Source organism: Daucus carota, chromosome 3 (assembly GCF_001625215.2).
Source record: "Daucus carota subsp. sativus chromosome 3, DH1 v3.0, whole genome shotgun sequence".
In the NCBI taxonomy this organism is placed as follows: domain Eukaryota; kingdom Viridiplantae; phylum Streptophyta; class Magnoliopsida; order Apiales; family Apiaceae; genus Daucus; species Daucus carota.
In genome coordinates, this window is record NC_030383.2 from 7,566,461 (window position 1) to 7,677,427 (window position 110,967).

Below are 110,967 nucleotides of genomic sequence, written 5' to 3' on the forward strand. Positions count from 1 at the left end.
AAGAAATCTCGACATGGCAGAATAATTAAGGATGTAATGGCGTTTGGGAGACGATACAACAAAGTTAGCAGGGAGAAGAAGGTTTTGGAGGGTTTGGCTGTTACGATTACCGTTGAACAGAGTTTTATCGGTGACAGAGAGGCTGTCCATGAGCTGATGGAGAAATCGTGGGAGGAAAGCAAGTCTCAAGCTCGCGAAGATGGAGATATATTACTTGTTAACTGAAACTTCTCTGTTCTTGTTTGGCTTTCTAGAGATTTGTTCTTTGTGTTGTGATGAGGTTGCTTTCTCATCTATATAGCCTCTGTAGTTGGTTTTCACCGTTCTCTCCTTGTAATAACTGTCACAGTAATATATACAAGTATGAAATTATGTGTCACTCTCTAAAGTCTAAACTGTAACCTTCATGATTTTGGGATCTCTTTTCTTTCCGCAGGGTTTAATGCAATACAATCAGACAGTCCTAATAACAAGTTAGATAGGAAAATTTGTAAAATTTACTAGTATCCAGAAAGGCAACACAATTACCCTTAATTGCCTATTCTTAATTTTGCATGTAAATGAGATGATAGTAACAAAACACAATTTGGTTTGCTCAACAACCCGACTCTGCCAGCTTTGCACCGATCATATCATTCTACAGTCGGCGCGTATTCTGATGCTCTTTAGTTGTAAATGTTCATAGTATTATCAAATCTCCCCACCTTTTAACAAAGCACTTGAAGCAGTGAATGGGAAATGTTCATAACTTCCTGTTCTAATCAATGCCCTTGCAGAAGCGTAGTATCCCCACCTTTAACAGCACTTGTAGCAGTATGTGGAAAAATGTTCATAACTTCCTCTTCTAATCAGCGTGCTTACGGAAGCGTACAACATTGTTGATGAAAGTTCTCTCACCACGGTAGCTAGTGTGAACATGGCAATTGCAATATTTAGTCAACTTTACACTACATTACTGTGCAACTTCTATAAGAAAAGATGAACAGACCACAACACACAAGACTTACATGACAGTGGCAGCTATAGAGAAGCATGTAACCCCAACAGAGAAGTGAATCGAAAATGTAGGCCAAAATTTGTCCCGGTCCAGGAAAATTCGCTCAGAAATTAGAGTTGCCAAACAGAAAACTGGCAAAATTATCCAACCTGAAGGTAAGCACTTCCTGAAGGAAAATGAGGAAGTACCCTGCATTTATTCAGGTCAATAACTGGTCAAAACAATCATTTTAAGAAACCAACATCACTGTCAAGAGATTTCATTCAAGACTGAGGCCTAACAATATTATTTTAAGATAATAGCACATGATAAATAAATAAAATTCAGTGGATGAAAGTTAACCTGAAAATACTTCCTGATAAACACGGCTGAATAGATGATCCTAAGCAACATATCTGAATTATGGTCAAGAAATTCAAAATCTCAAATCCAAGCTTTGCTAAGAAATTAAAGTATTACTCATCATATAGTAGAAAGATAGATAGGACTATCTTAGGTGTTCGCATTAAAAATTAGAATGTAGAGATTGTCAAAAGATAATGCAGCAGATGAGCAAGCACACTAGTAGGCAACTACCAAAGCTATTTAAAAAGTCAATAATCCTGAAAATTTAAAAAACATTTAAAATATGAATATTATTCTAACAATCTTTCCACATACTGGGATACAGGGCACAAGAACTGCGTATTTAGGCTCTTTAGTATTATAATGACATCAATGTCAATACTCCATTGTACTAATAACCTTGAAGAATTAATACTTCCTAAAGGCCAATACAATTTTGACGAAACTGCTGCTAGGCCAAAACAATTTTATTGGCCAGAATGCTGGGCTTGTAATAGAAATCATATCGACAAGATAAATATAACAAATATTCAAATGCTTTAATTGATATGTGATTACACAAGAAGAGATTAAGAAACAGAGACATAAAAGCTGAGGGATGGTTAGCTCCCATGGAAGAAAAAGAAAGAGGAATGTTTAGCAGTAATTCTGTCATGTCCGAAGTAGACCTGTAACTGCATCAGTTTGGCAAGTGGAGAATCTGAACTTGGCAATTGTGTAAGAGCAAAGGGAAGACCTAGGAGTAATGTAGAGTGGGAGTAATTGGGTTTCTTGCCCTCACCAAATCATGAAATATGCATATACAGTCAATGTAAGAGGTCCTCAGTTCAATTCCTATTGACTGCTACTTTTTTTCTGTGTAATATTGTCCATGTAGATAAATATGACTGTAACAACATATGTGTGTGTGATCTATACAATACATGAGCATTACTGAATAATGCTCATTCCCAAATAACTAAAGTGTTGAAGAGCTAATGAATTAACCACTCAACGAATTTTTTTAGTAGAGTACACTTTTTCCCCCACTAGTAAAAATTTCTAGATCTGCCCCTGCAGAACAAAAGAGAATTGGTCAGAAGATCCAGCAGATAGGGGACTAACTACGCACCTCGTGACAAAGACAAACAGAGGATGACATATTACTTGATGTAACCAACCTAAAGTGATATAGATGTGAGGATGACATAGAAATTAAGACAGATCTATGGTTGCTCTTGTATATTGAATGGGTATCAAGTTAGTTCTATCAATATATATTATGTACTACATTTGTTACTTACAGAAGATCTACATAACCCTGAACTATTAACGGAAAGGAGATGAGGATTAAGCATAGCATACATAAATATACTTTAGTTTAATACGTACACTTGGGCATGCTATTCAAATATCATACAGCAGAAAAACTGGTCAAACAACCATAGAGAATAACATGGTAGCATAATGACAAACACTAGAGCAAACACTGGGCAAAAAGGTTAAAGGATACTCAGGGAATTTGCAAGAATTAATCCAATTGCTCCAGCTGATCGAATAAGTAATACATTTAGAACAATATAAACCAACGAGAATATTAGCAACGAATCATTCGAGCGTTTGAGTTGGTTCTCTGTTGCTACTGCATGCAAAAATGCTTCTGATGTTCCTGATGCAGCATCATAACAATGATAAATAAGATTTAAACAGAATATAAAAAGCATGACTTGAGAAATGTAAGCGTCTCCCAAATTAATTAACTCGTGTTATAGTCTCCATTTTAAAAAGTACCATTCCTATGCAGATAGTAACTACAAGGAACTACATGTATGATTCTACCAACTTGCTTCAAAATGATTGATTACACATTCCGCATACTTTTATTATTAGACTTCAATAAGAATAACCGAACAACACAAAATATGTTATACATAAATGCATTTACTCTATGCTATCATTTTCTACTTTTTCAGATGTCAAAAAAAATGTCATCATTCTATTATTGATACTACGTGTGTCCTAATTCTCCAACATGAGGTCAATTCTCTTAGTCCTTAAGTTGAACAAGTTTACACTGGATAATATGAAATGCAAGGAGCAGAGAGGTATGCATGTATGGATAGTTGTGGAAGGAAGATGCATCGCTATAAATTCGTAAACATGGGAGCAATTTTCAGTTGCAGGAAAATTTTCGGAATTTATAATATTCTAAATAAGCATTTGCCCAAATAATTTAACATATAAATATTTTTAGAGTTTATTGCAAAATGCACCCCCCCTGGATTTTCAAAAACGCATTTATGGCCAATACTTTACATAATTGCACTTTGCACCCCGCTGGTTCGTTTGACGCGTCACTTTGAACCTCTTCCGTTAATTTTGACTGTTAAGGTTAAAAGTCTCGGGGGTAGTTTGGGAAATTTTAAAAAAATAATTTTAACCAGATTTTATTTAAATTTTTTAACCCTCTAAACAATTTTTTTTTGAAAAATCTTAAAAAACGAAAGTTGTAGGGAATGAAAAGATCCTTTTAAAACAATAAAATTCAAAATTATTTAAATCTTTTTTTTAATTGTTTAATAAATTACAAAAAATGGGGATCTTGTAAAAATTCGTAATAAATTCAATTAATTTCGGATTTCGATGATTTTTGGTGACTCGGAAAACACTTTCAATTACCTAAAACTTTCGAATTTTATTTCTAACCTGGAATTAATTAAAACCTACTTTAATTGAATTTTAAAATAAAAAATGAGTTGTAAACATTATTTCGAAAATATTAGAAACATAATATGAGGAAACAACATGAACGAAAGTTATAGGCAAATGAAAGAGTTTTCCGAATCATAAAAAATCATCGAAATCCGAAATTAAATGAATTTATTACAAATATTTACAAGATCTCCAATTTTTGTAATTTATTACACAATTACAAAAAAGATTTAATAATTTTGAATTTTATTGTTTTAAAAGGATCTTTTCATTATCTACAACTTTCGTTGTTTAAGATTTTACAAAAAATATCGTTTAGAGGGTCAAAAAAATTAAATGAAATCTGCTTAAATTTAATCTTTTAAAATTTCCCAAACTACCTCTGAGACTTTTAACCTTAACAGTCAAATCTAACGGAAGAAGTGCAAAGTGACGCGCGAAACAAACCAGCGGGGTGCAAAGTGCGATTATGTAAAGTATTGGCCATAAATGCTTTTTCGGAAATCCAGGGGCGTGCATTTTGCAATAAACTCATATTTTTAGTATGGGACGCAGAGTAAGTATACCTTTGTAAGCCTTTAGTACAAATTCTACGAGAACTACAACCCAAACATTATTATACTTTTAAATACATTAATCATTGCATTCTAATCTTGAACTGATAGGGTGTATTATTTATGTATAGGCAGACACAATTGCACCTTTTAATTCTTTATTCTTCACTTGGCCATTGAACAAAGAGGCCGTTGGTCATAACAATAGACTTTTAAGTTAACTAAAAATCCATTCATATTCTTATTAGCTCTGATGGACAAAGATAGAGAGAATTATATGAATTCAGGTGTATAATATAATATAATGATTGGAGACTTGAGCTTTAGTAGGCTAAAGAGGTTAACCACTTAGGCACGAAAAAGCTGCGTTGAAGTACATAAATGGATTACACCTATACATCATAAAGAACTCTAAATATGTATAGCATCTCCAAGAATCTCCTAATTGGCTCCTAAATATAATATAAACAATGTAGCTGCTAGCAAGTTAGTACATTATTAAGAGTCATCTCCAAAAATGCTCTTTATACTTACCTATTTTTATATACTATTCATATTTGAACTGATAAAGAGAGCGGCTATTAATGGATGTATTGGAGGGAATGAATCCTTTATTAAAAGGAGTTAGTTAAGAGCAATGTCGAGGCTCTTAAAATAGAGAAGAGAGAAGAAGTTCTTAAGTTTACGAAGAGCTTCTAAGAGTCTCTTGGAGCTCTATTTGAACCATTGCTCTTTTTTTCAACTTCAGATCCCATATGGAGAGTCTCTTGGAAATACTCTAACATAAGCCTTTTAATGAAGTGGTTAATAATTTCAGTGAAGAACATTGCAAACAAATGATGAGTCATAACCATTTTTTGGAAACTGCAGTGGTAATTGAAGAGTGGAAACAACCAACTATGGACAGAGGCAGAAGTCTCCAAAGGGTATAAATTAAATTCTTGTAAGTAGAAAATAGATACTAAATTCGAATTTGTAATTTGACTTTGACAAGATTGAATATTACCCTTTTGATTGTATAATTGTATAATCAATAAATTATTCAATCTGATATTAACTCAATTAATAAACTTAAGTTTGCTTTAAAGTTTTAGATTAGCTTAAAGTAACAAGTGACTTTTTTCAAGATAAGCCAAATGGGTTAGTCACTTATGAAGGTCAGCCACAACAAATTATAACAAAGATGCCTAGCAATAATAGTAATATTCATGATATATGTATAAAAAAGATGGTCACTATAGACACCAATTGAAGTTTGTTACGGTAAATGGGACCATATAATAATAACAATCGGTGCGATCGATGATATTCAAAACCAAAACAAAAAAAATATGCGTATAAACAAATGGATGACATGTAATCTTACCATTCATAGCCAGAAGAACGATGTACAGACAATAAAGCTGGAGAGCTTTAGATGCTTCACCATCACTCCATTTCTGACCATATAACAATCTGATGAGACAGTAAGAAAAGCTTGGTCCAAATGCCATAACTATCAGACCTATAATGCATTTCATGTTGTCATAACAAATTATAGGTAGAAGAGTGGAAAAAGTATTATAATGACCTAATCACAAATATTATTTTGCTATGACCATACAATTCAAGAAAGGATTTCACAATCCTAAGCAATGAGAAAGGTGACTGATTTTTAGTATTCACTGATCTCTCAAAGTACTGCTACACATTACACTACTCTACATGTGTTTCAAAATACGAATCATCGCACCTCGACTTGGTAGTAACCATACTGATGCTTGGATGATAATAATAAGCCAATTAAAATACACAACTTCAACAGATTCTCATGCAATGCCATTGTTTAAACAAATATGTCAGTGCGTTGGTACATTTTTCCTTCAGAATATTAACTTTTTAATGTGACGAGAATAATCAGTATTTACCTTTTTTAATTAAATATTTCTTTTAATAAAAAACTATACTACAGAGTAATACATGAACCGGAACATGCAAACTGAGAAATCTTCAATTGTGCATAAATATAGGTCTAGACATTAGTTCACATGATAGACAACTAGCCCTGCTCACCACACTATACCCTTGTGCACTCTTAACCAAATCTATTGTATATGTCGTTGTTTGATTCTAAGAGAAATTACTTGTTAATCATTACTCCCTCTGTCCCTCTAGATTCTTTACAGTTTCCTCTTTTGAATGTCCCTCTCATTTCTTTACATTACAAAACTTTCCTAAAATAGTTAATGGGTCCCACAACTTTCCCACTTTTTCTTCCCTTTCACACTACTTTTACTCCACTATCTCCCTTTTATATATTAAAAATCAATGGGTCCCACCACTTCACCCACTTTTCTTTCTCTTTTCCACTACTTTATACATATTTCTTAACCTCCGTGCCCAAACTCAATGTAAACTATTGAGGGGGACGGAGGGAGTATGATTTATGAACAAGTGCAGCTAAAGACAGTCAGATCTAGGGGAAAATAATATATAACTTGGATGATGACAATAAATTTCTACTGAGCTGACATTAATTTGAAAGGAAAAAAGTGTGATAAAGGACAATACTGAAATGAGATATGCAAAAAAATTAGAAACGCTTACCTATCAATAAAACGAGCTTCAGAGCATCAATAAGACATTTTCCTAATTTTGTTCTCTTCTGTGCATGTTCTCCTAAAATCAGAGATAAAAAAAAGGGAGGTGAAGTTAGACCTCTCATAGGAGGAGAAAGTATTATATATTACAGATCATGTAAATTAACAAATCGCATCACAGAAAAAAACTATAAAGGCATTAGCCCTTTGGTAGGAATTTTTTAGTTGTCGGATTTTATAGTTAAAACGCTTTAATTGGGCGCGATCCTGAATCTTCAAACCTCTAACATAGCAATGAGTAGTGATAAGAGAATGAATGAAACTGCAGATCTAAATAGATGTTACTAATGTTACTCAAAACTTGAATACTTGATTATGGTAAAAAAAGAAGTGAAGAGAACTTACTTGTAGCCAAAAGATTTACCCGCTGAGAAAACACTTTTTTTTTGTGAGTTACAAATTCAGAATACTAAGCGATTCAAAAACAATAACTTGCACGTTCATGTTTATAAAACAAAGTGACGTCTAAAAAAGATACAACCCAGGGAACTTTTTCAGTTCTCTTACAAAAAACAGTGACGAGATTCCAAATTCGAGCTATACAATTTTGAAGCTTATAACTCTTAGGTTTTGGTGAGTGCTTTGGCCTTTCACAATACTGCTGATATCCACAGCAAAGCAAACTTATTTTACTCTATTACTGCAATCATCGCTTAATAAGAACTGAGATAAGCCACTGCAAGAAATGACAAAACTATGACACAGAGACACAAAATTGAATGAATTCCTACTATTGAATATCTATTATATCTCAGGCAAGGCAACCTGTGAACCATATGGTTTTGCATTTTTTATCATCCATTACAATAAACGTGTAAAGGATATCAAAAGATGGAAGAGAGAGAGATAAACAATGCATCATAACCTTAAAGATGTCTGATCAAACAAAACTACAAAGATGGAAATAAACCTGCAGCAGACCTTGCAAATGTAGTATATGAGCTTTCTTCAAAAGGGAGAAACACCAACCTCACCACTAAGCTTCCTGAAACATGAACTCTGATCTACTCAAGTTACACCCATACAAAATGTAAATGCAAACTTTCAAACATAGACTAGTCATATTGTCAATTAAGGAGCATATTTCAATTACAGTCCTGGCCAAGTACAAGACTTCTTAAATAAGCTTCAACACATAGAAGGTAAGACAAAGGACAAGCCAATCAATAAATACCTAATTTGTCCACAAGTCCATACACAGCCTGGTTATATGGTGTATCAAACCATACAAGCACCATCTTTTCTCCTTCCTGAAGTATTAACTTGCGGAAGGATTGAAAGGTAAACAACATACACATACTCGAGAGTTGCTTATCAAGATTTAACATAGTTCCAAATCTGCAAATGCACCATAACGTGATTAACTACAATATGCTAGTAGTAGAATATAAGAATATGGTTGTTGCTATCATAACACTACTAATGGAAAAAACAACAAGAAAGAAAATCTTTAAGTGTCTGAAAGAAGTTTTGGTGATGTCAAATTCAAATTCCTTTATTCACTTTGGTTCATAAACTTGATGAAACCAAACAGATATGGTATGCAATAATAACATAAAAGCTAAAACACACTCATAGCTAATAAATACAAGTATGAAGAAAAACGAATTAATCGATTTACTTCAGGAAGCATGTTATTTATGTCATCATAGATGTTGATAACAATATGGCCCATAGCTAAAGGCTGGTTAATAACTGAACATACTTTCACTTCAAGGAATCCTAAATAGCACCATGAAGGATACATTCTAGCGCATCATAGTTATAATCTTGTAGACATTTCAAGGTATCATGAGTATCACATTCTTGAAAGTAATGAGCATCATCAACTTTCCAGTTGAGGGGGAATAGCTATATATGGTAAGCAACTACAGTTTAAAAAGCCATATGTTCAAAATAGCTCTAGCATTATTATCAGCTAGTACATGAAGACTGAAGTAGGATGAGTTATCATACTACTATAATACTGGCAAAAAAATGCATAAACAATGCTCTTCATAGAAACCAGAGAAAAAAACTTAACTGAAAATAATTTTAATTTAAGTGGACCTCTTTCTCTTTTTTTTTTGCTGAATAATTCAAGTGTTTATCAAGTCTTACAGCACAATATTAGTGATTTCAGCTACAACAAAAATAATGAACACTTTGTGGTGACTCGTGAGACGGGGGAATCATTGGGCATATTTATTGTCATTTTGTCTGATCAAGGGAGGCCGGTATTTGTTGTCACATAAGGTGAAAATGCCCCAGAATCTTAAAGCAGGAAAAACACCAGACTATCTAGCTTATAACAAATACTTCTCTGTGCAATAATTACAATCTTCAGTACTTCTGTGCAGCTTATAACCAGTACGAGATAAATTAAAATTCACTACTAGAAGGATGAATACAGTACAAACCGTACCTGAAAGGAAAAAGATCTGAAATTCTGTATGCATGCACCAAAAGGAAGTATCCCCAATAACCAATGAACATACAACCTCCATAAGCAGTTTGAGCTAATGCAAATACAATCGCTTTTTCCTGTATGCCAACAAAAGAATAATACTATGAGTTGCAAGTATGATCAATTATCTTATCTAACTGATACAAGACAATAAACTGATTTACTGTAAAGCTTTTTAACAGACTTCTATTACTATAATGCTTGTACCATATTTGTGCTTTTGACTATGAGCACATAGGTTGTCACACATCGCAAAAGGGTTGCTGCAGCTTCAACAATCAACCTTAGCTTGAGGAGAAGCAAATTCTGAGAGAGAATATACAGTGGCTCTGCCAAGAGTTCGAGCACACAAGCAAAACCTAAAGCATGGAAAGAGATGGTCTAATTTATTCACTAAAATGCAAGTACAGTATTTAGTAAATGTAATGTATTCATTTAACAGAAGAATCCTAGACTCTGTACATAGATTCGAAGGAAAAAAAAATCTTGTTCATACCAGAGTCCAAGCTACAAGCTATTACAATAGACCCACTTAACTGGCAATGACTTTTTACTACAATTATATATCCCAATATATATCAGCCCAACAAGTTAAAAATTTATATTTCACATTAATTAAATCATGTGAAGTTCAACAGCATACAGCGTTCAATGTTTATAAACAAAACGAACAGAAAGCTCTACAAGTGAATCACAAGTACCACATACCATGAATCAAGATAGCTTGTGCATAAGGATTTGAATAATTTAAATCTTGCCACCAGAAGATTAATAAACATGCAGAAACTGAAATAACTACTCCTAGTGGAATAGTCATCCAAGCTAGTTTTAGTAGTTTAGCTGCATTTGCCCCTCCAGATGTATCATCACTGTAAAAAAAATTAAAAAAAATCAAATATTTCATGCAAAACATCAGATAATGTGTCAGTTTTTAAGAAGAAAACTCAATTGCTCACTCCTTCACATGGGAGATCTTTTGCACTAGACACTCTCTCGGAAAAGGCTACTAGAACGTTATAATTACGTAGCCAATACTTGGTTAATATCATGACAACACAAGTTACTTCCTGATTCATGTTCCAACACATAAATGATAGATTTACTAAAGCAATAGGCATAAAAAGATAGTACTACTAAGCAGGAATAATATTGAGGGCAAGATATGAGACAATACCATCTGAAGTCCGCCCTCATGCATGCTCTTCGAAAACCCTCGCGACTAAGGAACAAGACACAAGTGACAAATAGGTGAAATTGGACAGCATACAACTGCATTGTGTAAATAATAAGATATAAGAAATAATGGATGAATAGCTGAACAAAGTATGTACCGAAATATAAGAATATATAGTTAGTGTGTTGTCTGAAATTTGACATGTGTGTCACATGCATTGTTATCAAGTCGACGACTAGTCGTCGACTAGTCGACGACTAGTCGACAAGTCATTTTATAGAAAAAGTCAAGCAACGACTTATTTAGTCTGGCGACTTATTTTCAACATATAAGTGTCTCCCTAATCTTTGTATCATTTCAACTTCACATTATTATTTCCTTCATGTCACTACTTTTTGGCTTCAGGCTATGTAATCTTTGTATCATTTTCAACATATAAGTATATCCCTAATCTTTGTATCATTTCAACTTCACATTATTATTTCGTTCCTATCACTACTTTCTGGCTTCAATTTATATGTGAACTAACAATCTGCTACATCGTATACATCTGTTGCTTATTATCTTTTACTTTTGATTCAAACTATATACTGATGTGCGTTCAACTATATTTTATATATTAAATCTAGTAAAAATATGTATAAGAATGACTTGTCGACTTTTTACGACTAGTCGGGCGACTTGTCGACTAGTCGATTCCAAGGTATCCGGGCGTCGAGGCTCGACTTGGCGCCGTAATAACCTTGGTCACATGGCTCCCATTGACGCTAAAATATAGTTCATATGGCTCAAATATACACTAAAAATATATTTAACAGAGGAAAAAATAGCATTAAGATGAAAAACATGATCAAGTTTATGTTTGCATCAGTTCATGACAGCATCTATCATCATAAAATTACTTGAATCATCTGTTGGTTACCAAATAGGTCATGCTGGATAGTATTCGATGGGACAATGTTTTGAACAACAATAAACAAACTCTAAATCTAATTTAAGAATCAAGTCGCTTGCATAATTACATTCTAGTATCTCATGTTTCTTTAAATTGAAGATATATTAGCATTGCAAATAGAGTAGTAATTAGCAAGAATAAAATATTTATAAGGCATAATAATCTGACTAATAACTTAACCAATAATATTACATAAGCTTCTTGAAGAAATATAGAATATGAAGTACTGATAACAATATAAGCGCAAATGAGAACTTCAAATTAAAGATTATTCATGCATACAGCATAGTCTTCTTCAGTGAGGTGCCGGACAATCCATGTATTGAATATGAAAGGAATCCCTCTAGCCAGAAACTGTGTAGCTACACCAGATGAATATAATAATTGGAGGGTTTACACGGAAAAAAGGAATATGTAAATAAAGAAGAAAGTAAAAGGATGTACGTACCCATTAAATACTTGAAAGTGCGAGGCAGATCAGCAGTATGGTCTTCATCTTCTGGGATTACCGTAGAAGAAACAGATGAACTCTCCTTTTCAGACATTTTTATTGAACTGTTACAAGAAAATACCTATCCAACTTATTTCAGTTCAAAATTATACACTGGATTCAAAGGTTCTGTTGAACGCAACTAAGAAACCCAAGATATAAAAGAGGAATTCAAAAGAAAACCTATAAGATTTCTACTGAATAATTTATTTATATCTGAGCACTCACTGTTTTTTATTGAAAGCCCACATAATGTGACTGAAAAATTAGTGCCCGGCTATCTTCATCTCAGATACTACCTCAATAACTCATTGGGCTTGGATTAAGAGCAGGCTTGAGTTTTATTTAACAGGCTTTATACTTAGAGAAAAGAAATCTTATCAAGGGTTTAAGGATCTTTATGCATCATTTCTCCTTATTTTTAATATAAAATTCCGTTTCAAATTTCCTATACTTAACAATAATTAATAAGATATTTCTTCTTATCAATTATTTTGAGTATCAATGTAGTAAAGAATACACAAAGGTCATACAAGACTGCAAAGTCAAGTTGTATTGTATGTCACTGTGCAGTTAAGAACAAACATCGGTGACTAGTATTGCGGATGCCCTGTTTTCGTTGTAGATAAAGTAAGTTGGTTGCTACTTAACTACAATCAACTCTATACATTATAAGGTTTCTTAAAATAACTTTTAGCACCTTCTTAAAAGTTTAAGTTCTGCTCTTACTAAAATTCGTTAACTAGAAGTTTTGTTTACACTTTCGACATTAGCAATATAACATGATTCCAATTCGGTAAAAAGTAATTAATTACTAAGTCTTATACAACCTAAATGCGCCTAGGGCACAATATTTTGACAATAACAATGATAATCACAGCTCAAAAAACATATATGATTTGCTTTAAAATCTGAAAGTGTATATGCAGTTATCTCAAGCAAAATCAAAAAGAGCTGAAAGACTTACTACGACTGTGAAGGAGGTTACGATTGCAAGTAATTCATAAAACAGAGTGATCTGCAATTGATTGAGAATCAAAAACTCTTGAAAGCTCGAAAATGGATTTTTCTTTAACACAATTCAACCCAAGAAACACATAGGCTACTTGCAGTCATGAATCGCCACTCACACTGTAGTGCCACGAAAACAATAAATTCAATTTAATTGAACTAGACAGATGTAAATCCCACCATTAATTTATACATACAAGGAGCCATTTGCTAAGATAGTTTACTTAAAAACTAATCAAACAACAACTATGAAGTCAAAGAAAATACATAAAAGTTACAAACCCAAAGAACCAGTTCTCTTCCTTCAATTTTTATATTAGCAAAAGAAACTAAAGCTAGCATAGAACAAAACAGTAATTTTTCTCTAAGCATTCCTAAAATTTCTTTATTATAAAACAGAAAATAGCACTAACTAAGAGAATAGTGCTAAGTATATTTAGTCTCTGTATAGTGCTACAGCTTAAGGCCTCAACTTCATTTTGGCTGTGGAATATTGTGATAAGTCTTACCTTCACAGTGAACAAAAACAAATGTAAACAGATACTACTTTTGAGCCAGGGAATAATCAATCTCTGAACTGTATAAGACTTTAAATGTAGTCTCTGACAGAGACTACATTTAATACTACCTTGTTGGTTCACTTAAAAAGATGCTATATATTTATATATAGCAGAAACTGGAGTAGTCGAGTAGCAAAAATGTTTATCCGTGACAATACTATCATCATTGTCATTCCAGCGATAAAAATGTGAAATAAAGCAAATCCCCGACAACTTACAATATAATTTAATTGTTCAAAAAACAATTAAGGCTATTTCCGTGTCAATTAGAGTATAGTTGCTAGGTCGCAGTTTATATACTCTTTATTATGCACATCGTAGGGCTGCCAAATTCAATGATTTTCTTAACAATTTTGAAATCAGATAAACGGGGTTGCTTACTTGCATTGTATTAGTTAAGATACAGAGACCAGAGATGCACCTCTGAGAAAGAAAAAAAAAATGCCAACAACACCACAAACATCAACAGGGATGAGATAACCTAATTTTCTTACCAATTTAACAAGCTAATGATTTTATGACCAATTTTGGAATTAGGGTTTTGTAATTGAAAGAGGATTAAAAGAGCATTGGAGGATTTTTTTTACCAAACTTGGTCGAGGACGAGGAACGAGAGAGAGAGAGAGAGAGAGAGAGAGAGAGAGAGAGAGAGAGAGGCTTGTGGTCGTGGGCGTGGACTCGTGGTGGTGAAGTCGTGGTAGTCGGATTGAGCACTTGGGCTGAGAGAGATGTAAAGAGTATATATAAGTTTGGGTATTGATAGAGTCGTTGATTTGGGGAGCGGGGAAGTGGGAACTGAGATATGAGAGGGTGAGGGTGTTCCCGGATCAATCACCTTTTCAGAGATCAGTGCACAACGGTAGATAGTGCTGCATCTTCCTTCTCAGGCTTCTCAACACAATACAGTACTCTATTTAGTAAAAAAAAAAAACATGCTACAGAACTCGGTCCATTACGCATAATAATGAGTGTTCTAAAATTCCCGATTTAACCGATAAATCCCCTCTGCAAGGTCGGTCACCGGTCCGATTTTTGAAATCGGATTAATCCTTATATATATTTCATAATCGAATTATATGTGATAAATTATTAAAATTAAAATACTATATTACTTTAAATATGAATAATTATAGAGTTTATGAATATAGTAAATATATTAGTTACTAAATAGCTAATATAATAATAACTAAATATTAAATAATATTTTAGTATTAAAATAAACCCGATTTTAACTCCGATTAATCTTTCCGATTAATCCCCGATTTCCGATTAATCTTCGAATCAGTAGCTCAACCGATTAGGTCCGATTCCCGATTTCTGTAACACTGTATAATAATAGTAGTTTTTACGTGCCTCTTTGAGTGTTTCATAAATATAGTTTTATAATATTTTTTCTTAATAAATATTTGATATTTAAACTCTTTTTAGAGAAAATTAAAAAATATTATGAAATTATATTTTATAAAAATCTCAAAATGCGTGTAAAAATCATATGTTGAGACGGAGGGAGTAAATATTATTTCATTTAATATATTAAACGTTATAATCTTATAATATTTTCTACTCCCTCCGTCCCACCAGATTCTTTACAGTTTCCTTTTTAAACCGTCCCACTCATTTCTTTACATTACAAAACTTTCCTAAAATAGTTAATGGGTCCCACCACTTTTCCACTTTTTCTTCCTTTTCACATTACTTTTATTCCACTATCTCTCTTTTATATATTAAGAATCAATGGGTACCACTATTTCACTCACTTTTCTTTCTCTTTTCCACTACTTTATATCTATTTCTTAACCTCCGTGCCCAAACCCAATGTAAAGAATTGGGTGGGACGGAGGGAGTAATAATTTTAAGACATAAACGTGATATGATATAAATTTTATTTAAAAATCAAAATGATGAATTGTGTTATAATTCTAACTTGTTATGAAGAGAAAAATATTATTTTAATCATGATAAGAGATGAAGATAAAGTTGAATTGCTACAAATCTTGGGCTGTAATAAAGAGAAACTATTATTTTAATATGATAAGAGATAAAGATAAAATTGAATTTCTATATATCTTCAATACTTCGACAAATATAGTTCATATCAGGATCTTCACTAAAATTTTAGCTAGGAAAAAAATGTCCTATTAGAATTTGATTATTATTTTTACATACTTTATATTATAAGATTTTTTTTTTTTTTACTCTGATATTCTTATTCAGGAATACTATATTGTACTGTGAGATACTCAAATATATTCTTATTTTGTCAAGCCCTTTTTAATGAAAATATATGATGGCATATAAATGATCAGATATTATGCATCATAGATTTGTTAAAACCGAATGATTTCTATGATCACGCTTAACTTCTTCAAATTTAAGGTTTACACTATCAATAGGACAGAAAAATGATAAATATATCAAATAATAGAATCTGATAAGAGCATCTCCAGCAGCTTAGCTATATGATGTCCTAAGCTGTTATTATAAGGAATATCACATAAAACACAACTCCAGCAGAGTCCTAGCCATCCCTTAAAATGTTAGGATGCCCACTTCATTCCTGGATTGTGGAACCATTCCTCATACTATTTTGAATAATAAAATATTCACTTCTCTCCTTTTCCCCCCTCTTTCCTTCCTTTCTCTCTCCAACCTACAAGTTAAATATAATATTATAATAATAATAGGGAATAGAAATAGGGAATGTTGTTGGAGTTCCCATTCAATAAAATGTAGTAATCCCTTAAAAATTGAATATTTTATTATATATTTAGGGAACATGTTAGGACTCTGCTGGAGATGCTCTAAAGTTGCTCTATTTCACTCTCACCGAACACCATCAACTGTGTCATTCTGTGTTAACTTGCTAGGCACAAACTTATTTTACCCCTGCGGACTAAGGTTATGGATAAATTATACAAGGTCCTTGCTATATGATATGCACTCTGACATTTCTGATTACCTCCAAACATTTAAGCATACTTCAAAGGGCTTATAATCTTCTGAATTACCTCCAAACAATTAAGCGAAGTCTTAAAATCCTGAATCAAAGGCAATATTAATTTGTCCATCATAATCTGTTCTATGCTACTGATTCATTTGATACAGTGACAAAACGAATGGGCAGGCAAACTACCGTTTCAACTTTCCACACAATTGTACCATAAAAAGACATTATCTGCTAACAAGTAACACATAGTATGGAGTACTTCCATATTAGAGCTGTAGGTCTGCATAATGACAAGTCGTAAAGGATATACTATATAGACTTCAGTTCATACTATCAAATCTTATAGACAGCACCTAACAACTATAAAGAACATAAGCTAGAAAATAGTGATAGCCGTAATTCATTCAGCCACGAGTGGAATTAGCAGCAGAAAGAGGCATACGATGTCCAGCAGCACTTGACAAACACAAGGTGGAAGAGGTACATTCCCTTTTCCCTTGTTGACTGGTTTCCCCTGCATTAACTGTGCATTCCGCAACAAAAGCACTCATATTGCTGCATCGGCTGCTCCCAATGCACTCCCAAGCAGAAGCAGTCTCCCTCTTCACCGTTGATGGCAGAAACTGAATAAATTTTACACACATGTCGAAACATTCTGTATTTATTTTCCCATATGTATGACAAAATAGTAAAAAACCAATTCAATGCAAAAAGTTCAGGGACTTGATATCTTTATTGATGTAGATAGTTATACTCACATGTCGTTTGGTAGCAGCTGTTGAAAAAGCTCCATCAGTGTCAGGAATGTCATTGAGGTTTATAAGAGAGGTGTTACTCTTGCTTTTAGGGGAGGCAACAATGGCGGTAGAGGAGTAACCATGGTTGTCAATTTGTTGATCATTTGTCCGAGCAGTTTTAACAGTGACTGTTACAGCACGCCTCTCCGGCACAGGCCGGATGGGGGAGGTTGGTGGGTGGTGGTGGTGGTAGGGCAGCTGAGGTGGAGCTAAAGCAGTGGAGGATGAAACTGATGGTGGTGTATGGACCATAAAGAGATCCTCAACTTCAAACACAAGTGGAGAGGACCCATTGCTGGCACCCATGTTTGGCCAAAGGAATGTACCCTGGGGTTTGCAGATTCTGAATCCGCTTTTCAGCTTCTGTAGTTTTGCTGCCTTTTCCTCTGCAGCTGTCTTTTCTCCAGTAGATGCACTCTCTTTTAATGCCAGTGCATGGCATCTTTCCAAAGCTGCATGGTTCCTCTCTTTTTCAGCACAACAGTCTGTTGTCTTTGAAGCAAGCTCCACCATAGAACTTAATGTCCCCATCTGATCCTGGATCCATGCACATACATATACTAAGATAATCCCATTTGAGTATCAACAATTCAAGAGTTCATATCATAATGGTAATTTATGGAATTTGATTATGCAGCATGTACTTCAGAGTCTTTTGGAATGTAAACAGAATGAAAAGGAAAGAGATTTCCATGCACCGGCTTTTAGAGTCTTTGAGATAATAGATGATATTAAGTACCTTCATTCCCGTAATAGTATCCGAAATATCAGTCAATTGTTTTTCCTGCTTGTTCTGCAAAAGACGAGGGATATAAGACAAAGCTAATAACTAAAAAACTGATTTGCATCTATTAGGTCATAACTGATCTGACATTACTAGTCACATATATACCACTTGGACTAGTGCAGACTCAAAGTCAGATTTCCAAGGAGCCGAACTTTGAACTTGTAAAGACCAGATTTCCTCTTGAATTTTCTTGGTAAATTGTTCATCCATTTCTCTGGTAATTCACAAAAACTAGTGTTTGAGGACCCAATTAATAGTAAATATGACGCCTTTCAGATTGTTATACAATGAGCACAAGTTGTTTTTATTTTTTTGGTTGCTTTACCTTCTGACTTTTTTCAGCTCTTCCTTAAAATTGGACACTATGTCCTCCATATCTCTGTCATCAAAGATCAATTAGACCAGACAGAATAAGTCTTGAACACTAATATGCCAGTCAGTATTATCTTCTATTCCTATGTACCTCTTTATTTTGGCATTTTCTTCCTTGAGTAACCTTAATTCCTTGGCACAAAGAGGATCTTGAGAAGGACAATCTCCAGGAGTCCAACCAGGTGGTGGAGTCCAATAGGGATCCTGCACCCCAGCTTCCTTCCTGACTTTAACAAGATCAGCACTCTCCAACCAATACTCCATTTGACCATCTGCATTGTGTCGTCTTCGGAAGCGCTCGACTCCACCTGGTGCAAGTTTACCCGCCACATGCTTGAGGAGATGATCTAACAGCCCTGTATCACCTATTCTCTTTCTTGCCTCCAATCTCAGATCAGGTCTCAGAATTGGGCTTTTAAAGAGTGCCCCCTTTGATTTCATCACTTCCAAAAGATTTTTCTCAGCTAGCTTGTACCTAGTTAACAAATGAAGACCAGTTTTAAAAAATGAGTAAATTTATGTAACCAGTACCTAATTTATAACAAAACAGCACTTTACCTTTCTGCAGACCATCGATTTATGGAGCTTCCAACTATCATCTTTTTGCACTTATTCCTCCTGGACTTCTTATTGCTCTGTGTTTCACGTTTTACCTTCTTTGCTTTTCTTGTATTCTCTCTCAAGCAATATGGTTTTCTTTTAACAGCTTTCTTATCATCCTCATCTGTGTACTCTCTTTCTTCTTCACCATCTTCATTGTCTTCATCATCATTTTCATCTTTATTGTCTTCATCAGATTCATGCTCCAGTTTCTCTTTTGATCCTTTAACAAAGCTTGTTGAAGACTGTGGGTGGCTGGTGCTGCTGTCTCCTTGCCTGTTAATAAACTTGACTTGACGTCGAATACCCCACCGAACCATCCCATTACTCTTCAGTTGAGACATTAAAGGGGTGGTTGTTTCTTTATTGAAAATCCCACGCAGTGCAGCAGGTTCAGGAGAGTTTTTAATCAGCCAGAACCCCTCGAAGTAATTGTTATCATCAAATTCTTGAGCTGATATCTGACGGCTAAGTACTTTTCCAGCTAGGTGTGTTCCCATTACAAATACCTCATCCAAAAAAGGGTAAATATCAGTGCTGCTCATCTTGTTGAGGCTGAGATAGTTGCAAAGAGACCTAATGCTTGGATACCTCACAGAAACATTTAACTCTGTCTTTTCAGTCACCTATAGCCACAAAATTACAAGAAATAAAGAGAAAGAATGCAACAAATAGTCAGTAACATGGAAACGAATATAAAATCAAGAATGTCACCTATCTAGCTATCTATCTAGCTGTCTATCTATCTATCTATCTATCTCTCTCTCTCTCTCCCCATATATATATATATATATATATATATATATATATATATTATCACACAGGTTTGAAATGTAACATATTACCATCACAACACGAATGGATTTCAGTTGGACAGGGGTTCTGGTGGGAAGGTTCAGATGATCAACCTCATAAACACAACCAACCTCAAAATGCTTTTCTCCAATACCTTGATCTTCTGTTTGGCAGAAAAAAGTAATTTATCACTCATGATATTTACCCTTTTGCTAAAACCAGGGAAAAGGACAAATGAAACAAATAGAAAACGAAAATGACATAATTATATAGTTTATAGCAATTGGTTATCAAGAACTATAGAGGTCCATACCATTGGTTTGCAGGAGTTGTCTCCTCAAAGTTGGTGACTGCGAGCTGTCGAGAAAAGTGTGGGCTTCTTGCCTTTTCATCATTTGCTGAAAAACACAATACAGAAGTCACTCTTCCATGGTTCTATACCTATTCACCAGAATAACAGCAAGAAGTATATACTATATCTGTATTTGTGGGTGCATATAGAATCCTTTTGTATGTATGTGTGACACACATAACACAGATGAATAACCCTATGATCAATGATGTAAGCCCTTTTTTATTTCTCACCCTCTATTCGAATATAATGTCAGAATTATGCCCATCAAGGCATATCTTCCCCATTATTTTCGCTGTCATCTCTGGCAATGAGAGCATCATGATCTTTGTCACAGTTTCATACACCATCAAGCATTGCTAGTTTCTTCAAGAAACAAGCATCATAACTCATGAGGCTTAAGTCCATTCCGTAACAAGGGAGTTCGTGAGAACATTTTCCATGAATCACATAGAATTCATAAGAATCCCATGGATCACATAAAATGATAAAATTCATAAGAATTTGTTTAAACCTCAAAGCAACTTGTTCCTGATAATTAACCCCATTCCTCAAAACCAAGCTAGTCACCAATATCTATTTGAATCCAAATCAATCACTTTCCAATTAATAACAGATATCACAAGTGCTTTTGAACAGTCCAATGTAAGGGCTTCTTCTAACATATCATGAGTTAAATCTTACACTCAAACAACACATACATATCTTCATTAAACTTTTAGTAGGAAAGCAAGAACACAAAACATCATCAAGTAATTTCAAGAGTTCAGGCAATTTATCAAACACCCCGCATCCCCCAACCAGACAGCACCAACATAGACAATTGAATATCTCCATAGACCATAAGCTAGACTCAGTATGTTTTCAGACATATTTCGAGAAATAAGATGACCCTGTGACTTTTCTTTGTTTAGAAGGGAAGAGTTGAAACTTGAAAAAGGAGATTAAAAGGAAAAATTTATGATGCAAAGCCAGAAGATATAAGAGAATAAGATTCGGACATTGAGAAACAAACATCACACATGTTTTGATTGTGGTCATTTACAGAAAAATTGAAGATAAATCTGGGTGATTAGTGTTAAGTGTGGGGGAGTTAGGGTTAATCAATGCTAAGTTGAAAATGGGAAATTGGGAATGAGTAAAAAATAGCACGACGACAACTAGTTAAAACTTAAAAGGTCTATTTTACCCGTCTTCGTTTCTCTCTTTATTTATTATTTATCCAATAATTATTCATTTATAGATAGATTAATACACACATGTATACATGCATATACTTCACTGCAAGTCTGCAACATGATCATGGATTCATAATATCAGCATTGTTCCCGGCTCATGATGATAAACTATAGCTTTACTAAAATTATAGTAATCAATAACAGCGCGTGTTATGACACGTGAAAAAACCTGACGGGGACATATAGAATCATAGATGGAGAAGTGGCGCGTGAGACAGTGACCCCGTATAAGACAAACGACTGAAATTATAACAGAAAAGGTATTCATGTAACCTATCAGGCTATCACCCCATGTCCCCATGCGCCCACATTTCAAAATTCAGAGAATCAAAGTAATGGAGATAGAATTTGGGAATATATGTACGTACTTAACCACTGGAGAGAGAGAGAGAGAGAGAGTGGGGCTTACATTGTTATTGCTTTCACTGCAGGGAGCACTTCTGAGTCTTCGCCTGTGGTACGTTTCCATGCTAAGAAAACCCTGCATATATAGAACCAACCAAAATGAAAACAAAAAAATTTACCATCGCGTTAAAATGTTTATATTGTAGGTGTAGAATGTATATATGTGTACCTAAAAGCAAACACTGGAAAACGCAGAAAAAGCAGCAGCAAAGTTAGGGTTTGTAAGAGAAGAAAACAAATTGCAGGCAGAGTTGGTAGTCAATAACATTAATGTATCTCCAGAACAAGCAGAATAACAGGCTATATATATACAAACACAACATATCCTACGCAGAAACCAAATCTCTGCTAAAGACTGCATCAATTTGAAAAAAATTGACCAATACTAATATGGAAAAAACAAGCAGTAAAATAAAAAAATGCTTGAAAAGCTTCAGACTAAGAAACTCTTGAGTCTTGTAAAACAAAAACTCCTGTTTAATCAATGCTTGCGTGCCTTAAGAGCACTTTCATCAATCAGAATCACAGTACCAAAATTGAAGAATTATCCTGTTCTTTTTCACATGAAAAATCAGCGAAAATAAGCAAACTCATCGCACACAGTGTTCATGTCACACACATCCAAGAAAAAACACTTACACAGAAACACACGCATACAGATTCTCAGATCAAGATCAAAACATATCAAATATACAACTCATCAAGTAGAGATTGATCAGATGAAAATTCATGTGTGGACTCAAGTAATCGAAAGCGTAAATTCACTAAAGTATAGCACTACTACACGCAAGTGCACTCGCAGAGATGGACAAAACCCAACCTGTAATATCAAAAAATAGCGAAATCTAGGCGATTGAAGCCCTAAAAAGTAAAACACACAAAAAATCTCAGAAACACAAGCGAGATAACTGTATGCTACTCTACATGTTGATAAACAACACTCCACAAGCAGATTTTTAGAGAGAGAAGCAGCGGCTTCACAGAATAAACAACAACGCACACATTCACACACTGAAACACACACACACGCATACGAGATCGTAGAATCACCAACAAAAACAACAAATCGCAACTAAAATCGAAGTTTATCAGGTAATATATACACATACATATATGGCACTGAATCTGATCGAAGCATAAAAACTACATACAAGTTACAACACGAGAATGCACATATGTATAAACTAAAAGCGAGCTGAGTAGAAGATTCTAGAGAGAGGAAGGGCACCTCTGGTGAATATAGAAATGTGTGTGTGTGTGTGTGTGTTTCTTTGTGTATATACACACAGAAACGTAATGGCCGCCTAGATTGAGAGGGGGGGGGGGGGAGGGGTGCAAGTGAAAATGTGTGTTTGTGTGTGTGTCAGGGTGGTGGTGAAAAGAAATGGTGGTGAAAGTGAAATGTAAACAGTTGTGCTCCCAACGCATATACACACACATGTGCATTTATAGATCCACAAAGTTTGTTAATTTGTGAGTAACTTTTTACTATTATTTTTAATTTAATCGGATTAGGTTGTAAATTATTATCATTTTACATATTTACCTGTTGACATACATAATAAAAAAGAATCTATTTCCCGAATAAGAATAACAGGGTGACTAGCTTTTTACTTTTTTTTTTTAATATAATCAACTGAATCGGTCATCGTAAATTATTGTCTTGAAGTATTTTACATATTTACTGGTTGATATACATATTCAAAAAAATCTATTCTCCGAATAATAGGGTGAGTAGCTTTTTACTAATCTTTTTAATTTAATCAACTGATTTGACTGTAAATTATTGTCTTGTAGTATTTATATATTTTCTGGTTGACATACATAATCGAAAAGAATCTATCATCCGAATAATAGGAAAATACGTAATAAATTTAAAATGATCAACCGGATGATATATATTGTACACTGTTAAGTATTTTCTACATCCAGGTTTTGATGAAATTGTTTGTCAAAAATAAATAAAATTTCTTTGTGAAATTGTGAAGATAACAGAATACTTAATATGGGCCTAGGTTGGATCATGATAGCTTAAAAAAAAGGCCCAACTAATCATCAACAGGATCTTCATTTTTAAAAGAAAATTAAAAAAAACAAGAGCGCTTACAAAATTACAAACATTACTGATTCCAAACCAAAGGAAAAATCATGATCGATTGTGTTGCAGCTGCACTTAGAATTAATATATATGAGTGTGATTGAATAGGAGTGGATTTATCCCTGTTATTTCCAGATATTCGGATTAAACTCTCATACAATCCAAATATAAATATTAAAAAATATTAGAACATATTGGGGTCAAGAATACAAAAATATAAGTAGATCGAAAAGTGTACTTTTTGCTGCCAACTGATAGTAGATTACTACCGGAGCACATTGGTTCAGTGGCATTGCAGCGCGGCAAAATCATTTGTTTCTTTTATGACAGGAAAAACAAAGAGCATCAGTAGACACAGTATGAGCAGACTCTGGCTCAAGTGCTTGTCTATTTTAAAGATCTTCATACTACAGTATGTAGTATGTACCTTCTAATCCATTAACTTAAAGCTTTCACAATTCTGTCCATTCGCATATATTTTGTAGCACTTCGAATTTCACCAACTGAAGGTTCATCCTTTCAGGGGTACAGAGAAAATACATGTCAATCTGACTTATTGGAGTAGAGATACATGGAACTCATGTTAAATATGGGCCGAAATCCAGAATCGATGGACATTGGAAAATTTTAACCAAGTTTAGACCTAACAGAAACCACCTGGAATTTGTTTATACAAAAGGCACAATTAAGAAAGTGCATTACACACCAGAACAAACATTAATACACAATCTATGGATGCGGTCGGATATTACTGGACCAGCTCTGGAACTTTCGAGCATGCTGCTAAGCTCCATCTGGTATCAGCACAACAGAGCCTGATGTTTTCCTATTCTCAAGATCAGCCTGTGCTTGCGCTGCCTCAGATAAGGGATAAGTGTGGTTTACACGAACCTTTAGGACACCTGATGCAACATTGGCAAACACTTCCCCGGCAGCTTCCAGCAGTTCATCACGTGTTATTGTGTAATTGAAGAGAGATGGCCTTGTCAGAAAAAGGGATTTTGGAGCAAGAGCAGACAAAGGCAATGGATCAGGGGAACCAGAAGACTGTCCAAAGCTCACCAGGTAGCCCCGTGTTTTTAAGCATGCCAATGACCCCTGAGCACAATAATTTAACATTTTTACTATTAAAAGTTGAAAGTGTAAGTTGGTCAGTTTTCATTAACTTGGAATAGAGAAAAAAATAAAATTCAAATTTCAATTCAACTGTAAGACAGAATATGACAACATGTGCATGCCTAGGTTGGTATGGTCATCAACCTGATGCTCATCCAATGCAAATAACAATAGCCACAATTTCAGCTCTGATTATTTAGCACAACTGGTATAGTGGTATTGCAGCTTCCTTTTGGCAGTAGATACGATTAAAGGTTAAAAATCAATTACCTCAAATGTGTCCTTTCCAACAGAATCATAGACAACTTCAACACCTTTCCCTGAAGTTATCTCTTTCACACGGGTAACGACATCTTCTTCTTTATAGAGTATGGTATGGTGACATCCATCATCTCTAGCCTGTGCTGCTTTCTCTGTTGTAGAGACGGTTCCAATAACAGTAGCACCTAGCGCATTTGCCCACTGGCACAGAAGAGATCCTACACCACCTGCTGCAGCATGAACAAGAATTGTGTGTCCAGGTTCAACCTATAATACAAGCTAATATGAGTCTCATGCCAAGAAACACCATAATACTATCAAAAGGAACACCACACGAAATATGCAAGCAATGATTTAACTTCTTATGTCAGACCAGTGATATTTGAGGTGAAAGGCACATCACGGCCTAAGAACCTCCTGAACCCAGGCAGAGAGTACTAACGTGAGGTGCAAGATTGACAAGTTTTTAAATGCACAGAACTATAATCCTGAACTCAATAAATGTCAAATCAGACATATAAAACTGTTACCTATGAACCAAATGCAACTTAACTAAATAACACAGATACATACATATTTGTAAAGTTAAGGTATTAAACTAGGTTGCTGACCAATATAAGGGTCAGGTTATACATGCAAATATGGAGGATCTTAACATTCAGTCTCGTTACATGGCAAATGGCTATATGACCCATGATCTTGTAGTTTTCATATATCCCTTGCTCTTTTCTATTTAAACAAAAGTATCTTACTACAAGTTTCTATTGAAATGTAGAGTCAATAGGGTGTATCAAATTTTGGAATTCACGTGCACGAACAGTTTTATCAACTAAAGTATAAACGAATGGAGTGTTGGATTGTGACAGAGATCACAAATGAAACCTCATGCAATTTGTCAAATCCTCACATGGTACTAAACTGTCAACTATAGCTGCTTAAATAGATCGCTCCATTCAAAAGGTAGCAAGAACTGGGCCATGAAAGAACCTGAATGGGCAAAGAAAAGTTTACAGATACGATAACAAAAGTATATAAGGCAAATTATTTTATCATGAACTTCCTTAATATATAGCTTATTACTAATCATGCATTGAGGGGCGACAATTTAAGTTGTGTACCTAAATCATAAAATGACAGAGGCAAAAAAAAAAATCCAACTAAATTAGTTTTGGACTTTGAGAACTCATATTCTTTTCTAATATTGGATGTACATTTGGCACATTGTGAAAGGAATTGTCATACAAGTCGTAGGATGCAAAAAGTGAGAAGAAAACTGGAGTAAAATATTCAAAATTCATGTACCTTAAAACAGCGACGCACGAGAAATTGAGCAGTCATCCCCTTCAGCATGACAGAGGCTGCAACAGCTGGATCAATAGAAGAAGGAACTGGAACCACTCTGTCCGCTGGAAGAATCTGTTCTTCAGCGTATGATCCCATTGGATTTCCAGCATATGCAACAAGGTCACCTACTTTCCTGCCAGTTAGCCCAGGACCCACAGCTACCACAACACCAGCTGCCTCCATACCTGCAATCAAAAGCAATATTAATTTAGTTTTAACCAATTGTTAGCATCGACAACTTTGTGTATAACTGTATATAGACTCTTATATGCTCAATAATGAATGAAAAAACATATCAGAACGCATTTCTTTTCATTATTGTTAAATGTGTGAGCATCCTAAAGCAAAAAGTGCCAAAATAATATAAGAATTTCGCTGAATGATCCATGAACTTTAAAGAGGATGTACTTCATATGTTAAAAATCAGTCATGCAAATTCACAATATATGTATATCGTTAACTAAACAAAAGAGATGATCAGTGATAGGGACAAAGAAATAACATAGAAATTTTATAGGAAATAGAAGTGCATATATACAGTATACAATTGCTGCATATATACCGAGGTGTGTTACAATGAAAGAGGTCGAGCCACTTTATATATACATTGAATCAGCTTGCTCTCCAAGCCTGTAACAGTACTGTGATGTCATCATAATGATGTCAGCACATCATGTCATGCTACACCAATAATCATCTTAAAAATTACTTTATTTATTATCTTTTCCAATGCAATTTTATAGAAACGACGGTAGGTACGAGAAGAAAATCTCTCCAATAACAGTTTATACCTATAGAACTTACGACTGGAGTTCAATGACAACATGGTCCCTGTAGGCATGTGCTATATGTGTCGCTTTGCGTGTCTAATATATTGGTGACTGAACTTCAAAGTTTTCAGTCTAGAAAAAGTAAATTACTTTAGGATCTTTGGCTAATCCTCAAGTAAAGAACTGATATAGTAGAATTAACACCTTTACAATTGGAACAATAGCAGGGACGCATCTTCCACAATGAAATAGACAAATTATTTGACCTGGCCTTTAAGGACTAATTCATATTTTAGGATTAAAAATTGGCGATAACCTATTTCCCCTCCTTCACAACTAACATTACTAACTTTTCCAAGTCCATCATCCTTATCTTTAAGAAGAGTAGAGAACAAAAATAGATTCTGGATAGGTTTCTATGGATAGTAGATCTTCTTTTGGCAGAACTAGTTCAAGTAACATTCATATAACAGATGCATAATTGAATATAAAAGACAATAAAAGCATTTCGCAAAGTATAAATCTCTACTAGTAATCAAACATAGAACACTTTCTGCTGTCACTACCATAAGGACTGTCCTGGATAAGTTGAAACTGTACTCAAATGAATCATAAATTGACAAACAACAATGCCAAAAGAAACACACACGCGAATCTAGAACATCAAATAAAGAATACTGATACCTTTCTCCAAAACAGAACACAAAAGAATCCATTTATTGTTTTAAGGATCAATTATACATGTTATAGCAAGTACACGCTCATAACAGCAAACCTGGTGTGAAGGGCATTGTAGCTGCTTTGTAAACCCCTTTCCGATAGTATATATCAATAAAATTTAACCCAATGGCCTTATTTTTTACCCTGACCTCCCCATCTTTGGGTTCTCCAATTGGCACATCCTCCCATTTCAGGACCTGTTATCAGTTCTACACAATTTAAGTCATTATTCAACAAAATTTACGACTCTAATTAAAATTCTGTGGGAGCACAATCACATAACAAGCCTAAAACTAGTTTTGCCTTAGTTGTAACACAGAAGATGACAAATGATAATGGACAGGTGTCCAAAGGGTAAGATACTTGAGTTTCTGCTTGGATGGGTAGGGAATTTTGAAAAGAAGTAATGTACCATTACTTCGTCTCAAAAATGAAGGAGCTGTTTATAAACCAAACCTTGTCTGGTTCACGAAATTAATGTACTGTAATTCATAAAACAGCGAAATTCACTCTTATACATTAGTACTCACAATTGTTCTTTTAATGAATACAAGTTAACTGTCCATGGGAATTAAAAAATATGATCCCCCTTTTTATACAATACTCTTTGGCAAACGACGTAAGATATTGTTACATTCCATTCTATCATTCCAGACCGAAACATTACCGAGTGTCTATATGTCATTCTTGTACTCATAGTCCCATACCCCTGAGCAACAATGATCATTCATCGGCCCTTGCATTATAGTACCGCGTATATGGAGGGTTCGAATCTTAATAAAGCTAGACTCGTTTCAGCATTCTAATTTCTGTAATTGACCAATATCCACTAAATATTAAATACATGAATGATGTAGCAAACTGATATATACAGATTAATAATCAAGAGATGATCAAGTTAATAACTACTGTAAACACAACAAAGTCAACAATTCTAAATGATGCACACCGATCAATTAAAGAAGTCCTAATGCACCCGCCCCCTATGGGGTTCGAACCCTCAACCTCTTGTCGCTGGAGGGCTTGTTAGTCCATGTATAAATCCTAATCGAACTCTACCATCATCAAACTAAATACACTACTAGCAAATAAAAAATATATATTATGAACTATAAACTTCAGCTGATATTTGTGATCACAACATAAAGATACTACAATACAAACACACACACAGGGGGAGAGAGAGAGGGAGGGAGAGAGAGAGAGAGAGAGAGAGAGGAGAGACCTCGTGACCGCCCAATTCATGAACCCTGATTGCTTTGACCATGTCTGTTTCGGCTGCTGATGAAGAAATTGAAAGTGATGCTGTGTATCTGAACTTGCGACCTTTGTTCTGGTTTATACTAAATAAATTATTAATACAAGTTGTTGACAACTTTAACTTTCGGGTCAATGACATGAGTTGAGGGATTTGTGGTTCGATTAATCTCATCATTTTCAAGGCTAGTCTCGTTTGAAAAATAATCGGGATCAAAGTAGAAAATATAGCCGAGATTTGTGGTTATACAGTATTAATCTCTCAGTCAATTTATTAATTTGTTTCACTTTTTTTATCTATCTTGATTTGATAATTAATTTCTACATGGCTACATCCGCTTAGGTTATTTATCCTGGCTATAGGTCTAAAACACGTTTTTTTCACTCTTATAGAATGTAATTTTATAAATTATCTCAACTTTTATGAATAATAATTTAATATATTTTAAAAAAATAAATTATAAAATTATATTTTATATGAAACTTAAAATACGTGGCAAGTAATAAAAAAATAGTAAAGAAATTAGAGAGACACATGGAGTACAATTAAAAATTAATTTACTTTCAGAAAATCCTAAGAAAAAGTCTAATATATATTTTTATTGAAAAAATTAAAGACATTACTTTTTACTATCAATCGAAATTCTTAGAAAATGCGTCTACAAAAAATCAAAAAGACTTATAAAAAGTAAAAGATGGAGTACTTCCATATATTTAAAGATATATATTTTTCTAATTTTCTTAACAGATTAACGAATTGGGAATATATATATATATATATATATATATATATATATATATATATATATATATATATATATATATATATATATATATATATATAACAATCAATCATTAAATGTTAGCCCCTCTATTCATAATTTTTTGTCATGTCTGATTTTTAAATGAATAAATAATATAAATCTAATTAAAATATATATATTATATAACTGAAAACTATAGGAAAATATATCATTTTAAAATATTATTTTTACTTATTAAAAGGAATAAAAAAATATATTTAATTAATCAATCAAAAATTATAGATAAAAATGGCGCCTTCCTTAGCTGTGGTTAAGGAAGGAGTTGGCGCTTTCTCAGTGAATACAACACGGTCTCTTGACACCATTTAGTGGTAAGTGGAGTATGCGGCGCGAATTCTTTTTTTTATTTAGTCAATTTTCACTCAAGGCAGTTGGTCATCAATGTATTAACCTGATGCCAACTCCCATGTCTTAAACAAAAAATGACATTCTCAACACCTTATACATATATGTATATATTCAAAACAAAGTAGGCGACAACTCTTATTCAAAATAAGAGTTAACACTTATTTTGAAATAAATATTAACGAATACATACATACATACATACATACATATATATATATACACACATTATTAAGTTCTTTGAAGACACATTCAGATTTGACTTTACTGCTTGATTTTGGAACCACTATTATGTTAACTTGATTAATTTTTCGTTAAGTAAATACAACGAACAAATTCGTACGTATTGATGTTTAGTGCACTGGTCTGGCTCGCAAACGACTAACACTGATATCAACTTCATACCATCTTTGATAAATAAACTTGACCAGTCCATTCCATGTTAGAAATGCTTCAATATCTAATCACGAATAACTAGAGTGTCGATACTGAAAACCCCTGGCACTTGATACTAAATTAGTAGACAACTTATGTTCCCTAAAACAACTTGTACTTTATTTTTTACTGAGGTCTGAACATATTAATGAATTTCTTTTCAATGATCTTGTGATTGCTTTAGTTTGTTTGATCTTCTAATTTCTTATGTACCTGTTCTTCAAGCTGTCGATTCTTGTATCGAACTTATTTATTGTTTCATGTCTTGATTATAGTCTTTAAGTTATCGCTATTACAAATTATGTTACATTATGTCTTACAATATAATTTCATTCCAGTAACTCTTAAACATCAATTTTGGAGTCAATCATCCAACAAACATTATCACTCACACAATCAATCCTCTTTTTAATCAAATAATGTATAACATGTGATGATCCCTAAATATTGTGTGTTAAACTCAATAGGCATGCGTGTTAATATGGAGGCACTGTGGATAGAGTTGGTCAAACAGATGATTTAGCGTTGCCCGAATTGTTGACAAGCACGGTCAAAGTACAACCTGAACCATGTCGGGGTAAACCAACACAAATCGCGGAGGAGAAGTGTTTAATTTTCAGGAACAGTGAACCAGTGCAGCTCGTCTCGCTTTGACGAATTGGTACGGTACGTGCTTAACCGGCACGACAACGACTAAGTGAAGGATGTTTTGATTTTTATTATTTTTAATTCATTTGTTTTAAGTATTTGCTTTGTTTTAAGTTTTGGTTTCATTTAAAATACAGTTTTGTCATAAAAGAATGTGTTTATTTTGTTTTGTATAAAATTAGATTATTTAAATTAGAAAGTTTTTGATATGTTTAAGATTAAGATTTTAATGTTTATTATTTTTTGTGTATATTAGAGTTTATTTTTGTGTATTAAATAATTTAAATTTGAATAAATTCTAATGTACAAACGAATATATCCATTAAATGAAATAACTTAAATTTCAATGAATTCTAATTTATAATCACTAATCACAGTTAAAAAATATTAATTTATTGTTAAAATTAGAAATGAATATTTTATTAAGATAATATGTAAAATTGAATAAAAAATAAATGGCAAACCCGCCTCATCAAACCACCAAAGCACGTCGTGCCGATTACGGGTTATCATTTCCCAGTACAAGCCCAGCATGGCCTGACCCGGCCCGCTTAGCAGTGTCGGTTTCATATTAGGGTAGAATGAGCACGCCCTTCCATTAATCGACACGGCACGGCTCGAACCGCCCGTTTGACTGACACTGCTTGTGAAATGACAAAAAAAAACAGGATTAGAGTATCTGTTAAAGGATTACAAAGGTAAACTAATGAATATGTAATTCATAAATATAATAAACTTATAGAAAAGGAATATATTGATACGATTTGTGGTTCCCACATTTTTTAATATAAATGATGAATTTTAGATTCATTAGTAAACAAGAATAAGAATATTAATAAAATCCAACATGATAGTTTATGTATAAACACATAGTATTTTTGGTAGATCGAATATAGCAGGCCTATATATTACTGAACAACAGCATTCAGCGATCATTTTCATATCTCAAAACCAAAATATTATCTTTATCAGTTTAGTGTTCAAAATGAAGTTCTGGTTTATGTTTATCATGATTTTGATTGTAGGTACTGAAGATGAAATTATCAACGATATTTATGTTGAAGAAATTCCCGTAATCCAGAATCGACATCTTACTGAGTCTGAGGGATCAAATCCATCAGCTTCAAAAATAAAGAAAAGGAAATGGGGAAATCCAGGTACGATTATTTTATTAGATCACTATATCGATTTTAATAACAAGCATATATCAATTTTAGAAAAAGTCTATGTCTTTTTGTTTAACTATATTCCAACTATCTTGAAACTAATATTTCATCAAGATATAGTTAATCACTTTACCGTTTTTTTATTGATTGATTTTTCTTTGAAATACATCAATGATGATCTCACTTTAAATGGAATATATAAGTATGAATGTGGGTGCAATTAGTTGTTTTATGTTTGGTACATTTGGATCAAGCCCATATGATGTTGACTAGGATGGGCACGGGGGCGCTTTGGGGTCGGGGAGTGCTATCCCCGTCCTCGATCCCCGAATCCAATATCCATCTCCGACCCCGCCGCGAATTCTGAATGGAGATTCTTTTCCTCTCCTATCCCCGCCGCGAACCGGGAACGGGATCCCCGCGGGGATTCCGGTAATCTTATTTTCAAATTAAAAAAAATTATATATATAATATACATTTTAATTAAAAAAATTAACTATTAACTCCTAATATATTAATAAAATGAACTATCACATATTTTCAACATCAAATCATATTAAAATTGATTTGTAATATACATAAAAAAAATTGTGAAATTATAAATATATTATATAACAATATAATTATAATCGATCAATAAAATAAAGATTATTTTTTAATTTTAATAATACTATAAAAATTAAAGCGCATTTCAAGTAAGTAGAGTAAAACCTGACCAGATTTTTTGGAACTAAAGCTTTCTCTCTTTATTAGACCTTCTTAGTGCCCAAAACAGACCTATTTCTAATTATTTAATTACTATAATATATATACACACATACATACAATCGAGGTAGGGGATCGGGGCTGTGAGACACAAATCTCCGACCCCGCCCTGATCCCCGAATTTTTTATAAAAAAATTTCGATCCCCACCCCGCTCCGGGAAAATTCACCGAATCGCCGACCCGAATGGGACGGGGATCAGATCGGAGTCGAGCGGGGCAGAATAAATACCAATCCCTAATGTTGACTATTACATCTTTTTTAAGAAAAATAAGTTCCAATTACTAAAAAAAAGTGTGTGTTAAATATGCCTCCTTAGGTGACAAAAATAGAGAAGGTTCAATTTTTATCAAAATTTTATTAATTTCTTTATTTTAAATAAAATAAATGTCAAAAAGATCATTAAAACTATTTTATTTATAGATTAAGATATTATTTTATAAGAATAAAGTAATCAATCATTGTGTTGAGGAGACCACTTTTTTGTTGAATACTATATATATTGTGCAAGCTATACATCGTAAAATATATTATTATGCAAAAATTATTCAGCTTGCAGTACAAATATGATCTATGAGGTCTTCAATAAAATAGCGATCTTCATATAATTCTTCTCATTATTTGAAATAATATAAAGACATATATTTATCAAGAACTATATCATCACCTTTTCATAATATTTTATTATGTATAATAAGTTATACAACATTTACGATGCATTTGTGTTTCTTATAATAAGAATACAACTATGATTATGAACTGGAAAATAAATCACCAAGAATCATTTTAAAAACTATTGTACTATATTTGGTATATTCTCATGATTAAATATTTCACATCATATAAATTATTTTGAACTTCAAGTGTGGATACTATTTATTTAGTGATAATAAAATTATAATTATTTAGATATGATTATAGTTTCATTCTATTTCTTTTTTAAACTGAAATTTGTTCCGCCAAGGTATTAATTGATGTTAATTTAGAGTAATAGTTATTTTGCTAAATTTGTTTAATATTTCTTATTTATATACAGATCCCTCTGCTGAAGTTGTGGCTCTATCTCCAGCTCAGTTACAAGACTTTGAAAAGTTCCCTTGTGATATTTGCGATTCAAGTTTTCCCCGAATGCAAAATCTCCGGTTCCATTATACGACTCATAATGTTCATCATAAGCTGCCTCAAAAGAACGCTAGTGGAGAGCCAAGAAAAAAGGTGTATACATGTCCAGATTTGAATTGTGTTCATCACAACCCGACTCGAGCACTTTGTAACATTGGAGCCATTAAAAAACACTACAACCGGAAGCATACGGAGAAATCCCTAACTTGTGACCAATGTTTGCAGAAATATGCATTGAAATCAGACTTGGATGCACATCAAAAGAAATGTGGCACCAAAAACTATGAGTGCAATCTTTGTGGATCTAAGTACTCAAGGTAAAATCTTCAATTAAAGATACAACATATACATAAATGATTTTTTTTTTCTGTCAATAGTTTTTAATATAACATAATTTGATCAAAATTTTACAACATACTAATATGATCAAAATATGTTTTCCAATTATTGCGTATTTCATTTATCTGTAATTTAAACATCTGAATATATTTGCAGGATCGATAGATTTGAAATCCATAAAGTTAAATGTCGATCAGAAGGTCCAATGCCCAATGAAATCATGCAGATTTCAAGGGAAAAAGTGTCTGAAGTAAAAGATGTTCCCGTTCCAGAAAGTTCCGTATCATTTGGACCTTCGAGCCCCTTGTCTACAAATTATATAGCCCAAGAATTTGAAAGATGTGAAAGATTTGAGATACCAGAATTTAATACACTCGAGCAACTTCAATCTAGAATTCAAATGTCGGATTCTTCTCAACAACATGCATTGGATGTTGATTCTTATCAAGAGAAGTCCATTTGGGATTTGAATTACTGGGATGTAATTTGATATATGTTTTACAAACCAACATATTCAATAATGTTTTGTTTGCAAAACAAACATGTCCCTGAAAATCTCCAAGTTATTTGATGAAATAATAGTCTATATAAAACTTTCTTTATATTCAGTATCAAATATATACATTTGTAAAATCTATGATAAGACACCTTGCTTCAAGTTTCATGAAAGTCTATGCTATTGAAATGGATTAGCCGTAAATTATAATATATTGTTTTGATGTGGTAATACAGTCCACAAGTTTGACGAGAAATTCAATATACTCATTGGGATCAAATTACATGTCCTTTTCTAAATTTTTACCTGACAAATTGGATAAATTTTGACTGAAAGTCTCCTATGTTTTTTTGAAGAAAAAAATATACTTAATTTACTTCATAATATATTTTTTATACTGTCGGAGAAGATGATCTCAAATATCACTTTACAATTAAAAATGCTAGATTGTCCAACATTATTTCCTTTTTAATTTGTTAACGCCTGATCATCTAGTATTTTTGAAATTCTAAACAATATTTCATGTAGTATTTGTGTTATGTTTTGTAATAATTTTCAGACTTAAACACAACATGATACAGCATTTTCTACTAAAAATCAAAATACTTGATTATCTTGTGTTAATAAATGATATTTTAAACAATTTCTAAAGTTTAGACATTATTTATGTAAATTCTTTTCTCCCTTCTTTTCGCATTGTGGTGCACTCACGTTTTAGCTAAAAAATTTGTAACCATCATGTAAGATGTAACTTTTTCTTCTTCTTTTTATGAGGTAATTGCATATCGCATCCCCTAAGTATCATTCAAAAACGATAGAGTACTTATACTTTAAGAAACTCAACTCGCATCCCTTATCTTTACTTCTCAAAACCGAGATGCACCCCCTGCCGTTAACTTCCGTTAACTCAGTGCACTCCGTTAAGTCACTATATATATAATTGCAATTCGGATCCCTTAACTTACATTCAAAAACGATATTGTACCCATATTTTTGAAAACTCGAATCACACCACCTATTTTTACATCTTAGAAACGATACGCACCCCCTCCGTTGAATTCCGCTACCTTCCGTTAAAATACTCCCCCATCTCAATTTACATGTCCCTTTTGCTTTTTGAGAAGTTAAATTGGCAATGCTTTAGTGAATAGATCAGCAGGCTGTTCATGAGTACTGGTATGATGCGCAGAGATCAAACCAGACTTAAGCTTGTGACGAACCAGATGGCAATCGATCTCTATATGTTTGGTACGCTCGTGGAACACAGGATTAGAAGCAATATACAATGCAGACTGGTTGTCACAGAATAAAGGCACCGGAGTAATGTTACTAATGTGAAGCTCTGTTAACATTGAAACAAGCCATGTAACTTCACAAGCGGTGTCTGCCATGCTGCGATACTCTGCCTCAGCAGAGGAACGTGAAACAATGTGTTGTTTCTTACACTTCCAAGCCACAATAGTGCCACCCAGAGTTAAACAATAACCAGTAACTGATTGTCGCGTTAGACGACAGGCACCCCAGTCAGCATCACAGAAAGCACACAAAGTAGGATTAGTCTTACTGGCATAGAATAGTCCTTGAGTCAGAGTATGTGCTAGATAGCGAACTAGTTTAAGAGCAGCATGCCAGTGTTCAGAATGTGGAGAATGCATGTGTTGAGCCAAAACGTGCACTGAAAACGACAAGTCAGGCCTAGAAATTGTCAGATAAATCAGTTTTCCTACCAGACGTCTATAACTGGTGAAGTTTGTGAGAACTGGACTGGTAGGTTCCTGTAGAAGCTCATGATTTTGATCCATTGGAATAAGTGACATTTTGGCTGTGGGACTTATGAACTCTTGTACCAAATCATGCACATACTTCTGCTGATTCAAGAAAATACCATCAACAGTTCTAGTAATTTGAAGACCCAGAAAATAATCCAAGGCACCTAGATCTTTAATTTTAAAATGTGTACCCAGAAAATCCTTGACTTGATTCATCACAGCAGTGCTATTACCAGTGATTACCATATCATCCACGTAGACCAAAAGATAAACAAACACATCCTCATGAAAGAAAGTGAACAGACTAGGATCACTTACAGTTTGTGTGAATCCAAAAGAGACCAAAGCTGCAGCTAGAGCAATAAACCATTGACGTGGAGCCTGTTTGAGACCATACAACGATTTGAGAAGCCTGCACACTAACTTTTGATTTGGATATTTTTTGAGAATATGGTCAGGAATATTGTATCCAGGAGGACATGTCATATACACCTCTTCATCCAATAATCCATGCAAAAATGCATTTGTAACATCAAGCTGAGAAACATCCCAGTTATGCATTGCTGCTAGTGCGAGTAAGACTCGAAACGAAGTCATTTTCGCAACAGGGGCAAACGTTTCAAAATAATCCATATTTTCAGTTTGAGTGAAACCCTTTGCAACCAATCGGGCTTTGTAACGTTCTACTTTGCCATCAGGTAAGTACTTAATTTTGTATATCCAGCGACATCCAACTTCTGTTTTATGAGCTGGTAACGGAACTATCTCCCATGTTTCATTTGCTTCCAAGGCAGCCAATTCCACACCCATAGCAGTACACCATTCTGGTGTTTTGAGTGCTTGTTTATAATTTTGTGGCTCAACAATTTCTGGTGTAGAACCAGAGGGCAGTACAGGTTGTGCAGCAGTAACTGCATTACACAAAGCAGTTGGTAAACCTGTATAGTCTTGGAATTTGGTTGGAACTGTTCTTTGTCGAACAGGTCGAACTGGAACAACAGGTGACTCATCAGTAGCAGACTGACTTGTCGTGGCTTCATTGTCACAAGTAGACTCCCTAGCCTCTGTAGGTTGAGTTGAAAAACTCAAGTTATCAAGGGGGTCATCATCAACATACACAGATGACGGTGGAAACAGTTGATGAGGTGACTGAGCTTTAATATCTTTGAAGGGAAAAATATTTTCCACAAATTTAACATCTCTTGATATAGTGATCTGTCTAGTCTCTAGATCAAGAACATTGTAACCTTTCTTGCCATAGGGGTATCCTAAGAAAACTCCTTTAATAGCTCTTGCTTCAAACTTATCAGCTGGTTGTGGGACCTTTGTTGCATAACATAGTGACCCAAAGATTCTCAGAGTACTGTAATCAGGCATGCTATTAAACAAAATCTGATATGGACACTTATTGTCCAGTAGTCTGGAGGGTGTTCTATTAATCAGATACACAGCGGTTAATACACAGTCCCCCCAGAATACTATTGGTAACCCTGCATGAAACCTGAGTGCACGCGCACAGTTGAGAATCTGACGATGTTTCCTTTCTACCAGACCATTTTGTTGTGGTGTATATACACAACTGGTCTGATGTATAACACCCAGCTGTTGTAGTTGAAGTTTAACTGCTTTATTCACAAATTCAGACCCATTATCTGTTCGAAGTACTTTAATGGTAGTACCAAACTGAGTATGAATAAGCTCAAAAAAAGCTTGAAGCAAGCTACCAACAACCGACTTATCAGACAGTAAATAAACCCAAGTGGCTCTGGATTTATCATCAACAAGTGTTAAAAACATAGAACAATTGCCATGTGTTTTAAAACGATACGGTCCCCATAAATCTGCATGTACTAAATCAAACAGCTTGTCACTTCGATGTATACTTTGAGGAAAACTAAGCCTAGCTTGTTTAGCAAATTGACAGCTATCACAGTCATTCAACACCTTGTGTTTACAGTGAATAGGCAACAATTGAACTAACTCGGCTGGAATATGCCCCATCCTAGCATGCCAAACATCTGTTCCTACAGCTTGAGCATTAAATGTTGCCACCTGACTTGGTACTGGCGAGGATGTGCTTACTGATTGTGTGGTGTTGACATCAGTTAACATGTACAGACCATTCACTTCCTTACCAAGTTCGAGAGCTCTCTTCCAGGAATGGTCCTGTAGATAACATGTATCAGCCAAGAAAGTAACCTGATAAGTAGTATCTTGGAGCAGCTTTGAGATAGAAAGCAGATTGTATGCAAAAGAAGGAACACAAAGAACATTTGTCAGAAGAATTTGATTGTTTAATAACAAATTCCCAACATGAGTAATGGATGCAGTAGCCCCATTTGGCAATTCCAAAGTAGCATTACACTGTTGAACATCTTGTAGCAAGAATAGAAACGGTGTAATATGATCTGTAGCACCCGTATCAATGATCCATTTACACTGAGATAACTCAGTTTGCACTGTGTAAACTTGACTAACAGAATGCTTTGCAGATAAAACAGCATTACCTGCCATTTGTACAGTATTGGCTGAATGAGAAGTAGCTTCTCCAGTAGAGTTGCTATGCATAGTCTGCTGTAACATGTGAATCAACTGCTGACACTGACTATTAGTCAGATTCTGTGTACCTGTGCTTAGCAAATCAACACAAGAAGGCAACTGATTAGACACAACAGGAGGCTGAGCCTGAGTAACATTAGCCACAACTGAGTTTCTGGTACTCTGAACTTTAGGCTTTGGTTTTGGTTTACCAAATAACTTGTGCCAAGAGGGATAACCATGAATGCAATAGCATTTATCTCTCAAATGTCCTGTCATGTGACAGTAGTCACAAATCAATGAGCTATCTGAAGGCTTCCTTCCAGTGTTAGACTTAATCTGTACTTTGTGATTAAAGTTTTGTGTGGTAACAGACATAGCAAGATTTTCAGTAATCAAACCACCAGAATTAGACTCCCTCTGAGCTTCCTCTTGCAGAAGCATCGCATAACATTGACTTATGTTTGGCAAAGGTTTCATCAAGAGGATTTGGCCTCTGATGGTAGTAAACGACTCATTAAGTCCCATTAGAAATTGTGACAGTTGCACAGACTCATCTTCCTCATTCAACTTTGTATTAACATGACACGTGCATAGATTGCAAACACACCGAGTCTTAGTTTTCACACACTCCAATTCATCATTAATAGTGCGAAATTTAGTGAAATACGCTGAAATCGACAGAGACGACTGAGCCAAGTGAGAAATATCTTTCCTAAGATTAAACACTTTCGGAACATTGCTCTGAGCATATCTAGTTGCAAGATCTAGCCAAATTTCTCTGGCAGATTGCATATACACAATACTGCTCCTAATTTCAGGAGAAACAGTATTCAACAACCAGGATGTAACCATATTGTTACAACGCAACCAATGAACATGTAAATTCGATGTAGCAGCAGGCTTGACATAAGATCCATCAACAAAACCGAATTTCAATTTCGATGATAAAGCAATTTCCATAGATCGATGCCATTGATTATAGTTACTCTCAGTCAAAGTTTCAGTAGTGACTAGCATACCAGGATTATCCGATGGATGCAAGAAATACGGATGATTACAGTCAAGTGTAGCAATAGGTCCTATCGTAGCAGACGCATATGATGCAGAGGTAGCCATGAAAACAGATCTTGAAGCGAAAAAAACAAAACAGCAAGAGATACGAAGAAACCTGGAAATCGAAGATCACACAACACAATTCAATCAAGAAAGATCGAATCAACAGACTCCAATCGTGAACAAGGAGAGCAGTGCGATCGCGATTCAGTACAAAACAACGAGATTCAGCAAGATTTGATCGTCTTCAAGGCTCTGATACCATGTCAGAAGTACAGAATTGACTTCACAAATACTAGTTCAACATTGCAGAATGAAATCACACAGAAAGAACTTGATATTCACATTACTCTCACATTGTGAGTATATTGTCTACAGAGAGGTAAAAGTGTATAGAACTATCTAGTGTATTCAAGAATCTATCAGAATGAGAACTTATACTACAAGTAGTGGCTGAGAAAAGTTTGTTACACCAACTAACTTTTTGGCGGGAGTTACTTGCCAGCTGGAGTTAGTTGCCAGCTGTTGCCAGCTGTGTGCCAGCTGTAGTATATGTGTGAACAAGATGATAATAATAATGATATATAAGAATCCAAATATACATACATGCACAATGCTGCTGTCAATTTTAACAACAAGAAGTGCCTTGAGGGTTAGACCATTAAGCAGCAGCAGCTTCACGCTTTTATGTTCTCTTCATTTTTTTACTATAAATTGTGCCACAATTTTCATTGGATTTCAAGATTTCTGGTAAATTTTGATGGGTTTTCTTCATCTTCTTTAAGGGTCGTTTCACAATAATTTTCATCAACTGGTATTTATATATTTTAACTGTTTGCAATCTCCTTTAAAGAACGTTCTTCAAGTGTTTTGTTGCTCTATGGCCTCACAATTTGCTATATTTTGATTATAATTCTTGTCAAGGTGTGAAATTAGTTGGAAGTTTCTTTTTATTCTTCTCTGTAAATCCTTTTGTTTATAGCCATTGTTGTGTTAAGGCATTCATGTGAAGCACAATAGTATCCAAATCCAAACCCGAATTTTTTATCCATACCCGGAATGAAGGACGTGTACAAGAGAAGCGGCTTAGAAATGAAGGATAATGAGCTGATTGAAGGCCTTGTTGTGCTGCACCCTTGTGTTGTTGCTATAGCTGTCAATGGAAGTTCGAATGGTAAGTGCATAGTTCAGTGGGCACTGGAGAAATTTGTTCATGAGGATAATGTGTTGTTCAAGTTGTTACATATCCGCCCTAAGTTAACAACAGTTCCCACGTCAAGTAAGTTTCAGTTTGTTTTTCGTTTTGTTTGTTGGAAATTGATGGGAGATGAGCATAAAAATAGACTTAATATCATGTTATACCGCGGGGTTTGATAGTGTACCTGCTCTAGCTGCAGTGGGAAATTTCATTCCTCTGTCACAAGTGCGCGATGATGTAGGGGCTACTTACATGAGGGAAGTGGAGTGGCAAACTGATGAAAAACTGATTCCTTACAAGAAGATGTGTGCTCAAAGAAAGGTCTGGGGTCAAGAGGTTTTGAAAATGTCACGTAGCTAGATGATGAAGAGGCTCACCTTATAATCTTCCACTTGCAGGTACAGGTAGAGGTTTCACAGATTGAATCAGATGATGTTGTGAATGCGATAGCGGATGAGGTAACCAGATGTAGCATTAAAAGGCTTGTCATCGGAGCCTCATCTCGTGGCATGTTCCTGAGGTATGAACTTCACAACTACTATCAGTGGTGAATAATTTAGCCTTTGCCCTTTGTTATCTGTTGCAATTGAAAGAAATACATGTCAATTTTTTTCCAGAAATTCTCTGCAGAGCATCTTATATCTTTTCTGATACAACAATAAGTAAGCCTTTGCATGAAACACTTCAAGTAATACCAAAATTCTCTTGAAAACTTAGGGGAAGGAAATTGTGCTCTAGAATTTCTGAAAGCACCCCAAGCTTTTGCACGGTATATGCAGTTTCAAGAGGGAAACTTTCATCTGTCCGCCCATCAGATACAGTGACAAAGAAAATTATGAAGGAGGACATAAGTGCTACAAGTTGTTCTACCAGCAGTTCCTCAGGTTATAGTTTCAGCTCGCAAGCAGGTTAGATGCTTCTTTTATGCAATGCTGCTTCTCAATCTCAGATGACTATGCAGACGTGCAGTCGTTGCAGGTTAAGGTAGTAGACACATAATTCTTTTCCCATTTACAGAATGGACGGAGGCAGACTCAGTTGTTACACACTCTTACTTTCGACCTCCTTCACTGCCAATACAGCGGTGTCAAGCACTTTCAACTATAAATCAAACATTTCATTATACAAAAGCCAAGTCAGTTAGTTATGACCACTCAAGAATCTTGTATCCAGATATTGAGAAAACGAGTAAATTTGGGACTGCTTATCCCAGCAATGAAGACCTTGGTTATGCAGAAGTTTCTAGTAACAGAAACTTGGATACAGACTGCGATCAATGGACATCTGAGCGAACTTCAACATCGAGTGCACCAGCTACAGAGTACTCATCAGAGAACCAGGTATATCATGATAAAGAAATTATCCATATATAGGCAGAGTTACAAATTTTGATGATTAATTAACAGTAGTTCTACTTTTCGTGCAGGTCAATGTTAACTTTGAGTTGGAAAAACTGAAAGTTGAGCTGAGGCATATGAAGGAAATGTATGCGATAGCTCAAAGTGAGACAACGGATGCTTCTCGGAAGGTAAACTGTGTTGCTCCTGCTTCTAAGAAAGTATGATTTTCATGTTGCAGTATAATGTTTCATTTACGACGTCCTGATGAGATCTCCTATCATCCAAAAATTTGTATGTGCTGTCCGGTAGAGATGCATGCTTACCATTATGCTTTTTGTCAGATAAATGATCTTAATAGAAGACGAATGGAGGAAGCAGTCAAGTTGAAGGAGATGATGAATAAGGAGGAGGAAGCGAGAGTATTAGCAAAACAAGAAAAAGAGAAATACAGAGCTGCTAAAACAGAAGCTGATTATGTTAATCAATGTGCTGAAAGAGAAGTTTCAGAAAGAAAAGAAGCAGAAGCTAGAGCCTTGCGTGAGACAAGGGAGAAAGAAAAGCTCGAATATGCTCTAGCTGGATCTGTACAGCAATACCAAACATTCACATGGGAAGAAATTGTATCTGCCACCTCATCATTTTCAGAAGATCTTAGAATTGGCATGGGATCGTATGGTTCTGTCTACAAAGGCAGTTTGCATCATACGATGGCTGCTGTTAAAGTTCTCCACTCTCAGGAGGTTCATCGGACCAAAGAATTCCTGCAGGAGGTACAGGAGTTCCACAATTAATAATGAGCTAGAGTATATGCCATTTGTGTCATTTTTTTACCTGATTTTCAGGTGGAGATCCTTAGCAAAGTTCGTCATCCACACTTGCTAATTCTTCTTGGTGCATGTATTGATCATGGATGCCTTGTTTACGAGTATATGGAGAATGGGAGCTTGGATGACAGATTGTTCCGGAAAGACAGCACTCCTTCAATCCCATGGTTTGAGAGGTATCGTATTGCTTGGGAAGTAGCTTCAGCACTTGTGTTCCTTCATAATGCAAAGCCAAAGCAAGTTATCCATCGTGACTTGAAACCAGCAAACATATTGCTTGATCACAATCTTGTAAGCAAGATAGGTGATCTTGGTCTGTCAACAATGCGTCAGCTCGACTCTAATTCTCTATCGACTACTTATCTAGACACAGGTCCTGTGGGAACCCTTTCCTATATAGACCCAGAGTATCAAAGGACGGGACTGATATCTCCAAAATCTGATGTATATGCTTTCGGGATGGTTATACTGCAGTTGCTGACAGCAAAACCGGCCATTGCATTAACTCATCTAGTGGAAACAGCTATCGATGATGGTAACTTTACAGAGGTGCTGGATCCAGAGGCTGGTGATTGGCCAATAAAAGAGACAAAAGAACTAGCTCTGCTGGGACTGAGTTGTGCCGAACTTCGTCGCAGAGACAGGCCAGATTTGAAGGATATAGTTCTTCCTGTGCTGGAGAGATTAAAAGACATTGCTGATCAGGCTCGAGATTCGGTGTCAACTGGTCAGAAATTTCCTCCTAACCACTTTATATGCCCCATACTCAAGGTATGCTTGTTGATGTTTAGCTTTTCTACCCCGTTCCATTCATATCTGCAAAAATGATATGTTAAGAAAATAAGATGATAAAGATATGTAGAACTGCCGGGAATAATGGAAAAAAAATGATAGTTCTTTACTTGGTTATGTTCTTACAAGTAGACAATGCTGCTTGATCATATATACGTACACGTGTTTATTTAAGCTTTCCTTCATGTAGGAAGTGATGGATGATCCTCATGTCGCTGCTGATGGGTACACTTACGACCGCAAGGCAATAGCGAAGTGGTGCGAGGAGAATGATAAATCACCGATGACAAATTTACCCTTGTCGGATAAGAGCCTCATACCAAATTATACAATTCTTTCTGCACTGCTAGAGTGGAAGGAAGGAAAACAATAGAATGTTAATTTTCCATGCGTGCTTGTATATGGTGTCTCAGTTGTGAAAATAAATTTCTAACAGTTGAAATAACGTGCACCTGATGATTGTAATTATCAGGCGGCAAACAATTAGCTCCAAAATCTGATCGTATCTTTATGAATGCTACTCTGATTTGAATTCTAGTTTTAACATTGGGTGTTTGGATGATTGGTGGGAATGGGAATGAGGAATGGGAGGTATGGGAATGGAGGGTATGGGAAATGGTAACCCAAGGGGTGTGGAGGTATTGATTTACCCTTCAAGAGGGAATGAGGTTCCCATTCCAAGCAAAAATTTTACTAATCCAAACACAATGTATGAGTATTAGGTTCCGATTCCCGTTAACCGGGCTCATTAACCATCAACCAAACGCCCCCTAAAGCTATCCCAAGTGCCATGAGCTGATACCAAAAAATACTGTAGCAATCTAGTCTCATTGATCCTCATTATCAGGACTACGTAGACTTAAAGGTAAATGAACAACTTGAGAAGGGGTATGGCATTCAATACTCCTTGACGAAAATTCTCGAACTCGGTCTAAAATTTACAAAGAAAAAAAACACTATACATTCATATAACTAGACACGATCTACCCCCAGTATACAGAAATTGGCTTCAACACTATTTAGGATGATGTTATATCCCATTGCATTGTCATAAAAATAACCCACTAGTAACTCAAAACCTGGTTACCTATCCCAATTCTTCTAGCTTCTTGAGCTTTTGCTTATATTTTGAGGTTTCAACTTCCCCAGAAAAAATGGGTATGCTTTAATCATTCAAGAGGTAGTTGGAAATACATCTTGAAAGAACAGACTTAAATCACCATGGAGAGCATCAAAAGCCAACATCTTATCAGCAGAATCCTGCAACAGATTTATGTCAGTGATTATATTATCGCACCTAGAGAAAGCCTACATTTACTCAGGAGTAACGTATTAAACGCATCACCTTATATTGCTGATCTTGTGTGGATATGTTGTCACAGGATAGCCGCTCAATATGTCTATCATGTCCAGTAGCATCCAAAACATATGCAGCCCTCCTGATAACATCCTCTGGTATACCTACAAAAGATAATAGTATCGGAAGGGTGGTCAATTTCACAAAATAAACACTTTCAACAGTATCTCAAGACTTTTACAGTGTTTCTTACATGTGCATTATAAGTAATTTTTATACTTAACCAAGTCATGTGATGGTCTTTTAACACTCAAATATAAAAACAAAGTAAAAGAAACAAACATTTAAGGTTCTCTGTGGAATTTAAGCAAGTAGACTGGATTCACAATATTACATGCACAGGGGGTGATAAAACATGTTTTTCTCTGTGGGTAGAATAAGGAAAGTATAACAGCCCCGCTATTTCACCAAGTGAAGTATTTTAGGTATAATAAAATCTGGGAATATATACTCATGAAAGTAAAAAAAGCCTAAATCAAACACTTCATAAAACATCAATGTTACAACCCTACAAAAGACAAAAAGTCTGATACAAGCAAATGGGCCATTTACTGCATCTATGATTCTATAAAATTAGTATAACTAGTTTTCAGAGTTTCCCTTTAACCAATTACAATAAACCCTGGCTTACACTCTCACGCATCTATTTTCTTCAAGTGACATTAGAATATACCTATATTCCTGCCATTACACAACACTGGTGGTCATACTAATAAAGTAGTTAATTGCAAACAAAATATTTTATCAGTTGAAGTTTTCATGAATCTGATTTCATATTATATTTATTTTAAAGAAAGATCAGCAAATTACTGGTCATAGCTCGAGGGAGCAGTATCAATGCATGCCAAATATATCACTTTAGAGTTTAAATCTATAGCATTTGTCATATCAGTAAGAACAGATACAGTAACTAAAATAAGTAAAATTTAGAGAAAGCATATGCAAGTATAATATTCGCGGACAGCCATAATACACACATACCAGCAAGTAGTGCACAATGTAGACCTGAAATGAACGTTTAAATTTAGTATAATCAGGAAGATATACTGCACGCAAATCTTAATAATAATCTAGCTTGTATACTGACCATAGCTTAGAAGTGCACGTCCAGGAATAAGCCTGCTCGTTGATAAAAAATATGTGAGTTGTGAAATCGCTGAGCCTGATTCAAATGTTCTGAACTAAACAAACTAATACAGATCTGTGCACATTCCTTTGATTATAAGTTAGAAACAATAAGGATACAGATTACAGCAAATCTTGACTTGTATATTAATCTCAAACAAATGTGTGTAAAGTCTGTCATAGTGGAAGAATATTGCACATACAATGGTAAGACAACGTAGAAGCATTGTGTCTTCTACTACTGTCATTAGTTAATGGAACTTTGTGCCATAGTCTTTTTCTGCAAATGGGACCCATCTTTTTGTGCAACAAAGAGATCATCACAAAATTAACAAGATACTAAAGTGCAAGCATACCTGTACAAAAATACAATATCTTCAATGTCTGTGCAGTTCTTGTCAGGTCTTAGCACACTCATGGTGTGGCATTTGACTTTATCTGACTGGGGACATTCAAAATATGCAAGTATAAGTGTATCGAAGTGGCAAACTTATACATGCTTACATGTAGCATATATCATTTATATCACATTATTATCAATTTCACCCTGATTTTGTAAGTTGCAACTGTTATATTGTTTTTTATCATTTATACTTAAGAACTTCTTTTAGTGATTTGTAAATCAAGACTGATAAAAGAAGCAACTTTGAGCTTAAATTGAGAAGTTCGCCATCATCATGGCCATTACATTGCATCAAGGTGACAGACCTCTAAAGTTAAGGAAATCAATAAAACATGAATGTTTTTCTTATAATTATCACATTTATAAACATTGCCGATTTATAGCAGAAATTAGCTATAGAAAGGACACAATAAAAAGGGGCAGTGGTATATTAAAAGTCGAAAGGGAAGAACATTATTATCATATATACATAAATGAGAAGATGCACTGCCTCTTTGTATAGACCTACAAAACTTGCTTCCTAAGCTTGAAATCGTAATGTTGACGTCACCAACCATAATGCTATGGTGCTGATGTCATGCTATAGCATCTAAAGCTCAAAAAATTAATTAATCTTTGGTGCCTAATAATTGGAACGTTTTTGAATGGGCATTAGGGTGGAGTTAAGGAATGAATGTTAGTCAAATCAATTCAACACCTTCCCTATGGAAAGGAGTTGATCCCACTTTATTTGCAACATGACTTGTTCTAGATGTATTAACAACACTGGACATATATAAGTATTTAGAATAGCAATTAAGTAGTGTACCTCAAGTAAGCATCCTTCATCAAATATTTCTGTCAAGTGAGTGCAAACCAGAACCTAAAATGAAGTAAGGACAGGTCACTGGAAAAGGAAAATAGCAGCACCTTAAGATGTCATGACAAAGGCTCTGATACTATGGGGAAATGATAAAACAAGAAATGATACTTGCATATTGTAGTCCACATTTAAGAGAATTTCTCAAATTAGTGCACAGATTTATTGTGTATAAGATAAGAGCGGCAAGACTAATATTAAGAGCATTCCAGATAATGTCATGGTAGATCATTATCTGTGTTACAGCAAGATGTATAATGAATATTATAGGACTGATCACTATCATAATGTGTGATATTAATCTCAATGAAATGTTAACAGTCAGTAAAAAAAATATAAGTTTTATGAATCACTCTATTTAGAGAAACCATAACCTCACAATACACAACTTAGAGTAAAGAGCTGAGAACATGATTGACTTTGAAGAAACACTAGCAGCTAAGCTAAGATATCAAAGGGTAGGCACATCGCAAGCCCAGATCCATTAGGAGCTATAAGCAATATTGTACTAGATGCTCAATTGGTAGATTAAAAAGTGTGAACATGCAAAAAAAAAACTAAATATCAGAATGGAATCATTATCAAGAGTACACAAAAAATGCAAACCATCATTAGACTGAGAGTACACTCCTGAGGTAGTACCGTTGTAAACCGAGGAATGGATGTTGTACCTTTGGAGGGTCGTACATTGAGATAAAATGATTTATAGTTCCACCAAGAAGACCAACGCCATCTAAAAGAAAAAATGTACCTCATGGTCTCCAATTCAGTAAATATTACACACGCGTGCACACACACATATGTATGTATATATGTATATGAGCAAACAAAACCATGGATAGTTTGATAACTGACCTTCAGTAAGAGTACCTTTGCCAAACTCATCCAACAGACATAAAGATTTAGAAGTTGCATGCCTACATATTTTCAACATCAATAAAGACCAATACAATGTTTTACCAGAAAGAATAATAAATAAATAACCAAAAAATTGTATAGAATAACTTTCTAGAAATGTACAGTGGTAAGACTTTAGGTCTATATGAAATACCTTAGCATCAATCCCACTTGACGGAGATCAATCATGAATGTTGACTGTTCAGCAGTCATATGCTTGCTTCCCATTGAACAAAATATTCTATAATTTAAAAAATTGTGATTAAAGAGTGTTGTCATGGGAAAACCTAAGGTATAACTCAAATAACTCATGGCATATTGCATAATTTTGAAAAATAAAGGTCAACCTATCAGTCAAACCCACAGTCGCTGCATCAGCTGGAACAAAGCTCCCAATGTGGGAAAGGAAAACTATTAAAGCTACCTGAAAGAACCAAAGCAAAAAATTAATATAAAATTCTAACAAATAACAGAACCATAACAAAATTTCAGAAATGTATAATCGAATAATTTAATACCAAATATTTTTCTCAGCAATATATACATATATACACACCTTTGCAGTCACATGCTTGCTTCCCATTGAACAAAATATTTTAATTTAGAAATCGCGATTAAAGAGTGTTCTCATTATTTGCCTTCTAATTAAATTCATTTTAGCAAGCCTTTCCTCTACATGCTATATCTCTGAACAAATTACAAGCTTGTATGTGGAATATAAGCATAATTTAAGATGCTAAAAAGTTACACACCAATTTTTCATCAACCAAAAAAAAACCCCAACTTTTTCTAAAAACAAATGTTAAAACAGAGTACAACTTTCCTGCTTTATGTAAATACTTTTTCCTGAATAATTGGGGCCTGTGATGATGTTGATCCTCCCTGAAAACAGGACTCCAATAAAAACAATAGACGGGAATAGGACACTCGAGGGCTTTCCAAACTTAAAATTAACAAACAGAACCCTGTGGATAGTCAAATCTGAAAAACCTTGATCTAAAATTTTTGTATCATTGGGAATGAATGTGTCAACAGTCATCTCCTGCAAAACATGCCTGCTTCCAGAAAAAAAATTACTTGTTTAAATATTCTTCTCTACTATAACGGATAACCTTTGAAAGGTCAACATTGATCAATAGTCTTAAAAAATAAAATTTCAGATATAATATACTGACCTTCCATTTCGTACATCAAGCAAAGATTCTGAAGTCAAAATGGGCCGAACGTAATTGTTTTGACGAGCAACGAGTGCTAAAGCCAAAAAACTGAAGATGATAATAAAAAAGCAGTCAGGCATGCTGAAAACAAGCACCATTTGAAGCTGCCAGTCAAAAAGATTATACTTACCAATCAAGTTCAGCTGAAAATTTCACAGCCTTAAGCAGATCTTGAGAAAACAGCTGCAGACGTGATACTAAATCTCTTGTAATAGCCCTCTCCATGTCTTCAGAAAAGGTGAGTTTATGCAAAAAAAAAATGATTATCTTACAGAAAAGTTTACAAATTTGTCTCTTGCTAAGATTAACAAAAGACGTATGTGATTACATGTTTAATTATTCTCCGGCTACTAGATTAATGAAAGATGTATGTGATTACAAATTTAATCATTTATTTGTCAGACAGTGTAGACCCTAGCCATGATGATCACAGTGATTTATCTAGTAAACGTTTTGTTAAACCTTTGAGGAAATTAACATTGGCGACCTACATAATCAGCCGATAATTCGAAGATAATGAGTAAGTATCGTGTTACCAACTCTTCTAAGATCTTAAGGGTTTAGAAGGAAAGCTTAAAATTATAATTTGGATATATACACCCCTCACTAGGAAGCCCAACCTTGGGACTAGAGTATATCAATCTTAGTGTCCAATTTTTATTAAAAATGTCATAATTCTCAGGATTTGAACACGAGAACCCTGGGTCAGAAGAGCTCTCATACCATGTCGAGTTAGCAATCTGGCATCTCTTCTAGGTTCTAAGTCCTTAAGGTGTTAGGAGGACTTAATAAATGCTTATATTCACAGTTAAATAAACTCGAAAATTGAAAATAAGGTGTTTCGAATTTCTCACACCATACCGAGAATTTTGTGATATACATCTCCCAGAAGAGTGTCTAACTCTCTTGTCTTCGCAGTGTGATAAAAAAAGGATGTAGAATCGCCATCTTCATTAGAGAACTGCAGAACATGACAAGATTTTACATTCTATTAATCAAATAAATTTAAATATATAACTGATAAAAACCAGTGCATAATGGCAGTGAGACTTGCAGCAAATTCATAGTCTTGAAGTTTCTCCAGCATGGTGTCAGAGAGCTTCTCCTCGTATATGCACATCAAATATCCTATACATAAAGAAGCAAATTTGGCTATAAAAAGATTAAAAAATATTTTATTGCTTGACAGTAAGAGAATATATAATCTTAAACTGAAACGTAACGTTCAGCTAAAGTTCCTTTGAATAATATATATGAAGATATAAAAATTAACCTATCTGGTGTATATAGAAAATGCAAGGACGATGCTTCTGCACATGATTATGAGGAAGTCGTGAAAGTTCCAGTGCTGAAACCTATAAGAAATTAAAACAGCTATTTAATTTGTACAATCAGTTGCAGCATTTTCAGATACTATTCATAATGTAATGATATACTAGACTGGCGAGGCAAAAAGTCACAAAACCTCCTCCAGAAATTCTGGCAATTCTTCATAAATTTGTCGCATCTCATCCAACTACATAAGCAGAATAAAGAATGATCAGCTAATTAACAGATAAAGGAGCCAGTATACGTACTATCAGCTTTTACCTCATCACAAAAACCATCTTTTATTATTGTCTCGTAGCCTTTGTCTTTACTTCTATTTACATCAATAACTCCGATTACCTGCACATGCAACAAATATAAACTCAAAAATTTCTTGCAGAGCAAGTTTAGCAGAAAGATACTGTCATGAACTAGGAGCAGCTTTCTTTAAAAAAATTCGCTCATCTGGTAAAATAGCAAAAGATAAGAGTCAATAGTTCGTGTAATGGAGGACAAAACAAAGTGAAACACTGTGACTGTAAGTCCCATGAAATCTTTTTTGAACTTTTCATCACTTCAATTTGGTAAGTCTTTCTTATGATTTGTCTAACTATTTTCGCCACACCAAAAGATATATGATTTATAGAAGGAACCTAACCAATTCATAGACATAAGCCAGATCCCCAGATATGGAAGAACCCACCTGTCATAAACTTAAAAGAGTCCCGTTAGGCTTGTATTTTCATGAGGTTTGAAGAAATTCTGAAAAATATACAACCGTGTAGGTATTGCAGTTAATCCTATGATAAGGTACCTTTTCAAGAATGTCCAAGTCTAACAAACTCACTTGCTCGTGCAGAGTTTCAGATGTTCTTACTTCAAATATCTTGTTGATGTGCAAGAGAGAACAAATGCTCTAGAAAACAAGTAAATAGACAACTTAGAGAAATTCTGTAAATAATGCACAATTATGTCATCATTTTAATACGAAATGTATGTGTGATTGTGAATACATTCATACAGATGTGAGCATTACCTTAGAAAATGAAAGAAAAAAAAGAGCAATATATCCTGCAACTGCAAGGCTGTAATCATATTATGGCAAGTTCTCATGAATTTCCAATACAATTATTGCCAACGGGAAAGCTCAAGGTTTAGTTCCGCATTAACACACTATTAATTTGAACTAACGACATAATTAATTTCCATAACTCGTCATGCATATTCGGGTTACAAACTTACAACAAAAAAAAAAAGGATTGGTGTTAAACCAAACAGAAGAAAACCTTACAGCTGCAGAAATTTAATTGTATGCACAACTTTCAGTTTTTAAATTCTGGGGTGAACATTAAATTACATGCTTACTGGTCCAGACATGTCCCAGCCCACAGAAACAAAATCACTAAACAGAAAATTAAGAAACAAATTTGTGTGTGTGTGGAGAGATAGATGATATCATTTAACAACCTCAAAAGTTAGAGACTACTAATCTAAGAAAAACATGGTAAACTCGATTTTACTGCCAGGAAATTCTTTAAAGTGACATTTTTCCTCATAAACAATGATAGTTTTGTAAGAGTGAAGCATGCATCAGCCTTTCAGATGTCCCCCATTCTGATTCAAAAAAATTGAGAGAGAGAAGATGGCATAAGTATAAAACTTTACCTTTAACAAACATGCCCAGTCACTACTTGTACATATAGAGCTTGGAGAATTAAATTTCTGCCACAAGAATAACAAAAGAAGAGGATGAATAGTGTGGCCATTAGTTATATTTCTATCGAGTATTGAGTTTAACACATAGAAAAAGATAAATTAATTGGATTGAATGGAAGTCGATGTCCCATTAGTACTTGAAGATCAACAGGATATGGGGAAGAGCACCTTCAATATGTGGGGAACATCCTTAACTGACTTCAGCGTTTCGCGCAAAGAAGACGATAATTCTTCCGACAAAAGGAAGAATGATATCCGGGTTCATCAGTTAAAGACATCATCACTACAAAGTATATTAGTAAAAATTGACATGCTTGTAATAACGTATTATTTAGTTCAGTTAAACAGAACAGAGCACTTGCATAAAAAAACTGTAAGCATTAAGAACTCAGCCACACACATCTAACAATCTCCGAGTGTAACTTGCTTCTAGTTAATTATCCTCTTACTGATCAATCGACATTGATCAAGGGTAAGCACAATATAAAAAATGTAACACTGAACTGAAAGGATACAACATTGAGACGATTGTTCAGATTATCAAGATCAAGTATAGGCCTCAGGAACCAGTTCCTAATGCAAAGCAAGTAAAAATTAGCCAAGGGTCTTATGCATAGAATAGATTAAAGGTAAAAACACATAGATGTAGAAATAAACTTACTTCAAAAGGCGTCTTCCCAATGGCGTTACACACTAACAAAACACACAAACAATCAAAAATACAGTTACATTAGAATATTATAGTATCGAAGTACTGGAACTTAAATGGAGTGTGTATACCTTATTCATCATACCAAACACAGAGAACCTGCACAGAGACGCATTTAGTAACAAAAACGATATTCAAATCATCAATGATAAAAAGAATCTGAGAATGATAATCATATACCCTTCTTTAGCTCTACCGATGCCCATATGGCTTGGATGTTTGTCTATTTGAAATATTTGTAGTGCCTCATGAGCTGCTGAATCAATTTTGAGAAAGTTGTTCCTGTAATTGCGTAACACATAATTAGATAAACAAAAAGAATTTGTAATTATTACCTAGAGTAAATTTAATAAAAATTAATTTATCTTGGACCAAAAAAAAATTAGAACTATACAGTGATATCTCAGCAATAGAATCAATTGTAATTGATACACCCCCTTCCTGTTGTTCAAGGGTATCTACTATCCTTTCATTCTCTAATATGGCAAGAAGACCTCCACTTGCACGAACTTGAATCTCACTTCCAACGTCCATCATTGAGCTCAGCTACATATTGCGGAAGGAGAGTATAGTGGCTTACGTTAACAAGAGTGTGTACAGAATGAGCCGAGTACAGGAAACAGGTTATATGTCTTCAATCAGCATTTTCATGAGAGGAAAAGTTAGATGCAAAACGAATCTACTGATTTCAACTACGTCAAGTGTAAACACGGAAGTTTGCTTTACGATCAATGCACCTCAATGTGTCCAATCATAGATACCCCTCTTCCGTTGGTAACAGTAGTTTGAGGGTTCAAGCATCATGAGAGGCATGTGTGTGCACACGTCAGACATAAAGGGCAGAAACATAGAAAGATGACAATTTGAAATGAATATGCTTCAGGCACGAGTTACTCGACATGACTGTCTTTATATTAACAAATGCAAAACATCACTATATTTTTTTTTTGCCAACATCACTATATTTACTTAGTTTTGAACTCACAAGTCTACATCAACATTTAAGAAAGCATGTATATGTTGAACTTACAACACAAACTCTCTCTTTTATATTTAGTCCCTCTTCCATTCCCATAACTCGAAGGTATATCAGCCTACACAATATAACGAGAGAAATTAGAATGAAAAAAGAAGAAGTTTATAAATGGATTTAAACTATATAAAAATATACTATAATAATTACAATTTTTGTGACTGTACAACAAAGAATGCTTATATTTTTCATGTGAAGTAATAATATCTAAGCATAATAATAACAACCCTATGCATTGACTGCTAATAACAATATGCTAGGAAGCAAAGAGCCTATATAAACTTATCTATTTTATGAGATTTACGAAGTTGTCACACTCTTGACATATATTCAGTATATGTCTACATCATCATCCCGCCTAGTACCTCACTGTCAATGTAGATCGAAGGGTAAATCTTGCTAAGTCAAAAGTTACGAATTACGGAAGCTAAGCTTAGTTAGTATCTCTTGCAAATCATCCATATAATGTCGTTTTTTTCAATGAAAAGCTTGCATTTAATAAAAGCCATCATGTATTGAAGCATATATCTTGATCCCTTATTATCTGTTCTTAGCAACCACGACTGGGGACTGCTATGAAACAGTTTGGGATGTTTCTTATTTAAAGAAGGTGAAAAAATAGATATAACATTCGGAATCACAACAACATAAGAAGGTGATAAAGCGGAGAGACAAGGTCTAATAAGATTGGATACTTAAAAAGCCATATATTCGAAAAATGTGAAAACACAAAGACTATCAGACCCGACAAATGATATAAATATAAAATGAATTCATGCAACACTAGGACGAGCAACTAAAGACGATATTGAAACGCAAGTACAAGATCTTATGGAGGAGTAAACCTGTGCCATGCTTGCTCGTAACTGAATATTGAACTTTTCATAAGCTTTACAGTAGGAGCCTCACTAGTTCCATCTGTATCATAGTTACTTCTAAAATTGAACAGAAAACCAAGACAAAAGTAGTACAAGGAAAGAACAGATGGGCATACCATTTTGCTGCAAAGCAGCCAAAAAGCCTTCTTCACTTTTAGTGCTTGTATAAATCACTTGAGGTTTTGCTTGGTATTTAACTGAGGTAGAGTCGGCTAGAAGTTAAGAAGATAGAATTACAGAAAGTAGCATGCTAAAGAAACATGTCACAACAAATTCTGCTTTATCATATTAACAGTTATGCATATAATATCATAGGGATGATTTTAACTTCTTCATTTCTACTTTATAAGCAGTAGACAGCAGAACCTGGATTGGGATAAATATATGACCAATTAATCTCCTACCTATATCAAGTAGAGAAAAGTCAGAGCTCCCATCTTCCCAGAAGTCTGTAACGTAAAGGTGGCGGATACTAGAATCATAATAAGAAACTCCAACTCTGGTGAAATGCTTTGTTAGTTATATATATTATACAGGGAAGATGCTATACTGAAAAATTAAGGAATAAAAGAGTAGTTACAGTAATAAACACATTTATAGGCAAACTATCATACTAAGACAAACAATAATCATAGGAACTATTTTACAAAACGGTCAAAGAATTTGCTTACCTATGGCCATGCACAATGCACGCCATATAAACCTGTATTGTCGGTCACAGACAAGATATGAATTATTACACTGATAGCAATAAACATGTTAAAACTATACTATTCATGTATAGGGAATACAGTGTAGATGTTATGTAGCAATTACTACAAAGTAATAAATTGCTTGAGATTTTGATGATTGGCTGATTGCAATGGCACAGCACACTTGTGTAGTCTCCCTGAATCATCTTATCAAGTATACTTTGTAGTTATATAATGAAATCAACTTTCAGGGTAATTAATTCACATATGTTATGATAGTAAGCAGATCAATATCAACCACCTATCTCTGGTAATTACTTTCTAGATTCAGCAAATTTCATTGAATACACACACACACACACACACACACACACACATATATATATGAAATAGGTTTCTAGGTTTATGAAAAGAGATTGTATTGATGACCAATCATTAAATTGCATTTTGTTTCTAAGCTTCAGAGTCATCTAGGTTCTGATCAACCACACAAGCAAAATATGGCTGAAAATCTCACCAAGTATGTACAGGAAAAATTTTGAGTGTGATTAAAGATTATGAAAATAAAACAGAAAAACTCAAAAAAGTGATGCTTATGCAATGCAACCACATAATTAACATTAGTGAAAGAATATAATGCCCACATGTGACATAAATTGAGATGATTCAACATGTTACCTGACTTGTGGTTGATGTTTCGTCGACTTCCTCCATATCTGATGCTCCTAATTCCTGTCATACAAATAAAATACAGCCAAAATTGTTTCATCATGTTTGTGGGAGTACAAACACACTATATTCTTACCCAGCTACCAGTTGTGTGGATATCTAATTTACGCACCAACTTAGATTGATAAAACAAAATTTGTCTAGCGCCCTGTTGTTGAAACTCAGAATTCCATTAATAGAAAACACTTAAGTGGTCTGGCGCCATGGAGAATGTTTCTTTCTTGTTTAATAAAGTTTATGAAATGTGCCCCTGCAGTTATTCTAAATAAATTTCAAATCTACTGGTATTTGAAGCTAGACTCTGATTTCCATCAATCATATAGCAGAAACTAAGAGTTAACTCAAATACTAGATGAGTTTCAAGAATAACAATCAGGTGCTACACAGAAATTTCTTAAACATCCTGGGCTACCAATTGAATGTAAATCATAACACAAGGCATAATACATGACAAACGTGCAATATGTTGTTGTCATCTGATTAGGCTCTTACTAACATACAACAAAAGCAATTTAAAAGTCTAGACATAAATCAACAAGGAAATAAAAAGTTGCCAAACGTAGCAGCATACAGTAAACTGTTTTCTTCCATCTAAACATTAGCTGCTCGGAGAAATTACCCTAAATCAATGTTAATTAACCGTGAACAAAACGATATATCCTGGTATAAAGCTCACGCTCTCTCACTACCAGATACAAATTAAATCCGCAAACACGAAATCAAAAGACGTGTACAGGTTTCGCACATCAGTACATCAAACAGCTCCAAGCGTCTGATTGCAGGCCACGATTCCTCTCGTCAACATAATATAAGCGTCACAACATTGAGTTAAAATTAATTATAAGCAGTAGGTTGTGCAAAATCAATAAAGGTAAGTAAACACTAGAGCTATAAGAACTAAAATAACAAACATGTAGAGTGCGCAGTGAAATTAAGTAAAATGAATTGAAGATATATAGAACGTTATGAACATAAAAAACAGTGAAGATTGGGAAGACCTGGCAGGTTAATCTCGCGGAGAAAAGAACTATGCGATTCGATTGCAATTGCGATCGAGATCGAGTAGAAGAAAGAGTTACAGAATTTACTGTTCCGAGAGTGTGTGTTTTGAAGTTGAAGAAGCTGTTGATCGGACTTTCCCGGGTTAGCTTTATGTAGAAAAGACGCGAGGCACAAAAATTGTTCTAAACAACGACTTCCGTACCGTTCAAAAAACTTACTCCCTCCGTCCCAGTCAATTCTATACAGTTTCCTTTTTGGGTCGTCCCATCATTTCTATACATTCCAAAAATAGTAATTTTTAATAATATAAAACACTATTACACCTACTACATTCCTCCACTATCTTCATTCTATAATAATATAAACACTATTACACCCACTACTTTCCTCCACTATCTCAAATCTATCATTAAATATAAATGGGTCCCACCACTTCACCCATTTTTCCTCTAACTTTACTCACTTTTTACACTTTTTCTTGGTCTCCGTGTCCAAACCATTTGTATATAAATCACCGGGACGGAGGGAGTATTACAGGACCCTGACAGTGTCAATTTCGGGTAATGGTACGTGTTTGTGTCAGCAATCGTGTCGATTTCAGGTCAAGTTAAAATCACTTAAAATTAAATAAAATTGAAAATTGAAGTTATTAGAAAAGAAATTCTACTTTCGGGTCATTTCGGGTCCATTTCGTGTTAATCGGGTGATTTTTGGGTCACTTTCGGGTTTTGTCTCAGTAAATCGAGTTACGGGTTCGGGTCGGGTTTGTGTCATGTTTGCCACTGCCTTACTTGCGTAGATTTTTTCCCCAACAAAAAATCGACTTCACTCACGTAGTAATTATAAATTTCTGTATGCACATAAATTATTTAATTAAAATTAATTATAATAAAAAAAGTGCAGAATTTGGGACACCCTATTATATATATTTAAGTAGCGCTATATCCACAAAATTGGATAGTACAAAATTTTGTAAAAAAATGACGTGGCTGCTGAGGTAGAATGTTTTAAGAATTTATTTGATATATGTCTATAAAAATTTTGATTTTCTATGAATTTGTAGGAGATAGAGTTGTTTGGTTGGGAAAAGTATGGGAATAAATATTACTAAGCATGGGATATGAGGAAAAAATTTTAAAAATATTTAAAATAATTTTTCATGAGGAACCCACACCATCCATCGTGGACTAATAAGAATATTTCCTTTACTGCAGACTAAGTCAACTTCCATTTTTTTTTTTACAAATATGACTTATAGCCTTACAAATGAGTATCTATTCTACGAAACTCTTGGGGTGAGCCAGGGTCGAACCCAGGACGTGGGACGACAGAGGATAAGCTCTTTACCAAACTTCCATTTTAATCGTGAACCAATGTAAAAATATTTTCTTTGCAGAAGCAGACTCCCATCTTACGATTCCATGTTTAGGCATTTTTACCAATAAATTAAACATTCTACAAGAATCACATTACTGAAATCCGATAAACTATGAGTGCTTATTAGGGGTGAGCAAAAAACCGAATAAATCCGAAACCGAAACCGAAACCGCTAAAAATCACTATAAACCGATCCGTATAAAACCGAACCGAAACCGAAACCGAAAATTTAAAAACCGAACCCGAAACCGATTATTCGGTTCCGGTTATAGCTAGGAACCGATCCGAAAAAAACCGAACCGATCCGATTTTTAAAATAATTATAATATTTATATAATATTTATAGTTTATATTGAGCTTATTATATAAATATTTATTTATATAATATTTATAGTCCTGGTTATTTGATTTGCTTACAATACTGATTGTTTCATTTGCCCGTTCCTGTTGGTGTTACACATTATTGCATTCCTCAAGCTTGCTGATGGCAAAATTTAAAGGCCGTTTGGATGAGATTAAAATAAGTGTTTTTTGCTTAAAATAAAAAAATGAAGTAGAAGTCGACTTATATTTGCCTGCCAAACCACCTAAGTTTAGACATTCCTAGTACAAGTTTTATATATTAATCACGGAACTTTGTGTGTCTTCATTATTCTGTGTCTTATAATTAAAACCCGAAGATCTTTAGTTGCCTTTGCATGTTTCTGTTGATTGTTGCATGTCTTATTGTTATGCTTGTGATTGTGCATTTTATTCCTTGGAAGTACTGACTATTGCTGGCAACAACATGCATTAGTGATCAGACAGCAAACTGAATTAAATTTGTATTAATATTTATGTAAATTTTGGATGGAAGCATAATTTTTAGTTAAGTTTTAATTACTCATGTATAATAATTCTTTTTTTCTTTTTTTCATGCGGTTTTATAACCGAAACCGAACCGATAGAAACCGAATCCGAGATTTTGGAACCGAAACCGAATCCGAGGATGAGGTTGCGGTTGAGGTTTTCGATTCTTAAAACCGAGGGGATGCGGTTCCGGTTGCGGTTTTATCCGAAAACCGCACCGAACCCGCATCCGCTCTCCCCTAGTGCTTATCCGAGTTATGGTAGAATACCTTGATTATGCAGATATTTCTACTAAAAAAACAAAACAAAAATAAACCCCCAATAGTAAGAGCTGCTTAATTTTGCTGACTTCTGAAATCCCATTGTATCTAAGGTGTTTTGTCTAAACTGATACATCTTGAAATGTTTATAATTTGCCAGACCAGCCAACTTCCTTTGGAGGCCTTGGTCAAAATTTTCCAGGGAAGGGACTTCAAACAGAGAAGGGAAAAAAAAGAAACAATCAAACCAAAGTCTCAATTGAAATAAAACCATGAAAATTAAGGAAGGTGCACTACATATTTAAAGAGTGCATATATAAAAAGGTGGAGTTTATGAACATGCACCGTTACACTTTTAACAGTGACTAATGAGTATTTCATTCTAATTTCTAAGAATATATGATCAATGCAATAATATACACTTTCATTGCAATAATATACACTTGAATTCTAAAAAATAGGCGATCCACTTTCATCAGGGAATATAATACATAGGATTTGGCAGCTTGAAAGATCGAGCAGCCATTGCAGATCCTAGCAAGTCACTCCATTGATCTCCCGAGTTCCCATGAATACGATAGCCTTGTTCAATCATTTTGTGCCTCTTCTCAGACTTGAATTGTGTTGCAGTTTTCTTTTGGTCCTCAGCACCTCTACAAGTTCATTTAAAACTTATAACATTAGTAAATTTTTCCACACACAATAAAATTTATTTCAGAGCTTGAAAACAATTTAACTTGATAAAGTTAAATATTATGTTGTCACTTGCTACTCAGTTGCTTGTAATTTTTTAGGAAACTAACTAGACTTTCCAACTTCCTATCTAAAACAAAACCAGACTTAATGCTAGAATAGACTCATAGATATAAATATGCTCTATTTTAGCACCAAAAAGTTGTTTTGTATTGTTAAAACAGAACTTGGACATTTAGCAAAAAACCAGAACTTAGACACCAGTGTATGACTCCATTTATAGCTTAGATTTATCTGCTAATATATAATTAAATATTAACCCATTTTCTCATTGTCACAGATAGTAACAGATATCTAATTCTGTGTTTCCGCATATAGAACCTAGTCCCCAGGTATGCTGTTTTCTATATGTTTTTGGCCGTGCACAGGATTCATAAGTTCCAAATCTGGTTTCATATATAGGGTACGGAGCTAATTTAGGTGGAAAGACATCCCTGTGGAAGCTATCATTGATTCATGTCGTCAATTACATAGAATAATAAGCATGTTAAATGTCTGGTGAATCTTATTTAGGTTAAAATAACCATTATGTTTCCAACTTCTTAAAGGAACTCAGACATCACTGATGTTGTGTTTGGTTGATATTAATAAGACTAGGGAATGGAAAGAAATTTGAACTACATCATGGGTTAATGTTTATAATTATGATCCCTTCCTATACTCAATTTCTAATCACTTAGTCCCCCGAACTGAGAAGGCATGCTCCATTCTCCATCATTTTTTACCCAAATTTCATCACAAAACATTTGCACTCCCTTGATTATTTTTCTCAAATCTTCCCTCCTAAATCCTACCTTCATTGTTTCCCTTTCACTTCATCCATTACATTCTCCCGAATCAAACACAACATTAGTATATGAAACAAGGACAAACTAACACTAATCATTGATTCTACATGTAAATACCAAGAATTCAATAATGCAATATTTGAACTAGAGCAAATGTCTAAACAGTAATTTTCATGTACTCACCTCAATATGAGGTCATCCCAACCATGGAATCCGCTTCTATTCAGGTTCTCAACTGTAACCATTCGGCGCATTTCACTGCGTCCAGTCAGCAAGAAAACCTTAAAACCAAACTTTACAACTTCCTCATATAGCTTCAAGCTGGACCTGATTGCCTGTGCTATTCCATTGTCCACCCATTTGTCAAACGCCTCGCTATCAAACACCTCTAGTCTGCAAAGTTTCATTACAACCAACATAAATATATATATATATATGTAGACATAAACAGCTGCATAAAAAAAATTGAGATTCCTTAACAACATAAATAAAACTTCCTGGATTGTCCGCACCTATAGTAAAATTACAATTTTTCATAATCCGTCAATCCAACTAGTCCATTGGCAATCATTAGATATATCAAATATGAAATGCCCATGGTTCAATTAAATTAAATCTCGACTATTTACAAAATTAACATGTTCTAAGACATCCGGGTTCGATTCTCGCTCACTCTGAGAAGTATTGGAACATATACTCATTTAAAGGCGTATTAAATTGTCAAAAAAAACCCATTTCTAAACATTCCAACCCCAAACCCCTAAAAAAAACAATCATCTAATAAGATCAAAAGCCCTTGATCACATTACATCAATGAACATGTGAAAATAGCAGAACAACATAATCAGAATTAAAAAAAAAAGTAAATAATAATGTAAACAAGAGAGATAGGAAAAAAATATACCCATAACCATGATCAGCATAGTAAGGAAGATTAGAAAGCAAAGTCTCATCCACATCAAACACCCAAATATCCTTCCCATCCCCTCTCAATTCCACACTTGAAGCATACAAAATAGCCTCATCAGCCACCCTTTCAAGGTCAACTTCATACCCCCTTTTAGTCATATAATCCTTCACATAATCTCCACATTCTTGAGGAATAGTTCTCCATGGGCTCAAATTATTAGACTCCACAGCAAATCTCCAGCTAGTACAATGTAAAGTAACATCATCATCAGCTGATGATAACAATGGTGTTTCTTTCACATGGGTTTCAAGAATCAAGGGCCTTGGAAGAGTGTGAGGGTCGAACGTTTCTTGACAGATGGATACATAAATTAGAGACGAAAACAGCAAGAGTCGAAGAGAAGTATACATGGTCATGCAATACAAAAGAGATGATCTTTGTACAGGATAATACTTGTATTAATGGACAGGAAAAGTGAAAAAAGTAAAGGAGTTTTGGTGGTGTTTGATGGAGAGAAAGATGATGGAAATAGCACACTTTTGAAATTGTTGTAACTTGTCTTGAATAGATGGTCAAGTATACTTTCACTACAGCCTCTACAGGTGTGTTGTATTTGTATGTATTGCCAATGTGTATGTACAGAAGGACAGGGTACCGCGTGTTTGCTTAGCCAATAAGGAGCTTTATCGAAATACGTGTTGGGAACTGTGTTATCCAATCGGCGTGCTCCACGACATCTATTTTTTTAATTTAAATGAAAATACTTCGCAAGTGTTGGGATTAGTTGTTGCATATTCTAATATTCTATGCCCACGCTGGGCGGGCAATTTCCCTGCAGGGAAATAAAATAAGTATTGAAGTTTTTATATTTTTGTGGAAAAATAGATATAAAATTATTTGTTATATTCTATTATCTTTTATTTAATTTTATTGATTAAAATATCTTAAAAAATTTGATACCCAGAATAACTATATATATATTTATTATTATTTATTTGAATGATGATATTACTATTTGTCGAATAAAATTAAGAAATATGATAAGTTGTTATAGATAGAAATTTACTTCCTCTGTCTCCTGGATAGTATATATTGGAGAACGGGGACGTGACACGAACTTTAATACTCCTTTAAAGTGTAGTTCAACTACAGCAGTTGTACAATCTATTATTAATTTTTTTTCTAAATTAAAGTTTGGATATTATTTTTTTATATAAACAAAGAAAATCTCAAAAAAAAAGTTGGAACACAGGGAGTAACTTGGTATGAAATCACATATTTATCTGGTCTAAAAATAAGTTGGGATTTATGTTTTGTTTAGTTTGTTTCTTTTTTCAGGATATTTTGAAAACTAGGTGTTTTTGACTTCCTGTTATCAGTATTCTTTTTTAATTCATTTAAACTTCCTTCATCAGTATTTTTTTCTAATTCATTTAAATTTTATTGTCTAAACATCCGGAATTGTGCTACGATTCATCTGCGTAGACATTAAAAAAAAAGGTGCTCTTAGTCAGCCCAATCAAACTCTTAGTTGGGCCAAATATATCAGACTATACGAAATGAAAGTTCATAGGATTTTTAATCTTTGCTGGACCGAGGAGGTTGGACTGTGTCTGACACAGTTTTAAATAGTTTCAAAAGTTACAACCCAACCGCTAGCCCAGTAATTCAACTGTAACACTAGTCACTACCGTAAACTGTAATGTCTGGACCTGGTTTGGAGTTTCTAAGAAGAGTTCATCAATAAAATATTTCTGCCAGTGCCATTCAAAAATTAATAAATATTTTATTTTTTTAATTACCTAACGAATGTGAATATTATTTCTTCTTGAAAGAAAATGGATTTCATTAATTACTAGAATCAAACCGTAGAGTCTCCAACAATAACGATGGAATAGGCGTGAAAAAGTTTGACAATTCAGCAAATAAGCTATTCTACCCATCTCAATTCTCATATGCTGCTTTGTTTGCCTGCCTTTTAACGAACAAAATAGAATAATTCTAATCTAGAATGGAAAATCCTTCTGCAGCTATCAAAGAGATGACCAGCCAGTTTGCTTGAGTATGATGGATGCCTCGAACCGTGAGGAGAGAGTCGGACTCGACGAGAACATTACGAAATGGCAGAGATTGAAGCCAACAGAGACCTCGGTGAATTGCATTTGTTTCAGCTTCAAGAACACTACCGGGGCCTAAGGTACATGAGATACAAACAGCAAGAAACTTACCTTCATGATCATGGTCTCTAAGAAGCATACCAGTAGAGAATTCATCAGCACCAGTATGGATGGGGACATCCATATTTAGATTTAACAAACAGTTTTTCATCTGCTTTTCAACAAAAAATTATTGTTGTTGTTTGCAACAGCAATCCGAAACAGTACCTTAACTTAAAACTGAAGAGGTTTTGAGCTCCAATCCATAGCAACAATGTGACCGATTAAGACAATTATTTTTATTCTAAACTAATTTGATTAATAAAATATTCTTTTCTCTATTTGGATACATATCTTTATACTCATTTGGCCCTGTTTGGGGATTAGCTGCTAGCGGTTAGTTGTTAGCGGATTGAATTAAATGTTTTGACTAGCTCATTGAAATAGATTTTTTGACTAGCGGATTGGATTAGCGGTTTATTGTAAAACTGTTTGATAAATAGCTGTTTGATTAGCTTTTTGTGACACATATCAAAACCTCTAACCCAAAAAGCTCCTCGCTTTTTAAAAATTAGTTTTTTGAGCCAAAACCTCTATTTCGATCCGCTAACCACCAAACACTAGCATTAGCGGATTGAAATGGTTAACCTCTAAACCACCACAAACCTTTGCCCCAAACCTCTAACTTCCAAACAAGGCCATTTTCTGTTCTACTAATAATAATTCAAATAAATTGTACAGTAATTTACTAGATCGGAGCAGACGAGCAGTCACTGCCACCAGACTTTACTTACACTTTCAAATCAATCCTGCTCAAATTTCTCAGCAGTGCAGAAATTAAGAGATGAACCTTCAATTTATATAGCTGTACCGATGAAAACAGACCATAATCAATCGAAAAATGAATACTACTAACAATACACTTACATTGCTTCCACTATTATACACTGCTTCTACTCATCATCGTCTTCTATATACTATTTGACACTTTAGAACAAGCTGGTGTCATCGGAGACAGCAAGGGAATCTCGAATATACCCTTATCATTCTTCCCGCCTTCCCAAACCCCCGTCCAATTCGACGGCGTCAACGGGCTCAGCTCCACCGTCTTAACCTCCTCCTCGATCACCTCCTCTTCCGTCTTCGCTACTTTCCGTTCAACGTCCACTTCCGGCGAATCTGCGCTTCTTTTCCGGCCATCTTCCGCCGGCGCCGGCAAGTTGCCGACATCGTGGGGGAAATTCAAGATAGCTTTGCTGCCACGCAACTTAAACGCGGCGCTGTCGTAAGCCTTGGCAGCCTCAACAGCCGACTCGAACGTCCCCAGCCAGACCCGAGTGCCTTTCCGGGTCGGGTCACGGATCTCCGCCGCGAACTTGCCCCAGGGGCGTTGACGAACCCCCCTGTAATTCCTCCTCTCAGCAGAACTGAAGTCAACTTTATTGTTGATCTGAGAAACAGAGATGTTTAAGGAGGGCTTACGTTCGGAGAAGCACGTTTGATCAGATTTGTCGGAAGAATGAAACGAGAAGTTGTGGGTGAGGAGAGTTTCGTCGAGAAGATGCTGCCTTATGACATCTAAGGTTGAGGTTTCATCATGGGAGGAAGTCATAGTTATGTTGTGTTTGTTTTGGAGGTGGAAAGTGTGGGAGATTCAAGTGGAAAGTGTGGAGTGGAGTGAAAGGTTAAGGCTGATTATTTTAACGAGAGATAGATAAGAAGGAAAGGATAGAGGTGGGATGGAGGTGGGATTGGATAATCATATTTATATGTTTTTTTGTGGAGAGGAGGTTTCATATGACGTTTCGTCTCGGTCAGGTCAGTTAGGATAATTGTCTAAATTTGGATCATCAAATTATTTAAATTTAATATGGATCTAAATCTTATTTTAATCGTGTAATTCAAATATAAATTTTTATAAATTAAAAAAATGCTTTTTTTAGAGTAAAGAAGTTAAAAGCATTTATTTGCGTCGTTTGTGTTAAAAGTCGAGAATTACCTAATAGTCAGTTTGGGAATATGAATTTCATTTGAAATTCCGGATTAGATCAAATAATCTGTTTGGCAATTTGGATGTGGATTTCATTTGAAATTCAAACACTCGAATACTAGTATAAATATGACAATTTGAAATGGCAACTCGAATACTAGTATAAATATGAGAATTTGGATGTGGATTTCATTTGAAATTCTGAATTTGATCAAATAATCTGTTTGGCAATTTGGATGTGTATTCTGGGTTTATAAATTAGAATCACTTATTTGCGTCGTTTATGTAAAAGTCAAGAAGTACTAAATGGTTTGTTTGAGAACATGAATTTCATTTGAAATTCTGGATTTGATCAAATAATCTGTTTGGGAATTTGGATTTGGATTTCATTTGAAATCCAGACACTCGAATACTAGTATAAATATGAGAATTTGAAATGACAACTCAAATCCCGTCAATTGAAATCCATCATTTGAAATGAAATGCAGGTTCCAGATTGCCTTTAAAAAAAGTTGGAATTACTATGTTTTGTTTCAGGACTACAATTTATTTCTCAGACAGTTTAATCACTTATAAGTTTTAACTAATTATGAGGTCATTTGGCCAAGCTTAAAAGAAGTGATTTATTACTTAAAGTAAAGAAGTGAATTATAAGTGAAAAGTTGGCTTAAACTTATAAGTTATTAAAAGTGTTTATATACCCGTGACTTATAAGTAACAAAGAAGCTTCAAATCAGAAAAAAGCTAGGTTTTCTAGCTTTTTTTCTTGACTTCTCAAGCACCATTTTAAGTGCTTCTATAAGTTACCCCAACACCATGAAAAAAACTTAAGCCCTCTTTCTTTATAAATAAGCCATAAGTCGGGTTTGCCAAACACCCACTAAAAAACACTTATTTTAACTCACACAAACGTCCCCTAAGATTTACAAGTGATTAAACTGGTTGGGAAAAAAGTATAAGTCCCGGAACAAAAGCTAGCATTCTCAGTTTTTTACAAATACTTCTGGTTTTTTGCACAAACTGATCAGGAAAAACAGAAACCGATTTTTTTTTATCAAAAGAAGCAAGAAGCTTCGTTGCCCAAACGGGAACAAAAACTAGCACTATCTGTTTTTTCATATAAACGGATCAAAAAAATAGAAGTCGGTTTTTGACAAAAAAGTCAAAATCTTTGTTACCCAAACAGACGCAAAAACTAGCTTTATCAGCTTCCTATAAATTATTCTGACTTTTTACAAATGTTTGCCAAACAGATGTTAAATAACAACTCTAAGAGGTCGTTTGGTTGAAGGGTATCTGGAATCAAGTATGAGTTTTGTTCATTCCAAACTCACACCTGCTGTTTGGTTGCAAAAATTAAAATTTCAAACCCATACCTCAAACCTCCAAGGTATGAGTTTTTGATACCCAAGGGAGGAGGTGGATATGAGATGGAGGGCATGTGAATCAATTTCATTTTTGATTTTTTGTCATTATTTCAGTAATTAGATATTAATTTTTAATACAATAATAATCAATGATGCAAAAAATATATAATAATAATATTTTTTTAATTTTTAATTAATAATATAAATTTTTAAAATTTTGAAATATATTGATTTCAGGACCCAACCAAACACCTGATATCAGATATAATACCTTAAACTCATACGATTTCTCATTCCAACCTCATACCACTCGGCGAATCGGAGTAAAACAACTTTTTATTTACCTATTTTTAACTAAAATAGGATTTGTCCTGGTAGATGCTTAAAGCACATTCTTGAGCTAAATTATTATATACCGAGAATCAAGAGGATAGTAGTACTCCCTCCGTCTCATTTTAGTTGTCACATTTGGGTTTGTACCGGTCAAATTGACCAAAGTTCGATTGAAATTTATTAATATTTTATCAAGTGAAAAAATTTAAGAAATATGTCACCGGAAATAATTTTTAATCTACTCTAAGATATAATTTTTAGTTTTTTAAAATAATGAAAAAGTGAATCAAAATTTTTGATCAAAAATTAATCAATTTAACCAACAAAAATAGAAATGTGACAACTAAAATGAGACAGAGAGAGTATGTATAGTATCTAAGTATGTACCTTCACGTAAACATATGCTATGTCCAAGGGACCATGGAGTTGACTCGGGATGCACCGAATATTAATATTAATAGAAAAGTAGGTGTTATATTTTTCAGCGCATTTAATTAAAATACAGTTAACAGAGACTTGCCTGTCGCCATTTTGTCCTAAGAAGCAGCAAGTTGTACAAGTCTGTACCAAGTTGAAGCAGCTGTCTTGCTCAAATATCATAACTAAAACCAAATCCAGGTTGTTATCTTTGCCCCCAGCTGGTCCATTCTCTGCACTCCCTCCCAATTACACTTAAGACTCGACTGCTCAACTTGCTCTTTCCGTGTTTTTGTTTGGTGCCTACTTTTATTAGCGCCCCCTGTTTTCGATTTTAATCGGATCCCCTGTTTTCGATTTTTGTCGGAGAGGAAGTCGAGTCGTGCAAGAATAAGAGAAATTAACTGCAATTGACAAAAGTATTTTGCAAATCCTGTAAACACCAACTTGACGTATCACAGAGTATTATCTCTGTCTATCAAGTTGCGTGCTAAAACCAATTCCAGGTTGTTCTCCTCGCCATCGCTCTCATGGCTCAAATGTGCATTACAAGTTCCAAGATGAACAACATTAAAGTGAAAAAAAGTGGAGTTACAAGAAAATACTCTCTCTGTTTTTTATTATTTGACGCTTTGAGTTTTGTCACACGTTTTTAAATCTTTTGACCGGGTAGTTAAAAATATTATTTTTTAAACTTTTTTTCTGAATAAAAATATATAATCAAAATTTTAATTCACAATTGAATTGTTAGTAAACTGTTCCTGCATATGCTGTTATAGTATATTTATTAATGGCTTGATTTGAGAAATCCAGGGTGAACCATTTGACTTCCCATCTTATACATAAATCTAGATTACAGTTGTTTCTTGTAAATTTGCTGATAACTACTACATGCTGAATACACAGACCTGTAAGTTATTATATGTATAACTTCCTTGCCCTAACTGGCTTGCTACGGAAAATTTAATTAATAATTAGAATTGCTGCTTCAGCTTCTCTTAGGCTCTGCATCCTGGTTCTGACACTGTTCAAGTATCATATTGCATTTGTTCATGATGCGTGCATCCAGAAGCCCGTGATTCCACAGTTTGATCATGAATAGTCTCCAACACCTGCTATAATAATGTTAGATACTAGAAATCCTGTTTAATGTTGAAACTAATACTTTTTGCTTTAAATTATATTGAAGTGTAGCTAAATTACTTCGAAATAACTAAAACAGAAGAAAATTACAAGTTTGAAGACTCTAAAAGCATCTCCAAAGCATATAACTCTTTGTATTATCTAATACTCCCCCTGTTTTTAAATAAATGACGTTTCACTTTTTGGCACACATTTTAAAATGCATTGGCCTCATAGTTAGAATTATCATTTTTCAAAATTTTTTTTGGTGAATTTAAGTATAAGTTTAATACTTTTATTCAGAAAAAAATTTAAAAAATAATTATTATATGCTCGTAGAATTGTGTGCAAAAAGTCAAGCATCATCTATTTGAAAACAGAGGGAGTGTATAGCATAGAACCAAGTTAAAAACAATAACACCATCAACCAGGTCATCTTAATTACCACAAGAATTCATGGTAATTGATGTAATAGCTTTTTCCAAGATGAAGGAAAATCGTTAAAGATGTATGATGACTGCTGGATTCTCCGGAAACCTTGAACTTATTTCTTTGCAAAGTCTAAATTCCTTTGCACTTTTTCGTTTTCCAAGGCAGTAATTCTAATATTCCTGATCATTGAAAATAATTTCATAGAGTATCTTTTATGATCACATAGTTTGTTTGAGGGATTACCTATTTGTCCCATGGATAAACTATAACGAAACGAAGTTTAGTCCCTCAAATAACTCACAAACTAAACAACAAATGGACCAATAATCAAGGGATATAAATGGTCACCTGAAATACTGAGGTCTTAACTTCAAGTTCTAGCTAGGGCATAAAGGTTGATTATTGCCTGAGAATTGAGATAGGTTCCTAATGATCAACTCTTCATGTCCAAGGCGGCTTTCAAGTTGGCCATCTGACAATATGATCAAATATCCTAGGATACCCCAAAATATTAACCCAATGACATGCTTTCCAACACATTAAGTGTGGGGTTAAGAAGATTTTTCTTGCAAAATTGCAGGGTATCCACACAAGTTACATTCTGGGTCTATCAATTGTATGGCTCTTGTGGTGCAATATATAATGATCAATCAGATGTTCCAACAGGTTTAGAGGGGCTATGCTTAGGGCCTGCCAAATTGTATGCCTCTTGTAGTTCAATATATAATTGATCAATCAGATACTCTATCAGGTTGGACATTCACAAAAGCTTGAGATAACCTAACCAGTCCCTCAATATGACAAGCACTGTATCGTTACGAATGATCTTTTCATAAAAATTCAAACAGTTCTTCGCCTCCCTTCTCACCCAGAACAAAAGAATATTTTCCACACTAAGATACAATAATAAAAAAAAAAGAATCAGTACATGCTATCGGCAGAAACAGCATCAGCTAACCAAATTTGGAAAGTCCAGAAGGTATCAAATTGTAGTATGTTAGGTATAATATATTAATTGGCCAATTATCATCAAATTAGACTAACTAAATTGGAAAGTCCAGAAGGTATCAAAATTGTTGTATGTTAGGGATAATATATTAATTGGCCAATTATCACCGAATTAGATATTGAAGAAAAGAGGTACAGCCACAATGCACAAATGAGGTCTTTATAGGTGGTTCCATCTAATGCAACATTGTTAAAAGAATAAATTAACCATATTACCTAAGTACAGCTGGTGCCTGAACTAGGTCCCGCCCATGGAAGTTCGAAAATGCTTCGCAAGCCCAAGAAATATGGCCATCTGCCACAACCCTGACATAGATTTGATGAAATTTTGTGAGATAGCAAATATATATATATATAGAGAGAGTCTCATACTACTACAAACTTCCTTATTCTACAAGCTAAAAACCCAGCTGGAATATCATTAAATTCTACGGTAAATATCACTAAATTCTACATCTCCTCCACCTCCACAATCACCTCTACCACCGCCACCACCACCTCCTTCACCACGACCTCAGCCACCGCCACCTCTACTGCCGCGCACCATCTCAACCCCCACCTTTGTCATACCTCCACCATCTCAACCCCATCTCTACCATACCTCCACCTCTGCCATCTCTGTCGCCCCCACGAGGGTGGCAATTTCTGGTAACGGGTCATGTTCGTGTCAGCAATCGGGTCGATTTCGGTTCAAGCTAAAATCACTTAAAATTGAAGTTATTAGAAATGAAATTCTAATTTCAGGTCATTTCGGGTCAATCGGGTGATTTTCGGGTCACTTTCGGGTTTTGTCTCAGTAAATCGGGTTGCGGACTGGGTCGGGTTTCGGATCGTGTCTGATATTGCCACCCCTGGCCCACCTCCTCTTCCGTGGCCCGCCCCCTCCATTCCCCTGCCCTTTCATGTCCACCAGATACTATCTCCACCATCAACATAACCACCAGCATCGATAACAAGCATAGATCTGGAGATTTTCACTAATTTCTGGAGATTTTCACCAATTTTTGTAACACAAATCACTAATTTCTAAAGTAAATATCACTAAATTGTACTAGTTTTTAGTTTTTATTTAAGGGTTGGTTTTTAGTTTATCACTAGCCTACACACACACACACACACACACACACATATAGGTACAAAATCAGTGCACAAAGAACCTGGGGATGGCAAAAAGTATGTAGTAATGTCTGGGGTATGTATAACTTATTTAAAATTCTAAAAAAATTAGATAAAAGATAAATTTTGATTAGATTTTTCACCTTTGCTTTCTCACAAAAGAATTCCAAAGATGCATCATATCCTTCTCATCATCGGTAACATCCACGAAATCATCAAGCATCTGCTAATTAACAGTGCATTAATACGGATTGACATAACTACAGCCGACGATAATGTTTAGAGCATACACAACAAGGTTATTACAGTGGTGCTTATATTAGATTAAGGTGATGGTAAACATTTAAAAGATGTAATATACTATCCACAATCGCTAGTCATTTGGATCAATTTCCTTAGCTAAGCTTTCACTTCATAAATATACTATCCACTATTGCTAGTCATTTAGATCAATTTCCATAGCTAAGCTTTCACTTCAGAACTCAAAACCAATCATATATTCTATAAAAGTATAAACAACATCAAGAATTCATTATGATATTTTTTTTAATTGTTCTGATTTTTCTGAAGTACAAACCAACGAGATATAAATTATTATGTATAACTGCAAGTGAATGACAAATACTATTTCATAACCATATGTGTCAGTTTATAATCAAATTATTAGTTGCATGATATTGTTTATTATATACTAAATCAGATAAGTAACAATCAGTTACTAAGAAATTATATGTTCCTAATATATTACTTTAAAATCACTAATCAGATACCTAGTTGATTACAATTCGGAACCATTAGTAGGTTATCTGAAAAAGGGCAGTGGCACAAAGGAAAGGGTGTTTGAATAATAAGTTATGAACACCCTAAAGTATTGGTAATAGAAGTCTGGATATTATTCTTTCAAACCTTAGTTAAAATTAATTTAAGACATAACAGGTGTTGGTGATGGTTTACCCTCCAGCAGACATAACCTGACAATTTAAAGTAATTAAAAACGAAAATACGAAAGTTCGTCAATATTTGCACAAACTATGACACCTAACAAGGCACTAGGTTATATTATGCACTTCTAAATAATCTTAGTATTGTGGATGTTCAAACATACCCTTCGATCTTCAAAATCTGCAACATCATCATCGACTTCATCCTCACTGTCACGATCTGATAATACTTGCTCCAACTCCATTGGCTACATGCATAACGAGTAAAACTTCTAATATTTAATATTGTTGTAGTTACTGGTTTCGTAATTCTAAAAGTTCCATATCATGATATCACAAACACAAGGGACATCAAAAAGATAGTAGCCTGAATATCAGAGGAAGCATCACAAAGAAATTGCAAAGTTGAAAGTTAACAGCAAGAGTAAAGCTTGCAGATGCTGTTTGGTACATCCAAATGATTCATGAGATAATGCTTTGACTTGTCTCAATTTGCAATGATAACCATTGATGTTATTCGGCATATTGTTATTATTCAACATGACAACATAGACTTGATCATTTGACAAAAAAGAATGTATAGAGAATTTTATCATCAATGGCAAAAAAGTCTATACAATGCTAGTAATAGAATTTAAGATTATCAGTCTTAATACATACCTAGGAAAGTAGAGGACTCTATTAATTGAGAATATAGAACATATTATCTTTGCATTATTTTAATAGTTAACTCGGATACAGTATGTTATAACTTATAAATGGTGCAATCTAATTCGTATATCAAGAAATTAAATTGTTACTCAAACCCTCCAAAAGAGCTGCACAACTGCACAGGTCATCTAATGTAGTAATAAATCCAAACATGTGCACAGAAAAAAGGGAAAGCAATTTATAATAGAACAATAGGACAGTACCTGGGCACGATGCGAGTGGAAAAACTGTCTCTTCTGCAGTAGTGTTCGACTGAAAAGTAAAACAAATACATCCCACATCGTTATGATATCAAAAATATCATCTGCAGTCTTATTTGCAGAAAGATTATTACTTCAAACGGATAAATGACCAGTTAGCAACTCATTAATATCACCTCAGAAAACATTTAGCGTACAATAATATTCACTCATCTAACAGAACTTTACTATTTCAATTCTTTTTCTAGAATGCCACCCAAGTGGACCACGACAGGAAGATCCAAGCCTCAAATCCAATCAGAGTGGAGAAAGCTTGTTAGCGAAAATGAAATCTATAAACAGTAGAAAAGCCATAGACCAGCTTTTGCCAAGAAAAGAAAAAAGATCTTGCAAGTCTCAAATCAAAATAAGTTTTTGAAGTTTGTTTAAAATAATTAACAATGTGAAATGCAAAGATTTAGTGTCAACGATAGCAGCACCAAAATCTGGATGATATTCTAACCTCTTTGAACATACAAATTTTATATGTAAGTGACAGCCTTCAAAGAAAAGGAACAAGAAATATGACATCAGGTTCGATGGTCAAATCATGACCCTGTACATTACGAATATCCATACAAATCAATATCAAAGTCACCAGTTACAAACATGATATTTTGCTAGGTGCCACCTTTAGTTCATAAATTACTTTGTGTATTCTTATAGATTATTCATGGAGAAAATTAATTGTTTCTAATTAGTTTAATATAGTAGAAACATGCTAATTAGGAATATCCAGATCTTTGGTAACAGTGTTAAAAAGATTTATTCCACAATATTATCTTGAGAGTAGTCATTAATAGTTTACCTAGTTTTCAGTTCATAGTATTTCTATATAAACTCTAATAGTGCTCAGTATTAATGAGAGATAGTGTCTTGCGTAACGTTAGGTTATAATGCTATTAGCCTACAACCATTTTGGATGCAGGGGACCATCCAGCTTATTTTGTAGCTACTACTGAATTAACCAAGATACCTAGCATATCCTGCTCACCGTTGAATCTTATCATCAAGTGTGTTTCAAAGACATAGTAAAAATATAAAAGAGGTAGAGAAATAGCTTAACATACTTCCTAAGATCAGAACTCTCAAGTGATAACTTCCGTGTCTTCGCAAATTGTAGCATGGAAGGAGGTGAAGTGTTGCTTATGGAAACTGACTGAATGCATTCTGGATCTGGGTACAAGTGAGCTGAGGCACAAGCACTAGAACATCCTGTTGCATTTGCACTAGATGTATTGTATTCCATACAGTCAACAACGCCTGCAAACATAAGAACATGCTAATAACATCGAAATAATCTTATCAATTTCGTATAAGAAAAAGGAAGGGAAAGTACAAGAAAGGTCAGAGTCGCTATTCTTTTTAACTTCAGATTAGATTTGGCTTAGGTCAGATGACCTGGTGCATGTAACCACAATTTCACATATTAACCAGGCCAACCTGATTGAATGCCAATATAAGCACAACTCTACAACTCAATTTAATGTGTACACAGGTACAGATCACTTTTAGTTAGCCTGTGATGGTTTGTCAAACAACACAGATCATAGAGAGACCCAATGGGTTTCGGGCTAGGCTCTTAAATCCAAGAACAGCGACAAAGTGCTCAAGTGCACTTGTTACCCGGGCATCTACACTTTTTTTTTGTCAGGCCGGGGCATCTACACTTAACGTAAACTAATGTGAATATTTAGGTGTACATACATATACAGAAATACAGAGTATGACATATCTAAAGACTTGACTACAAATGACAGCAAACATGTATAAACAAAATTTAGAACAACCACAACAATTGCCTGCAAAAAACAGAATTGGAGGAACTCAAGAAAATAATACCATCGTTTTCCTCCCTACTTCCATGAAGTGCTGCTGGTGAATCAGAATCTAGGAAGAAGGGATGGACGTGCTTTGCATACTGATGTAAGCTCTTTGGTTCTCTGCGCCTTAGGGGCTTATAACTACATATATAATAACTGATAATGTTAACTCATTGACATTTAGATCACACTACCACAACGCCAGTAAATAAATTTACATTACATAAACTATTCAATGCTAATTAACTACTTACCAAAAGATAAACGTATTCCGCTTAGGATCTAGGCCGTCACCGTTAATCTGGAAGGAAAATCAAAAAAGCAAGTTTTCAGGACATATCACACCTTGAACCACTAAGGGGAAAGAATCATATCACCCTCCGAATTAAAAGATAATAAATAACATGTCATCATCCAAACAGAGCATAAATATACTGTAAGCAGATAAGCGTATATGCAGAAACATCAAGCAAGATTAAATAAATCCTGAATCATATAAGCAAGTACACTTGTACAGTTGATAAACAGGATATGAAGTCAATTATTGATATTTGAGGTCAAACTTTACTATGAACCCCCTATATAATGATAGTGATTCTTACCTCAGATATCCATTTATCAGTATCAAAAGATATAAACACGATTTGATACTCTTCATCTACCTGCCCAATGTGAACGGACTGGATTATAAAACAAGCACATCAGACAACTATCGAAATGTTATTACAATTTCTTCAATATACCAACCCAGAATTCAAAGCTAAACAGATCATGAGAAGAGGGTAAGTGATGTCTTAGACCCTGAAAAGCGAATCAAAACACAAGTAAGAGTCGCTCAATACCCCAATTCTTCACATTTTTATGTAATAGAATTTAAGGGTTACCTTAAAGCTTGCACATTTGACCAAGCAAAATGGACATGAAAAATCTTCAGTTACTGTAAAATGACAGATTTGAGTAAGGTAATGATAGAGACGAGTATGACTACATGAAAGCGTCTGGGAAGTAAATCCAAATGAAACGAAATCAACCAGTTCTGTATTACTAAATATATAAATTCTACATATCAAAAACTCAGAGTCACAAGCTATAAGCAGGTTCAGTGAACAATCACAAAAATAATAAAATCAACTTATAAGTCAAGAAATGAAGGGCATTTTGTCTTGTTTACAGGTTTCCTGCAGTATTACCAGACAATTGTTATTCCAGCAGATAACTACCAGATATAAAGTTAGACGTATGTGTAACTAAATACGAAGAAGCAGAATAACTGGCACCACGAAGGATAAATTGTAATGTCTCATATTAGAATTCAGTACAAACAGCTTGTTGAACTGGTAATGGGGGAGATAGTATAATTGCAATTGGGTTTACATGAGCTAATTATAAAAGTGTGGTGATCAGTGAATGGACATTCATGTATCAGTATAAGAATGCCCTCAAGAGTCAAGACACCAAGATACTTCCAGCATCAAAGCAAATGCTTCCTGCTGTTCTGTCCATGCAATTAAATAAACTCTCAACTCTTGAGACTGAAGACATTTTCCCTCCCATTGTTGCCTGGGTAAAATATGTCTCCTATGCCTTGGGTATTATTTAACAAATTGCTTATCTAATGGAAGAATATGAACTTCATATCTATGATAATCACTGATAAGATTTAATTAAGTTGGGCTTTTACTAATGTCAAGCATTACCAACTACACATCTTCAAGTCCAAAACAATTAAAAATTTGCTCGATATAACATTGCTTCACTCAAGACATTCTTAATCTAGGACATGCATACTCACGCTTCTTGTTAAGAAGTAGCACTAGGTATGTCTTCAATCATCATCATGCCATAGGCACACCAGGCCACCACGACATCATGGTACTTTAGCAAGCATAGGGAAGATTGTTGTTCATTCGTTTAAAAGATGGCACTTTTTGTAACAAATAAAGCAATAAAGCAGGATTTATAGGCCACTCATAAATATCTATCACCAAACTTCTGCTCTAGATTCACACAACTTTTGCTCTGAATTTTCCGACATATCACAGATTTGCTTCTTTATAGAAACCATCTATTCATAAGTATGTATAGAAACCAGCTAATGAGAGATTGATATACCTTCAATTTTATGCAATTTATTGTTATAGTACCGGTAGCTGAATATAACATTTCCACTCCTTAACCTAGACAAGAGAGACCGCTGAAAATTAATTATTCACTACATCAACGTGAAAATAATAGTAATACAAGTAGAGGCACTTAATGCTGGCATATCAAGCACAAAACAGCATGGATTTTCATTTTAATATAAGTCTTTATAAATCTGAAATTATTTGACTGCTCAGTGGCACCAAAAATCAAACGGAAACATGTCAGCTAAAAATACTATAAAAATAAGAATTCATATATATTACAGAGCACCAAAGTAGTAGTTGACTAAATGATGACAATAACAATAAATGAACAAGTCAATAAAATATTAAATGTATACAAAACAGAATATTAAAGTACAAGACATAGAACCATCACCTAAGACCATTAGGAGTTTTTTCTCTTGCCCCGACTTCCTTTACTGAAATGTAGACCGGCAGTTGCAGGGGTGTGCTCTACAATTTAATTATAATTACTACCTTATATGTATACACAAGAAAATAATACAGAAAATTCAGTTATAAATTAGAGTTCTAATTCAGAACAGAGATAGAGCTTACAGCGTCTCCAGAACTCGAGAAATTCTGAAATGAGATGCACAACTTTTTATCAACGAAACTTGGCTGTGAAGCAGGAAAAGGATTAGAAACTAGGATAATTCTTTTTCTAAAATGAAGAAAGAAAAATTCAGTAACAAGTACGATGGAAACTCCTAATATCAACCAATTTCATTTAATACAAAGATTTTGCTGAAATGTAGGTCTGCAAACATAAATTTTTAATGACTTTATTCCATATTTCTATTAATGAGATTTTTTGCCTTGACACATGACTCATGCTACCATATATCATGATTTCCTCAAGATATATCGTTCCATCAAAGAAACTTAAGTAATAAAGTCAAATAAAGGAATTCCTTTAATGAAAGTTGACAACAGATAAACCTTGTTAAAAGCAAGAACACGTCATTAACTTTGCTCCCTCCATCCCACTATAACCCCCTTGTGTAGATTAAAAACTAAAAATCTATTTTTCAGAATTAACTACCACTCATCCAGAACAGGGTCCAAAAGTGTTGAAAGGTTCAAAGGTGTAAAATGTAGATGAAGATGATAAAAAAAAAAAAGAGACAATAAATCTTGCTCCACAGAAAACATGTAGAAACTTAAAAGAAATATATTATCAGATTCATAAGCAAGATACTTATCAATTAATAAATTTGTAGTATAATAAGATGTTACAACTGTTCAAACAAAGATTTGAAACATCAGCACCATGCAAAAATCATAAAAAACAAATAACTAATCCTAACTGATATCCCCCCAGTCTTTCGTGTTAAATTCAACTCTGTAACTGTTCAGTTCAATTTTTAATTTCAATATAGAATAAGTAGATATTAATTAGTAAGAAAACCAAACACTGGCTTCTTAAAAGGTACTACTAGAAAGAGGGGCAACATTTTATATGCATTAAAGAAGGTAACTAGGGAAACTTAATTTTTACTTGACGTGTAATTAAATTAGACATTTTTTATTAGCCATGTGGGCTTCCATACAAAGTAAAAAAGCTACAAATTTAAACCTGACAGTACCACCTCATCTGCATCCCTTTTTCGAGATATCTTATTCATCTGCAACACTTCTCTTTGAACGAACTTTTGCACATCTAACTGGTCTAAATTATTTGGACATAAACTATTTGATATATATATATATATATATATATATATATATATCTTCAAACTCTTACTAGTTTTGAAACACTACGTCTTTGAACCGTTTTCTTTTTAAGAAATGAGATGTCATATTTATGAATCTCACTCGCTCATTATGAAGCACTTCATAAAAATAATTTAAAATCAACACCCTACGCGCACAGGAGAGTAACCTGGGTACTAAAAACCTTTGGCAGAGGAAATATCCCCTTTTTATTTGTACTGTACTGGTAATATGTGTGTGAAGGACCTCACAGTCATTAGCTATCACTACATGTCATATGTGAGATACTAGAATTTAAACCAATCATATATATGAAAAACTTTTAGCATTACTTGGCAAAAAAAAAACTTTTAGCATTTGTGAAATGATAGAAAATACATTATTTGGCAGAGGAAGAATCCCCCTTTTATTTGTACTGTACTGGTAATATGTATGTGAAGGACCTCACGGTCATTAACTATCACTACATGTCATATGTGAGATACTAGAATTTATAACAATCATATATTCGAAAAACTTTTAGCATTACTTGGCAAAAAAAAAAACTTTTGACATTTGTGAAATGATAGAAAATACATTATTACAGTTCCCAGATGACCATGTCATTAGAAACCATAACATAATGGTTAGAAGATGTAAAATATTAATCAAAAAAATTAAAAGTACAAAGTGTTTGGTAACAAAATCATGTCATGGTGCTAGGATATACCTTCACAATACAAGATTTCATGTCCACAGTTGTAAAAAGTTCAACTCTTTCTCCTAAAGCCAAGCTGGGGGACTCCTCCCATGACAAATGTAACATCTCCAGAGAGATCTTTCCGACCAGGCCAGAACCTCCGGTATATACTGTATGACACAAGCAACTTAAATAATAAGATAAAAATAAAAAGTAATTCTGCCTGCACTACACACACCATCGTAAAAATGTATATGCCACGAATAGGTAGCATTTATAAATAAGACTAGCAGATAGTATTTATAATTTGGCCATTTATGAATTATGATGCCTTTCTGTTGAGAACCATTTAAGGTATGGTGAGCATATCAAGGAGGAGACTGATTAAGAACATTTAAGCATTTGTTCATGGGTTCAGAATCACTCATTGTCAAAAAGACCGACATATGGCCTTTCTTCAACCTCTTGACAAAATAACACTATTACAGCAAATTGAGCAGGGGACAACACCTAAAACTTGGCATGAAAACTGACCAGTCTTATGAGGAATCTTTGCTGGCTATATTTGACCATCCATGGTATTTTGGAGACAATTGTGTTCTATTTTTATTACATAAGTGTTGTCATTTAGCCAATAAATAAATATTGTCTCTTGGCAATCCGCCAAACATCGCTTTAACTTTACCAGAACAAACTTACTCGAAAAAACATACAATCAGGAATCAGGATCAAGTCGTCAAAGGCACACTCAACTCTAACTTTTAAGGAATCCCTCCCCGCTTATCAATCCCAGATTCTTTCTGTATACACTACAAACCTATCCTCTATGGCATTTGGTATTAAAAGTTCCATGTTTGTACTTATTGTGCTAATTATTGACCCAATGTCAACAGGCAACACATTACTAACTAGAACTTGGTTTCTCCCATATTGTAAAGGAAACTTTGTTCCTATATCTGCCTCTTGTTCAAGTAGGACTCAAATACTTCGAAGTCTCAAACATACTGAATCTGGACAGATGCATGTTAAGGAAACAGGAATCTTCACTATAAACAACATACAGGGAAGGTCAATTAACTATGAATGCAGGTGCTTTAATTAGAACAATAACTTTCAAGAGATATACTACCTAGCATATACTATTTCTGCAATGAGAGAGGTCCTCGTATTACACTAACTTTATGCGGTTTTGTATTTCAAATTGATTAGTACCGACTACCGATCAATTCACTGAAATAATCAAGTACCAATGAGAGCTCATCTTACAAGGATATAATGTCTAACCTGCAGTCTCTGTCAAATCATCTTGAGATTCAAGACTTGAACTTTCGGCTGAAAAAAGTATTGAAACATATTAAACATAAATAGGGTGAACAACAGAAACTGGTATAATCCTTTGAAATTAATGTTATATGTCCTGTTCCATACCACAGCTGATGAACAAGATGCAAATTTTTCCAGAATCAATCTCCACTGACAACTTATTCATCTCAGGAAGAATAAATTTTACTCTAGATTGATTCACCTCATTCATTCCCGTATAGCTGGTCAATACACACACCTTACTGAATTGATAAACTGCAGAATTCTGTGTTTAAATACTATATCAGACACATGTAATGCAGCAACTTTGAAAAACAAAGTAGATTTTAGTGGTTTTATCAGCAATTCAATTTAACCTCTGCATTGCTACTCATTGGCCTTGCCAGCAGTATGTGCATGGGAAACGGAATTTGAGTTTTCGTTCTGTCGTCTACCGTTCCTGAAAGATATACTGTCATTTGAATTCTACAAAACGAGAAAATGGAACAAGTTAGTGGAATGTATGTCCAAAGTTAGTAAAATGTATGTCCACAGTATATATGCATGTTCATGCCAGCATCCTGAAAAATATGCATTCAACCACAAGTCAAAAGTCAAACCAAATTCACATGATTAAAACTTACAGCATTTAATATTGAATAGTATTCTTATGGCATAAATCCACAAGTACTGATCGCTTTATTCCATCAGTTATTTGCAGATGGAGATATATGGTTCATTAATTAGTAATTGGCATTTGTTAGTTAGCTTTAGACATCTGCTACTATCTCAGTAATAAAATAAGTAGTCGACCCTCATTCCGCAAAGCTAGGCAGCTCTCTTTTTCCACAGGTTCAAAATGATTGGAATATTTGAGTAAGCAGACAAACTATAATGCTACTATATCTTCCACGAAACTTGAAATAAGGTGAACTGTAGTTTATTCATAGTAATAAAAATCTCTTACCTAGATTAAGGCATTTGTTTGTTTTGTTCCTCACAACTACTAAGCAGACATTAAGTGTTTTCAAATATGTAACTATTTTGATGTAGTTGTAATTTTGTGATGGACTGCACCAACACTTATTACCTTTCATGATCTTCCTTTTTTAGTCAAAAATAAAATAGTTGATAGAAGTTGGGACAGAAAAACGGCAGAGACATAATACTTTTGCCACCTCACATCTACAATACGGAGACACGCTAAAATAAACTTAAATAATGGCAAAAGAAATTTCCACAAATTTTATTTTATGCAAGGACACTATTATATTCAAGTCAAAACACTTACTTTTTATTGGTCTTCACCTGTTGCTTGTAACGTAAGCACCGTTGAAGAATAAATGGCTGCTTAGGAGATAAATATATTAGAGTTATACTATGAGAAGAGGCTAAAAATGATATAAAATAAAACATGTTTTGACTACATCTCTAGTTACACAAAATTGTAATATCAATAAATCCAATGGACTGTCAGGCTATCTCCATACCCACGGCTTAAGAGAAAATCATGAAATTCTACCATATATGTTGAAAACTATGAAAAAAACAGTTTACATAAAGGCTTAATATTCATAGGATGTCCAATATGATGACAGTTTCTCAATATCTGTTTAAAAGCATTCGTAATCACAAAATCGTTGTTCTCTTTGTAAAACCGAAGAAGTAATGAGTATCTTAAAAAATATTGCAAATGCGAACTAAGATATAAATGCACCACTGATGGCTAATAGCGTATATGACATGCCGCTAAATTCTTTCCAAACATCTACATATCATTTTTATATGTGATATGCAAGGGAAAGACAAAAGGTTTTTTCAAAACAGAAACCGATACTCATTATGTATTATTATGTGACTTCAAACATTGTCATAAATGCTTCTGGAAGCATTTATGCTTTCAGTGCACCATAGAAAACGGTAGAAGATGCATTAAAAGCTTTTACATGGTCACAAAAGTGTCCTTGCTCATAAAACGCAAATGCATTATCATCAAATATTACATATTTACCAACACACAGAATATTGATCTCAATTTAAAAAATACTAATAAGAGAAAAGAATGTAAGTAAACATAAGTGTAATGAATTGTCACCCTATCAACTGCACGTCGCTGTAAGATATTGTACAGCTCTACAGGCTTGCAATAAATTGAAAAGCTCTGTTCAGCTGCAATTCGATCTTCCTCGGACAAATGCACATGAGAACCGTCATGATACATTTGATCTACACCTCTAGGGTGACTGCAATTGTTCATAATGTAAAATGAGATTAAGCCTTTCTTCTTCATTATGCTCTAGGCCAAGATACTTATTATATCATTACTGAGATAAAAATATTGATATTACACAAAGATTAAGAATAGGTGCATATTTTTACCATCTTTCTTGTACTCCAGGTACTGTAGTATTAATATAATATAAGTTGAAGCCAGAAATAAATGTTTCAAGTGAGAACGAAGATAACTTTACATAAAACTTGGCAAAAAAAAAGGATATAATTTTACACATAGATTTTATATTAAAAAAATAATAATAATCACTAAAAAGTCAAAGAATAAGCTGTGAGATTTGTAGAAAATCAGTGGAGCTTAAATGAAAACATTAAAATCCTCCACTACATGTGACAGTTCAACTCAAAAGAAGGTAAAGGATCCTTTGAACAAGTAACACTTCATGTTCCTCCTGCACTGCTGTAGCTAAAAATAACAATGCATAATTGTTATAGTTATTGTTGATTATTATTGCTTAATGATAACTTATTAGCTCAGTTTGGCTTGCTTGGGGGATTAATTAATGAAATGAGTGATGTGCCAGAAATTAAGCTCAGGTTGGGATCTCAATGCAGGTGGGCATGAGTCCTGGACCTGACAAAAATCACACAAAAAACTGTAACTTACTAAAAAAACATGTAGTTGCTGAAATGAGAGAGGACATACAGAGGGTCATTGGAGAGAGGTATGCCTGGCATTCTTTTTAAACAAGGTCAGCAGGTAAAACCTATTCAACCCTTTCCCAAAAAAGTCGCCAAGGCTGCAAAATAAAAACAATTGTAATATTTTTTTTCCCAAATTTTCCATTTCTTTTAAGGATGATGGTAAAGCAAATGAAATAAGATGAATTATGCAAAACAAGGAAAAGTAATATTACTTTGTTTTTAGCTTTGTGTAATTTCCAAGGGATAAAAATAATTGTACACAGGCTATTTGAAATATTCTACTTATGGTTGTAAAATGAGGGATTTGTTTACTGTATTTCAAAGTGTTGGTTAATTAGAGTAGTTTCGTACTTCTGCTGACGATCTAGAGAGCAAGTCAAGTAGATGTCACAGTTTAATTCATTACACAAATTAAGATTTTTCTCTTGGTAAGCATTGCAAGCCATACAAATTTAGTAGTCCTTAAGAGATTCAGAAATTCTTATGTTTTTATGTTATACTGTACGTCAGTTTTCTATAATCATGTCATGCATCTAATCATAATCTTGAAATAATTTAAAACAATATATGTGAGCATTTTATACTAGTTAAAAATTTACCCAAATCATTAACCTAAATAAGATCTACTACCTTTTTTACTCTTGCTTAAAAAATAATGTGCGGTTATAGTATCTATGCATATTCATCAATAACCTAAATAACATGAAAGTATGTCGCTTACAAACATCTAATTATATTGTCTGCTATGTTGTGTGTTGTTTTAAATGCATGCTTTCTTGCCAAAACCATCCACAACAATTGTTAGGTTTTGACAACTTTTGCTTATTCTCAAGAAAAAAAAAACGAGAGCTCCATTGATTTTCAAATATTTTTATAAATATGGAAAGATGGATTCGTACATCACACACTCTTATCCCTAGTGCGATCAGTACATGATGAAAATGTTTGGTTTATTTCACAAAATTATAGAGCTACACTGGGCAAAACCCGTACGGGATTTTTGGAACTTAAATTCAAAGTCAAGTTTCAACCCTGACATTTTTACCAACAAATGGCAAGTAATCTTCCTTGTGCCGTGCACCTAATTTCAACAGGAAGTCGGGAACCTAATGAGTCAATCCACCTACATGACCTGCTTTTACTAGCTAAATAGGGAGATACTCTCCTCCATGTTGAGGTATAAACTATTTATGTTGTGCTCTAACTGAAACATGAATCAGATGTTGGAGGTCAATCTAGTTTTGGCCCCCACTATGGCAGCCTTCCAAATTTAACTTGAGCAAATATCAGTATAAAATATGCTTATCTATTTCATAAAGGATACCCCTCTTCTTGGTAATAAGAGGCACTTTCAAAGACCAATGGGGAATCAGGTTCGTGCATATTTATGTTTCTTTTAATTAACCTATACCAAAACCAATTATCTCAGCCATTTAAAATTCTTCTCGTCCCCCTAGTAAATAGCTCACAGTTTTGAACTAGGTTAGCCAACGACCATGACATGAATTTAACAGTAAAATCAATCACCAACTTTTACAAGTGCCAAAAACATAGAGTATAAATGATTACATCTGCACAAATTGCACAAACAGTACACACCGACTAAAAAGATTAATTAGAAAACACAGTCGCTCAAGTTAACAAAAAATATCAAACAGACACGCACATGATATATGTTCTTTTACAAAAACAAACAATTCATCTTGAACATTTCACAGCATTGCCAAAACCCGCAGATGCTCGATAAAATGTAAAATGACAATGCAAGTCCAATTGCAGCATCCTCTTCACTTTTTTCAATAAACACTCGTTACCAGTAATAAACACAATTCCGATAGATAAACAACAAATAATTACCGTATTCCCAAATTCACCAGCTATATGAACCATCGGAAATAATTACAGTATTCCCAAATTCAACAAATAATTACAGTATTCCCAAATTCACCAGCTATATAAAATCACGCAAAAGCAAGCTAAGAAATCACCTCAAATCAATAAAAGAATCCACAAAAACAGTAATTCACATCGCAATTTATAAAATTAAAAGCCGAAAACACAAAAAATCGTCAGTGTGTGTGCGAGAGAGAATAGCGAAAAACCTGAATAATCGTAAAAAGAAGTATATAGATACAAAAGTTGTGTGTATATACAAGTATCGGAGTAGGTACCTGATCGTGAGAAAGAGGTCGATTGTTGTGCTCTCCGACGACGGCTTTTATTTTCCTAGGGTCTTCCTTTTTTTATTTTATAGATTTTTAGCAAATTTATAGATTTCTTCCGTTTCTAAATAATACCAAAGCCTGTTCAAATATTTTAAGCGAAATATCATAATTTAAATTCTCATAAACTTTTTACTAAGTATTTGATTAGGATATTATTAAATTCTTAAAATCTATTGGTATCTTCTTTTATGAATTTCATACTGTTTTTATACTCGTCAAAATCTCTAATACAATTTTAACTATTTTTGAAAAAGTATATCTAAATTTATTAGAATATATATCCAATTAATAATTTTATTAACTATGTAACTTAAAATTCGATTATAAAATCCATAATTTCTTGAGGATTTTAAAAATATCATAAATTCCAATTAAAATACATCCCTTAAAAATTTATATGATATAATTAAAATCAAAATATTAAAATTGTTTATTTTTCTTATTTTCGAACATATCAGTTGTATATTCTTTATAACATACTTAAATATTTTTATTTTCACTCTCTTTATTTTCGTATTGAATACTTTGATTTTGTCATTAATAAATGAATATGTATAGGTAGGGATGAGCGGAAACCGAACCGAAACCGAACCAAAAACCGCAAAAACCGTGTGAAACCGTACCAAATAAAAACCAAACCGAATAAAAACCGCACCGATATTTTGGTTTTGGTTTTGGTTTCCAAAATTTTTAAAACCGAATACAAAACGAACCGAACCGCAATAATATTTTATAATTATATAGTAAAATATAATATATAAAATATATAATTATGTATATTCACAATTAATCTAATAAGTGAAATCTAATACATGTTTGTGAGTTATTTATCATGTATGAACTTATAAAATCTTGCTGAGAGCCTATGGTTATTAAACTACTACTAAGATGTATACTCCCTCCGTCCCAACTGGTTGTATGCAAATGGTTGGAACACGGAGACCAAGAAAAAGTGAAAAAAATGAGTAAAGTTAGATGAAAAGTAGGTAAAGTGGTGAGACTCATTTATTTTTAGTTATAGATTTGAAATAGTGGAGGAAAATAGTGGGTGTAATAGTGTTTTTATTATTATAGAATGGAGATAGTGGAAGAAAGTAGTGGGTGTAATAGTGTTTTATATTATAAAAAGTTATTATTTTGGGAATGTATACAAATGATGGGACATCCCAAAAAGTAAACTGTATACAATTGACCGGGACGGAGGGAGTAACTTTTATTTTCCAGAGTCTGATACTATGGAGAAGGTATACTGCTTCTTACAATTCTATTTCACAAGCAATTAACCATCTGTACAGAATCAATGTTATAAAAGTTGTATTATTAGAACTGGAGTTCAGTGTAGGGGTCTGTAATTCAAATTGATATATGATAAATGTATGAGTTACTGCTATGTCCAGGGGAAAGCATTGTGGAGTATAAAATTAATAGCTTGCAAAGATGTTAAGCTTTTCCATATTTCAATTATATTGTTATTTTTGACGTATTACTTATTAATTTATGAAAGACCTAGCATTCGAGAATTTCTCGGATTCTTCGCGGTTTGAAAACCGAACCGCACCATATAAAACCGAAACCGCTTATTTTATAAACCGAACCGCACCGATGTTATTTGGTGCGTTTTCGATTTTCAATTTTAGAAACCGCACCTCATGGTTCCGGTTGCGATTTTAGGTGCAAACCGCACCATGCACATCTCTATGTATAGGAAAGTAGAAGGGAGAGAGGTTATGACGTTACATACGTGTTCTGATTTAAATAAATTAGTTACCAATATACCATTTGATTGGAAAATGAAATAAGATTGCCTAAAATTTATTTAGACGGTGTGCGGGCACAATGTTGTAGACGAAAGATGGTTCAGGAACTGTTAGCAATGACAGATATAGCTGGGAAATTAAGAGGTCGTATATAATATTTTGGAATGATGATTAATTTATTTATCAATTTTTCAATACCAAAATAATAACACAGGAACAAAATTATAATATCTATATTATGCAATTTTTTTTACCATTAAACAACATAAATAAGTCATGTTCATGTGATTAGAAAGTTCAATACCAAAATGATAGTACAGAAAACAAAATTTTAATATCTATATTATCGTTTGATTGTCTTCACGCATTATGTGGAAGCTGGGTGACATTGCCTAAAATATATTTATATCGTGTGTGGGCATGTAAGGCTGTAGAGGGCAAGGGCAAAGTGATCTTACTTACAAATGAGGAAGCTCGCCAGTGGAGAGATGCATTCTCAAACTGATCAAATGATCCGAAGCAGGGAGTGTACAGAATTCAAAAAAGTTTAAACAAGAACTTGCGATGTAAGTGAAGAGGTCGTATGAGTTCACTAATAGATCTGCAGTGAAATTATTGTTAGGTGTGGCTCATGAATTATACAAAGTTAAAGTGAAGGTGAAGAACAATAGCCATCCACGTCTTCACATTCAAATTGCCTTTCTTTTGGATCCCCAAGACATACAAACTACTTTACCGATGCAGTTAAATTAACCTTTAAATTTTTTGGGAAGAGGTTGAGTTTAGTTTGTTTCAGCTTTTCATTAATTTTAAACAATAACTTGAATGAATGTGAAGAGGTCGTCTTGGTTCACAAACGAAGTTACTAGTGCCTAAAAAATTATACAAAATTAAAGTGCAGGCGAAAAACAGTAGCCATCCACTCCATGTCTTCACGTTCAAATCGTATTTCTTTTGGATCCTCAAGACATCCCCGTTGATATCAATTTAAATATATAAAATTAAGAATAAAAATTTAAGAGGATCAACTAACCATTGTTGCCTCTATCAGGATTCGCTTCCGTTTGAAGTAAAGAGATTTATTCTGAAATTCATCAAATGATCCGAACTAAGAATATAGAGAATTTAGAAAAATGTTTTGAAGACCTTTTTACGGTAAATTATAAAAACTCGTGATATATGAGAATGTCAAACATAACATATATCAAAGATACTCAACCCAAAACCCAAATTATTATACCGATGCAGTCAAATTAACCTCCATATTTCTTTTTAAATATTAGCTTTTCATCAAGTTTAAAAAATAATTTTCGAAGAAGGTGAAGAGGTCCTCTTGGTTCACAAATAGGCCCGCGATGAAGTTATTACTAGATGTGGTTCAAAAATTATACAAAGTTAAATTGCAGGTGAAAAAGAGTAGTCATCCACGTCTTCACATTCAAATCGTATTTTTTTTGTATTCTTAAGACATCCTCGTTGATGATCCCAAAAGTAATTACTTCTCAAACACTGATTTGAAATTTTGAAGAAGATTGGAGAAACAAATGTTATGATTTTCCACATTATTTATTTACTCGAATCGGTTTTTGGAAATTGGATAAGTAAATATTATTGAATTAAATGTATGTTGACAACCCTTCTTGGTTATGTTTCGGGTTTGATTACAATTAATACTAGCCTTTAACCTGTGTGAACCACGACGGGTATATAGTTCGTAATTTATTTTTATAATTTATATTTTAATATCATTTTATTATTATTTTAATACCAATGAATTTTATTTTAATTTAATTATATTAACCAACCGATTATATTTTTTCATGAAAATTTAGTTTTTACAATTTATTATTTATTTATAAATATTTTTTAATATTAATATGTGATAATTTATTATTTAATTAATTTCAAATCAAACTTTTTTATATTTGGTATATCTTTATATGTATGGAAAAAGATATTGTCGTGTAACACGTTAGAGTTACAAAAGGTTGCGTAATGGTTCGTGTTTTTATTGATATAAAACGTATTAGAGTTAAAAAGAGTTATATGAAGATTGGTGTTATATGAAGAGTTATAATTAAAAAGTAACGTATGTCTCAAATTGTTTATATTTATTTTAAAGAAAGATATTCAAAATTGTATATTTATAATTTAATTTTTAATGTCATTATAATTTTTTATATGAAATATTCTATAATATTGTATTGAAATTTGATAAAATATTATTGACAAATTGATTATGTTATTTTTTAGAGATATAACTTTTAAAATATTTATTTGTATAATAGAAAAGGGTAGTACAAATAATATATATTTTTATCATCTATTTATGAATTTTTTTTAATATTAATATATGTTGTTGATAGTAGTCTTTTTGTTAATTAATTATTAAATAAAATTAATATTTTTTATTTTTTTCATTTATAAGAAAACGAATATTATTTATCTTGTATCAGTTAAGAAGATTCACACTTATTTATATAAATTTTTTATTTGACTTTCAATTTGTTTTTATAAGGTATACATCTATTTATAAGTATTTTTTAATATTAATACATGTTATTAATAATAGTTTCGCATTTTTTCAACTAATTAAAAATTATAACTAAAAAGATAATGATAAAATACATGTGTTTTTAGTACTTGAAACTGTACAGCTTGTAGACTTGTAGTTCCAGAAAGAGATTAGGAAACAAAAAAAGTATAACCAAAATTTGGTACTACTAATGGGGCGGTTTGGCTGAGATTAAAATAAGTGCTTCTTCCTAAAATAAAAGTGAAGTAGAAGCTATAAGCAAGTTAAGATTTATAAGTGATTAAAATGTTTGGGAAAACAAGTAAGCTATAAGCAAGTTAAGATTTATAAGTGATTAAAATGTTTGGGAAAGCAAGTAAGGAAAGCAAGTAATTAAAGTGTTTGGGAAAGAAGTAGAAGTTATGAAATAAAAGCTAGTATTCCCAACTTTTTATAGGGTTTACGAAATAAGTGCTTCTAACAGCCGGCTTTTAAGCCGTAGCCAAACGACCCCTATACCATGTTAGCTTATTTTGTATCACTTTTGTTAGTACATTGCTACTATTTGGTTCCACTTAATATATGTACACTTTTATAAATTTCTTTGCTGTTTTCTCAATTTGCTTAATTTGTTTTACTTTTTTAACAGCTAGTAGTAGTTAGCCTGCTTCACAACTAATGAAAATTCCAAACATAAAATCGGCATTGGTTGCTGTGACTCTGTGAGTAGTCAGTGTGCTTAACCAATGCCAACCTCACAACCTTGTTTAACAAATACGTAGACAAAACAAGTGTTTCATCTTGGAACTCAGTCATAGCTGGCTTGGCTCGCAGTGGGGACTCAATTAAAGTTTTGCGAGCTTTCTCTTCTATGTGCTATAAATTATGCTCTGCACTATTTGATCTTCACTCCGACAAGCAAATGCACCAACAGGCTTTTGTATCTGGCTTAGACTCGGACCTTTTCGTATCATTTGCTCTCATATAGGAAAGTGTTTGATGCGATTACTAATTGATGGATGCTTATGCCAAGTGCAGATGAGGTTGGTGTTTCTAGGAAAGTGTTTGATGCGATTACTGACAAGGATGTCATATCTTGGAATTCCATCATTGCTGTCTATTCTCAAGTCATCAGCCGAGGCATTGGAACTGTTTTATGCCCTTGTTATGGACGATAATAATATTCACTATAATTCTGTAACTTTATCTGCCATTGTTGGCTTGTGCACAATCCGGAGCACTGCAAACTAGAAAGTGTTTGCATAATCAAGTACCATCTTTTGGTCTGGTTCTCTTCTACAAGAAACAGCAATAATGATTTTTTGATTAAGTTGTTTGTTTCATGACTTCAGAAACTGTTTATTTGATACCAGCTTATATTATTTTAGCTTTACACTAACATAGTTTTAGTTTATAGATACTAGCTTATATTATCTGTGCTTTGCATTGACATAGTAAAACCTGAGCTTGGTATAATTTTACTACGAAATAGATTTTGAACTATATATATGCATGCTTCTTTTAATGTAGTCCATAAGGATGAGACTTCAGGCAGGACAGTGCCTGAGATTGTAGGTGCCCTGTGCAAGATTAAAAATATGTGCCCAACAACAAAAAAATAATAATAAGTATATTAAATAATAAAAATTAGTCATTTTTTTATTATTTTGTCATAATTATAAAAAATTAAAAAAACTGGAAAAACAAGCACAAAAATAGTAAGATATAATAATTATAAAAAATATAATCATACAAAAACTAATTTAAATGTAAAATTTATTAAGTTTTGATGTAAAACTTTAACTAACTGATTAATTAATTCTAATTTAACTTTTTCATTGTATATATAAACATTAAATAGAAACCTAATTAAAATAAATTAGATATCCAAAAATTGAATTAATAAAATAATATAATGTACAAGTTGTCTAAACGAAAACTAGTGTTGACCGTTGTATTTAATTATTAAAATTAGTAGTCTAAACTATTAATCAAATAGATTAATATTCTTATTACATATTTTTCTTATTAATTTTATTTTACAAAATTATAAATTACTTTATCATTAAGAATAATATAACATATTTTAATTTTGCCAAGATAATATTTTTTTCAAACAATACATACATATACATATATATTATATATAATGTGCCCCTCAAAATTATGGGCCATGTTCGTCGTCGAACACCTCGCACACCCTCAAGCACGGCCCTGACTTCAGGAAACTGTATATGTAGGTACTTCAGTCGTTGATATGTATTGTAAATGTAGTAGAATAGAGGCAGCGAAGAGTTTGATCAAATAAAAGAGAAGAACGTGAAGTCCGGGAGTGCCATGGTTGGTGGTTATGGAGCACGTGGTCGTGCAAATTAAAGAAGCTTTGGATGTATTTTACTTAGAGATAGCAATATGGTTGCAAAACCATTAAACCAATCCAAATCAAATTTGTGAATATGGATCCTGAAATCATATTTAGGAAAATGAAATCATATTTAGGAAAATTCATTTTAATACATAAAACCATATAATCCGAACCAAACCATAACCACATTTTAATACATGAGTTGGAAATGGTTTTAGTTCATTTATCCAAACTAAATCTATTTTATGAGAACCACAACCAAACCAATCACATATTTTTCACCTCTAATTGCATGAATAGTGCTGGGGTAAAACTGAACTACATAACCTTTGTGCCAGTTCTAGCAGCTTGTAGTCATGCTGGCATGTTGGATGAAGAAAAGTATTGGTTTAGTGCCATGGAGAGTAAATTTGGTATTGAACCAAGGGCGGAGCATTACGGTTGCATGATTGATCTTCTTGATTGTTAATGATACTACAGAATATTCTAGTAATGCCAAGTCAGCAAAGTCACAGCTGGCAACAGCTCTCATAGCTAGTGGGAGTTAGTTAGCACTACTAGAAAAATGACATTAGACATCGCACTTTAGACATCGGTTAGAAATACCCCTGATGTTAAAAGTATATCTTACATCAAATAAATCAAAAACGATGTCTATTAACAATCTAAACATCAGTTATTGTTAAAAATGATGTCTTATTCCCAGTTTCAAAAAATGAAAAACAACCCGCTCATTATTCCCCCTTATTACAGATATATTCCCCCTTAACCAAATTTTATTTCCCACCTTCACCAAAATCTTATTTCCCCTCTTTCTTTCTTTTCTTCACGACTATGTCTCTCGAGTCTCGACTGACGACTTTCTCGACCCTCTCTCTCTTTTTCGACTCTCTCGACTCTCTCTTCTCCCACCTCTACTCTCCCTATCTCGTCTATCTGGTCTCTCTCACACCATCGATCTTGCTCCGACATTCATATAGTAGTTAGGGTTCAATTGGGTAAACCCTAATTTGTTCTATTGGAGACACAACTCGAAGAAATTAGCAACTTGAAGCAATTAGTAGATAGAAACTTAGCTCTGAGAAACGCAACCTGCAAATTATAAGTTCGATTGGGTTTAAGGGTTTGATTAGTTCAATTGGGTTTTAGGGTTCTTTTCCGAGTCTCCATCTTCTTTTTCAAGGTATCTTACTTTCTTATAAAAAAGTTCAATTAGTTTTGTGGTTCTTGTTCTTTACTTTTATTCAATCGTAGTTCTACATCTACTAATTAGATGTGTCTACTTGAGTCCTGTCTTGTATACATATGATGGATTAATGGATAATGTAATTTTGTGTTTAATCTGCATTGGTTGTGTTGATATCAATGTAGTTATGATATTGTATGGTTTGGATTATGTAGTTGGTTTCAATATTTGATGAATGAGATAATGTATTTGACTGCTTGAATGCATGTTTATATTTTGGTTTTCAGTTTTGATATATTGCTCTTCAGTTTTGGTATATTGGTTTTGGTAATATCAGTGTTTTGGTTTTGGTATTTTGGCGGATTACAAAGCAGGTGATTCATGGCTAAAATTTAAATTAGAAAACAAAAGAACTGATGTCTAACAGGACAACAGACATCGGTCATCTTAAAAGAAACTGAGGTCTAACTCGGTAAAACAAATTAGGCACTAAAAAGAAATGATGTGATAGAGTCATATAGACATCATAAATTATAAAGAACTGATGTCATAACATGGAAAGCACATCATGTTCACTAATGCATCGATGTTAAAGCTATAAAAGAACATCAGTACCTCCAACAAACTGATGTTAAATGGACAAGTGGACATCGGGGTTTTTAAAATAACTGATGTCCATGCCTTATTTTCTTTCACATGTCATACATTTAAGATGATATAAATAGCATATCAAAGCTATATTCAAATGATAATCATGGTAATTTATGGTGATTTTGATGCAAAGACATCGGGTTTTTATAAGGAATCGATGTCTAAGATGCTCGTAGACATCGGCTAAAAACCGATGTCTAATACCCCTACCTTTCACATCACATGCGAAGACATCAGTCCGGTTTTTAATAGACATCGGTTTTTAGCCGATGTCTAAGCCCTTTTTTCTAGTAGTGTAGAAACGAGTAACAACCTGTATATAAAGACAGTAGGAGTAGTGGTTATATTAGCCAGTTAGCTTATTTGTTAAGTAATGTTCCTTTATATTTCTTTCCTGTAAATACACTTTGAGAGCTTTAATGGAGTTTACATAGATTTAGTATACACATTCTATACATTCTAACATGGTATCAGAGCCTGGAATTCCGATCTCTTCATAGCTGCGTTCATAGTTTCGTTCTCTTTCAGCATCGTTGTGTTCTCTGTGAAGTTCTCAAGCTTTTCGTCCGTACGATAATGGCGATTGTGCTCGGATCTTCATTTCAGTAATATCTACTACTCTCTCTTCTATTCTAGTCACAATTCCGCTTGTGTATACTCTATCTACGATTCTCGCACGTATTATCTTGAGTTTTTCGCTGTTGCATCGTGATTGTTTGACCTAATTGCTCATTCTCGCACATTTTATCATGACTTCAACAATAGCTTCATATTCATCTGTTGCTATGGGATCTTCATCCTCTACTACTGTTTTAGATGTTAATCATCCGTATTATTTGCATCCTTCGGATAATCCGGGATTAGTTGTCTCTGCTGTTACTCTTGATGAAAATAACTACGGTCAATGGCAGAGATCTATGGAAATAGCTTTATCTTCTAAGCTTAAGCTAAGTTTTGTAGACGGCAGTTACGTTCAACCTCCTGCTAATTCACCTCTGTATGTGCATTGGATGAGATGCAACAACATGATTACATCCTGGTTGCTTAACTCTGTGAATGACACTATTAGAAACAGCATTGTGTATATGCGTATTGCGAAAGCTATTTGGGATGAGTTGCAAGTCCGGTATGCTCAGTCTAATGTACCTAAGCTGTTTGGTTTGAGGAAAGATATCTCTCATTTGTCTCAAGGCTCATTGTCTGTTACAGCTTATTTTACAAAGTTTAAAACTCTGCTGGATGAACTTGATTGTATCAGTGCTGCTCCTAGATGCACTTGTTCTGGTTGTACTTGTGGTATTAACAACAAACTGGAGGCTTCTGATAAAAATGTGCAAATGACACAATTTCTGATGGGACTAAATGATCAATTCACTGGAATTCGTGGTCAGATTTTACTCATGGTTCCTCTGCCCTCTCTCAGTCAGTGCTATTCTATGCTGTTGCAGGAGGACAATCAGAGGAGTTTTAGTACCTCTGCACATCTGAACTCTGACTCTGTTGCTATGTCAGTCAAGACTAAATCAGCCTACAACAGAACTGTAAAGAAAACTACAGATGCTCAAGTTTTTTGTGAGTATTGTCATATGCAAGGACATGTGAAAGACAAATGTTTCTGTCTTCATGGCTATCCTCCTTGGCACAAGCTTCATGGCAAACCAAAACCCAAACCTAAACACTTGGCAGCCAAATCTGTTGCAGCTCAAGTGCACACCTCCAATGACATACCAGTGGACTCTACCACAGAGTGTTCTGCTCCTGCAGCTAGCAATGATCAATTCTCTGATGGTCAGTACAAGCAACTCATGCAGATGTTCCAGTCCTTTACAGCATCACAGAACAAGGATACTGGTCCTGCTGTCAACAGTGTGCAGTTTGCAGGTACCCTACATTTTGCTAGCCCTGTGTCTACTTTGCCTCACTCTCCAGCTGAGTGGATTATAGACACAGGTGCTACAGACCATGTTACACCCCATTTGCATTTACTTGAAAATGCTACACCATGTGCATCCACTCTGTATTTACCTGATGGACACACTGCTAATGTTACTCATGTGGGCACTGTCACTATTAATTCACATTTAGTTCTCTATAATGTGTTGTGTGTGCCACATTTTCAGTACAATTTATTGTCTATCTCTCAATTGCTATCTCACTCTTTATCTTCTACTGTGAGTTTTCACAAGGGTGTTTGTTCTCTTCAGGCCCCTACCTTGATGAGGGACCTAGAGATTGGTAAAGCAGTCAATGGCTTATACATTCTCCATTCTGCATCAGTTTCTTCCACACCCAAGTGTCTTACTGCTACTTCTCAAGCAGATTTGTTTGAACTCTGGCATGCTAGAACTGGTCATGTACCTTCTTCTGTTTTGACTTTATTTCCAGTTTCATGTAAAGCTCCTAAAGGTCACTCTTGTGATACTTGTCATTTGTCAAAACAGTCTAGACATGCTTTTAATACTAGTGAATCTTGCAGTGACAATATTTTTGATCTAGTGCATATGGATCTATGGGGTCCATATAGAGTAAAGACAAATGGCAATTGCACTTATTTTCTCACTCTTGTAGATGATAAGTCTAGAGCCTCTTGGCTATTTCTCCTTTCTGATAAAGTGAGTGTTGTGTCAGTTCTCACTGAATTTGTTGCATATGTTCAAACGCAATTTAAACTCACTATTAAAATATTCAGATCCGATAATGGAACTGAATTTGTTAACCACAAATTTCAGCAGTTGTGTGCCACTCATGGTATTATACACCAAACTACTTGTGCCTACACACCACAGCAGAATGGTGTTGTAGAACGGAGGCACAGACAGCTATTAAATGTAGCCAGAGCATTAAAATTTCATGCTGGTATTCCTATCTCCTTATGGGGAGATTGTGTCTTGGCTGCTTGTTATCTCATTAACAGGACTCCAACACCATTACTTCAGGGAAAATCACCTTATGAGGTGTTATTTGATAGCAAGCCTAATTATTCCCTACTGAAAGTGTTTGGATGTCTCTGCTTTGCTACTGTGGTTCCACAGTCCTCAGACAAGTTTTCTGCTCGAAGTATTAAAGCAGTATTTCTTGGATATCCCTTTAATAAAAAGGGTTATAAAGTGTTAGATCTTAACACTAAACAGGTGTTTGTGTCTAGGGATGTCAAGTTCTTTGAGACTCTATTTCCTTTTCAGCAAATAGTCTCTCATCAACCACCAACTACATCACCTATGTTTACTGATACATCTACTCAGGCTATTTTAGCAGATCCTATTACACAGTTTCCTGTACCTGAGCATGTGCCTAATAATGGTCATATGGACTCTTCTGATGCTTCACCTGGTACATACAGTGATCCACAGTCTACAGCTTCACCATCTGTGTCTCAGACTACAGATCTTGTCACATCACCTACTAGACCTGAGGCTTCTATTAGACATGAGGCACCTGTTCCTGTACAGAGACCTCACAGACAAAGACAACTGCCTGAAAATTTAAAGATTACACAAATCTGCCTCCTCACTTACTTGCCTCAGCACAGACCTTTAATCCAGTATATGCTCAGTTTCTTGCTAATGTGTACAAAATTCCAGAACCATCAACTTATCAGCAAGCAGTTACTTCTGCAGATTGGTGCACAGCTATGGATGTTGAACTAGCTGCTATGGAGGCAAATCATATTTGGGATGTTGTTCCCTTACCTGCTGATAAGAAAGCAGTAGCATGTAGGTGGATTTACAAGGTCAAGTACAAAGCAGATGGTCAAGTTGATCGTTATAAAGCCAGATTGGTGGCTAAAGGCTTCACTCAAACTGAAGGCTTGGATTTTTTTGATACTTTTGCACCAGTTGCAAAAATGACCACATTTCGAGTTATTCTGGCATTGGCTGCAATGAACAATTGGTCTTTAACTCAGCTTGATGTCACAAACGCTTTTCTACATGGCTATTTACACGAAGAGGTTTTTATGGAGATTCCTCTAGGTTACCATATTCCTGATGATGTCAAGCGGAAGTATCCTGCTCAGACTTTAGTTTGCAAGCTCATTAAATCCATTTATGGCTTACGTCAGGCTCCAAGAGAGTGGTTCTCTATCTTGTCTGAAGCACTTCTTGAATTTGGATTTCAGCAAGCTTTCAGTGACTCAAGTCTGTTTGTGTTTAAAACTGGTTCCCAGATGGTTGTTTTACTTGTTTACGTGGATGATATGGTGCTCACTGGAAATGCTCCAGATCGCATGGCTAAGGTCAAAGTCTTTCTTGCCAGCAAATTCAAAATTAAAGATCTGGGTCCATTAAAGTATTTCTTGGGTATAGAAATTGCAAGGTCCAGTGCTGGGATTTATCTCAATCAACGCAAATACTCACTTGACATTGTGAAAGATGTTGGCTATCAGGAAGCCAAAACTGTTCAAGTGCCTATTGATCAGAATCATAATCTTACAGCCGAGTCAGACTCTCCTTTGCTCAATAATATTTCAGCATACAGGCGTTTAATTGGTCGATTGATTTACTTGACTATAACACGCCCAGACCTCTCTTATGCTGTACACATTTTAGCTCAATTTATGCATAAGCCACAAGAGATACATTGGCAAGCTGCTCTGAAGTTGGTAAAATACATTAAACATACATGTGGTCAAGGTATACTACTCTCAAGCTCATCAGCATATGACCTCCGTGTTTACACAGATGCAGACTGGGGTAGTTGCAAGAAAACCCGTCAATCTATCACTGGATTTTGTGTTACTCTTGGCAAGTCTCTTGTTTCCTGGAAATGCAAACGCCAAAACACTGTCTCTCGATCTTCAGCTGAAGCTGAATATCGTGCCATGGCGGATGCCTGCTGTGAAATAACTTGGCTACTTTCTCTGTGCAAAGAGTTACATACTCCCTCTCTGGCTCCTGTATCGCTCTACTGTGATAACCAATCTGCGTTACACATTGCTGCCAACTCGATATTTCATGAGCGTACAAAGCATATTGAAATTGATTGCCACCTTATTCGCCAGAAAATCAAACAAGGCATTGTTGTTACTCATCATTTACCTACAACTGAGCAACCAGCTGATTTATTCACTAAGGCATTACCTGGTTATCAGCTCAAGTATCTACTGTCCAAGTTAGGAGTATTCAACCTGTTTCCTACTCCTCCCTTGAGGGGGGATGTTAATGATACTACAGAATATTCTAGTAATGCCAAGTCAGCAAAGTCACAGCTGGCAACAGCTCTCATAGCTAGTGGGAGTTAGTTAGAAACGAGTAACAACCTGTATATAAAGACAGTAGGAGTAGTGGTTATATTAGCCAGTTAGCTTATTTGTTAAGTAATGTTCCTTTATATTTCTTTCCTGTAAATACACTTTGAGAGCTTTAATGGAGTTTACATAGATTTAGTATACACATTCTATACATTCTAAAATTTATCGTGCTAGTCGACTTGGCGAGGCTTATTATCTGATAAATAAAATGAAGGTAAAGCCTGATTTTATGTATTGCTTGAACTAGATCCTATAAATTGTGGATATTATGTATTGCTTTCAAACATATATGTCGATACTGGAAGGTGGGATGATGTGGAAAGGATGAGAATATTTACGATGTGGCATTCGGTCTTTTAAGTGCAGTCCCCGACTCCCTGGAGCAACAATCCAGGTAATCAAGAATCTTCGGTTTGTGGTGATAGCCACACAATGATAAAACTTGTTTCTAAGATTAAGAAACGAAAATTGAACACCCCCTTCCCCCAACTCTGTCTTAAAATTTTAGTGAGTCAGATTATCCAGCAATTCGGCCTGAGTCTAGGTCCGTCACTGGGCATACATGAATACCAGGATGATATCAGAAAACAGCCAATAAATTATTTTATGATAACTTTTGAAAAGACTTTCTACCCCTTAGCTCTGTGCTAATCCCTTCCACGTTCCAACCAAAGTCTGAACCAACGATGCCTACTCACCTGTTGTCAACCAAAATCCTGCTATTTATCGATGTTTTTGGCATAGAGCGCATCAAGAGTTTCTCATTCCGCTGCTAAGATTTTTTATCAAATGAGAAACAAACCACCAGAGGCTGAGCATCTTCGAGAGCTACTCCATCTCAACACACTCACAAAAACGAACATGAGTGCATTTGCTTATGGCAACTGCTTGGCTTCATCTTTTGCTTCGAGTAATAATGTTTATTTATGTCAAAATGGTTTAATTGATGTAACATCTTAGTACTTTGTTCTACTGGGAGATGGGAATTAGTTCCAGCAAACTGAAGATTCAAATCATGAGGAAAGTGAAGCAGGTACATTATTTATGATATTTATACTAAAAAACCGTTTGTTTGAGTTTAAAATAAGTGGTCAAACATGTCTTTAACAAAAAGTAAAATATTACAAATTATACAAATTTATTAAATATAACTATTTTTAGATAAGTTTTATTATTAATGTATCGCATGTCTGGCGTTAATATATTGTGGGTTTTTGGAAATGGAGCTTTCGGGCTCTCAGAAGCCCACTTCTTTCTTTTTGTGGTGCATTTGACAATCAGTCTGAAAGCACTTAATCACACCAAAAGAAGCTCAGCTTTTTTGGATACGCAGCTTATGCTTCTTTTCAGACGAACTCAGTAGTCTAAAAGTAATCCAGGTAAACAAGAAGCTAGTAATTGGCTGCATTGCATTTTCTTTCATGCTAGATTGTTGCTATTATTCTTGCTAAACTATTTCATATATTAATAATAAAAGATACCTTTGTACTTATATTAAATAAATATAAGTATCAAATAAATGATGTATCTTTTTACTTGTATTATCAGCAGTTATTAATTTTTCTTTTGATGCGGAGTTTAAAATATTGAATTTGTAAAATATTTCATGTATTAATAATAAAAGGTCTTATATTATCATAATTTATTTTTTAAAAGAAAATAAATTATTATATTACGAAATTACTAAACTATGTCAACTTATAAGTTAAGTTACCCAAACACTTAAAAAATTTATAAGTCACGGTATCCAAACACTTCTGATAGCTTATAAGTCCAGACCAACTTATCACTTCTAATCCACTTCTTTATTTTAAGCAATAAGTCACTTCTTTTAAGTCCAGCCAAACGGCCCCATTATTTATAGTTTAGACAAATTCTAAGTGATTAGTAATTAATTATATTATACATTTTTACTATAATTAAGTTTAATAAAATTTTAATTCCGATGTTATGATATGTAATTACAAATTTTAATATATTTGCATGAGTGATATATATATATATATATATATATATATATATATATATATATATATATATATATATATATATATATATATATATGACTAGTGCAAAAAACTAATTAGATTGTGATTCATGATTATATAAACTAACAATATTCCCGTTCTATTTATGTGAATTCAAAATAATATAGACCGAGAAAATAAATTTGATGGTTAGTATCTTACACGATTTACCGAAAAATATATAATATACATAAGTAAGATAAATAAATTACGATATAAAGAATTGAAAACTTGAAAAATGTTATATAATGAAAATACATAACATCGATGGTTTCATATTATCATGTTGACCCGGCGAGGATCGGAATTATATTTATTTGATGACTTTTTAATTTTAATCGTTATGTATTTGATAGTGCTGTAAATGAATCCAACTCGTCGTTAAGGTGACTCGTTAAATATTCGAATTCGGGTTCGACTCGACTCGATTCGTTAAAAACTCGACTCGATAAAAAATATGCATTAATAAAAAAGAAATTTTAATTTTAGATTTTGATTTTAGACTTTAGTTCTATCTTTTTTATTTTCAATTTTGTAATCGCACGATTTTTTTAATTTTTAAATTGTGTACTAAATAGACAAAGCCAATTTTTGAAATTTCAAGAAAATAGAAATTTTATTGATCGGCTTGGTATCGACTCGGATCGGTTCATCAAAAACTCGAACTCGGCTTGTTTTTAATGAACTCGAGTTCGAACCAAAAAAAGTATCGATAAGCTTATCGAGTTTGGTTTGACTCGGTAAATAAAAATTCGATCCGAACTCGGTAAAACTCGGCTTGACTCGGTTCGTTTACATCCCTACTATTTAGCGAGAATAACATTTTAAATATATCTTTTGTTAAGAATATTTTAAATATATTTATATCAATTAATTATTTAATTTTAAAAAAATTTATCATCATTCTAACTAATTACATTTTTTTCAATAAATTTGAACTGAAGAAATATATGTAAATTGATTTTTAATAATTTACACAACCTTATCTACAGTCGTGTCTCAGTGATTGTGTGACCAGTAACCGTCCTTAATTTTGCGTGATGGATAGAAAAGAAAGTTGTTAGAACTATGAAAGCAATTATAGTTAAGTTTGGGATAACTCACATATATGAAAATGAATTTAAAGATGGATGTTTGAGGATCATTTGAGGTAACCACGACACTGAGAAAAGTAAACATTTGCAAATTTGTTCAAGATAATATTAACTGATTAGAGATTATACCTCTTTTTTGTTAGAGAAATTTGTGATTATATGTATGTATTCTTCTTATGGATACTAGCTTATAGCCCGTGCAAGGCACGGGAGCTTTTTAATTATTTATAAATAGCTTAAATATATTTTAAATGGTGTGAAGAAATTTAATTTATAAATAATAAAATAAAATTCGAAATTATAATTTGTTTGTAAGTTAGAACTGTGGTAAATACATCATCACAGCCATTAATGGCTTCAAATAAACTATTGTAATGAAACCATTCCTTTTCTCGTATGTACCCTGCCAAAGTATTAAATTTTTTCTATCAAATTTTAATATATTTTGAGTGGAATACGTTATTGCCAACTCTTATTAGATTATATTTATAAATATATTTTATATTAGAATTATTACAGTGTGATTTAAATAGCCCGCAAGGGTTGGTTTAGCCGGTTAAAGAGAGGACATGTATCCTCTTTGTCACAGGTTCGACTCCCAAAGGGTAGATTAACGCTATTGCGTGATCCGAAATCCGAAGGGTAGCGGTTGCGGGTTCCTAGGTTAAAAAAAATAAAAAAAATAAATAATGTGATTTAAATATTTTTCAAAAAATTTATATGGTTCTAAATTAAAATTGATAAACATAATTTGTTTTTGAATTAAGAAAAGGAATCATAAACATGCAATAAGAAGGTAGAATCTATTTTGGATTAAGAAAAAGTTTTTGTATTTGCTAATCACATAAATCCGGCTTATTAATTTTAAAATATATTATAAAAAAAATTGTGACGGTGAGATTTATATGATTCTACGAATAAAACTGGGAGGAAATATTTATTTGGGATTAAAAAAATCATATACACGTGAAAGATAGAATTTGTTTTGGATTCAGAAAAAGAATTATGAATATGCAAGGTGATATCAGTTGCCTTGTAGAACAGAAGTTAATTTTCCAATCTAACGGTGCTTATTTGTTCAATATAAGATCCAACGGATGATAAGCTTTTGGCAAGGCACGGGGGCTTTTTAATTATTTATAAATTTTTTAAATATATTTTAAATGGTGTGAAAAAATTTAATTTATAATAATAAATTAAAATTATATGTATCATGTCAAAGTATTAAATTCTTTCTATCAAATTTTAAATTATTTTAAGTAGAATATGTGACGTCAACTCCTATTAGATTATATTTATAAATGTATTTTATATTAGAATTATTATAATGTGATTTAAATATTTTTCTAAAAATTTTTATGGTTCGAGATTAAAATTGATAAACACAATTTGTTTTTAATTAAGAAGATGAATCATAAACATGCAATAAGATGGTAGAATTTGTTTTGAATTAAGAAGATGAATCATAAACATGCAATAAGATGGTAGAATTTGTTTTGGATTAAGAAAAAAAATTTGTATTCGTTCCTCACATAAATCGGGCTTATTAATTTTATAATATATTAGATAAAAATAATTTTGTGACGGTGCGATTTATATGATTCTACAAATAAAATTGGTAGAAAATATTTATTTTGGATTAAAAAAATTATAAACACGTGAAATACAGAAGAATATGAATTATAAACATGCGAGTAGATATCTGTTGTCTTATGGAACAGAAGTTAAATTTGTTCTAATCTAACGGTACTTATTTGTTCAATATACGATCCGATGGATAAAAATAATTTTTTGACGGTGTGATTTATACGATTCTATAATTAAAATTTGTAGGAATTATTTATTTTGGATTAAAAAAATCAAAAACACATGAAACATAGAATTTGTTTTGTTTGATTCAGAAAAGGAATTATGAACATTCAAGTAGATGTTAGTTTTCTTATAGAACAGAATTTAATTTTGTTCCAATCTAACGGTGCTTATTTGTTCAATATACAATCCAACGAATAATAAGTTTTTGGACCATAAGACCATGCGACCAAATTATCTCCGTTACCCTTATTATATATGAGTATATAATTTGACGTTTAGACTTTCCGCACACATCTTTAGGTATAAATATGTCGCCCATGTTCGTATTAATTATAAAAGATTAATTTTTTAGTTAGAAAATTTATAAAAAGATAATATATTTTAGTTAAAAAAGTAATTACCATATTTCTCAATGTTTTTTTAGAAGATTGAGTTTTTTAGTCAAAAATATAAAAAAAGTAATATATTTTAATTAAAAGGATTAATCGGTTATATAGATAGGCACGTACTTTGACCCAAATTAAAAAGAATAATTGGTTATATTGATAGGCCCAAAATAATTGGTTATATAGATAGACCCGTATTTTGGCCCAAGTACTGACCTACCAAACTTTTAATGTTTCAGTTTTAAAAGGATTATTAATTGATTATATAGATAGACCCGTATTTTGGCCCAAATTAAAAAAAAAAAATTGATTATATAGATAGGTTCAGAATAATTGGTTATATATATAGGCCCGTATTTTGGCCCAAGTATCGACCGACCAAACTTTTAATGTTTCGGCTTTAATAGTATAGCTTATAGCCCGTGCAAGGCACGGGAGCTTTTTAATTATTTATAAACTTTTTAAATATATTTTAAATGGTGTGAAAAAATTTAATTTATAAATAATAAATTAAAATTGTATGTATCATGCCAACGTATTAAATTCTTTCTATCAAATTTTAAATTATTTTAAGTAGAATATGTGACGCCAACTCCATTTAGATTATATTTATAAATGTATTTTATATTAAAATTATTATAATGTGATTTAAATATTTTTCTAAAAATTTTTGTGGTTCGAGATTAAAATTGATAAACACGATTTGTTTTGAATTAAGAAGATGAATCAAAAACATGAAATAAGATGGTAGAATTTGCTTTGGATTAAGAAAAAGTTTTTGTATTCGTTCCTCACATAAATCGGGCTTATTAATTTTGAAATATATTAGATAAAAATAATTTTGTGACGGTGCGATTTATATGATTCTACAAATAAAATTGATAGAAAATATTTATTTTGGATTAAAAAAATCATGAACACGTGAAATACAAAATTTGTTTTGGATTCAGAAAAGAAATTATAAACATGCAAGTAGATATCAGTTGTCTTATGAAACAGAATTTAATTTTGTTCTAATCTAACGGTGCTTATTTGTTCAATATAGGATCCGATGGATAAAAATAATTTTTTGACGGTGTGATTTATACGATTCTATAATTAAAATTTGTAGGAAATATTTATTTTGGATTAAAAAAATCAAAAACACATGAAAGACAGAATTTGTTTTGTATTCGGAAAAGGAATTATAAACATGCTAAGTAGATATCAGTGTCCTTATAGAACATAATTTAATTTTGTTCTAATCTAACGGTGCTTATTTGTTCAGCATACGATCCGACGGATGATAAGCTTTTGGACCAGAGGACCATGCGACCAAATTATCTCCCTTACGCTTATTATATATAAGTATATAATTTATATTGGTATCATTTATTTTATAATTATAAGTACAATTATTAATTTATATTTCAATTTCTATAAATTAAACAAGAAAGGTTTAACCCTGGTTAAGTTTATTTTTTTTAAAATAAACCTAATGTAACCTTTTTCTAAAATAAATATCATCAAATAAAGTTTCCCCACTAAATTATTTAATATTTACTATATTTTCGAAAAAATATGTATTTTTAAATTTTAAACGTTTTACCTAAATTTTTTATCGTCAAAATATTCAAACTTATAAATTTATATTTGCAAACACTTTACCAATTTATAATAAATTATTCAAACACTTAATTAACTTATAATTCATCATTTATTATTTAATGATGACTATTTTCAAATTAAGATAAACAGTCCTAAAATGAGGATATTAGGATATTATATGTCAGGTTATCATATAACAATCATTATCTGACTATATATAAATTAAGATAATTATTTTATAAATAATGGATAATATTTTTCGGGTGAGAGCAGGTAGAACCGAAGTGTACGTAGAAGATCAACGTTATGCTAGGTTTATAGAAACAAAAGTAAAAAAAGGAAATTACCAAATAATTCAGCACTTATTTATATTTAGGAATAACATATGCTATCTTATTTGCTCAAAAAAAACATATGCTATCTTATCTGTTCCTTGGGGGACAAGTAATCTGACTTTTCCAAACTTTAAACAATAGTATTTTTACTAAATTGTTCCTCAAATTTCTGAAGTGGTGTAAATATGAAAAAGTAAGAAATTACTAATACAGCATGTTCCTCGGCGGATAAATAGACAGAAAATAGTTTATGGCAATGCATAAGAAATAGGGGTAACTTTCCCAATTTACCCTTTATCTACTGCAAGAGAACAAATAAATACAACATCATTAATAATTGTGACCACATTACTCCAACCATCAACCATAAACATCAATTATTAGTCGTATATAATGTAACCAGTCTTGTACATTGTGTATAAAATTTTTTGTAACATGATAATTAATATGAAATGTTTTATTTAAAATCAGTGGTGTAAATATAAGAGGTTCATTCTAATTAAAACTCATGCTATTATGTATAAAATTTTGTACGCTGCACCCCAAACATTTTCCATATAATATGTTGCGGGACCTACTCAATATACTTGAAAAATAATATTCATTTAACTCTAAAATTAAAACATATAAATAACTTTGAAAGTATAATTCTATAAAGAAAACTTTGAAAGCATAATTTTTGCATCAAATAATCCAGCATAGTTCCGCTCTCAACTTTGTGACATTGTAAGTTTCAAAATATGCTATTAATAGTTTCAAAAAAAATAAAATAAAAAATGCTATTAATTTCATTAAAGTGTATATGAAAAATGTGATATAGTTAAATAATATAATATTTGATTTATGTATTATATTTAAAAATTAATATTATTTTATTAACACTCAAAATCGTTTACAAAATTTTAAATGGAGCCTTTTATTAAACTATAAAATTTATAGGCACAGAATATGATAATTAAAAAATACCTCAGCGTCCTACGACGTAATAACTGAGACCCAGTTTGAAAAAAAAATTATGATATACACGTAACATTATATCTTATTTATTTCGGTTTTATTTATAAAATTTGAATATGATTTCTTGGAATAGTTATTCAAAAATTT

General features: G+C 33.6%; 9 protein-coding genes across 23 annotated transcripts; 2 read left to right on the forward strand and 7 right to left on the reverse strand.

The window, feature by feature from the left end:
• Window positions 1–384: 384 nt before the first annotated feature.
• Window positions 385–14,796, reverse strand: LOC108214591 (uncharacterized). 12 transcript variants are annotated; one of them, XM_064089699.1, is made up of 18 exons: window positions 14,698–14,744; window positions 14,504–14,581; window positions 14,450–14,473; window positions 13,259–13,309; window positions 12,250–12,373; window positions 12,084–12,163; window positions 10,847–10,941; window positions 10,381–10,541; window positions 9,880–10,031; window positions 9,631–9,749; window positions 8,401–8,564; window positions 8,137–8,211; window positions 7,174–7,245; window positions 5,954–6,091; window positions 2,835–2,990; window positions 1,340–1,392; window positions 1,008–1,186; window positions 385–905 (listed from the first exon to the last, which is right to left on the reverse strand). In XM_064089699.1, exons 5-18 carry the CDS (start codon window positions 12,344–12,346, stop codon window positions 845–847), a joined length of 1,602 nt encoding a protein of 533 aa, XP_063945769.1. In that variant the 5' UTR covers window positions 12,347–12,373; window positions 13,259–13,309; window positions 14,450–14,473; window positions 14,504–14,581; window positions 14,698–14,744; the 3' UTR covers window positions 385–844. The 12 variants fall into 12 exon arrangements, with proteins under 12 accessions (XP_063945769.1, XP_017242166.1, XP_017242167.1 ...); XM_017386677.2 differs by having other exon boundaries at window positions 12,250–12,356; window positions 13,259–13,422; window positions 14,357–14,581; window positions 14,698–14,780; XM_017386678.2 differs by lacking the exons at window positions 14,450–14,473; window positions 14,504–14,581 and having other exon boundaries at window positions 12,250–12,356; window positions 13,259–13,422; window positions 14,698–14,796.
• Window positions 14,797–16,917: 2,121 nt separating this feature from the next.
• LOC108211962 (protein DYAD) lies at window positions 16,918–21,675 on the reverse strand. Its single transcript, XM_017383694.2, has 10 exons — window positions 20,746–21,675; window positions 20,474–20,558; window positions 20,211–20,323; window positions 19,324–19,991; window positions 18,857–19,240; window positions 18,719–18,772; window positions 18,499–18,607; window positions 18,346–18,399; window positions 17,568–18,143; window positions 16,918–17,432 (listed from the first exon to the last, which is right to left on the reverse strand). Exons 2-10 carry the CDS (start codon window positions 20,553–20,555, stop codon window positions 17,214–17,216), a joined length of 2,259 nt encoding a protein of 752 aa, XP_017239183.1. The 5' UTR covers window positions 20,556–20,558; window positions 20,746–21,675; the 3' UTR covers window positions 16,918–17,213.
• Window positions 21,676–24,779: 3,104 nt separating this feature from the next.
• On the reverse strand, window positions 24,780–29,962 carry LOC108214620 (uncharacterized). The gene is made up of 5 exons (XM_017386719.2): window positions 29,690–29,962; window positions 28,520–28,661; window positions 26,933–27,159; window positions 25,640–25,897; window positions 24,780–25,351 (listed from the first exon to the last, which is right to left on the reverse strand). Exons 1-5 carry the CDS (start codon window positions 29,897–29,899, stop codon window positions 25,037–25,039), a joined length of 1,152 nt encoding a protein of 383 aa, XP_017242208.2. The 5' UTR covers window positions 29,900–29,962; the 3' UTR covers window positions 24,780–25,036.
• A 2,466-nt stretch (window positions 29,963–32,428) lies between these two features.
• On the forward strand, window positions 32,429–35,854 carry LOC108212166 (protein indeterminate-domain 7). The gene is made up of 5 exons (XM_017383896.1): window positions 32,429–32,492; window positions 32,999–33,130; window positions 34,940–35,118; window positions 35,251–35,342; window positions 35,521–35,854. The coding sequence occupies exons 1-5, from the start codon at window positions 32,429–32,431 to the stop codon at window positions 35,852–35,854; spliced, it is 801 nt and encodes a 266-aa protein (XP_017239385.1).
• A 6,413-nt stretch (window positions 35,855–42,267) lies between these two features.
• LOC108214177 (U-box domain-containing protein 35) lies at window positions 42,268–45,921 on the forward strand. 2 transcript variants are annotated; one of them, XM_017386009.2, is made up of 9 exons: window positions 42,268–42,502; window positions 42,615–42,742; window positions 42,820–42,941; window positions 43,139–43,329; window positions 43,439–43,761; window positions 43,848–43,949; window positions 44,103–44,531; window positions 44,604–45,356; window positions 45,568–45,921. In XM_017386009.2, the coding sequence occupies exons 1-9, from the start codon at window positions 42,283–42,285 to the stop codon at window positions 45,748–45,750; spliced, it is 2,451 nt and encodes an 816-aa protein (XP_017241498.1). In that variant the 5' UTR covers window positions 42,268–42,282; the 3' UTR covers window positions 45,751–45,921. The 2 variants fall into 2 exon arrangements, with proteins under 2 accessions (XP_017241498.1, XP_063944986.1); XM_064088916.1 differs by having other exon boundaries at window positions 42,621–42,742.
• A 322-nt stretch (window positions 45,922–46,243) lies between these two features.
• Window positions 46,244–59,487, reverse strand: LOC108214178 (DNA mismatch repair protein MSH5). 3 transcript variants are annotated; one of them, XM_064088918.1, is made up of 35 exons: window positions 59,299–59,487; window positions 58,250–58,303; window positions 57,551–57,582; window positions 57,284–57,378; window positions 56,996–57,091; window positions 56,847–56,919; window positions 55,999–56,062; window positions 55,363–55,514; window positions 55,149–55,250; window positions 55,040–55,067; window positions 54,921–54,952; window positions 54,775–54,832; window positions 54,428–54,514; window positions 54,209–54,265; window positions 53,358–53,459; window positions 53,202–53,246; window positions 52,826–52,903; window positions 52,701–52,751; window positions 52,509–52,590; window positions 52,290–52,363; window positions 52,097–52,196; window positions 51,366–51,462; window positions 51,194–51,283; window positions 51,009–51,073; window positions 50,841–50,900; window positions 50,366–50,441; window positions 50,173–50,259; window positions 49,977–50,038; window positions 49,793–49,854; window positions 49,071–49,124; window positions 48,216–48,301; window positions 47,822–47,853; window positions 47,716–47,739; window positions 46,723–46,838; window positions 46,244–46,637 (listed from the first exon to the last, which is right to left on the reverse strand). In XM_064088918.1, the coding sequence occupies exons 2-35, from the start codon at window positions 58,283–58,285 to the stop codon at window positions 46,551–46,553; spliced, it is 2,442 nt and encodes an 813-aa protein (XP_063944988.1). In that variant the 5' UTR covers window positions 58,286–58,303; window positions 59,299–59,487; the 3' UTR covers window positions 46,244–46,550. The 3 variants fall into 3 exon arrangements, with proteins under 3 accessions (XP_063944988.1, XP_063944987.1, XP_063944989.1); XM_064088917.1 differs by having other exon boundaries at window positions 51,009–51,076; XM_064088919.1 differs by having other exon boundaries at window positions 56,996–57,076; window positions 59,299–59,486.
• A 2,580-nt stretch (window positions 59,488–62,067) lies between these two features.
• LOC108211434 (acid phosphatase 1) lies at window positions 62,068–64,823 on the reverse strand. Its single transcript, XM_017383037.2, has 3 exons — window positions 64,234–64,823; window positions 63,513–63,722; window positions 62,068–62,441 (listed from the first exon to the last, which is right to left on the reverse strand). The coding sequence occupies exons 1-3, from the start codon at window positions 64,653–64,655 to the stop codon at window positions 62,264–62,266; spliced, it is 810 nt and encodes a 269-aa protein (XP_017238526.1). The 5' UTR covers window positions 64,656–64,823; the 3' UTR covers window positions 62,068–62,263.
• Window positions 64,824–67,232: 2,409 nt separating this feature from the next.
• On the reverse strand, window positions 67,233–68,142 carry LOC108210727 (ethylene-responsive transcription factor 5). The gene has a single exon (XM_017382117.2). It carries the CDS (start codon window positions 68,005–68,007, stop codon window positions 67,366–67,368), a length of 642 nt encoding a protein of 213 aa, XP_017237606.1. The 5' UTR covers window positions 68,008–68,142; the 3' UTR covers window positions 67,233–67,365.
• A 3,128-nt stretch (window positions 68,143–71,270) lies between these two features.
• Window positions 71,271–88,953, reverse strand: LOC108215425 (polycomb group protein EMBRYONIC FLOWER 2). The gene is made up of 22 exons (XM_017387926.2): window positions 88,847–88,953; window positions 86,677–86,770; window positions 85,834–85,981; window positions 85,030–85,085; window positions 84,116–84,224; window positions 83,865–84,024; window positions 83,721–83,768; window positions 82,467–82,606; window positions 80,600–80,662; window positions 80,418–80,494; window positions 80,007–80,071; window positions 78,779–78,831; window positions 78,642–78,695; window positions 78,497–78,556; window positions 78,149–78,195; window positions 77,914–78,035; window positions 77,142–77,334; window positions 76,036–76,084; window positions 75,286–75,369; window positions 74,324–74,403; window positions 73,281–73,370; window positions 71,271–71,614 (listed from the first exon to the last, which is right to left on the reverse strand). The coding sequence occupies exons 2-22, from the start codon at window positions 86,706–86,708 to the stop codon at window positions 71,491–71,493; spliced, it is 1,854 nt and encodes a 617-aa protein (XP_017243415.1). The 5' UTR covers window positions 86,709–86,770; window positions 88,847–88,953; the 3' UTR covers window positions 71,271–71,490.
• Between the last annotated feature and the right edge of the window lie 22,014 nt (window positions 88,954–110,967).

Excerpts from the sequence above, each read along its gene's own strand:
- LOC108211962 (XM_017383694.2), bottom strand. The coding sequence starts at position 20,555 with ATGATGAAAAGGCAAGAAGCCCACACTTTTCTCGACAGCTCGCAGTCA. Across the intron at positions 18,144-18,345 it reads ATACTATTACGGGAATGAAG|GATCAGATGGGGACATTAAG; the intron begins GTACTTAATATC and ends GCATGGATCCAG. Across the intron at positions 17,433-17,567 it reads CAGCTGCTACCAAACGACAT|TTTCTGCCATCAACGGTGAA; the intron begins GTGAGTATAACT and ends AAATTTATTCAG.
- LOC108215425 (XM_017387926.2), bottom strand. The coding sequence starts at position 86,708 with ATGCCAGGCATACCTCTCTCCAATGACCCTCT. Across the intron at positions 78,036-78,148 it reads CGGAATACGTTTATCTTTTG|TTATAAGCCCCTAAGGCGCA; the intron begins GTAAGTAGTTAA and ends TTATATATGTAG. Across the intron at positions 73,371-74,323 it reads TCTTTTGTGAGAAAGCAAAG|GGTTGTGGCAGATGGCCATA; the intron begins GTGAAAAATCTA and ends AATCTATGTCAG.
- LOC108214591 (XM_017386678.2), bottom strand. The coding sequence starts at position 12,346 with ATGTCTGAAAAGGAGAGTTCATCTGTTTCTTCTACGGTAATCCCAGAA. Across the intron at positions 10,032-10,380 it reads ACAAGCTATCTTGATTCATG|GTTTTGCTTGTGTGCTCGAA; the intron begins GTATGTGGTACT and ends TCCATGCTTTAG. Across the intron at positions 1,393-2,834 it reads AATTCTTGCAAATTCCCTGA|ATATGTTGCTTAGGATCATC; the intron begins GTATCCTTTAAC and ends ACCATAATTCAG.
- LOC108212166 (XM_017383896.1), top strand. The coding sequence starts at position 32,429 with ATGGCAAACCCGCCTCATCAAACCACCAAAGCACGTCGTGCCGATTAC. Across the intron at positions 32,493-32,998 it reads TTACGGGTTATCATTTCCCA|GTACTGAAGATGAAATTATC; the intron begins GTACAAGCCCAG and ends TTTTGATTGTAG. Across the intron at positions 33,131-34,939 it reads AAGGAAATGGGGAAATCCAG|ATCCCTCTGCTGAAGTTGTG; the intron begins GTACGATTATTT and ends ATTTATATACAG.
- LOC108211434 (XM_017383037.2), bottom strand. The coding sequence starts at position 64,655 with ATGACCATGTATACTTCTCTTCGACTCTTGCTGTTTTCGTCTCTAATT. Across the intron at positions 63,723-64,233 it reads TATGCTGATCATGGTTATGG|ACTAGAGGTGTTTGATAGCG; the intron begins GTATATTTTTTT and ends GAAACTTTGCAG. Across the intron at positions 62,442-63,512 it reads TGGGATGACCTCATATTGAG|AGGTGCTGAGGACCAAAAGA; the intron begins GTGAGTACATGA and ends ATGAACTTGTAG.
- LOC108214177 (XM_017386009.2), top strand. The coding sequence starts at position 42,283 with ATGAAGGACGTGTACAAGAGAAGCGGCTTAGAAATGAAGGATAATGAG. Across the intron at positions 42,942-43,138 it reads TCTCGTGGCATGTTCCTGAG|GGGAAGGAAATTGTGCTCTA; the intron begins GTATGAACTTCA and ends TTGAAAACTTAG. Across the intron at positions 43,762-43,847 it reads AGTACTCATCAGAGAACCAG|GTCAATGTTAACTTTGAGTT; the intron begins GTATATCATGAT and ends CTTTTCGTGCAG.
- LOC108210727 (XM_017382117.2), bottom strand. The coding sequence starts at position 68,007 with ATGACTTCCTCCCATGATGAAACCTCAACCTTAGATGTCATAAGGCAG.
- LOC108214178 (XM_064088917.1), bottom strand. The coding sequence starts at position 58,285 with ATGGAGGAAGTCGACGAAACATCAACCACAAGTCAG. Across the intron at positions 52,591-52,700 it reads TGCCAGAATTTCTGGAGGAG|GTTTCAGCACTGGAACTTTC; the intron begins GTTTTGTGACTT and ends AATTTCTTATAG. Across the intron at positions 47,740-47,821 it reads ACGTGCACTTCTAAGCTATG|GTCTACATTGTGCACTACTT; the intron begins GTCAGTATACAA and ends CGTTCATTTCAG.
- LOC108214620 (XM_017386719.2), bottom strand. The coding sequence starts at position 29,899 with ATGATGAGATTAATCGAACCACAAATCCCTCAACTCATGTCATTGACC. Across the intron at positions 28,662-29,689 it reads ATGAATTGGGCGGTCACGAG|GTCCTGAAATGGGAGGATGT; the intron begins GTCTCTCCTCTC and ends AACTGATAACAG. Across the intron at positions 27,160-28,519 it reads TACAATGCCCTTCACACCAG|GTATGGAGGCAGCTGGTGTT; the intron begins GTTTGCTGTTAT and ends TTTTGATTGCAG.